The sequence below is a fragment of the Lagenorhynchus albirostris genome, chromosome 10, assembly GCF_949774975.1.
Source record: "Lagenorhynchus albirostris chromosome 10, mLagAlb1.1, whole genome shotgun sequence".
In the NCBI taxonomy this organism is placed as follows: Eukaryota; Metazoa; Chordata; class Mammalia; order Artiodactyla; family Delphinidae; genus Lagenorhynchus; species Lagenorhynchus albirostris.
Window position 1 is genome coordinate 47,426,389 of NC_083104.1, and position 121,896 is coordinate 47,548,284.

Here is a 121,896-nt window from a genome sequence, read left to right on the forward strand (position 1 = left end):
GGGCGTCCCAAGTCAGCCTGAAGGGCAGGGGACGGGGACGGGCCAAGCCCAAGCCCAAGCCCAAGCCCAGCACGTACAATCACCACTCCGACAGGCACTTCCTCCCAGGCCAGTTCACGGGGCTGGCATCCACGGGCAGCTGCCAGGCACCTGCTGCCGGAGAGAAAAGCCCCATCGCCCCAGCATTCGTGGAGGGAGGCGCCAGCTCGGATTCCAGAAAGGCGTGCAAGTCGAAGCAGAGCCCCCTCCCCGGATGTGGGCTGACCGGCGGCGGTACGTCCTGCCCTCCCACCCCGCTGTCCTCCGGCCCGGCCTCTGTGGGGCTGAGCTTGCCTCCTGTCTTTGCTCTTGGAGCCGTGTCTCCTGGGGACCGTCTGTCTGCCACTCACCCTCTTGGGCTGCACTCCCTCTTCCTGGACAGCCAGGGACCAGGCTGCTTCTGCCTTCAAGGCAATGGGAGATGCTGCAAAGACGGAGAACGGGGAGGGCTTGACCAAGAGGAGAGGCCGGCTCGACAGAGATAATTGGGCCTCCTGTATCCTGTATCAATCCATCACATTTATAGTCTTCTCTCCAGACAGGAGACAACGAGGAAATGACAAAAGCCAATAAGGCCAATAAATAAAGGGTAATGGAATAACCAGTACAGGCAGCCCATCCCCTGAGCCCCAGAGCCAGGAGCAGGGCTGAGCCCTCCCCTGTATCTGTCTTGACTTCAGCCACAGGCCCCAGGCGACAGGTAACACCGGTCAGCAGCCCCCATGGGGTTTTCAGCTGGAGCTCCAGCTGCTCAGGCCAAAAACCCTGGCATCATCCCTACCTCCTCTCTCTCACACACCCCACATCCAATCCAGCAGGAAATCCTGCCGGCTCTGCCTTCAAAATATATCCCAAGTCAGACCACTCCTCAACACCACCGTCGCCATGCTGGTCTGAGCCACCACCGCCTCTTGCCTGGATTCTTACAAAGGCCTCCTGGTTGGTCCTTGGCCCAGACCGTTCTCAACACAGCAGCCAGTGGCGTCTATTAAAAGGCAAGTTGCACAGAACCCCCGAGTGGCCCCCATCACACTCAGAGAACAGCCTGAGCCCTCTGCAGCCCCCCAATGCACCCCGCTCCCCAGGGCCTGTCTGAGCCTGTCTACAACCCCGGCTCTTACTCCACTTCAGCCACACCAGCTCCTTGCTGGCTCCTGCCGAGGCCGTGCACGCCTCACCTGAGGGCTTCAGCAGTGGCTGTTCCCACATCTGTCACAGTCTTCTCCCAGAGAGTGCATGGCTCCCCTCTTTCCTCGGATGTCACTTTCGCAATGAGGCAACAATGACCATCGTACTTTCTATCTTCTCCAGCCCACTGTTTCTATACTTAGATCACATTCCGTGGGGTATAATTTACACGTAACAAATTCATCCTTTTTAAGATCTTAACCCTTCTTTCTTTTTTTAATATTTATTTATTTTTGCTGCACTGGGTCTTAGCTGCAGCATGTGGGATCTAGTTCCCTGACCAGGGATCAAATCTGGCCCCCTTACATTGGGAGCTTGGGGTCTTAGCCACTGGACCACGAGGGAAGTCCCAAAATTCACTCTTTTTAAATGCGCAGTGTGGTGAGTTTTGACAAATGTATAAGCAGTAATAACCACCACCAAAATCAAGATATCAAATATTTCCATCATGTCCTCATGCTCCTTCGCATTCAACCCCTTTCCCAGCCCCAGTCCCTGGAAACCACTGAGGTGTTTTCTGCTCCTGTAGTTCTTTTTTCTGGAGCATGCATTTGAATGGAATCATACACACATAGCCTTTGTGTCTGGCTGCTGTCACTTAGCATAATGCATTTGAACCTCATCCGTGTTGCTGCCTGTGTCGGTTTGTTCCTTTTCATTGCTGAGAGGTACTCCATTAAATGGAGGTACCATGGTTGGTTTTGCATTCAATAGTTGATGGACTGGACATTTGGGTTGTTTAGTTTTTTGCCATCAGGAATAAAGCTGCCGCTATCAACATTGTGTACTTGTGTTTGTGTGATCATATGTTTTTATCTCTTGGGTAAATGCCTAGAAATTTAGTTTCAGGGGACAACTAATCAGTTTCATCTGATTAGTATATGTTTAACTCTATAGAAGTTGTCAAATGTTTTCCAGAGTGGTTGTTCATCATTCATTCCCACCAGCAATGAGAGTTCCAGTTGCTCGGGCTTCCCTGGTGGTGCAGTGGTTGGGAGTCCGCCTGCCGATGCAGGGGACACGGGTTTGCACCCCAGTTTGGGAAGATCCCACATGCAGCGGAGCGGCTGGGCCCGTGAGCCATGACTGCTGACCCTGCACGTCCAGAGCCTGTGCTCCACAACGGGAGAGGCCACAGCAGTGAGAGGCCCGAGTACCACAAAAAAAAAAAAAAAAGAGAGAGAGTTCCAGTTGCTCCATATGCATGCCAACATTTAGAATTGTCAGTCTCTTTTTTTCCTTTAATTTTAGCCAATTGGGTGGGTGTATCCTATAATTTTAATCTGCATTTCCCTGATGACTAATGACAAATGATGTTGAGCATCTTTTCATGTGCTTATTAGCCATTCCTATATCCTCCTTGGTGAAATGTCTGCTATTGTTTTTAAGGAGCTCTAAAGAAATGCTTTATATATTAATACATATGCCACCATTTGAAGGAGCAAAACTCCCTGTGCAGTGTGAAAACATTCCACCGCTCTGCGTGGGCTTGCTGTATCATCTGGAGAAACTGACCTCACTGTTCTAGTCTCCCTTTTCTCATCTGTAAAATGGGCATGACAATACTTATCTCCTAAGGTAGTGTGAGGGTTGTGTAAACTAAGACACATAAAGACTTTACAATAATCCCTAGTACACAGTAGCACTTAATAAATATCCAGCATGATAATGATGAGCATGATTACCAGCCCCCATGTGACTTGTTCATGCCAATCCAATTTCCCTCTTCCAGAGCCCTGTGTTTTCATCTGTAAATGGTTAGGGACAATCTCTAAGCCCCTTCCACAGTAACAATCACTGATTTCCTGAACTGCTCTCTGTTTACTGACACACCCCTCACAGGTCCCTTCCTCCACCCAGGGGCACCCCCGATAGCCACCCACCCCCCGGGACACTAGTTACACACACAATGCAGCAGAAAGCTCCCTGCAGCCCGTCCTTCCTGACACGCAGAATGGCCTAGGCCCCAGCTCCTCAGTCACCAATGAGAGGGACCGTGAGAAGCTGGAAGGACCAGGGGGGGACAGTGGAGACTGAGGAAGAGCTGGGAAGGGCAGATGGCGCCAGGCAAGACCAAGGAAGCTGGGAAGGTAGTATGGCCCTTCTGGGACCCCATCCCCTGCCCCGCAGGGCGCCGCATGCCCTTCCCTCTCCCCACACCACTCTCTCCCTAGCTCAGCTCCACAGCTCAGGGTGGCGGGGGACCAGGCCCTCCATCAGCCACACCCTCCCCCGACCTGACCTCTGCGGGAAGCTGGATCCCCAAGAGAGCCCCTCCCTGGGGGTGTGGGGCAGAGAGGACAGGAGTGTCGGGAAATCAGTCCACACAGACCTGGGGCTGGTGCCAGGGCGCCACAGGGAGTGGAAGGAGGTGAGAGAAGGGGGCTGGCCAGCAGGGCCCAGGCCGCTAGCAGGATGGGCCAGAGGTGGTGACTGGGGAGCTGAGGGACAGGGAAGCTGGGAGGGCGGAGGGCGTCACAGGGGCTGGGGGCCTGGGGGTTCTAGAAGCCCAGAGCAGGGAGACTAGGAGGCAGTGAGGGGCTGGAGTACAGGAGGCGTGAGGAAGACCAGAGGCCAGGGGCACGGCTGGGTCGGGGTGCTGAAGCTCTGGACTTCCCACCCCCAGTCCTCCACTTCCACTAAGTGGGCTCTTTACGCGCACTGTCAGCTCCTTGATTATGGGCAGCCGGCCCAGCCCTCGCCACCCACCTGCTGCCAGGCCCCAGCTGCAGAGCCCCCCGTGCTGATTTCTCTGCTCCTGTGCCCCGGCTGAGGACCACCTGGCCCCATGTGTCTGCTTCCCGTCAGCCCCAGCTGCTGCGTGACCACCCTCCTCCTCCTGTAGAGACTCTGACGTCTGCAGGATAAATAAAAACGGAGCAGTGGGGCCACAGCCTGGCCAGCGGGCCTGACGGCAGCGGGACTCCCCAGGCGTGAGGAGGCCCCGGAGCCAAAGGAGTCCCTTTCCTCACTCACTCACTCCTGCTAAGTGATGTCAGCCTACACACGGGACCAGCTGGGGAAACCGAGGCATCTGTCCATTCTTCCTTTAGCAAACATGTGCTGAACATCTCCCAGATTCTGGAGTTAAAAAAATGAGCACAAACAGAGGAGGCCCATGCCATCCTGGGGAGACAGACATTAACCTCAAAATCCACAAACCAGGGCTCTTTAGAATTACAAAACAGTGAGGGGGTGGGGGACAAAGTACAACAAGCACGAATATCCAGGGGACAGCATCAGGGAAGACCTCTGATGAAGACATGGCATTTTTGTTGACTGAGGTGGGTGTTGCCAGGCAGAGAGAGGGAAGGGTCGCAGCCTGGTCCAGAAGGGAAAGATGGCCCATGTGGCTGGCATGGGAGTGAGGGGGAGCCAGGAGCGGAGTGTGGACATGATCCAGGGGCACACAAAGAGGTGCCTTGCTGTACATGCTTTCTATTATTTGCAGGGAGGGGCACAGTTGCCATCTGGGTTTGTGCTTTAGAAAGATCCCACCTCTTGCTCTGAGGGAAAGATCTGTGGGGCATAAGAATAGATGAGGGGAAACAGGTCAGGTGGTCTCTGTAGGGAGAGATGATGGGGCTTGGAATAGGATGGGGACAGTGGAGGGTGAGAAACTTGGGAGCAATTTTGGATGCAAAACTGGGGGACAGAGCACCCAAGAGTGGGTGGAGGCGTCTCTGACTAGGACAAGGAAGGTGCCACGAGAGGCAAGAGGCCTCCTCAGGCCACCTCCTGGGCTGGCCCTCAGGCCTCCTACATGTGGCCCAAAGAGTACTTGGCAAGCAGGGTGGATGATTCATTGGGGACCTATTCTATTTAAGAGTTAATTCTCCACTATGGAGAAGAGTATGAAGGCTCCTTTAAAAACTAAAATTACAGCTACCATATGATCCAGTAATCCCACTCCTGGGCATATATCCAGAGAAAACTCTAATTTGAAAAGATACATGCACCCCAATGTTCAATGCAACACTATTCACAATAGCCAAGATATGGAAGCAACCTAAATGCCCATCAACAGATGAATGGATAAAAAAGATGTGGTACATACAATGGAATATTACTCAGCCATAAAAAAGAACAAAATAATGCCATTTGCAGTAACATGGATGCAACTAGAGATTATCATACTAAGTCAGACAGAGAAAAATACCATATGATATCACTTATATGTGGAAGCTAAAATATGACACAAATGAACCTATGAAACAGAAACAGGATCACGGACATAGAGAATAGACTTGTGGTTGCCAAGGGGGAGGGGGTTGGAGGAGGGATGTAGTGGGAGGTTGGGGTTAGCAGACGTAAGCTATTATATATAGAACGGATAAACAACAAGGTCTACTGTATAGCACAGAGAAGTATATTCAATATCCTATGATAAACCATAATGGAGGGCTTCCCTGGTGGCGCAGTGGTTTAGAATCCGCCTGCCAATGCAAGGGACACGGGTTCGAGCCCTAGTCCGGGAAGATCCCACATGCCACGGAGCAACTAAGCCCGTGTGCCACAACTACTGAGCCTGCGCTCTAGAGCCTGCGAGCCACAACTACTGAGCCCATGTGCTACAACTACTGAAGCCCACGCACCTAGAGCCCATGCTCTGCAACAAGAGAAGCCACCGCAATGAGAAGCCCGTGCACCACAACAAAGAGTAGCCCCCACTCGCCGCAACTAGAGAAAGCCCGTGTGCAGCAACGAAGACCCAAGGCAGTCAAAAATTAATTAATTTAAAAAAAAACATAATGGAAAATGTAAAAAAAGAATGTATATATATGTGTAACTGAATCACTGTGCCGTACAGCAGAAATACAACATTGTAAATCAACTATACTTCAATTTAAAAAAAATAAAACAACAACAAAAAAAGTGAAGTGCTGTGTCTACAACTTACTTTTTTTTAGACGATGATTTACTTTTAAATGGTTCAAGAAAAGAACACCAATGAGACACAATATTGAGGGAGGGCACTCATTGCACTTTCAACTTTTCTGAAAGCTTGAAATTATTCAAAATAAAATTGGAGGGGGGGCGGATTAAACTCCCTAGGCTACTCTGACGTGAGCCAAACATGAGGCGCACTGGACAAGATGACCCTCCTGTCCTATCTAGCCTGAGAGCCTGCTGACCGAGGCTCTGTGTTCGGGTGGGGTCCCAGCAGTGTGGCATTAGGCCACATTGACCCCTAGAGTGCCATGCACTCAGAGTGCCGTGCACTCAGAGGGGACCAGCCCTTGGCCGAATTGTCAAGTTCAAGAACATGGAAGAGAAGCCCATCCAAGCACCCCATCTCCCCTGCCCCAAATTATACAGAGTGTGGTACATCCCACTCAGCCCTCTGATGACCTGAGGGTTGGTCCCTGAAGGTGAGGCTGGACTGGAAAAACAGCACTGGATCCCCTGATAGACCATCTCCATGATGACACCCAGAAAAGCAGGCCAGACGAAGAAGCTGGGCATGGGCGTGGGCAAGAGCAGGGGTTCCATGGTCGATGTGAGGCCACCCCTGAGCAGCTCCACCAGAATGAATTAGAGGCTCAAGGAGGAGAGTGAGGGCCCAGAAAGGGGAAGGGCACACGGGGTGGACGTGGTAGGGAGTTAGCAGGGAACAGAGCAGCGGACCCTGGGGTCAGGGACAGGCCGCTGACGGGAAATTGGAGATACGTCATGTTAACGCCAATGACATTTATGGACTCACGATCAAGGCAGGGAACACAGGCGACATGGTAATACTCACAGTCACTCCAAGAGCAGGGCTGCAGGCTGAGCCCAGCTCGGTAGGAAGCCATTCATTCCCTTGAGATCAGACTCTGTATCTCCTGCTGGGCTCTATTCTAAGTCCTGAAGGAGGGACGGAGGTTTTCAGTCATTTGAAGATGGAGTCACAAGTGCAGAAACACTAGCAGGTAGTTAAGGGGCTAGCACACCCATCCTACCTTTGCCACTTGTGTAAGGTCCCCCTTTGCTGCATACGATATAGGCGAAATAGTCTCAATCCACAGACCAAAGAGCCTCAAGTCTCGAAATAAAGATGTTACTGCAGGTGGAGAGAGATTAGGGAGTGAGTCCCTCGCCCCCAGACGGGTGTCCCAGCAGCAGAGCCTGGGTCCTTCTCCCTCGGCAGCCTCCCTCAGACCAGGGGCTCCCTGAGCATAAACACAGTGGAAGGCAGAGTCCCAGGTGCAGCCTGAGACCGCGGCAGGACCCGGAGAGGGCCCAGCTGGATGGTGATTGGCTCAGGTCAGTAATGAGGTCCTTCTTTGACCAGAGGGACACACCTGATGCTGGGGGGAGGTCTAGGGCTCTGCTGCGTCTGAGTCCAAGTACTCAACAGTCCCACGGGGGAGGCAGAAGTGATCTGATCCAGAGGAAAGTCCTGAGCTCTACCCAGTGTTTACATTTCAAAGTTTGTTTTGGAGGGACTCTTAGTGGAAGTGTTGAGACAACAATTCAAGCATCACTTGTTGTATATCAACAAAACTTTTACATATAATAATGAGGATTGGGAGACGCATTTTTTTTTTTATTATAAGTAGTTACCTCTTTTTCACAATGACTAGGTAGCGTTTTTCACAGGAACTAAAAATGTGTTAAGACACTTTAATTTACTGATCTAAAAATCAAGACTTTCTACCATCGAGGTGGAGGCACAGGAGTGAGAACAGCATGGGAATAACCCCAAGGCTGCTGGATACTGAGGTCAGAGGAGAACGTAGTGACGGGCTCGGGGGACAGTGGACGGGGACTCACCTCTGGAGATGGGCGGTAGGACCTCTCCCACAGAGCCGCCCTCGGGCTCCTGGAAAAACACCCAGACCCCACTGTCACCTCTTCAAGAAGGAGAAAAAGTAACAGAGTTTTTGGTCACAGTGACATCTGGGCTCTTTCTCCTTGAGAAGAAAAAGATTGGCACAAGCTTATGGGGACAGTGGGATAAAACAGGCCGGTATTAACCGGGCTGAAGTGTTCTGACCCCCCAACTTCTTTCTTGTTTACCCAAGTAAAGCGGAACAAGATCAACCATTCTCATCTTACCTTTATCTTAACACCTTGGCATTTCTGTTAGAGACAAACACAAAAACACCACAAAAACTGTGCTGGTAACACCACTTGGAAAGACAGTTACTGACACGACACAGTCAGACAAGTTCCTGTGCTCTATTTGAAGATATATTACTGCCTGCACTTATGACAGCCCATGAAAGGATTCCACGTAAACCCAAATCTAGAGATCTGGTCAGAAAACAGCCACTGTTTCCCCCAGAGGTAACTGTCTTTGGGTCTTTGGGCCAACCAGGTAGACAGGCAGGCACAAAGGCGAGCAAGCCATGAGCTGGTGAATCTGTGGGCACAGACCCTTCTAAGGTTCCTCAATCTCTAGAACAAAAAGCCCATCTGGAAAGCAAGGAACACATCGATTTGGCACCAGCCAGGCACTAGAAGAACTGCATTTCTGAAGGCCAGCAGGGACTCAGATAAACCCCCGGAAGCACTGTCCTCTAACGTTCAAATACCTGTGACTGCTTCTTCCCAAAGAACAAGGAGAGTTCAAGTCAGAAGACATTCAAGTCCCTATGGCTCGACTGCAGACAAGAAACCAGACCCCTCTTACCAAGCAAGCCCCAGGATCACAGACACCCACGGACGTATGTCCTTGAGCCTCTGTGTCAGGGAAGATTTTAACGTACCCCATGTTATATGCCTCATTCCTTGTGGATTACTTCTTTGGGAAGATGAACCTTGGGCGAAATACTTCAGCTCTCTAAGCCTCAATTTCCTCATGGGTAAAATGAGGATAGTGGTGTTTCCCTCAGAGGGTAGCTGTAGGATAATACGTGGAAAGCACTTAGCTTAGCATACAGAACACACTAAGTGAGCAGAAAATGTAGTTGTTGAGTGCTTCTGCATAACAGAAGAGGAGGAACAGCAGGTCCATGAGAGGAGGAACAAGAAACAAATATATGATACACGTGGTCAGGACAATGCATAGAGGTTATCTAAAAGCCATCTCTAAGACCAGCTCAAGTCCCAGGGAAACAACACGTACAATCTTGGGTTCCAAGAAGGCTGAGCAGATACTTCAAAGACACTGTACGATTTGGAGGCAGAAAATATAACGCCTTCACATACAATACATCCAGAGAGACACGCACACAGCGTCATCCCGCAGACAGCCCTCCTGTTAACTTGACACAAGACCAGCCCGTGATCTGCAGGCGTTAACAGTTTCCTTAGTTTCCCACGTCAAATAAAATACCAACCAAAACATCTGACATCTTTTGGGGAGAAATTTAGTCCGAAATTTAGGATTCCATCATTTTAAAACAAAGCCACTAAAATACAGTATCTGAAGAGGCCGCACCTGCTTCATTACAGATGACATCACGCTTCTGAGACGTGAACTACGAGGACTTTCTCTCCAGGACTCCTGACTGCTCCTGAGCTTTGAGTTCTTCCAGCTTCTTCTTGTAGCGAGTCATGAACTCCTCATCAGGTTCAATGCCTGCGTTCTGCAAATTTTCCATGACCTTTTCCAGTCTGAGTACCGATCGGGCTCCCTCAATCTTTCTTGTGCTCAGGTACAGAGTGAACTCCCTGAAATCCAGGAGCTTACAGGTGTCCACCGAGCAGATGTTCTTGATGTCACTAGTCCTATCCAGATGAGGGAAAAACACCAGTCCTGACAACTTCTCCAGCTCCTGCAGGCTCACCTGGAACTCACTTAATTGGGGCTGGAAGCCAATGGCCTTGTTGGGCACCACGAAGGCCCCTAGTGCCAGGGGCTCAGCAGACCTCGGGTTTCTGCGCGCCAGGATCACCTTGTAGAGGTGGGAGGGCACCGCCACATTGTCCTCGCCGATCACCTAAAAGCAAAGCAGCCATATTTGCGATGCTAATTTGCACTAGCAAGTCCCAAAGTTTTCCTGAAAAGCTTTAAGATGCATTTCTGAAAATGTACTTACAAACTACCCCACCCCATCCCCAATGGATTTAAATTCAGCTGCCAAAGGTAATAATAACCAAGACACAGACTCACAGAGAAGATGAGCATTTAACAGGTAGATTCTGATTGTCTTTAAAGCAACACCACCCCAAAGAGCAGGGGTCCCATTCTCTGCCCCGTCTGTAGGACAAAGGGGTGTCAGGAGTGAGTCCTGGGTTTTTTAATGGACATGAAAAGGTGTCACCTTCTCTCTGTCTCATAATCAGAACTTCTGGTGCTCCTAACATTCAAAGGTCAAAACGGCCAGCTTGGGGAACTCCCAGCTCTAGAAATAAAAATATGGCCTTGGTTTATCAAATTCGCTAGGGAGCTAAACAAACAGCCTTTCAAGAAACGCCCAGACACACCACATCAGTATTACTATCTCCAGTATCACCTAGACTGTGGCTCATTTTTTAAATTACATTAGGTAAATGTAAATGCTGTTTGCTCAGAGTTCTGCACACTCTTGGGTCTGCTATCAAACACAGAACCCCTGAATGTGTCATCAAATCAGACACTTTGGAAAGGTATCCACACAACGAAAAAGCCAGAGCCAGGGTCAGGCCTGAAAACAACTTGGCTGCCTGTGGAGGCTGGCTGTAATAATGAAATAACACTGTTATGAAACCTTTTCAAATTTCCTTCCAATTGGCTTAGAAGCCATTATCTGCTTTCTGAAAAAGAAAAAAATGAACGTCCATTTCCTTAATGGTCTCCAATAAAATGACACAATCCAGCTACAATATGCTTGTGGTACTACTGCTCCTCCTGGGCCGGCCCTTCTTTGGCAAGAGGCCTCCCTTCCAGGACAAACCTGCTCGCTGTGGGTGGCCCCGCTGGGAGCCCAGATAAGGCAGAGGGATGAGAGCTACAGAGGATTCTTTTCTGCTTTTCCCAAGCTCCTACCCACACGGCGCACAGCCTAACAACTCCGAGGCCATCTGCTGCCTAACACGCAGGGAAGTCCCATAGCCAAGGCCAACTGCAGGGCTGCAGGGAAGACCCATCATTCCACAGGAATGATCTCTGTAACTGTCTTGGAAGTTAGTGAAAGTGGTTGGTCAGGGTGCAGTTTAGAGTAAGGTTTATGAAACTACACAACCTACAGACACAAAATCCCCCGCTGCCGCCCAAGAAGTCATTTATGCATGCTCTTCAAGACCAAAAAACACACTGAAGGTGAGCTCGATGGAGTACACAACTAGCCCACAGATCACCAAGAAATGTTAACTCAACACTGCAACTCAGAGGTCCTGTGCCCGGCACTGCTGGAAATACGGAAAGGAATAATCTTGAAAGTAAATGCCGCTGGCGCTGCTCTCAAGAAGCTTTCCATCCAGGAGAGGAGTCAACACCCACAGCCTTCACTGCAGGCAGAATGTGGTGAGACGCTGATACGGAGCATCAGCAGCAGTGCTGAGGGGGTGGGTGCAGGGGAAGTCAGGGACCGGAACTGACGGTGTGGCTGCACCTGAGCCATAGTTTACAAGGCGGGGCGGGGGGGAGGGGGGGTGCGGTTAAATGGGCTTCAGGTGGTCCAGGCACTAACTAGCTAGCAGGGGAGCCAACAGTTAAGCAAATCCTTGGTGCCCCCTGGTGGACATCCTCCATCACTGCAGCACAGATCTCATACTCTAACTGTCAGACCAGTCACTTGATTATTTTCTCTCCTCATGGACTCTGTCTACAAATGACAATTCTCAAAAATAATTAATTGGTTAGGCCATGTGCTGCCAACCAGAGCTTCTAACCAGGTTTATTAAATTCCAGCCAAAAGTAAAGAAGCTTGACATATGAAGATTCATGGCTTTACCTCATGGAAATGTACCATTTCTATTAGATTTTCAAAAACTCTCACATAGCTAGAGAACCTCTAATATTACTTTTGAGAAACCTCATGGACACAGAAATTCCTAGTACGAACCACAAAGTGTGACTCTTCCACCCATGACGGTCTCAGAATATTTCAACAAAGGGGGCGTAAAACACTATTATTCCCAGAAATAAAGAGAATAATGGAAACCTTAGCCACTATCTTCTTTGGTTCAGTCTGCTTTGTTCTCAGGAAGTAAACATCTTTAATCTGCCTAATATAGGAACCAGTCCTGTTTGGAAACTCAGAACCCTCATTGTTTCTTCCTTGAATTTAAAACTTAAAAAAAAAATCCTGAAATATTTTAAAGCTATCTTCTTCTCTGTAAACAACTCAACCTACATAATAAATCCTTCCCACTTTCAGGAAAACTAGAAGACTTTCAGAAAATGTTTCTAGAAACTAGTGTACTGAAGCAGAATGGTTCAGCAGATTGAAACCCCACAGACCTGAGGCTTTGCACGAAGTTGCAAGTCACAGCCACTGGTATCTTCTTTTTTCATTCATAAAATGGGTAATAACAATCACCAAGCAGTCTATCTCACAGAATAGCTCTGAAGATATAAAGACACGTTAAAAAAAAAAAAAAGATTTTGAAACCTGCAAGGCCTATGTAAAAAAGCTATTTTTGTAGTGGATATCATTCAAAAGACAGAAATGCAATTGCATTGGTACAAAAGATGGTTCTGCAGAGGGACAGTGGGGAAACATGGGATCAAGCAAAATTAGACCAGTTCAAGGTGGACAACAGGGTTTCAGGAGAAGAAAACAGGTTGGACCCAAATGATGCCCTAAACAAAGGACTCGAGGGCTAACGTGAACCAAGTCTTTAGTATCAGCAAATCAGCAATAATCCTTTTCATATAACATTAGGTATAAAAATACAAAGGAAATCCTTGCTGCTGTTAAATTACCAAACAGCACTCAACTCTTGTCAAGGCTGTAACAAAAGCTGGGAATCACTAGAAAATACAACATATGTAACAATCATAAAGCTGGCACTCGCTCGCGACCTGAAATTAGTTTCCGTACGTGCTGGCCTGCGCTCGTTCCCTCCTATCCAAGAGACAGAGATGACAATTTGCTCCCCCATCCCACCCCCAACTCCACACACACAGAGCTGGGCCTTCGTGCTGACTCAGTGCCAGAAGAGACTGGCCGCAAACGACACCCAGGCTAAGCCTGCCCTCTGTCATGTCATATCTGCAGCAACTGTGCCTTAAGTGAAATAGCAAGCAGCATCGTGAGGAAAAAGTATGTACCTGCAAGACTCAGATAGATGTAATGTATCTGGTTACGTTCCCCTGGTAAGACAAAAAAAAAAAAGAAATTCCAAAAATAAAACTGTTCGACACATCAAGAGATGAAGCCCTTAAAATAAGGGTCATGCCAATCAAGTGAAAGAAAGAGACCATGACAGTGTGATAAACAGGGAATCTCTACCTGAGAGGCTGGAGGAACAAAAAGGGAGGGAGTCACAGGGGTAGGGAGTCAACAGGGGTGTGGCAGCCCCGTGTGCTACCTGTACCTGTGCTACCCATGTGCTACCCCGTGTGCTATCCTCTGAGGGAGCTCAAACCCTGGGAGACGGTGCTTCTCACACTAGGCACCTGTCCTGCGTAGGGGTGGGAGATGTCAAGCCAGTGAAACAAGCACAACTTCCCAGACTCTCAATTCTACTGGGCAATTTAGGATGGGGGTGAGGAAATATTTAACACATGAAAGAATTTATTTCAATTAAAACAAATAGATATGGAAATGAAGATTGCATAACGATAAAAGAGGAGATTTCAAAAAAAAATTCCTGATCACTATAGCTGATACCTCAAGATCCCTGGAAGCATATTTTCGATTTCCTCCCCCTCCAGGAGTTGTAGAAGTTTGGAAAATAATGCTGTAGAAGGAAAACAGACTGTTAAGTACGTCTAACATCACCACCACCACCACTACCGAGTTGTCAAATCTGAAGCTCACTTTCTTGCCAGGTCAATTATAATGTTCAGGCCAGGATCTTCAGGTATGTTTCACTTGTCTTGATTCAATCTTTTCTAGAAATAGGCACATGGATGACCTAAGCTATAATAAAGGGGGTGATTCTGATTAGAGCTGTCAGATGACTCACTCTGATAAAATCATTGCTACCAATCTTCCCTCAGGCTCACATTCACTCAAGTCCTATGATGCTGTGATTCCTTCCTACATATTCTAGCAGACGTTTCTGCCTGGCTATAAGGAATCCTCCTCTTTTTCCTCCCATTTTCTGTTCTTATTTTTGCAGGCTAGTAAATATCACTTGTAACTGCTCTCCATCCACACCATTTTTTACCTCCTGGCCTTAAGCTTCTATATATGAAGAGCACAGCAATCCCTTCACTGTCGACTTTTGAGAGCTTAAAGAACAATGCTACGAATGACTGGCAATTCTCATACAAGTAGAGAAACCCACCTTTGGATTTCCCCATTGACAATTACTAGCAATGTGACTTGGACATGACCCCTCAAAACCTCAATTTCCTTGCCTATAAAAGAAGATAACCACTACTTGTTTGTAAGAGCTGTTCGTGAGGACTGACTGGGATGGCGTGAACAAAGCTACCTACATACTGGGTGGTATATATGGCCCTCGATAAATACCAGCTCATCTGCTTCACTTCCTCCAAAGTATACACATACATGCTTCATTACGTAGATAGAAAAGTAAATTAATACCTCGCTTTTATTAGCCACATCCTCCTAAAGTAAGGTTCAGAGTATAGTTGTAAACAAGAAGTAAATACTAAATGGATGGATTTAAGAAAACAAAACATGAATTGCCACACATAATTGCAAGATATTCTCCGGGAAACAGGAATTCATGATTCAAATACATATTAATTCCTTGAGAGGAAGAGACCCACCTCGAGGGCTGGGCAATGCTGTGTCTCCTTTCTCAGCATTACTAAAGGACATGGTTTTATCCACAATGATTTTGTTATGAATTGCTAGAAAATAACCTGAATTTTTAGCTGGGCATTCAAGGTTTCTAACACCTGATGCAAACCTTCCCTTTTATTATTTTTTTTTTCAAAACAACTTTTTATTGAAGTATAGTTGATTTATAATGTTATATTATATTAGTTTCGGATTTATGGCAAAGTCATTTAGTTTTATACATACACACACATATATATTCTTTTTCAGATTCTTTTCCATTATAGTTATTACAAGATATTTAATATAGTTCCCTGTGCCATACAGTAGGTCCTTGTTGTTTATCCTTTCCTTTTATTTTCGTCTTATTCCTTATACAAGTGCTCTAATCCAACTGTCTCGGCATACCTCCTACCTTTTCCTACCCCTTCCCCTTGCCTAGCTTTGCCTCCCATGTCTGTTTTCCTTAACCAAATTCACCCAAGTTTATACGTGTATATATTTGTACGCATATATATAATATTTTTGGCCCAACTAAATTCCTAAAATGGTGAGCTCTGAGACAGTGTTTCCAATTTAATTTACTAAAGTATCCTATTTTGCTTTCATGCTAATAAATATACTAAAGATTTTTAAATTTAAAATTCCACCTGAAATCAAGTTTGATGCCAAATCTAACAAAAGCTATAATAGAAATTGTTAGTGAAAAATATAAATATGTATATAAAAGTAGATGTCACTTTGATATGATTCCAAGAAAGATGAAAAACTACATACCCATCGAGGGATATAGATTCCTATCAACATTCAACTTTATGTACACATACATAACACACAGAGTTATCTGCTTCCTTTATGACCAGGGTCTACAAATCTCCTTCTCAAAAAGCACTGGAAGGACTTCCCTGGTGGCGCAGTGGTTGAGAATCCGCCTGCCAATGCAGGGGACACGGGTTTGAGCCCTGGTCTGGGAAGATCCCACATGCCACGGAGCAACTAAGCCCATGTGCCACAACTACTGAGTCTGCGCTCTAGAGCCTGCGAGCCACAACTACTGAGCCCACGTACCACAACTACTGAGCCCACGTACCACAACTACTGAAGCCCACACGCCTAGAGCCCGTGCTCCGCAAGAGAAGCCACTGCAATGAGAAGCACGTGTGCAACGAAGAGTAGCCCCCGTTCACCGCAGCTAGAGAAAAGCCTGTGCGCAGCAACGAAGAACCAATGCAGCCAAAAATAAATAAATAAAGTTAAATTTTTAAAAAGCATAGGAATATCGAAGATGGAGAAAAAAGGCCTTCCCAACAGTGTGCCACTAAAGGCAATAGAATTCACATACTATGTTTTCTGGGGCTCTCTCCACCCACTAAAAACAGCTAAAAATAAACGTGGTGAACACACATGACGAGGCAAACAGCAGACCGAGTACTCAAGAATCAACTTGTCCAGATCTTGGTTTCTAAATACCGATCCCCATTAAAATGAACCAAGAGAAATGGATGATTCCAGAGTTTGCCCAAGATGAGTCTGGAACATCCTGTTATGCCAGAAAGTAGGAAGTGCAGAGAAACTTGGTGGAGTCCTCCTCAATATTATAGGTATTCAGAGCTTCTGCAAAATCTGAGTACAAGTTACTAAGTAAAAGAACTGATAAAAGTTGTTGGCTCAAAGAAATTAAGAGAGAGGGATGACTCCCAGGATGTGAAATAGAGGAAGAAGGGAGAAAGTAATCAAGAATGTAGTTTGAAGCATGTCATTTATAATTCCATATACATTCCTCCCACACGACAGGTACTTAAAGATTTGCCAAATTAAAGATTTGCCAGTGTGAGCATGAATAGGTCCTATCAATTAATACAGACATGGAAAACTAATGATATAGGTTCAGAGGCCCAGAATCTGAAAGAAAAGGCCTAAGACCAATAATACTTTAAAATAAAAACAAAAAAACAAGACCGTTACTCAAAGTATACTCTTCAGGAAGCTGATCTTGACGGCCCTCACACATTCATCATTACGACACTAATTAGGGTGAGAAGAGCCGACAGGTCTCTTTTGAAACTCTCTTCAAGGCTACTTGAGCATGCCTGAATATCATTCACGGATCAACGATTTAGGAGAAGTAAGGTTAAGTCTTTTTAGTGGTTAGTTTTACGTATTCCAGTGTAATAAGAATTCTGGTCTAGAAAAGATATACTAAAAGGTATATACATATATATTTGTTTCATTCTGAATTAACTGCAAATTTAAAATGTGTAAGGATGGCATATGGAACACGTGCACACCCTTCACCCAGATTCATCAACTCAACATTTTGCCCAATTCCCTTTATCACTCTCTTTTTCTACTTTTTCCCTAACCCTTTTGAAAGTAAGTCATAGACACATCTTTCAGGATGTGTCTCCTAGGAGCAAAGACATTCACTTACATAATCACAGTACAATGATCAAAATCAGGAAATTTAACACTGATAAAATATAATTATCTAGTCTATAGACCTCAAACGTTACCAATTGTCTGAATAAAGTCTTATTTAGCAACTTTTGTTTTTCTGATCTAGGATCTGATCTAAGATAACACAATGCATTTTGTTTTCAGCCGTTTTAGTCTTTAGTTTTTAGTCTCCATTAACCTGGAACAGTTAATTTCTCAGCCTTTGTCTTTGACAACACTAATATTTTTTTAGAATGTAAGTCAGCTCTTTCACGGAATGTCCCTCAGTTGGGGTTTGCCTGATACTTCTGCAATGATGAGACTCAACATTATGCATTTTGGGCAGAAATATCACAGAAGTGATATTGTATCCTTAGTGCATCACACCAGCAAGTACAATTTATCAGGAAGTCCCATACATGCAATGTTAACTCTGATCACTCGGTTAAGGGGGGGTTTCTCTACTGTGAAGTTACCATTTCTTGCTTTGTTATCAATAAGTAATTTGCGGAGGGATTCTTTTAGATTATATAAATGTCCTATTCGTCATAAAGCTTCTACTCTCTAGTTTTAACATCCACTGATGATTGTTTGAAACACATTACCATGATGGCTACAAAATGATTTTTCTCTTTCATTCTTACAAACTTATTAGTTGACCGTCCATGGTACACAGAAGCTTCTCCTTACACCCATGTGTTTACTTATGTATTAAGATATGGATTCCTATTTATTAGTTCTATAATCCATTTTATTTTGATGTCAAATAGTTCCAGACACGTTAAGTTAGAACTCCATAAAGCTGATTCCTGTGTTCTTTTGACATGTCCTCACCATTTCTTTGAGTACTTACTTGCTTCCTGGCACAAGATGTTCCAGTTTGTACTTTCCCTGCACCATCCCTGGAATCAGCCATTTCTGCAAGTGCTGGGTTCTTTCAGCAGGAGGTGGTTTTTTAGAAACCAAGATCTGGTCTCAGGGTACACTCATTGCTAATAGCGTATCACTGCTTCTAGGCGCTTTTAGCAGACAGATAATAAAAATTATATCCAACTTAAGAAAAACAATATACTTCCCACGACAGCATGTGGCCAAAACATATTTAACAGAAATATTCACTCACACACACACACAAAAGCTGTTTCGTGAAATGCTCTTAACTACTGGTTAACTGTCCCTTTAAAACCTTGTATACATTTTTCTTCTACCACACAGTAAGCTAGTCATACAAATCTTTCAATTTTATGAAAACAAAGCCCACACAAGACTGTAATTTGATCATTTAAGGTGTGGAAGTGAAAGCTGGGAGAACCTATTTTCCAAAAGTAAGAGGAAAGAGGATTTACCAGAGCTCAAGAATAATTAGTATTCGAAAAACAAGAGGACACAGGGAGCTTCAAGGCACTTTTTCCTTCTAGTATTACAAAAAATAGGAAAATAGCAAGTTGATGAGAGAGATTACTCTGCTTGGAATACTAACTCCGTTGCCACTCCTTCACTCCCACAAGAACCCCTGGAATACTGAGGGCGTGAGCACCTGTGTGAACACTTGGAGACTTACACATCACTGCTCATCAGAGCCAGACAGGCTGATAATACGCCAGTCCAGTGGGACAGAATACACCCGAAAATTGTTCTCGTTTTCCTAACTGTTTCTTGGATCATTCAATTTTATCACAGACCCCCTTAAGTAACCATGTAACCTAAGCAGCATTTACTAAACATCTACTAGATGTTCCCCCGCAACACACCTCCTCTTTGACTTTCCAGGAAGTCCTTCAATCCCTCTCCTTTCACTGACTCTATCACCTTTCTTCCTCCTCACCTCACTTCATTCCCAACCCTCTGTAGATCTCACAGTACATCAGTTCAGCCACCCTCTTGGCAGAATCCTTTTTTTCTTTTTTTTTTGTTAATTGGGGTATAGTCGTTTTATAATGTTGTATTAGTTTCTACTGTACAGTGGAGTTCCCTGTGCAATACAGCAGGTTCTCATTAGTTATCTATTTTATACATATTAGTGTATATATGTCAGTCCCAATATCCCAATTCATCCTACCCTCCTTTTACCCCCTTGGTGTCCATATCTTGGCAGAATCCTTAATCTCAGGCATAACAGAAGCTGTCTACAGCTCTCACATCACTAATTATCCTCTCTTGTATCTTCAATCTCCCTTTCCTTTAGTTCATAAAGTTCTCATATATCGTGCATGTAAAAAAAAACCTTCACCTTTTTAAAAAAATCCAAGCATCTAAAAGAAAAGCTTTTCCTCCCATTTATTCAACTAACTGCAATCTGGATGTCTTCCTGAATTTTTCCCTCTTCTTCACCCAAAAAGTGAATTTGTGATTACTCTTTCCTGTATTCCTCTATTCCTCCTCACTCCATCTGCCTGAGTTCAGCCCGCGTCTGTAACGATACCTAAACCCCAGAATTCTGCTATTGATCTTAAGTGTCCTGCGCTCACACCGTCCATCCTCTGGAGTCCCCGTGCTTCCCTCCTGACTCAGTTCACTCTTACCCATCGAGATCTAGCTCAAAAATCTCCTTGGGGGACTTCCCTGGCGGTCCAGCGGTTAAGACTCTGCGCTTCCAATGCAGGGGATGAGGGTTCAATCCCTGGTCGAGAAACTAAGATCCCACATGCAGCGGGGCCAGAAAAAAAACATCTCCTCCTCTGTGAAGTCTTCCTGACCCCCATAAATAGGGTTGGTCAGTTCGTTCCGACACCACTTCATCTATGCGTTTATACATCAGATCACACTTTAACATAATTAACTGATAACATGTCTATTTCCCCTTCTAAACTGTGAGCGCCTTGAAGTCAATGCTTGCTTTTTAACTCATCATTTTATCCTCTATGCCTATCATTCCAACAGGTGCTCAATAAATCCTGGTGAACAAATGAAATTTAAAAGTAGAATAAAGAATGAGATTATAATCTCACGCAAATAACATAAGCTTGAATATTAAAACACGTTCCTACCTGGTAACTAACCGTTTTCCTTCCATTGCTTCCAGTCTGAGGTAAGGTCAGCGGTCCAGATACTACCCAGACGTCCTCAAACCTCTCTGTCAGTTCTCGGCAGTACATTTCCATTCTGAGAAACAAAGCAAAAAGATGTGTGATATTCTCACACGTAAATGTAGAAAAAGCAGCAAACCATATCAAGTCCTTAGGAGAGATACCAAGAATATTAGAGAAATCAGTGTAAGGAGAATATGGCACAAAACACTACAAGCATATAAGCAATGTTCTTCCCAGTGTGTTTACTGCATGGAAGAACTTTAAAAATACACGCATTTATACAACTACCTACATTTTCCTGTGTGCGCATTCAATGTACAGTTTATAACTGAAATTTTGTTTTGTTTCCTCATATTTTTCTATGCCCTAGTTCTCAAATAAACTTTTTTCAAGGATTACATATCATTTCAAAAAGTTGATATATCGTTTTTATGTAACTACTCCTATTGTAGGACAACTGGGTTTATCCTGACATTTCTTAAATAATGCAACATTGTATTAATTCCTTAGAATAAATTTCAAGGGCCAGAATTACTTTACTGAATAAATATTTTAATGATGCAAGTGGAGATACAAGTGGAGAAATACAAGTGGAGAAATACTTTCAATACAAGTGGAGAAAAATACAGTATCCTCTGCCTATAAACATAATGTTCTACTGTCTCAGTAATAATATTTTTAGTAGTTTCTTCCAGAACTGGACTTCTGACCAGAGGAAACATGACCAAAATGGCTGGCTATGTTCTGAAGTCTATACTTCCAAATCTAGCAAAGAAAACTAGTCCAAAATATTTATCTTCAGTAGTTTTAACATTTGAAAAAACAAAGGCAGAAACAGATGCTAGGCACACACTCTCCTGTCACATCACTCATCTCCCACAGAATCACATTTTAAAAACTCTCACCCCTCACCTGTTCCAGTAACCAGCATTATTATCAAAATTCTGAGGCACGATATTAGAAAGGTAAAAGGTTTCAGCCATGGCTTTCTGTGAAAAGAAATAAAAATAGTAACTTGCACCGAAATACCTTTCCCATTGAGAGAGATTTTACAAAGCAGAGATAACCAGCTCCTCTTTCATACCTTAGCTCCAGGCAATTACAACAACTATCTGTTTAGATAAACGAAAGCCAAAGCTCAATAATGATTATTCAGAATAAGGACTATAACAAAAGAAGTAGTTTGGTGTGCTGCTTTTCTTCACAATTTATAAAATTCAAACCAATAATGTAGACTCTATGAACGAAAAATTTCCAGTATAAAGCTAAAAGGTGAATTCTAGTGCTAAGCCTCTGGCAGAGGGTTTCTCAACAAAGGGCAGCTTTCAGGAGCACAGTAGTATTTAAGTAGTACAGTGCAAACACATTAGTTCAAGAGTGGCACAGAAAAAGTCCTATTCTTCTGAATTTCTAGCCACCATGTGTTCATTCCTCTCACACTTCTGACCTGTAAACCCAAGGCTCTGTCACTGGATTTCCTTTCATTGATCTACACTGCCAAGGCCACCAAATACCCTCTTGTCAAACCGTGGTTCTCAGCCTTGAAGGCACATTGAAATAACCTAGGGAGCTTCAAAAATATCGATGCCTAGGTCCCAACCCCTAGAATTTCTGATTTAACTGCTCTGGGTTACAGGTCTGGGCATCAGGATTTTTTAAAACTTCCCAAGGTACTTACAATGAGTATCCAAGGTTAAGAACCACTATCTTAATGATAATAATCACCAATTCATGCAATAAATGCCAATGTCAGAAAAGACATTTCTCACCTTTTTTTGGCAGAGAAATTATCCTAAATTAAAGGAGGCTAGAGAGACATGACAATTAAATGTAATATATGATTCATGATTAGATACTGAATCCAAAAAAAAGTTGTAAAGGACATAATTGGGAAAATTTGGCAAATCTGAGTGAGAACTGTATACTGGATATTTTTGTACAAATATACAAAAATACACTTGTACACATCTCTTGGTATAATGATACACTTGACGTATATTCAAATATCCTCATCTTTAGACAATACAATCTACCGAGCAATCTACTTAGGCATGAAGTGTTACAATGTCTGCAATTCACTGTCCATGGTTTAAAAAAATGCATATATAAAATATAGGTATGAAAATGTTTTCACTGTACTATCCTCAACTTTTCTACAAGTCAACATATTTTTTCTGTGTTCTTTTTTCAACTTTTCTACAGGTCTGAAATCTTTCAAGATAAAAATGAGTGAGTAGCTTTAGCTCCTATTGGCTTTCCAATTCCCTTTTGCATAGCATTTAGTTTTCCTCAACCTGTTTAAAAATGTCTGAGCATCTGAGCAAAGAAAGGAAGCGAAGTCAGGAAGAAAAATACAAAATAGGGTATGAAAATTCTCAAGTGTTAGGGTTTGGCTCCTAGGTTTTTAATTTCCAAGTCCCATGGTACACATAATACCAGCCCTGTGTTCCCATCCCTCCCAAAAAATATGCCTACAGATGAGAATTTGTTATCTCCTGCTGGAGCCATGTGGCCTCGTGACCACCCACTGCCAACATAGTCCTCGTTGAAGGCACTGAAGGTTGGAGGGATGTTGGGATCTGGCTTGAATTTACAATGTTTTCTGTCTGCATCACCTGAAGAAAAACACACAAAATGGTAAGTTACCAGTGGTCAAATCTCGCTCAAGATTCTCTAAGCAAGGCAAGCTGCTTGCTGCTGACTGGTAGCTCTCTGAGCAGCTAGTACTTAGTGACAGCACGCATGTCTCAAGTTCCTGGGATAGTTCGGCTACTTCACCTGAATTTAGCAAGGACTAGTCCAGGAAAGAATGTTTTTCATACAGTGCAGCTATCTCATCTCATATACTTTTGTTTCTGGCCTTTTAAGTTAAAGGGAAAAATCCCTTGGATGGTATCTATGTAAAAGCAATGACCAATCAAATAGCTGAGCTGTACAAAAAGCTTAGTTACTAAATACACTCTTGCTTTTTAAAAAAGACCCCCACGGGGACTTCCTTGGAGGTCCAATGGCTAAGACTCCGCGTGGGGTGCGTGGGTGCGATCCTTGCTCAGCAAATTAAGATTCCACATGCCGCGTGGCTCAGCCACAAAAAAAAAAAGACCCCCATGTATTGTATGTTGTACAACGGTATTTGACAAGTTTATACGTACTGAAATAATGGATATACAGACACAAAACAATTTGTTCTGGGCAGGCACAGCCTAGAGGAGGGAGAGAGTGCCTCTGATATTTTGCTTACTGCCTCTTCAGCCATGACAAAACAAACATTTAGGTTATGAGATCAATCCAGAAACTCCTGACACAAAATATCTGAGCACCACACAGGAGAGACAAAATCTCAAGTTTGCTTATATTCTGATACCTCCAGAATAGGTTGCCACCGTGGACACCAGCGAATCCTAACACTATGTTTTCCACTGTCATTAGGACAGGCCTTGTTAAACTACAAAAATTATGAGGACAAATGGAATATACTCAGGCTGCTACTCAAAAAAGTGTAAAACGGGGATTAATGAAGTTACTGATTCTAATGTCATTTCATTCAATCAAGAAAAAAATTAAATTATCAGACCCCAAGGTTCAAAGTATCTAATGTCTAGCTTCTTAGAATCACCCCATAAAAAAAATAAATAATAACTGTAAACAGAGAATTACTAGTAAACTTCTCTAAGTGTCATTACCGTTGGAATCACTTCCTGGTATGCCTGGTTTTCTTTATCTGGTGCTCACTGCCCTTGAAAAATCATTTGGGGGCGGGGGAGGGGGGGACTTCCCTGGTGGCGCAGTGGTTAAGAATCTGCCTGCCAATGCAGGGGACACGGGTTCGAGCCCTGGTCCAGGAAGATCCCACATGCTGCAGAGCAACTATGTCCGTGCGCCACAACTACTGAGCCTGCGCTCCAGAGCCCGAGAGCCACAACTACTGAGCCCTTGCGCCTAGAGCCCATGCTCCGCAACAAGAGAAGCCACCGCAATGAGAAGCCCGTGCACCGCAACAAAGAGTAGCCCCCGCTCACAACTAGAGAAAGCCCACATGCAGCAACAAAAATGCAACGCAGCCAAAAATAAATTAAAAAAAAGAAAAATCATTTGTGGGAATTTCCAAAATCCTAGGATGAAGATGCCTTCCTGAAGAGAGGATGTAAACTTACTTCTGTCCAGTGTCTGGAGGCATTAGCAGTGGAGGACCACAGTAAAGCAAGCTCAGGGTTTAAGGTTCCGTGATCTGTACAGGCTACATGGCTTTGGGCTACAAGTCTACATGACAGCCAGTTTGTGGTCTCAACTTCTCTAGAACAAACTTTTTATTTTCCTTTTTGATCCTTATCTGCTCAGTGCCAAGGCAACCTTCTGTGTAGTTCCCTATGGTGGGCAGGCAAGTAAGTTCTGGTTCACCCATCCCCGAGGGTGCAGCCCTCTGGGGTTCCAGGTTAATGTGGGAAGGGTCTCCGGTAAGATAATCTACCTTGGCTGAGCCCTAGGTCTTGCCTTCAGCCCCCCTCACCCCATAAGGCTGCAGAACCAAAGGCAATGTGGCTTTGGTTTACCCGGGCCACCCTTACCCCTCTGGATTCTGGCGTTCCCCCAAATATTGGCCTGGCAAAGAAAGCTCTACTATCATGTTGCCTCTTCATGTTTTGTTTGTTTGTTTGTTTTTAAAGCCAGGATCAGAAGCCAGGAATCTGGCTTCTGAGACATTTTTTTTTTTTTTTTTTGGCTGCGCTGGGTCTTCGTTGGGCCACATGGGCTTCTCTCTAGTTGCAGTGTACGGGCTCCAGAGCGCGTGGGCTTAGCTGCCCCGCGGCATGTGGGATCTTAGTTCCCCAACCAGGGATCAAACCCGGGTCCCCTGCATTTGAAGGCAGATTCTTAACCACTGGACCACCAGGGAAGTCCCTCTTCATGGTTTTTTTTTTAGTGATTTTTTTTATATATACTTTTTATATACTGCTAATAACATTTCTTGTTGTTTTTAGCAGGAGAGTTAATCTAAATAACTTAGTCTGTCATAAGTAAAACAGAAGATGCTTTACACTAAAATAAGTAAATCACAGGTACGTTGCTTCTTGGTTTCAAATATTAATTAGCTCTATTTTACCTCAAGATTACACAGCTCGTGTGACATACAATATGAAACAGTGCTTCTTTAATATGCCTCTGAAAATGATAACTTAACAGCAAGATAAAATTAGTAAAGCTGAAATTCCATCTTGGGAAAACTTTCCTATTTAAAGGAAATTTATCAGGCTTGAGACTAAATCAAGTGAGTTTCTCTTGATGTAAATTCATAATCAATTTCACCTGCTAGGATACAGTTTCTGCTTACATCAGTTTCCTTCTAGCAGCAAGCATATTCCAAGCCTCCTGCCATTCTGCTGGTTAATGTGTATTCTATAAAGGCACACACTCATCTTAATATCAGCATTTTAATATATTTAAGCATAGCATGCACTGTAAAGCAATGGAGAAATAATCTGTGGGCCATATAGCAAATTAACAGGCAAATAAGAGAATGGGAATAAAACAACTATGACAAAAAGTAATATCCTTAATGTAAAAACGAACTCCTACAAAATTCAAAAAAGAACATCCCTGGGACTTCCCTGGTGGTCCAGTGGGTAAGACTCCGTGCTCCCAATGCAGGGGGCCCGGGTTCGATCCCTGGTCAGGGAACTAGATCCTGCATGCATGCTGCAACTAAGAGTCTGCATGCTGCAACAAAGTCTGCATGTTGCAACTAAGAGCCCACATGCCACAACTAAAGATCCTGCATGCCTCAACTAAGACCCGACGCAGCCAAAATAAATAAATAAAATAAATATTAAAAAAAAAAAGAATATCCCTATTGAAAATCGTAAAGAAAAATTCACAAAGAAAGAATAATTCACAAAATATTAACCCTCCCTGGTAATCAATAAACGCAAATAAAATCAACTAATAAATTGGTAAAGCTCAATAATGCTCATTATGTGTGAGGGCTGGGAGAGACAGGACAAATAATGATGGTGGGAGTGTAAATTGGAGTAGGCTACCTAGAAGCTAATCTGACACTGAATAGCAAGATCTGGTCATCTTAATTACAGGAACGCACCAAGAAACTTGAGGACAGGTGAACAGGCTCACACACCTGCCTGCCTCTCCAGTCTCATTTCACATCACATTCTCCCTTGCTCCAGCCACACTGGCCTTCTTTGAGTTCCATAACCGAACCAAACTCTTCACATTGGGGCCTTGAAAGATGCAACTGTGCTTCTCTTTCCCTGCCTGAACGCTCTTCTCCATACCCCCGCTGCCCACCCAACTCCTCTGCCTGAGTGACTGCCATCCACTCTTCAGGCCACTTTCTCAAAGAAGCCTCGTTAATCAGTATCGGGTTCTCCTGTTATAATCTCCCATCGTATTCTTTACTGTTCCTTAATTATACTATCCCAACTTGCAATCATTTTTCCTTCAGAACAGTTATTGCCAATTGTAATTATACATTTATGATTATTTGATAGGTCCACCCAACACCCTCCCCAATTCAAAGTGCCTTGGGGGTAGAGACCATCTACTCTGGTCACTGATATAACCCCAAGGCTCAGCACAGAGCCATGCACAAGTAGGCATTTAAAAAGCATTTGTGGGGCTTCCCCGGTGGCGCAGTGGTTGGGGGTCTGCCTGCCGATGCAGGGGACGCGGGTTCGTGTCCCGGTCCGGGAGGATCCCGCGTGCCGCGGAGCGGCTGGGCCCGTGAGCCATGGCCGCTGAGCCTGCGCGTCCGGAGCCTGTGCTCCGCAGCGGGAGAGGCCACAGCAGTGAGAGGCCCGCGTACGGCAAAAAAAAAAAAAAAAAAAAGCATTTGTGGGCAGGCCCCGGTGCAGACCTGGCCAAGTCCAAGAACCACACCATGCACAGTCAGTCCCGAAAGCAGCACAGAAACGGCATCACGGAACCCCGATCACAATATGAATCTCTTAAGGGGGTGGACCCCAAGTTCCTGAGGAACGTGCGCTTTGCCAAGAAGCACAACAAGAAGGGTCTGAAGAAGATGCAGGCCAACAACGCCAAGGCCATAAGTGCACATGCTGAGGCTATAAAGGCTCTCGTAAAGGGACTTCCCTGGTGGCACAGAGGTTAAGAATCTGCCTGCCAATACAGGGGACATGGGTTCGAGCCCGTGTCCGGGAAGATCTCACATGCTGCAGAGCAACTAAGCCCGTGCGCCACAACTACTGAACCTCTGCTCTGGAGCCCGCGAGCCACAAGTACTGAGCCCGCTAGCCTAGAGCCCACGCTCCACAACGAGAGAAGCCACCGCAATGAGTAGCCCCCGCTCGCCGCAACTAAAGAAAGCCTGCGTGCAGCAACAAAGACCCAACACAGCCAAAAAATAATAATAATTTAATTAATTTTAAAAAAAGGCTCTCGTAAAGCCCAAGGAGGTCGAGCCCAAGATCCCAACAGGCGGCAGCCGCAAGCTCAGTCAACTTGCCTACATTGCTCACCCCAAGCTCGGGAAACGTGCTCATGCCTGCATCGCTAACCGTTTCAGGCTCTGCCGGCCAAAGTCCCAGGCCAAGGCTCAAACCAAGGCCAAGGCTGCAGGTGCAGCTGCTGCTCCAGCTCCAGCTCAGGCTCCCAAAGGTGCCCAGAACCCCACAAAGGCTCTGGAGTAGAGACCTTTGTCTGCCAATGTGAGGACAGAAGGACTGGTGTGACCCCTGGCTGCTGTCTGCATGGGGCTGGTGTCCTCCTGTGCTATTTGTACAAATAAACCTGAGGCAGGAAAAAAAAAAGCATTTGTGGACATAATGAATGAGTGGTGCTCATTCCAAGAATATTTATGACAAAGCCTCCAATTCATGTGTCAAGTTACAGATCCTCTCAACCCCTGAGACAGCCTGGAAGGGTCTAGGGTACCCTGGCTGCCAGGCAGGGTCCATTTATCTAGTGAGCCAGACAACAAACACCATCATTTTCTAAATGTGCTGTAAAGTAGAAATGGTTGAAATTATTAATAAGCCTCCTTGTTTTAAATTTGGAAACATCTTTCAACAACGCCTTTGCTTCTAACCACCTACCCGTTATCTTGCTCTTGGATATATGTTCAAGAACCCATCTAGGCACCCGCTTTGACTGATCGTAAGACAAGGCATGGTTAGTGTAGCACCTTGTCTCTGTTCCAGTTAAAGGGAATCCAAATTGTTCTAAGAGAGCCCTTTCTGAAGAACCTAAAAATGAAAAACAGGGGAAAAAAATAACAGTTAGTGACTATTATTAGGAATAAAAAATTATAAGGAAGGGGGTAAGACAAAGGACTGACTCAACAATTTAATCAACCAGGTGATCTCATTTTTGCAATTATAAAGCAAAGAAAAGAGACAGTAGGCAAAATACTGGTTTTGCCTATAATCAGTTGTATAGTTCTATCCAGGTAAACTGTAGCTATTTCATTAACTGTTCTTTTTTTAATTTAAAAAAATTTTTTACTTTTCCAATTTATTTTCTAATTTATTTATTTTCTTATTGATTGATTGATTGATTGATGTGTTGGGTCTTCTTTGCTGCCCGCGGGCTTTCTCTAGTTGCGGTGAGGTGTGCAGGCTTCTCAATGAGGTGGCTTTTGTTGCTAGAGCGCAGGCTCAGTAGCTGTGGCGCACAGGCTTAGCTGCCCCGCGGCACATGTGGGATATTCTTCGACCAGGGCTCAAACCCGTGTCCCCTAGCATTGGCAGGCGGATTCTTAACCACTGTGCCACCAGGGAAGTACCTCATTAACTGTTAAATAAGGACCTGATCTTGCTGGTTTTTCACATCAAATTTTCAAATCTCTGCCCCACAGTGTATACAAAAGCAGCAAAGGGAAAACTCCTGTCATTACTAGTCATTGATATGATTAAATGCACGACAGCCTATGTACTCATTATGTTCTAAGAGTTAATGTGGGGACAAAAGCACAGCCTTTTAAATTTGTTTAAAAGACCATCGTTCAGGGCCTTCCCTGGTGGTGCAGTGGTTTAGAATCCGCCTGCCAATGCAGGGGACACAGGTTCAAGCCCTGGTCTGGGAAGATCCCAGATGCCGTGGAGCAACTAAGCCCGTGTGCCACGGCTGCTGAGCCTGTGACCCCGCGTGCTACAACTACTGAAGCCCATGCGCCTAGAGCCGGTGCTCTGCAACAACAGAAGCCACTGCAACGAGAAGTCCGCGCACCGCAACGAAGAGTAGCCCCCAGCTCGCCGCAACTAGAGAAAGCCCGTGTGGAGGAACGAAGGCCCAATGCAGCCAAAAAAAAAAAAAAAAAAGACCATCGTTCACTGACACTCTTCCTCAATGTTCTGGTACTGAAGCAGAGATGTGTGCTGCAGCAAGACAGTGGTAAAACTGGTATTGCTTCTCCTAGTGGGAGAAACCAAGCACGCACGGAACAGGGAGTCGGTTTCCAAATAATTCTCTCTTGATGCGCTCTCCAAGCTTCAACCCACCAGAGTTGCTCTCTTCCTAAATGCCAAGTATCAGGAGGAGCAAGTTAAATTAGTGTATCCGAGCATGAGCTCATTTACTTTGTCAAATATAAGGTACACCTGGTAATCTGCGGATTTACATACTTTGAAGAAGGGCCAGCAGGTATTCTTCATTTGAACGATGATAAATGGAGGACAGTTAACTGATGTGCTAAAACTATGTGTTCATTCGTTCATTCATCCATACGTACTGGATGCCAATTATGTACCAGGTACCAGGCTGGTGGAGAACAAAACTGACACCGTCCGACCGCTTATGCAGCTAACAATCTAGGGGAGGACATAGACAATAAAAACACACATGTCGGGGTAGTATATCCCCAGGGGGAAGGAAGTACACGGAGCAGGCAGGTGAGACGCAACGCCGGGAGAGGAAGCCGAGCCGGGAGACTGCACGGCAGACGACCAAGGGCCTGGCGAGTGCAGACAGCGCGCGTCCATGGTTACGGCTCCTGACCGAGGTAGCAGCCCGGGCCCGAGACCTGGGGGCCCACACACTCACCGTCCGGCTCCCTCACCGCCAACGCTGGCTCAGGGTCCTGACTCCGGAGGAACTGCACGACAGTTAGCCCGGTTCCCACAGCGCCCGCGACGGCTCCAGCCACGAAGCCACTCAAGAAGCGTCGGGAGCCTCGGAAGCGGGAGGCAAAAGCTGTGGCAACCATCTTGCCCGAGACGCTAGCTGTTTGCCTTAGCGCATGCGCACTCCAAGCCAGCCGCCTGAAAGCCAATCGCAACCGCGGGACCAAGACACGCATGCGCTACCTGGAGTCGCTGGCCCTGAGCCTCTCAGGAGACGCCGGAGGGCAGAGAGCAAGAGCGCGCCCCCTGGTGACAAACCTGGAGGCCCAGGAGCGTCCCGGCTCCATCCCTGGTCCCCTGGGCCGGGTGATGGGTGAGAGCATGACGCTTTGAAGGCTCGGTATGTGCACATACAGTCCTAAGAAGAAAATACTCTTAGTCCCGTTTAATAGGTGAGTAAACCACTTGCGCATGCTTACGCTAAGGTCCTCAGAACTGAGATTCCAACTTAGGTCTGATTCTAAAACCTCTGCCACATTGGATGGCCTCATGACACGTGGCTTTGAAATCGCATGGTACACAAATCGTAACTTCTAAAGATAGCTTGGCATCTCCTAAGGAGTTTCTTGACAAGACAGTACTCCATGGTGGTTTAGGACCCTGAATCAGAGCACAGGGGTTTGGATCCCCACTCAACCACTTTCTACCTTTCTGTTTCCTCTTTTTAAAACGGGAATAATAATAGTAATAATAATAATACTTATTAGATCATAGGGTTCTTGTGAGGATTAAAGGAGATTAACCATGTAAAGCATTTAGGGAAGAACCTGGGGCATGTCGTTAAGTGCTCTGTTAATATTAGCAATTTTTATTTAGGCAGCTCTACTTTATCTTTATAGAATATGGAATCCGGATTGCTGAATGCCTGCTGTCAAAGGAAGGTTATATGTTTTATGTACTCCCATTCACAAATAAATAGGTCTTCTTCATTTTGCAGCATAATCTCCAGCATTCCATGTGGATTTAGTTCACTAAGCAGGAGGCCAATTCTAACAACCAACTTAAGTGTAGACGTTGTTTTGGGCTTCCCTGGTGGCGCAGTGGTTGACAGTCCGCCTGCCGATGCAGGGGACACGGGTTCGTGCACCGGTCCGGGAAGATCCCACATGCCGCGAAGTGGCTGGGCCCGTGAGCCATGGCCGCTGAGCCTGCGCGTCCGGAGCCTGTGCTCCGCAACGGGAGAGGCCACAGCAGTGAGACGCCCGCGTATCGCAAAAAAAAAAAAAAAAAAAAAAAAAAAAAGTATACGTTGTTTTGACAGCTTCATGGCTCCATACGCCCTCCCAGGAATACCTGTCATGAAGTCATTTTGTATAATCCCCAGGGCTTCCGACACTAACTGGTTGAGCTAAGTCAACCAGAGTCTTCCTAAGGATTTTCGATCTGGAACTTTCTCCAGATAGCACAGCTGTGACATATGGAACTCCCGCTCTGTCTACAGCCTTTTTTCTTGCTAAGTAGACAAAGAGTAGATGCATCTGGTCTTGCACAGAACACCAGTGGAACAAATGCTGAGACACGGGTGAAGGCGTGCCATGCTGACCCCAGCTTCCGAGGCTCCTGAAGAAGCCCAGACACATCCTGCCCTTTACCCAAGGCTTGGCTGGCCACTTGCCCCAGGATCCTTCCGGCAAAGCCCCCTTTTTGTTTAATGGTGTCTGGCATGTGCAGTCAAGAGTCCAAATACAACCAGGCAACACTGGTATCTGTAGGTTTCAAAGCTGCTTTGACAGCTTCCATCAGAATTTACTAAATACACACATTCACTTAAGAGGTAGTTCTCAAGGCCCTCCTAAGTGCCATGCACTGTGCTAAGCACCAGAAAGAGAGAGAAATGGTGGGTGACTCTTCCTCTCCCACATCCTGTACTTGGAAACAACAGTGAACCCCACACTGGGCCCCAAGAGTCAAGAATTAGAAGTAAAGTCTGCCCGACTCTGGGTAGGGTACCTCCTCTGGGCCTGTTTGTCCACCTTTAAAATGAAGGACCAGTAGTTTTAAAACTATCATCAGGGGAACCCTAGTATTCCATAGGGGTGCTTGAAAATTAAGGGAAGGAGTGGGAGGGAAGGCTGAATGGCCCCTGAGCCCTCTTCTACTTGCTAACTTGGGCAAGCCTGCTTTTATGAACCGGCTTCTGTGTCCAATTTTTTTTTTGTTTTAACTGAAAGAATCCCTTTGCTGAAGAGAAAGCAACCAGATGGTCCCTGCAGTTCAACCTTCCAGTGTTGCTAGCGCTAAGGTCTTCATTCAAAAATGTTAGCCTTTTGTCTTCCTCTCCTTCTCATCAAGGGCACTCACTAATAAAAGGTGAACTTTCTAACTCTGAGAAGACAAAATGGATCAAAAACTGGACAACCGGTTCCTAAATAGAGGGCCCCTTCATCAAAAATTGTTCCAAAGAGATCCAAGCAGGTTATTTAATCTTCATAATAAACAGTGAATAAAAAGGCATTGACACCACCAGAAGGATTCAAAGCAATTGTTTCTCCACTTAGCAACTATTAGTCAGAGGCCAAAAAAAATCTTTTATGTTACTGCAGAAAGCAGTGAGGTGATTTCTGCGTCTTTCCTGTTTTATTAGGTAGTAGAGACTATAATTATTTTATTAGCAGGGAACCACGTTTGCATCTAGTGAGATAACTCAGGAGCTCCCAAACGGGAGATGTGGCTTGCTGATTCAGATCTGGGGTGGTGCTCCATCACTGTATTTTTTTAACAGCTCAGCAAGTGACCCAGCTACTCAGCCATGTTTGGAAATGGCAGCGCTTGTATTCTCTAGGTTTCTCTGCTGCACTTACAAAAATATTGCTCAGGGCTGTCTGCAAAGTATAGGATTGGGGAGCAGGGTTGTGTGTGGGGGGATCTTGGGGATTTGGAAAATAACACCCCTGTCCTGCAGGAACATACCCAAAGTCCCAGGACAGTCCATTAAGGAGAAGCCCACAGTGTCTCGAACTAAGTCCTGAGCTTCCGAAGGGCAGACCTGGAGACCTGTGCTTAGGTCCACCCACAGGACCTTGACAGCCTAGGTATTGGCCATTAACTGCATGTCGTCCAAGCAGGAATTCACGGAGGTGCTCAAGTTGGCCCTGTAAGTGGGAGAACACAACCCCCTGCCGTGTGATTAAGAGAGACAACAGGATTTTTTTTATTATTATTATTTTATTTTCATATACAAAAAGATAAAACTTGAAACAGTTCTAGATTTTTCCTCCTATCTGTTGGGGCGTGACTGCTTCTTCACACAGGGGGAAAAAACTACATTCACATCGGTTTATTTGAGGACCCAGTGCAGAGTTCAAGCAGCAAAACCCCAACTTAGCAGATCTAATTCCAAACTTGACACTCATTTCTAAAATTACCACAGTAAAAAGGAACAAAGATCCACTGCAAATGAATGAACTATGATACAATGTTCTCTCCAAAATGTCTTCATTTTGCAACTGTAATTACATGGATGTCTGCTTTAGGCCATTTTAGATGTGTGCGGGTATATAATATATATATATGTGTGTTTTTTATATATATATATATATAAATCAGCACACTTTTCAAATCCAGACAGGGTAACAGCAACAAGCTTAACTCTGTGTGTGTGTATATATATATATTTTTTTTTAAACATGATACTTTAGTATAACTTTTGTTAATTCAGTAGTACAATCTATTTCTGTTCTACAAAATTTTTATTTTATAGCTACAAGGGTGAAAAGTGACCTATTACATTTACATCTCACATATCGTGGCATACAAACAGTACTTACTGAATTTGAGCCAAAAACTAGAAGTCTTTAGTTTTAGCACTTGAAGAGCTTCTTCACTTCTACAGGCTTAAATCATATCCTAGTCACATTTTCAGAGTTTTCAAATGATTCATCATTGTAAACCGTGAGAAACAGGTGAATCCAAACTTTTAATTACAGTTTTATATACAAGTTAGATAACACAGCTCAAAAAGACTTTGCTATCCATCCTAAACCCAACACACACATTCTCCACTAAGTTATTAGACAAGTCTTAGGATTTTCCTTCTTTTCCTTACAAATAATACACACATTTAGAAGGAGATGGTAACACTGACATATAAGATGGCAAATGAGAGGTGACATCTGTTGGTTCCAGAATTGGTCCTGCAAATGTTGTACTCTGCTGTGTTCCTTAACTGTGTGTCTGTTACATGCAGAAGCTCTTTTCACAAGAATTGACATCAAACTCAATGTAAGTTAAATTTACAGTACTGTATGAAGTTCTTCAGATTCAAGGACAAATGTGGAAAAAATATTAACACGTGAAAAATTCGGCCTTTGATGCTACCATTAAGATCATGTCAAATTCATAAGCAGATTCTTTTGTACAGTTGAAAAACGGCATTGTGTGGATTTGTGGCGTGGAACTGAAATCTAGAAGTATGTTTCTCATCTGCGGTAACCCTCACCCCCAATTCTCAAGTACCACCCAATTCTCTTTGCATTTTTACAGAATTCCAGGGAAAAAAAAAAAGGGAGGAAAAAGACGCTGGCATTTTAACAACTCCTCCCCTCACAGGAGGTCTTCACACTCTCAGATGAGGTCTCCTAAGAATCTCTGTAAGGTCACTGGCTCTCAGACGGTGTTTGACAATGACTTGGACGCTTTCCAAATCAAATCCCAGATGTTGCCTAACCTTTCCTACTCTCATCTCTGTCATTGCTGGTAAAATTTCGATGAGCGTGTTTTTCCCTCATGGAGAAATTATTTGGCTCAACATACACTTAACTCGTGGCAGGGCTCTGAGAAAACCCCAGCTGGGCTAAAGCCCTTGCAGAGACTGAAGTAAACAGCGCCTGAACAGAGTAGAGACCGAACACTTCGAGGGCTGAGTTGGGACCCGGTGGGGACACACTGACCCTGGTGTCCCACGGTCAGCAGGACAGGCCAGGTGGGCAGCCCATGCTCGTAGGGCTGAGTTACCACTTTAATGTTGGTCTGCCATCTATGCCCCAGCGACAAAAATTCAGATGTGGTGACTGCTGGTTAATTAAACTTTCTGAACTGGTAAAAAAGGCTCTTTAAAAAATATATATATATTTATTTAAAATACATCAAAATGACAAACAGCCATAACCCGCAAGGCCTAATTTCACAGCAACATACGCTACAGACATCTTCCCGAAATGCACTGTGGTGGATGGGGGCGGGGTTTTCAATCCTGCCATTTGAGGGAATGTTCTTCATTTGAGCTTTAGTGACTGGAAATGTATTACAAAGAGCTCATTTTCGGAACTCATTTGTGTACAAGGCCAACCAGTTGAATCACTCTGCCTATTCAGACAGCAGAATACTGAAAATGGCAGAATTCAAAGTGGAGCGCGGAAAGCACCCTTCAGATGGCACTCGAGACCCATCCCACCGCAGGGCCATGAAGAGCTTGCCAGAAGCCCCTTTTGCAATCCTTGGGAAGAGTTTTACTTTAAAACAAATAAGTACCCATACTCGGCAGAGTTCCTGCGTGTGTATGTCACAAGCCTGCAGTTTCGAGAGGACCCAGATGGTGACACTGTTCAACACAAGGTCTGAGGTAACTGGTTCTTAACACACCTGGAGCACAGAACTGCATCCAGAAAATATAGCTGGGAAAAAGGAAAAAGGTGGGGTTTCGGGCTAGAAAAGACAAGTAGAAAAAAGCTTACAGCAGTTGCTTTTGGGGGGAGGCAGGTGACAAAAACAAAGGCACAACAGAATTACATTCCAAGACATGTGGCTGGAGAGCAGAGAAATGTTCTTTGATGGGGAACAGGAAAATGACGGATGGTTGGTTCCCAGAGTGCTCCTGGATCTGCCAAAACTCAATTCATTCAAGTATAAAAGGGGTAGCGTAAAACTTTACTCTCGATCAGACCGAATAAAAGCACAGCTGGTTTCACATGACACATTAGGGACTCTCCTGACAACTTTGTCCCAACCAGAACACCTCCGAACGCAGCAGCTGAAGCCAGCAGGCAGGGGCTGGGGAACAGGCCTTCAGCCATTACGGCTACAGAGTATGAGCTATATGACTCTATACTTGAGTATAGATGAGTATACATGATGTATACTTCCTATACATCCCCAACAAAAAGGCTCATTACCCAATAACCATCCACTCTCTACCCAAAAACTCAAAAGGCTAACATGAAGACTGCCTTCCAGATTATGGCAGTGATGCTGACCTTTGTAGGAAGAGTGGGAAAACCTTGTAGATGCTGGAAAAATGCCCTGCTGGTACAGGATTCTGAGCCTCCTCCACAGACTCCTGGGTTACTCGCTAGACTAAAGTGGCGAGCCAACGCAGCCCCTCTCGCCTCCAAACAGCCCTCACAGAGAAGATAACATGTGTCTGGCAGCTCTCCGTATAATCTGATCACTATGTCCACACACCACCCTCCCCCTTTCCGAATAATTACTCCATTGGGAATTCTGTCCTGAAAACTGGATAACTTGGTCCTAGATAATTCAGTTTGGCAGATTTCTCCAATCACCAAATCCTCTTTTCACGTGTTCGTAGCCTGAATCTTATTCTAGTCCCAACCCACCCCAACCTGCACCCATGCAATTTCTGTTCCCCAAAACACCTTCATACTACTTCACCCATGAGAGTAACTTAGAAACTAATTATTCACCTCAGAACCCTTTGTTCAAAAGAAACCTCAGGAGGAAGCACGGCTGTGAAGCACACTGCAGGCTCCACTTGCCTCTCCCAGCCCCTCTCCTCCAGGTCTGCAAGGAGCAGGGCTGAGCACCCCTGTCCTGCACAGACCGTCCCACACAGACAGCCACGAGTGGAGTTTTGGTCAAACGAGACCCAAAGATGGTCTGTAATCTGCCAGTGTATCAACGAGAATCCGCAGGAGAGCTAAGTGACAGTGCCACACCACTTACACTCCAGTGTATGTTTATCTTGAAAGGTAAAGCTCATTACTCTGATTAGAGAATCATTCTTATTCGAAACTCACTAGACTTTATAAAAATAATCTGTGGTATAAAACAATCTCCACACTGTGCAGAAGAAATCTGTCAGGTGATATAACTAAATATATATGTAGTGCTATAGATTTTTTAAAGTAAAATTTCAAGTGTTGTAACTCTATTATATAACCTATACTTTTATTTACAATGCTACCTAACAACATTACAATGCAAACATGATTCGGAGAATCAGGGAATGAGCCCACTCCCAACCAACAGCAGAAATTCCCAGGACTCAAGACAGAACTCATCCATTTGCAAAAAACCCATCCTCACCTGCCTGAAAAGCATTAGCTAATGCGTTGTATTTTTTATAACCATCAGCTTAAAAATGTAAACTTTGCAAATGAATGAAACTCTTTTCTGTAGATGTCCACAAGAAACCACGTTTGTAGAATCCACTGCATACACACGTGTCCGTGTGTATATTTCTTTAGTGTCCTGTAACTGGCTTGCAGTAGTTCTCAGAATCGTCTAGGCCCCAGACAATCCAAAGACACTCCTGGAGAAGAAAGGGCAGCACAGGGCCCATCTCCACATGCTGGCGTTTAGAGAATATGCATTTTAATTCATGAGGAAAAAACACTTGTGTTATCGCTACGAGCTGCCATAGGAGCAAATGATATATCACTGGTTTTGGCACTACAGGGATACATGGAGTACCACAATCAAAAAGTCCTGCTTCACTCATACCTGGAAGATACCATCACAGAAATGTAAAAGCTTGGTAAAAATTGTAAAAATTTAACTAGTGGTAAATCCTTTAAATTCAAAATCTTGTCCAAACCAAAGTTTACAGTGGACCCAAAATGAGTTTAAAATAGGAATATTCAAAATAGCCCACTAGATAATTTGGACTTTTACTTGATGATAATGTATAGGTCTCCTGGACCCACTACAGTCGTCCCTCTGTATGGGGGAGGAGTGTGGCAGGGGGATGGGAATCCAAAATCCACCGAGGCAGAGGCCTCTTACATAAAATGGTGTAGCATTTGCATATAACCTCCACAGATCCTCCCCTATACTTGAAATCACCTCTAGATTACTTATAATACCAAACACAATATAAATACTATGTAAATAGTTGTAAATACAATGTAAATACTATGTAAAGAGTTGCCAGTAGGTGGCAAATTCAAGTTTTGATTTTTGGAACATTCTGTAATTTTTCCCCCCAAAATATTTTTGATCCGAGGTTGGTTGAACCCACGAATGAGGAACCCGTGGATACAGAGGGCCGACTGTAATTGTTTTTAAAGTGTGGCTGAGTCAAATAAATTAATTTCCAAGGGAGAGGGTGCATTTTAAGCTTCAATTTCTTTTTGCTACAAAACTAAAATCATCTTTTAAAACTTCCCCAAGCCTCCTAAAGGTCTGGGATACATTCATACATGAATTGCTGGTTACAAATTAACTGTCAGGAGTCTTACTTAAAGAACTATGCCTATAACCCTGAATACATTGTTTACAAATCTAGACTGAGAAAATAAACAAACAGTTCATCAACTGAATTACTGGGTCCGTTTCTTTGCCTAAAACATTACTCCTGATTGAGACTTAAACTCATCATTACTAGGCTGAACACATTAGCTGCTGAGCATTTTATTAGTTCAGGTTTTGTGAACAGCCATCGACCTAGGAGAATTCAAATCACCCAAAAGAGGAGAAAAAGCCATCTTGTCCTCTTTCCTTTTCTGGCTGCTTGGGGGAGCGGGGGGGGGGGGTCGTGTAGAGAGTCAATTCCCTGTGCTTCTTGGAAAAATGTGGTCTGAGGGCCCCTGAGCTGTGAACCAGGGCGGGCTGGCTGTCTCTCCAAAGATTCAGAACCCAACAGGCCATTGAAATAGCTGGGACTGACAGACTGAGTAAACTGAGTTCTCCTGAAAAATGCTTTCCAATTTAGATATTTTTCTAGGGAGCCAAGTTCTCCGGAATAATGTCAGGCTGTTCAACTTCTAGTACCACTTGTAAAAACTTACATACATACGCTCACTATATTACTAAAAAAACATCAAATCCTTGTATTACCAATAGACGTGGGGAACTTCACATTGCATTCTAAAAAGAGGCAGAATTCCATTTGCAAGAGGGTCACCTAGTCCTCCCACCCTGGATGGAGCAGCTGCCTCCCCGCCCTCATGGCTCAAGCACAGGGGCCACGTGATGGGCTTTCTGCGCCACACGTAGCACATGGTGGACCCTCAGTACACGGCTGGGCTCGCCACCAACGAAACACCACACATGCAACACAAGCACCCAGTGCAGAAGGGCAGGGCAGCAGCCAGCAAGAACGTGGCCAACTGGAGAGAAAGGGGACACAGAACTGCAGGGTCACCTGCTCAGCTCCCTAAAGCATGACAGGAGGATTAGCCTGGCCCCAGGGGCAGGGGAAGGACCACCTCAGTGGCCTGGAGATGGCAGATCTTTCCCTCGGCTGAGAACATGTGAGCTGGGGGCTCAAGGATCCTGAGGATGTTCAAGGCTGGACAAGGTCCTTCGTGTTCTGGACACGTGCCACCACATCCAGACAGAGCGAATCCTGAGTCAGAAGCAGCTGGCACACACGGGGAAGCCTCCCCAGCAGGACTGACCCCTCCGGGCACCTACTGAAAGCCAGCAGGACAGGAAGGCCGTCTGAACACCAGGCTGAAGGCGCTCACCACATTTATGCACAGCTGGGTCTCGCTTCCTCCTAAGGGTCCATTCTCAGCCCTCACACCCCAAGTAATCAACCAAAGAAGGACTCCTGATAGGGACCAATGGCCCCAGGCAAAAGCCCAGCTTATGCCAGCCCCAGCATGAGCTAACGACTACATCCATGGCCTTCTCTGGCTGCCCGTCATGAAGAGTCCTTTGCAGGACACTGTGGCATGGTGGCCTCTGTCCCCACGTGTCTGCTCCCTCCCATGGATCTCTCTGGCTCAGGAGATCTCCCCACAGTGATCAAAAAGAACACACTCTCCCCCAAGTCCACCCCACAGCCAGAAGCCTGCCCGGACGACAGTACACTAGGAAGAAAGGGGCAGGGATCCTGGGCCACTTCTGTCCCCGGACTTGGCCACCCTCTCACCCTGCATGAGGCAGGGAAAGCAATGTCAGACTCCCTCCCTGCCCACCCCCCGCGTCTTCCACAGAGCTTTGCGGGGCGGGGGGGGGGGCAGTGGGGGGGGAATGTAGCAGTGATCTGAGATCGCCGGAAGTGGAGGCTACAAGAAATCTTTGTGAAGAAGAGCACAGGCAGAGGCCCCCAACCCCATCGACACAAATCAGAGCTCTGGATGGCTGACTCCCCGGAGAAGAAGACATGACAGTAAACCTAACTTTATCAGAGGCGGAAGACCCACCCAGGCCCCAGCAGCATGCCCGGGAGAGAGATGCCCACCTCCTGGCCACGAGCAGTCAGGGACACTCAGCCTAGCACGCGGGGAAAGGGCCGCTGGAAGCCTTCTGCCCGGCCACACCACATGGGGCCATCTCTGGACACTTCATTCTGGTGCCAAGGCCCCAAAGGGAGTGACAGTGGCTGAGCACTGGGTCAGCAAAGAGGGAGCGTCCCCAGACAAAAGGCCTGCCCTGTCCGTCCTGCATCCTGCCCCGCAGGTCCCACAGCAGGGCCAAAACGTGCTCCCAGAAGAATCAAGCCAGCACACAAAAGAAAAACTGCCCAGAGGAAATCTAAAACCAAACAGAGGCTGGGGTTTAGTGTTCCACACGGGCTGGGATCAGGGATCTAATCATGCCTATGGTAAATGAGCTACATTTGTTACTGGTTTATTCTATTCGTTTCTTCTGAGGGTTGAAAAGTAGAGACTCCCAGCCCTGCCTGAGGAGAAAGCTGGAGAAATCAGATATGGCACTTTTCAATAAATATTTTAAAGCTTCTGAAAGACATAAGTGGAAAAGAAAAGCAACTGCTGTAAGGTCTGTTTTTCTGTTAAAAATTATTCCGAGGGAAGAAAAATACCACAGCAAAAAATAGCTTAAAAAGGAAAAGTCAGAAGACAAATAACTTACCAAAAAACAAAAACAAAAACCTGTCCCTGTGGCCACCTTGGCCAGCCCACGTTTTGACCCATGAAGCAAAAACTGAGCTCTGAGAGGGAAGCAAACTCGTCTCCTACCACACCCCGTGCCCAAACACGCAGAGGAGGACACGGGCCAGGGGCCCAGAACCCCCGCGTGGCGGTGCACTGAGCCCTCACCACCAAGCCGTGCCGTCACAGACCGGCCCCGAGCAGTGTGGACCCAGAGGCCTACAGCTCAATTCCGCTATCACTGCTGCCAATGTGCTTAAGAAATTAAGTCTCGAGTAAAATTACCTCACGTGGGTCTAAAGGCTACAGTTTTGCCAAGTTAAAGTGGGGTCACCTGTCATCCTGAACGATGACCAATCAAGTCGAGGGAAACACTTGAACTTCCAATTAACTCAGGAGGAGGCTCCCCCCTCCCCTTCTCACGCCAGTCAACCTCTCCCCATCGTCCACCAACTCGCCTACCCGCAAGGTGAAGAGATCCAGTTTTTAAATAAAATGGTCTAAAGAAACGGGAAGGAAAAGTCTTCACAAATAAGAGTGATGAATGCCCAGACTCGGCCCAGACAGCCAACCTACAGTTGATGACAATTATTTACAAGGGGGCGTTATCAAAGAAAAATGGTAGCACTCCCTAGAAGACTCACAACTTTTCCTCTTTTTCTCTATTTCTTTTAAACTTTCTTGTCATAAAAGCCAACTTACATTAAAATATACTTACTACAAGACAACACAACTAATAAAATATATAATAAAACTTACACAAGTAGAAAATTCTGAGGTATTTCTGGTTTGAGGTGGTCTGTGGTCGTGAAGTTTTAATTCTCTTACTCTTCAAAATTTAAACCTCGGAAGCCACATAGCAAAGCGTGTATGTGTGGATGTGTGTGTTTTGTTTTTTTAAAAAATTTGCATGTTTCATAAATTAAAAAAAATTCAAATGTTGAAACAGCAGCATTAGGAACATTCACTGACGAGAGCAAGGTTATGGCAAAACAGAGAAACTGTTTTTCGAATATGCACCTCTTTAAAGGGTCTGGAGAAAGCTGTGTTCACGAGCCACAGAAAGGGACAAGAACGTCACCACACAGGGCAGAGCCAGCACTGCAGGACTCCAGGGGTCTCCAGAGGGGCAGGCCTTCTCGGCAGGCCCAACCCAGGAAACTCTCCCGCCCTGGCTGTGCAGAGCGCCCCCTGTGGCCATTTCCCTGAACTGCTCCAGGAGGAAGCAATGTACATATTTCAACTTTTCCTCATTAAAGATATTTACAGTATCATGTCTTACGAAGAATGTACTCACTAAACCGTGATGATTTATACCCTTACCTAACCTTAAAATCAGGGCAGAAAAAATGTTCTGTCCTATGCCCAAGCCCAAGTGAGTGGAAAAAACTGGTCAGGGCCAACAGATGGGTCAGAGCCACACCTGATTTCAGACTTTCTCCAAACCCTGCTCTTGCCGTTAACGCTTGGCCTCCACACACTCCTTCCCCTCGATTCCTGGTTACCTGAGAAGTAGTCTCATAGCAAAGGATGTTGCTCCGAATGTGCCCGGGTCCAGTGTAGCTCTGCACCAAACCCCACCCCCAGCTCTGTCCTCCCCTCCAACTCCGGTCCAAACCATCCTCATCCTCAGCCCAGTTTTTCCTCGGTCAGGACAACACCCGTTAATCCGTGAAAGACACATCTGCTGTTTCTTAAACTCACTGTCTAAAAAGGGAGAAAAACACAGTAAAAGGCGGGGGGGTGGGGGGGTGGAGGACGAGGGCAGAGGGAAACTCCTCTTTTGAGGAAGATGTGTTCTTATGTAACAGTCTTCAAAGGTTCCTCTAGGTAGAGTTTGCAGCATTAAGTTTCCTAAGACAGGAGATGGGTTTCTTTGTGTCACAGATTCTGAGACAACAAACAAAGAGAAAGAGGGAAAAATGAACCCCGAAGGGCGGGAGGTGGCCGAGGCTCTTCAGCACGGCGCTGGTTCTGCATTCACAGCTCAGCACCTCAACGCCTGCTGACGTGTCTGCTGTTTGCGATACAGTAGAGCAATGTGCTGGTAAAAACTGATCCAATCCAAAAAATAATATTAATAATAATAATAATAATAATTATAATAATAATAAGAAGTCAAGGTAAAGTAGCAGCTGCATTTTGCGTGTTTGTTGGTGTTACGGGATTTCCAAAACAAAACACTACTTTGTTTTCTTCCTTTCCTCTTCAGATCCACTGAGTCTGGAGATCCACTCATGTCCTGGGCTTAGATGCTCGACTCCTTCGGGGGCAGGTCCACATTGGTGACGGAGGTCACCAGGGAGACAAGACAGTCCGAGGTAGTGCCATTGACAGACCTCCGGATCAGGGACACCCGCTCCTCCACACAGCCCGCGGACAGACGAGCTTCTGCGTCGTGGTCCCAGCACTCCTCGATGGTCACGCAGAGCTGGGCCAGGCCCTGCACACCAGCGGGAGAGAGGAAACAGATGCCCTTGCCGGTGGCCCTCACTGAGGACAAGCAAACCTGACGATGTTCCTGAGGACCAGCGAGAGCCACGAGCCCACCTGCAGGGGTCTGAAGGAGACTCCCCTTCCGACAGTCACCAGCCTGAGGCCACGGGCCTCCTCCACAGCGCTGACGAAGGGTCCACTGAACCTCAACGTGGGAAGCAGGGCAACCCAGGGCCCTCCGGGGGCAGACATGGCTGCTGCCGCGGAGCAGTGATATTCAAACGAAATCTTATTACGCCAAGCCCAAACCACATAAGGGCCCAAAGTGCAGTCACAGTGGGAAAAAAGGAAGGCTTCATCCCACCCTGTCCCCCATAGCCCTGGACACCTCCCCAGAGTCCAGGAAACGTGGCGTGACACCCTGTGCTGGAACCAACTGTGTGCAGCTGGGAAAGGCAGCAGGATGGGCAAAATGCCCACACCCAGGAGCAGTCCGGCCTGCTCAGCATCAGGACACACTCAGACCTCTCTGGATCTGCTCCTCATCAGGGAACTGGACTGGCAACCCCAGTTTCTCTGCCCTGGGAGACTGAGGAGGTCTGAGGCAGAAGGTAAGTTCCTGGCCCAGCTTCCCTCTCCTGATGCCTAAGATTTTTCCATTTGCGGCTCTGGGCTCCAGGGAGCAGCATGGCAGCTGAACTTGGCCTCCACAGCTCGACCCCAGACCATATGGTGAGAGCGCTAGCTCCCACTGGCCCCAAGGATGTCCCTCTTCTGAATTAACCCTGGGGTAGCAGGGGGAAGGACTCAATGAAACTGGAGGCAAATATCCTTCCAAGAAAGGTAATGATTTACATAGCTGGGGTCTCTTTTTTTTTTTTTTTTTTTTTGCGGTACGCGGGCCTCTCGCTGTTGTGGCCTCTCCCGTTGCGGAGCACAGGCTCCGGACGTGCAGGCTCAGCGGCCATGGCTCGCGGGCCCAGCCGCTTCGCGGCATGTGGGATCTTCCCGGACCGGGTCACGAACCCGTGTCCCCTGCATCGGCAGGCGGACTCTCAACCACTGCGCCACCAGGGAAGCCCATAGCTGGGGTCTTTTGTATGGTATCTCCAGACTGGAGGGGCCCAGATGCCACAGAGCTAAGCCATATTAAGCACTTATGTGATAGGTGTCCTGCCTGGTGATGTACAGTAACTCCTTCAATCTATTACTACCCTGAGGAGACAAAGGCTCAGAGACATAAAGCAATTTGCCGGAAGTTACCCAGCTACTGACCGGCAGATCCAGGATTCCAACCAACATGTGTCAGGCCCAGGGCCAGTGGGCTCCACTGCACCAGTGCTCCACGGGGGCAACCAGGGCTCTGACAGAGCTGTCAGGCCCCATCGCTCTCTGTGGCCAAAACCAGAGCCGCCTCCCTGCAGAGCACTAACCTCCCCAGACGCTCCCCTGGTGGAAGGGAGGCACTGCACCAAGTGGCCTCTGACCAGGCAGGGGCGGAGGGGCTGTCCCGCTGCCTGCGGCCCCTCTCTCTGACCCTGCCACACATGGGAGGGGCTGCCCTCTCTGCCCCCCAGGCCCCTCACCGGGTGTTTCAGCCAGTGATCCTTGATGGCAGGCCGCATCTTCTTGTGCACGACCACCTCCTGCAGCTCCTCCAGTGACGGGTGCTGGCCAATCTCTTCCTCAAAAGGCAGCATGTACTCGTCCACAGGTCCTGGGGGCGGAGAGAGAGCCCGGCAGGGTCACCCTAACGCCCAGCCACACGCCCCCACACACCCAGAATGCTCCGGGCTCCCGTCCCGCTCACCATCGGCAGCTTTGCAGCGGGACACGAGCTCCCACAGCACCAGGCCCATGGCATACATGTCGATGCGCAAAAAGGCGTCTCTCTGGAAGTTGATGGCTCCCTCGAGCACCTCAGGGGCCATGTACCGCCGCGTGCCCACCTGCACGGGGACAGGGGAGGGTCTGCGGTCACCAACCACACACAAATGCACTCACAGCTGGACACAGGAGCTACAGCCGTGTGCACAGCAGGGCCACCAACAATGACGGCTGTCCCTGACGCACCACATCCCTGGGGGGCCCCGGGGTCGTGAAGTAATGACGACTGTAAAGTGTCATTCGAGACAGCAGTAATCTACCATGAACTGCTGCCTCCATCAGCACCACGAGGGGCTACACAGATGATGTGTACTTCACTGAGACGCACGCCAAAAGCAGAAGGGGGAGAATACTTAAAAATAGTAATAGCCGTTGTTTTAGGACGATTTGCTTAGGCTTAACCTTAGGTTACTTTTTCTAGGTTTCTGGTTTGGATTCTTAGTATACTCTTATTTATCTTATTTTTATCTTGTTTAATAATTACAACTGAAAGAGGAAGGGAAACCTGTTTCTCACTGGCTGGCCTGGGAAACCACACCACCCTCCAGGCCTCGCTCTCCCCACGGGTGAAAGAGAGCATTGCTCCTGGAGTTCTCAGACAGCTCTGAGCTCGCGGGGCAACCCCTGCCCCCTCCCAGCTGAGCACCAGAAGGGCAGCGTCCACCCGTGCCCCCACGTCTCACACCCCCTGAGGCTCGTCACCTGCCCATGAGTGTCCCCCGGAGGTTTCCCTGGCTCAAACCGAACAGCCAGGCCAAAGTCAGCCAGCACGGCCGTGAGGTCACTCTTCAGCAATACATTCTTGCTCTTAAAGTCCCTGTGGAGACAATGGACTGAGACAGAGTCGAACATGTGGTCCAACTGACCCTCCTCCTGGCTTCCCACCTTGATTCCCAGAGACCCCAGGCCAGGCCATTCCACCCGTGGGGAGCAGGGTCTGCGCCAGGGTGGAGTTCCATGAAGCCACACGGGCAGGCAGCTTTAGGACGCCTCCCTCCACTGGTGTGAGAGTCCAGAATTGCACTCCCGCCAGAGCGGCAACGCTGACCCCAGCCCGGTGCCCAGCATCGAAGGCCAGCCCTCACATTCTCAGCGGGCTTGAGGAGGGGGCATAGCAGCCAGGGATGTGAGTTTCCTGGGAAGAATTTACACTATTTGGGATGTGAGTGAAAAGAGAAGTTTCAGTGAACTGGCCTGGGTTCCGAGCAGGCCCCCGAGGCTCGAGCCGCTACGGGAGCAGCGGAGCGGGGGCTGAGGTTGCGTTCAGCCTGGCCCCTCCCTAGCAGGTCCTCAATCTTCCCGCGCCTGTCTCAGCCTTGCCGTGAGGGCTAAACCGATGGACGAATGTTTAGGGACACCCCTGGCACACTTACTATGCACTACCGTTAGGTGGAACCATATGGAAGAGTCGACATTCAACCGTTTTTGACCTACAACAATGGCAATTTCATACAGTCAACCTCCTATGTCATTAATGTTATTACCATCGGGGCCCTTCAGCTTTGAACCCTGGAATTCGAGGCTCACTCCCTACCTCACGGCCACAGAACCACACTACACTAGGTCTACTTCTCTGCGCCACTGTTCCTTCACCTGTAAGACGGGCAGAGAAAAACAGTACCTATCTCACAGGGCAGCAATGAGGCTGAAATGACTTGGTGTTTCTAAGTGCTTAGAGCAGTGCCTGCCACTGTGGTGAGGAGGTGGCACAGTGGCTCTCAAAGCACCATCCAAGGACCCCAGTGAATCCCTGAGACTGTTTCAGGGGATCTGCAAGGTCAGCATTCTTTTCATAATAATCTGTTATTTGCCTTTTTTTAAGCTCATTCTCCTAAGAGTATAGAGTTTTCCAGAGGCTACACACACATGTCATCATTCTGACAGTTAATGGAATATGTGTGCTCTAATACAGCAAATATCAACAGCCATAACCCACAGGAGTGTAAAGGGATCCTAACCAAAAAGTTTGAGACCTGCTAAATCAACTCTCCAAAGTTAGTCAGCAGTCGGCACTTCCTCCTGCAGCCACTGGAGGGCACCAGAGAACTGACTTGCGAGGCCACAGCCTGCAGGGGACGCAGGCAGAAGGCAGGGGAAGAGTCAGGTGGGCAAAGGGTTTTGTGCGGTTGCCTCTGACACACCACAGAGCAGCTAACCACGTTTATGAAACTGAGACCCCCAGGCCCTGCTCTCACCCTCCAACCCTCTCTGCAGCTCCAGGTCAAGCGCAGAGAGGGCAACTGCTAACCCAGGTACCTGTGGGCAATAGACGGTTTGTGGCCCTCGCCACGGCACCAGGGCACATCCTCGTGTAGGTATGAGAGGCCTCTTGACATTGTCTCTGCCACGTGACACAGTTCGTTCCATGTGATGATGTTCCCCTTGAGGTAATCCGTGAGGGAGCCCTAGAGGGGACAGCACAGACTCTGGGCACAGGAGGACAGGATCCAGCCCAGCCCCTGGAGGGCCATCTCCATGGGCCATCGGCTGGGCTTCCCACCCCCGACCTCCGGATGCTGGAATTCATGAGGCCAGGAGGGGCTGGGAAGGGGGAGTCGTCAGAGAGTGATAATCATGAAGTCACTACTCCCATTCGTAAGAACTGATCCCAGGGCGAGGGGTTCTTATTGCAGACCCTCGTATCCACACCCATGACGGGCACCTCAGGGGAAGGCCAGTGGGGCCCACGGTCACCTCCCGTGGGAGCAGGGTCCACAGGGTGTGCTCACCTTGTCATGGAAGGCCGTGATGAGCCACAGCTCCACCTCCAGGTTTGAGCCTCGCTTCTCGGCGGCAATGAACTGCAGCAGATTCTCATGCTTCATGCCAGGTGTGCTGAAGATCTCCCGTTCACTCTGCCATGACTGCTTGTCCTGAGGCAGGGATGCGGCTGAACCTCACCACAGCCATGCCACCCTGCAGCTGCCCACTAACCCCAACCTCAGCCTCTGTAAGGGAGGTGGAGCAGGACTGAGCCAGGCCCAGGACCCCAGACCAACAGTGACCCCTGAGATCACCAAGGCCAGCACCTGATTTACAAAGGGGGCCACTGAGGTCCAGAGACAGAAGTGAGGAGCCCAGGACCACCCAATCAGTGAGAAGCAGAGCAGGCCTGGCTTTGCCAAGTGTCCCAGGCAACTGCTCGGGGTAGCCTGGTGTCTAGGGCCCCTAAGCAGAACCTGATGGCAAAACAAAACCCTGAAAACCAGACTGGATTGAGGTTTTGCAAATCAAAGTTTTGCAAAGCCCTACCCTAGGCCCAAGGCGAACGTCACCATCCCCAATGGGGCCCACACCTCTCTCATCCCAGCTGTACACGACGTGGACTGCCCTGGGGCAGAGCGCTTGGGCCCCGCAGGCACACACGCACCTGGAGTGGGAAGATCTTGACAGCCACGAAGTCATTCATGAGCTGTGCCTTCCAAACACAGCCAAAGCGCCCCCGAGCCTTGATCTCCAGCAGCTGCAGTGGCTTCAGGCCCACCAGAGGGGATGGGGGTGGAGGTCCAGGATCCTGGGGGGATCGAGGGCTTAATAGGATCTGGCTTGGCCTCCCCACCTCTACCCTGCCCGGCCCCAAGCCCACCCCATCTCACCTCATGGATGTCCACGTGGCCATAGGGGGGCTTGCGATGCCGGTACATCCAGAAGGCCAGCAGGACAATGAGGGAGAGGCCCCCGATGGGCAGCAGCGAGTAGGCCAGCACAGTGAGCAGGGTAGGGGCTGTCGGGGGTGGCTCGTACGTGACTGGGGGATACAGATACACGGAGCCTGGCGTCACACAGCCCGCCTACCCGCACACCTCCAGGGCCAGACCAAAGAGCCCTGTGGCTACTCCCCACCCCACAGAGGAGCTGAGCGTTCGGTGGGGGGCCAAGGCCGGCCCACATCGCTCCCCCCCCTCACCTTCTGGGCCGCCCGCCTCGGGCAGGTGGGTGAAGCGCTCGTTGCAGAAGTTGCCTTCGCAGCAGCAGAAGTACACCTGGGGGTTCTCCTCGGTGGCCACGCACTCCTGCCTGGAGGAACAGTTTCCCATCCGCTCCTCAGGTGAGGGACAGCCTCCCCGGGGTGGCCCAGCCAAACCCCTCCCCACAAAGAACCCCACAGGGAACCAGGTGGGGGGCAGGGGGAGTGTGAGCCCACTTCTCCTAAAGCGGGACCCAGGGTCAGGAGGGACAACAGAGGGTGGGCATGCACCCAGAGCCCTCCTGGGGACCTCGCAACAGGGGCAGGGACCCAGCACCACCCCTGCTCGCCCAGGCTGCCACGAGAGCCCGTGTGTCCCCGCCTCAGCTCCAGACACCCAGCCCCAGGGGCACTGGCACCTGTCGTAGCAGTTGAAATCGTCCAGCCAGCAGCCCTTCTTGACGAGCTCGATGGTGCCTGAGCTGTTGCGCCAGGAGGCGTAGCAGTGCAGCCGCTTGTCCTGCTCGCCCTCGCAGCGCTCCAGGCCGCTCTGGTTGGTGCGCTCTAGCTCCCAGTTGGCGTTGTAGTAGATGCACTCCCGTGTCTCGGCCTCCCCGCGACCGGAACCTGTGGCGGGGGAGAGAGCTGCTGCCGAGTAGCCCCAGGCCCACGAGGGAGGCAGGGGGCCAGACTGACAGCCAGATGCACAGTGGGGGGCTCCTGGGTGGGAGGGGGGCTGCTTCCCTGCAGCAACAGCAATGAATGGAGGGGGCCTCAAAACCCCAGGGCATGGTCAGAATCACTGTGTCATCCGGGTGGGGCGGGAGGGTGGTGCTAAAAATACATATCCCTGGGATGTCCCTGGTGGCTCAGTGGCTAAGACTCCGCACTCTCAGTGCAGGGGGCCCTGGTTCGATCCCTGGTCAGGGAACAAGATCCCACATGCATGCCGCAACCAAGAGTTCACATGCCACAACTAAGGAGCCCACGTGCTGCAACTAAGGAGCCTGCCTGCCGCAACTAAGACCCTGCCCAACCAAATAATTTTTTAAAGAATGCATATTCCTGGGCCCTGCCCAGACCCATCCATTTGGAGTGGGGGCAGGATCTACGGTTTTTTTTTTTATTCATTTAATTTATTTATTTGGTTGTGCCGGGTCTTAGTTGCGGCAGGCAGCCTCCTCAGCTGTGGCATGAAAACTCTAAGTTGCGGCATGCATGTGGGATGTAGTTCCCTGACCAAGGATCGAACCCGGGCCCCCTGCATTGGGAGCGCGGAGTCTTAACCACTGCGCCACTAGGGAAGTCCTTGGATCTATGTCTTTAACCAACCCCCTCTGTCTCGGGTGGTTCTGATGCAGACCTCTGGGACCACGTCTGAGAAACTAGAAGGGCAGGTTCCTGCCGCTGTCTCTGCCTTGTCTCAGAGCAGCTCCACTAGTGAGAAACAGGGCTGAGGGGATGGGGTGGACCTCGGAGACCAAAGGCTAAGTGAGCACCAGCCGCAGGGCCGAGGCTGACGCCGACAATGCCCACAGGCTCCTGCCCACCTGCAGCAGCATTCGGCGGCTGTGCTCTGCAAAGCCCCCAGTCCGGAGGGCTCAGGAGGCCCACTGCATCCACAGCAGCAATTCTAGTAGGGGTCCCAGGAGACCTGACCTGTGGGGCAGACCCCCAAGCTGGGCTTCTGGGCTTAGCACAAGTTATCACCTCTGGCTGCAAGACGCTCACAACTTTCTCCTTTATATTTTGGCTCTTCTCTCTCTACTTCCACAGGCCTTTGTGCTTCCTCCATCACCTAATTTATCACCCTTGACTAATTGCCTGTTGTTGTTTAAAGGATTATTTCAGACATTCAAGAAGTGTAAAAATAATGTAACCAAAGATAACTTCCCAGAGAAAATAACATAATGAACACTCATGTAAGAAACAAAACAGAGACTTCGCTGGCGGCGCAGTGGTTGGGAATCCGCCTGCCAATGCAGGGGACACGGATTTGATCCCTGGTCGGGGAAGATCCCACATGCTGCTGAGCAACTAAGCCTGTGCGCCACAACAACTGAGCCTGCGCTCTAGAGCCCGCGAGCCACAACTGCTGAAGCCTGTGCACCTGGAGACCATGCTCCCCAACGGGAGAGACCACCGTGATGAGAAGCCCGCAAAGCACAACGAAGAGTGGCCCCTGCTCGCCGCAGCTAGAGAGAGCCCACACGCAGCAACGAAGACCCAACACAGACAAAAATTTAAAGAAGAAATAATTTTTAAAAAAAGAAAGAAAGAGACAAATCATTACAAATGTGCTTGACAACTGCTTTTTAAATGTCAGGCTTCCCCCACAGGACTGCAAAGCTGATGCTTTAACTGCAGAAGCCTTGACTGTCTTGAGTACTAGAACCAGTTCCAGACACAGACCGGATAGATGGATGGATGTATGAAGGAAGGAAGGACCAGACAGAAGGACAGAAGGACAGAGTTATCTCCTGGCTACAGCAGGATTCTGAAGGGAGGGGAAAACAGGAGGGGTGGCCTCAGCCTGCAGCCCAAGCCCTAGGGTCCTCAGGGGAGCTTCCATCTCCACTCAGACAACAAGCCCCCACCCCCTGTATAAGGCAAGGAGCCCGAACAAGAGAGGCCAGCAGACATCAGGAATGGCCCAAGGCTGGCCCAGCTCCTCTCTCCAAGCTGCTGATCAGGCAGAGACCCCTCTGGCCACTACCGTGTGGCCAGGACCCAGGTGGTCAGGGCTGGGAAGTCCAAATCTCAAGGCTCCAGGTAGGACCCAAGGGTTCAGGATGACACTGGACCCCCACCTGACAAGATCCTCCTACAGACCAACTGGAAACAAAAGGTGCCCATGACCCCATTCAAGTCCTGGTTCTGATGCTTACTGGCAAGTGATCCAGCCACCCCGTGCCTCCGTTTCCCCACTCATGAAAAGGGGATGATAACAGAACCTACTTCCTTGGCTGTTCCAAGAGCGAGATGAGTTAATGCATTTTAATGCTGGTTAGCACAATGCCTGGCACATTGGCTGTTACATTAGAGCCTGACACGCCCTGCTGCCTATGCCACTTCATCACAGCACAAGCTCCCTGCCCTGTCAGGCTGGGAGTGTGCATACCCAACCTGAAAGAGCTTTGCATTCAGAGCCCCAGGGGGACCAGGGGAGACTGGGAGACTCCATGCCCCCCCTCACCACACCCAGACTCTGCTGCCAGCTGGAGAGGGATTCCCCCTCCTCCCTGGCACTCCGCTTCTGCACACACTCAGCTATTTATAGCCTCTGGCAACACTCCAACCACAAGGCTGCCTCCGCCTTTTAACAGACACAGGGTTCCTGCCCACACTCACAGAGCCGGGGGCCCCCTGCAGAGGAGGCTCGCCCATCCCTCTCACGTGCTGCCTCAGAGCCCTGTGGGGAACCTCCCCCCAGACGCCTGGGCAAGGGGCTCACTCTACCCCTGAGCACCAGCCAAGCCAACCGGCAGCCTCCAAAGGAAGCAGGTATACCAGCGTCAGTGTCCCCAGCAGGCAGCCCTTATGTTCCAAGGGGCCTACACCTCGGCAGAAAGATGCCCCCAGTGCTCCCTTAGCCCCCAGTCCAGGGAGAACAGAGAAACCCCGCTCCTGGACACGCACCACCACCAAAAGAAAGAATATATGCAGATTCTACTCAGAACCCACATTCCAGGAGCGGGATGAACCTAAATGATGGGCTTTGACACTTGAGGTCCATTTCCCAGGCCAGCTGACTTTGGATGTACCCGACTTGCACTGGGGAGACAAGGGGAAAATCCAGTAGGGAGAGGAAGAGGGATGAAGAGGTGAGGCAGAGCCTTGGTGGGAGGGTTTGGAGCTAGAGGGGCCACGCCTCCCCTGGGGTCCCCCGAGCTCTGGCCTTGGGGTGCATCTAGCTCAGCCAACAACTCCCAGAGGTAGCACGGACCCCAGTAGCCAGTGGGCCACTGCACCCTGCCCCCCACCCTGCTCCTGGAGGCCCCTCAGCAGCCCCCGCCTCCCTGTGGGCACAGCCCACCTACACTGTAGAGTGGTGAGAATGCGGTGCCAGCTGCCACCACGTCCACCTCAGGCCCCTTGCACCAGCGCACCCCCCAGGAGCCACCACGCCCGAGAGCGGGCCGCGCAAGGCGAGCCTAGCCTTATCCCTCATGGTCCAGCACCCAGGTCTGCCCAGAGAGGAGGGGCAGCCCCACACACACAGCGGCCAGGCTTTCTTCCCGGGAGCCCCTGCTTCAGGCTCCCCAGCCCTGCCCCCTCAGGGGGCCTAGCCGTCAGCTGAACACCTGCTGTCCCCGCAGGTTCCTCCAGAGGAGCCAAGGGTCCTGAAGGTGAGGGCTCCCTGCCACAGTGTCTGTATCCAAGTTTATGCCTCCACCTCCCCCAATCCACACAGGAGCATCTTCACCATCTTCCCACGACCAGAGTGAGGATGGCCCGTGGCGGGGGCGGGGGGGGAATCAAGGGAACCTAAATGGAGGTGGGGGGGTGGGCGAAGGGGAGGGCTAGAGCACGAGAGAGACAGACAGACACACACACACACACACACACGTGTGTGTGGACACACAAGGGTGGAATGGCACATACATACAAGAGGCAGAAAAGAATCCTAAACATGCCTACGTTTCTTTGAACTTCTTTCACACAAGAGGATAACTCTACCCAAGTTATTTATTAAGTGTCAAAACCAGGTTTTGAAACCAGGCAGCCTGGCTCTAGAGTACATGCCCTTTACATGCTCTGTGACGCCTTTATTCTCAGTGCTACAGAACAGTCCCCTGTATGGCCTGACCACAAACTAAGTGTCCATCCTCCTGTTGGACCTTTAGGTCATTTACAACATTTACTGACTTAAGCACTGCCTCTGTGAACCCTCCTGAATCCTCTTTTGCATGTTTTCTGGTGCCCACGAGCGTGCATTTCTCTAGGAAATACAGCCACACGTTAGAGATATGGGACATAAGGATGAGCATCTCCAACTCACTGGATACAGTCACACTGTTCTCCCAAGTGGATGTACCAATTTATGTGCCCAACAGACTCCAGCCCCCCTGAGCCACACCGTCAGCCCGATGTGTGCTCACCCGGTCAGGGTGAAATCATACATCATGGTTTTGATACACATTTCCTGACTGCTTGTGAGAGTGATCATGTTTGTGTTCATCAGCCCCTTCTGAGAACTGCCTGTTCGCACCCATTCCCATTTTTCTGCTGGGCCGCTTTTCCTTTGGGTTATAGGAAGTTTTTACAGATTCCAATAAAACTTTTGTTCCTACATAGTAACCCCCTTCATTTATTTGTTTGCTCTTTGCCAGAAAGTCTACTTTATGTGACACTAGCATAGCTATATGACATTTCTTGTAGTATTTTCCCAGTTTATCTTTTTCCAACTTTTATTTTAAATCTTTCTGCATCTTTTTTTATCCCAACTCAATCTAACACTGTCTTTGATCCTAGAATTGGCTCCTGTTACATTTATGATTACCACTATGTTTAAATTTGTTTTTTCTCTACTGCTACCACCTTGGATTATCTTTTTAAATTCCATTATTTCAGCCACTTCTGGTCTGGAAGTAATGTACCCTATTTCTATCCTATTATAAGCTAGCCTTTAAGTTTTAATATGTACATTTATGCTAAAAGCCTGAAGTTAATCAACATCTCTTCCATCCCTCATTAGAACTTAATTGTTCTAACTCCAATTACCTCCTTCCAACTTACATTAAATTAGTTTAACATAATATCTGTGTTCCACATTTAATCAGTTGTTCTTCTTATCCGCCTCCCAAAGCAGATATTATCTGTGTTTTATAAAGTCAGCATTTTCTTTTTTTTTTAAATTTAATTTAATTTTATTTTTGGCTGCATTGAGTCTCTGTTGCTGCGAGCAGGCTTTTCTCTGGTTGCAGTGAGCGGGGGCTACTCTTCGTTGCAATGCACGGGCTTCTCATTGCGGTGGCTTCTCTTGTTGCAGAGCACGGGCTCTAGGCGTGCGGGCTTCAGTAGTTGTGGCACACAGGCTCAGTAGTTGTGGCTCGCGGGCTCTGGAGCGCAGGCTCAGTAGTTGTGGCGCACGGGCTTAGTTGCTCTGTGGCATGTAGGATCTTCCCAGACCAGGGCTCGAACCCGTGTCCCCTGCATTGGCAGGTGGATTCTTAACCACTGCGCCACCAGGGAAGCCCAGCATTTTCTTATTAGTCCATACATTCTCCAGCTTGCCTGCTCACCCTTCCTAGAAGGAAGAGCTCCACTCTTCCTTCTAGGACCACTGTCCTTCCTGACGAACATCTTCCTTCAGTAAAGATCTTTTGGTACAGAAGCCTTTGTTCATCTTTCCGAAAATGTTAGTTTGTTCTTTTTCCTCACTGACAGTTTAGAAGAACATAAACTTTTAGGTTGAGTTATTTTCTCTCGGCATTTTGAAAATATTATTCCACTGTCTTCTGGCTTCCATCATTATTGCTGAAACGTCTACTGTTAGTTTAACTTTGTACATACTCTATCTTTTCCCTCTGGCTGCTTTCTTAGGTCTGCTTCTTTCACTATGAGCTATGTGTCTAAGTCCATGTTTAAATTTCTTTGTACTGCTTGGAAGAATATGCTTTTAATCTGATGATTCATGTCTTTCATCAATCCTGAAAAATTCTTGGCTTTTATCAATTTGAATATTGCCATCTCCCTATTCTATGATTCTGAAATTCCTATTACAAGTATCAGACCATTCCCAGTCTCTTAACTCTGCTTTCACAATTTTCAATTCTGTGTCTAAGCACCATTACAGATAATTCCACAGGTCTAACTTCCAATTCATTAATTTTCTCTTTAGCTGGGTCTAATCTGCTGTTTAGTTCTTCTATTTAATTTATAAATTCAATTAATCTATTTTTTTATTTCTAGAAGTTCTATTTTTTTTTTCTGGCTGCATTGGGTCTCCATTGCTGTGCGTGTGGCGAGTGGGGGCTACTCTTCTTTGTAGTGTGCAGGCTTCTCACTGTGGTGGCTTCTCTTGCTGCAGAGCACAGGCTCTAGGGCACACAGGCTTCAGTAGTTGTGGCATGCAGGCTCAGTAGTTGTGGCTCACAGGCTTAGTTGCTCCGTAAATGTGGGATCTTCCCGGATAGGGATCAAACCCAGGTCCCCTGCACTGGCTGGCAGATTCCTATCCACTGTGCCACCAGGGAAGTCCCTAGAAGTTTTATTTTTAAAAAAACCTTCTTGGTCAATTTTGATACTTCTGTTCTTTGTCATACTTCCAAATCCCTCACTTCTAATTCCATAATTTAACTTCCTGAACATCTATTTCTGCCACTTGTTACTTTTGATGATTTCACTCATGGTATCTTGTTTCCCTGTGTGTTTTGGAATTTTGGATTCTGTTTTTGGATACGCTTGTGTTCAGTGGGGGCCTTTTCTGTGGGAATAAAAAGTGAAGCCAAGTTTGAGGGGGCAAACTTCCAGAGATAATTTATATTTTTGCTTCTGCCAAATTCTGCCAAATTCTCTAGGACATTACCAATCTGGAATCACTTTAATTACTTAACTCCCAGGCAACACAGATGGTATATACTCCAACTCCAAGCTCATGGAAGCACAGATCTATGGTTACAAATTCTCAAGTGAAACTACCCACCCCCCACCAACCAACAATTTTATTATCTATTCCCTTTATCAGCAAAAGAATGCTCCCTCTAGTCCATACTTTCACTGAATGAATAATGCTGTGGAAGTCTTATCATGTGAGAGCCTCAGTCTCAATTCCACATCTTATCTCCTGTGCCTCACACACTGCTACTAAACCCACACCTCTAAATTATGGAGAGTGGCAAAGTCCCCCAGGAAAAAGCAGCTTTAACCAGTGAAGCGGTACAGCTCTAGTTTCCAGCCCACTCTTGCTTGTCCCTTACTTTGTTATACATGCAATCATGCATATACATTTAAAAAGGATATTTGGGGCTTCCCTGGTGGCGCAGTGGTTGAGAGTCCGCCTGCCAATGCAGGGGACACGGGTTCGTGCCCTGGTCCGGGAAGATCCCACATACCGCGGAGCGGCTGGGCCTGTGAGCCGTGGCCGCTGAGCCTGCACGTCCGGAGCCTGTGCTCCGCAACGGGAGAGGCCACAACAGTGAGAGGCCCGCATACCGCAAAAAAAAAAAAAAAAAGTAAAAAGGATATTTGCTATACTTTATCCAGCATTTCTATGTGTCTTGTATGAAGAGGTTTCTCAGCTGTTTTGTTCACTATTATTGCCAGAAATGGAAGTTCAAGAGCCATCCCCAAGGGTGACGAAAGGAGCTCTATCAGCCTAGGAACAAGGAATCAAGCTAGGTCACCTCAAGTCACTTCCAACCTCGAACTTTGTAAACAATTCCTTGGCACCATCCACGGAACAAGGTGTGGGTCCGGGGCCATTCTCTGAAACACTTGCCTTTCTCCAGGGCCCATCATTCCTGAAGGACAGTGGTGAGAGAGCTTCCAGGTAAAGGGCAAGGATTATACACAAATGCTATTTTTGCTCTCTCCTGTAGCCCCACTAAAACCACAGCAAAGAAAAGGTTTTTAAGGACAAAAAGAACGGGAAAGCACCACAGGAATGAAGTTCTGAAGTTGGAAAGCAAATATAACAAGTGGCCACTGATCGCACAGACTCCTAATCTGGCTGTGGAGAAAGCTGAGAAGCAACATGATTTCTACCATCTCACATCTTCATTCCACTTTAGAGTTTGTCTTCTTTTGCCTCCCCCTCACCTCTACATCTTTGGGGTCCCAACCCAAAAAGAGGGGCTCACTATACCCACCCTCTCTTTAGAACTCCAATTCCTGTCTTCCTAGCCCAAGGCTATCAAATGCAAGGCTCAGCTTTTCAGGTGCCTGTATGGAACTGAAAACAGAGTCAAATGTAAAAGTCACCACCCAAGCCCTCTTTTCTCACACATATCCTGGCCTGGTAGGTCTCAGCATTGACAGATAGCTGTACAATGCTTTCAACCAGAGATGTTTTCTCAGTTTGTCCATCTTTTCAGGTGCTTTCAGAAAGAGGGTTGGTCCTGATCATCAAAAGAGGAAATCTCCATATCTACTTTTAACCCAGGTTTTAGATATATTTTCAGGACCATATATAGTACCCAAAGGGGATACCTCTACACAAACACAGCAACTGAGATACCAGTGTAGAGATAAGACTACCCATAGAAAGTGTCAATTGAGAAGAACACTGACCCCAAAGCAGAGTCCTGAAAACAGTAACTTCCATTCCAAGGTGTAATTCAAGAGGAAAATTCACTTTCAACCAACTTTATTATTTCAGACCCTTAGGAACTGAATTGTGTTGCCCTCCAAAATTCATAACCACCGATGTGACTGTCCTAGGAAATAAGGTCTCTAAAGAGGCAATTAAGGTCAATTAAGGTCATATGGGTGGGGCCCTAACCCAACAAGACTGATGTCCTTATAGAGAAGAAGAGACACCAGGAGTGTACACACCCAGAGAGAAGGCTGTGTGAGGACACAGCAAGAAGGCAGCTATCCGCAAGCCAAGGAGAAAGGACTCACCAAGAACCAATCCTGACAGCAACTTGGTCTTGGACTTCAAGCCTCCAGAACTGTGAAAACTAATTTCTGTTGTTTAAGCCACCCAGTCCGTGGTATTCCATGGTATAGAAGCCTGAGCTGATTAATACACAGACAGTGCACATCACCTGTACAATGTGGGAAAGCTGACTGGGACACCATTTACACTGGAAACAGTACCCTTAACCCACTTCCACCTAACTCCACGAGCAGGGCCTGACATGGGAGCTCACACAAGGAATCCCAGTAAAATGGTAGTGAAAGAGTAGAGAGCATGCTGAAGAAGGGACTAGGAAAGCAGGTGCTTTGGAGAACAAGTCGTCTCAAATTGTCTTCTTTAATTCTTCAGCCAGTTAAGGCAGAAGATCGTGCGAGGGAACGCGGCACACACTCAGCCAGGAATTGAAGCTCACCAGAACCCGTTCTGGTGTGAAAAGCCTCTCACCAGACTCTAAAATAATTCTTTTACAAGTTTCTCCCATACCTCCTACCACCATTATCATCACACGTGACTTCAGGATCCCTCCATGCCCAGAGCCTGTCAAACACACAGGGTGCACCAGTATAGCCCTGCTCCCCACCACCTTCGGCAAGAGCCTCAGTCTCTCTGAGAGGTGGAGGCAGCATGGAGCCTAGCTAGTGAGCACACACAGACACACACATGCACAACCACCCCAAACCCAGACCATATCCTGGCTAGTCCACTGCCACCTCCCCTTTGTTGGCACAGTAACCAGGAGGAGCCTCAGACATGGGAAGCAGCCTCTCTGGCGCTCCTGAGATACCAGGTCAGTGGAAGTGAGCACCCTCCCTGTCCGGGCACCCTTCATCAGGTGGGCTATTTCCAACCTCTATAATCTAACATTACACAGGACACACACACCACAACCATCACCACCACCACCAAGACACAGTATAACCATGTATAATCATTTCTCGATATCTATCAAAATTTAAAATACACATGTCCTGGGGCTTCCCTGGCGGCACAGTGGTTAAGAATCCGCCTACCAATGCAGGGGACATGGGTTCGAGCCCTGGTCCGGGAAGATCCCACATGCTGCGAAGCAACTAAGCCCGTGCGCCACAACTACTGAGCCTGAGCTCTAGAGCCCACGAGCCACAACTACTGAAGCCCACATGCCACAACTACTTTAGCCCACGTGCCTAGAGCCTGTGCTCCACAACAAGAGAAGCCACGGCAATGAGAAGCCAGTGCACCGCAACGAAGAGTAGCCCCCGCTCACCGCAACTAGAGGAAGTCCAAGAGCAGCAATGAAGACCCAGCGGGCCAAAAATAAATAAATAAAAGTAAATAAATAAATAAAAAGACTGAGGTAGATCCATATACATTAACAAGATTGCCAGAACAGATCTCTGAGTTTAAAAAGCCATGACAGGGACTTCCCTGGCAGTCCAGTGGTTAAGACTCTGCACTTCCAATGCAGGGTTCATGGGTTCAACCTCTGGTTGGGGGAACTAAGATCCCACATGCCGCACGGCACAGCTAAAAGAAAAAGGCCATGACACGCGAGAACACGGACGCAAGTCACAAAACATGGTGAGCAAAAGATGGACATAAAGCAGTTCATCCTGTAACGTTCCATTCATTTAAAGCACAATGACAGGCCAAAATAACATATGCTGTTAGAAGTCGGGATAGTGGTTACCCTTAGGGGTTTAGGGGTAGAGACTGGAATGGAGCAAGAGAGGGCTTGCTTGGGGAGAGGGCAGTAAATTTCTGATTCTCGATCTGAATGCTGATTATATCAGCATATTCAGTTTGTGAAAATTCCTCAAGATGTCACTTATGATAATCACGCTATCCTATACATATTTTATATTTCAGCTAAGTATTTGAAAAAGAGTAATACCATTTTAGGTTAAAAAAAAAGCTTTATTTCTCTAAGTACTTCTATAGATACATATGTCAAACGTCTAGAAGCTATCCACCAACCTGAGAAGGCTCACTTCTGGAGGAGGACTCAGATGGCGGACCAGGCTGGTAAGACACCCCGGTTTTATCTGTAATATCTAAATTTCTGCAACTGAATCCGTATGTATTACTTGTAAAACTAAAAATTAATAAAATTTTAAATGGGAAAAGAAGTTATGGCCAATGTGACCACCACTCAACTATATGTCAGGGTGGCTAACCAGGAGACCCCTGGATGAGGGCAGACTTGGGAGGGGTTTTTCAGGGTAGGGGAGACAGGACCGCATTGCCCTGGCTCTCCTCCCCCACGTAGTCCTGCAGGACCCACTCTCAGATAGCGGGTTCACAGGAGGGGCCAGCCAGGTGGGAAGGGAAACCAGAATTCACCTAACTTCTCTGCCCCTCTATTTTCTAAGCCCCAGCTGCAGATGAACCCTGATCTCCTCTGCCCTCAGGGCACAAAGGGCTCTACTTATGAGGCCTGGACCACAGGGCTCTCCTCCAATTCCCACCCACACTCCCAACCAAGCCAGCAGTTCCAAGGAAGGCCCTGGTCTGCCTGGCTTGTGAGCACCTGAAGGGAATGTAAAACTTGGGTAAAAAGGAAATTCCCAAACAGGATATAAAGTAAGGGTTTCTTAACCCATGATTGCCAGCCCAAGGCTCTGAGAACTCATGCATGCTTTCTGAATCAATGAGGGGGAAGGGGGAAGGAGGACTGTCAATGACACTGGACATTAAGAGGCATTGTCCTCATACCTAAAAACACTGGGCACCACTGCAAGCCAGAAGGAAAAAACATCCTGGCATCAACACTCAAGAGCGTCAGCTTCCAAGTCAGCCTCCTGTTTTCACTGGTTCAGGTCTAGGAGGTAAGCAGGGGCCCCTCCCTCTCCTCAGATGGACAGACAACAGCTGTCTGGTCACATCTTCCGAAATGCTGGGCCCAAGCCCCAGGAAGCAGCCTCCTCCATCCTCCAGCCAAGGGCTTGGGTTTCCAAGCAGCCTTCCTTTTCCTTCCCCGGAACTAATTTTAGCCTCCTTGGTTGTCAGAGTGGAACTGAAATAGTCGGTAGAGAAACGTTTGCAAACAAGAACATGCGCTCACCTCACAGAACGCCTCAGCTCCAGCCCAGAAACCAGGCAGAGGAGAAGTCCCACTGAGTGGCAGGCCCAGCCCCTAGAAGGCCCCTGGGAGGAGGACTCACATGCGCCCACTGGGGCAGGCTTCCTTTCCAACCCCCAGTCCCAGCAATCACGTGCCCATGAATGAAAACACCCAGCTAGGGCTGCCAGTCCCTGAGAGAGTTTGAAAAAGGCGCATGTATGTGTACAGCCAGACTGGGATAACCAGGGCAAGGCATGGGGCTGTCCAAATGCGGGAAGCCATGACTGATCCTGGGCCAGGGGAGGCACAGCTGACCCCCAAACAACCTCGGCCTGCATTACCAGTTGGTTTCCAGTACCTACCATTGTCTCAGACAAAAACAGCACTGAGAAACTTTAAAAACAGACTCAGAAGAGGGCAGCGGACTCTATTCTCCCCCATCCCCGCCCCCACCCAACAACCTAGGCCTCCAGGAGCAGCACCACCAGGACCTCAAGGACCAGGCACCTGTGGGGCTGGGATGGCAGGCTTCTGAGTCTGGTGGAGAAAGGCCAAAAAGGAAGCCCCAAACAAGGGGGTGGGTGTCTATTCCGGAACAAAGAACAGGTGACAGAATGGAAGGGAAGGGGAAAAAAATAAAGAATCCTGAGATGGCAACAAAGTCCACTTTGGAAAGACTCCAAGAGATGGAAGCAGAGTCTCAACCCCAGCAAACAAACAAACAAACAAACAAAAAACCTTTAAAATAAGCACTTCACACACCAGCGACATGGAGAACTTGGAAACTGAAGCTTTGGGAGTGCTTCCTCCTACTCTAAGAAGCGTCTGTAATCCGTTGCCAGTTCAGCAAGCTGTGTTTTGCCGAGTTCAAGATCAGAGAGGAGACCCCATAAAGCTCCCCAGCCGAGCCACGAGTAGGTGGGGGGAGGAGCGGAGGACAAACACGGGCTGCCAGCCTGCCAAGCACAACCAACAGGCGCCGGTAGAGATCAACCCCGGGGTCTGGGCCCGCGCGGTGCGGGGCGCAGTCCCGTCTCCCGCCGTGCAGTCTACCGCACCTCCCCGCGGCCAGGGTGGAGCCGCGCACCCGTACCTTTGGGGAGAGGCGGCGCCCCCGCCCCAGGGTCCACGGGCTCGGAGCTCCAGGCCCAGGGCGGCGCCGCCTCCCCAGGGCGCCCGGCAGCCAGCCCGCTTGCTGGGCTCGGCGGGGAGGGCATGCCCGGCGCTCCGCTAGGCCCACGTCGGCTGCCAGGTGCGCGCACAGGGGCGCCGCGCGGCGCAGAGGCCCCGGCCCCTCGGGCGAGGCGCGCTGCAAACCTGGCGGCGCGGTCAGGGTGGTGGGCGGGGGCGGCAGGCAGGCTGCCCGGCCACCCACAATCGCCGCCTCCCTGAAACCCGAACCACTTCTGAGAAAACTCAAGGACGCCAGGATTCTTTCCTCGGTGGCCAGCAGGACTCCCAAACCACGAGTTCAAACCAAACCCTGAGGCTGAAGCAGGAATCTCCTAGGTTTTGAGAATCCAACCTCCCACCCTGAATCCGATGGGGGGGGGGGGCGGTGTGCGGCGGGGGGTGGTATTATCCATTAACCCCACCGCCCACAACTCTCTGTCCCTTTAAAGGCATGAGAACATTCTAGATCAGGTTCTCAATCAGGTGATCTGTGCCCCCTCCACTCAGAGCATTTTCGGTTTTCGCGATTGGAAGTGCTACTAGCATTTAGCGGGTAGAGGCCAAGGGATACTGCTAAACATCCTACAATGCACAAGATGCCCTCCACCACCACCCCCACACACACACACCAAAGAATCATGGGGTCCAAACTGTCAACAGTGTCAAGGTTTAGAAACGCTGCTCTAGAATGAGGTCTACCCAGCCAGGATCCTGCCTGAGGGCTGTCTACCCAGTGTCATTCTCAAAAGTATTACCCAGACCAGCTCCCCCCGACCTAAGCCCCCAGATCCCAGGCCCTGGTAACAGGTCAGTATCTGCAAGTAGATCTAAACTCTGACCTGATGTCTCTTGGTCCTCACTTGCACTACCCTAAGCTCCCAGGTAGCAGTACACAGGCACTCAGGGGAGGGCTTCCTGAAGGAAGGGGTGGGCGTGGGGGGTGGATCAGGGGTGGCATGTGAACACTGGGCAGGGTCACAAAAGGCAGAAGTAAAGGAGAAGTCATGCCCAGTGGCTAGAACAGGGTAGGTGGAGGCAGCAGTGTGGGAACTTGCCCAGTGCATAGCCCCCGGCCAGGACTGGTACAATGGGCAGGGCAGCCAGGGCAGACAGGCCTTCAGGGAGTCCAATCCAGGGGGCCATAATTAGCTGGTATCAGTACAAACAGCGAGTGTGCACAACGTATGCACATACTCTCACATGGGTTCTCTTTCTTATTTGCATTTATTTTCTGCGGGGGAAGGGTCCACAGCTTTCATGAGATTCTCAAAGGGGCCCATGGTGTACGACGGGCACTCTTCACTGGGCTCCCTAGAAAGGAAGTTCCTTAGGCGAAGCGCCAGGGGAAGTCCAGGTGCTATTTGGGAATTGAGATGCCCAGAAAGACCCTGCAGAGCAGTGCACCACAGCAGCCCACCCAAGCTGTGGGAGGCCATGGGGTTCCAGATCTTATGTCCTCACCCAGGTGGAGAGCCAGGGAGTCTGGGTGAGTTTCTTACCTCATCTACCTTGGAAGCATCTCTAAGAGCTGAGGAGGGTGCCCACTCCTCCCAAAGGGCAGCCCAGCCAGCCAGACAGGGCAGAGTCTGGAATTCTTAGCAGGTACAAGGACAGGTAGCAGAGGACACCCTTCCCTGGGGAAGGGCACCAACAGCCCATGACTCTGTGGTCCGTGTCCTTGACACCTACCACTACACTGGGCCTGAGGGTCACTTCACTCATTCCACACACACTTCTCCCCTGAGGAAATGGACAGTATCTTTGAGTCAGAGAGAAGCCCACCTATGAGGACAGCTTGGAGCAGTCAAGGCCTACACTTCCCAATGTGACAGACAGGAATCAGGTCCTCCTCCCCAGCCAGCGGCTCCTGACATTTCACTCAGAACACTCTCCAACCCACAGGCCCTGATCTAAACCTCAAGTACAGAGACAGATGTCAGGAGTTCTTGCAGGATACACAGATGTGTGTCTGGGATATCCACTGCAAGGCAAGAGCCAGATGACTTGTTTCCCAAGGACACTGGGCCAGGCACAGAATACAGAAGACGTGCAAAACTAACTAACACTGATCTTGTAACAAGTACCCTGGACCATTATTGCAGCATCAATTCTGCCTCTTCTTTTAGGCCTGCACCATCCAATACGGTAGCCACTAGCCAAATGAGACTACTGAGCATCTGAGATGTGCAAAGTCTGAATTGGGATGCTCTGTAAGTATAAAATACAGAGTGGATTTTTATGACAGTACAAAAATTGGAGAATATCTGTTTTAATACTGATTACAAGTTGAAATGATTATTTTATATACATTAGGTTAAATAAAATATACCATTAAAGTTAATTTGACCTTGTCACGGACTGAATGCGTCCCCTCAAAATTCGTACGTTGAAACCCTAATGCCCAATGCGATGGTATTTGGAGACGGGGCCTTTGCAAAGGGTTAGACTGGTTCATGAGGGTGCAGCCCCCATGATGGGGTTAGTGGAAGAGGAAAAAAAACCCCACAAACCCCCCACCTCCCCACCCCAAGCACCAGGTAAGCCCATGTGAGGATGCAGTGAGAAGGCAGCCATCTGCAAGCCAGGAAGAGGACCCTCACCAAAACCTGACCATGCTGGCGCACTGACCTCAGACTTCCAGCCTCCAGACTGTGAGAAAATGAGTTGTTGTTTAAGTCACACAGGCAGCCCAAGGAGACTAAGACACACCTGTTCCTTTTTCCTTTTATTAACATAAATACCAGAAAAATTTAAAGTTATATGTGTGGTTCACACTATATTTCCGTTGGACAGTGCTGTTCTAGATCCTCCTTCTACAAGGGCACTGTGTGCTGCAGGGAGTGGTGGTACTTCTAAACAGCAAGCCAGGAACTTGAAGGAAGGGTATCAAGGAAGTCAAAGGAACAGGAGGGCCAGCTCTGCTCCCACCTGGGCTTGTCGAGGCTCTTCCCATAGTTCTTCACAAGTCAGGGCAGTGGCCACCAAAGGACTGGCTGGTGTCACCACTAGAAACACCCAGTGACCCCCACTTTCCTCCAGGGCAGGAACACAGGTTGGTGGACTCTGTCCTAACTCTGGCTGCCCCACGTTGCAAGATGCACTGCTGAGCACTGCCCAAGCCAGGGAAGAGAAGGGAAATACAGTCCTTCCAGGGGTCCAATCCCACCCTGGCCCTGGCCCGCATAATCAGGGAGGGACCTGAGACTGGCCAAGCCAGACAGCGATAATTAGGGAGAGGGTTTTGGTCTGAGGCTGTCCTTGTCCTGGGAGGAGGCCCCCTCTGCAGACATGGTCTTGGAAAAGCCCAGCACCTACAGGAGGGATCCACAGACAGTCAGGTGAGCTGCTGCGTGCCTAGTAAGTCGTCAGGCTGCAGCCCTTCCCTCTAGAGGCCAATGTCTTCCTTTCACTTCAGAGATCTCATTCTTGGGGAAAAGCAGCTCAAAGCAGCACTTAAAAGGCAGAGAAAGGAACAGGTTCAACACCACCAACTCTCGGCATCTACGACAAAGGAAATGTCTCCAAAAGATCCATGACACCCTTTCCATATTGTGCCCAGGTACCACTAAGGGGTCTCTATCCTTTGGTCCCTGCACTCAGGCTACGCAACTCCAAAGCCCCACTCGGAGAACTCACTTGCCTTCGGTGCCGACAGCTAAACCCTGCTACACTGCAAAGGAGGCGCGTAGAGTGGGAGTGGGGATGAGCTGGAGATGCGCGTTCCCCACCCACTCAGCAGCCGGGGGATCCCAGCCCCGCCCCTGCACGCCCGGCCCCGCCCTTCGCGGGTTTCCCAGACTCTACGCTGCTGCCACCGCGGGCGTCTGGGGACCCGCGCTGCATGTGTAATGGGGGCTGGGAACAAAGACGCGCAGGACCAGGCTCCCGGGCTGCAGCACACCGGCCTCTGAGACCGCCCCGGGCTTCTCCCTGGAGCTTTAATGCGCGGCTCCCCACGCTTCCCAGGGCTACCCGCAGCCGTCCGAAGCCGAGCGCGGAGCCCGTCCCTGCGCGCACACTGGAGCAGGGCGCGTCCCAGCACCGCTAGAAGAGGAAAATCAGTGCTTCGGCCTGGGGGAAAAGCGGTCTCCCAGCGGAACTCCGCTTTATACACCCGCAACCACACACCCTCAAACACCCTCACGCGAGCCGAGCGCTGGCCGCGAGGGTCACCCACCCCCGCCACGTGCTTCCCGGTGGCCAGAACGAATAGGGACCTGTTGGTTTGTCTTCTCGCCCCACCTCCCCTCCCAGGAGCCCAAAACAAAGCAGTCCCTCGGGGTGGCTGCACCTCGCGTCCCGGGGCGCCGCAGGGAAAGCGGGCGCAGGTAGGAGCTGGCGCCAACGGCGCGCCTCCGGGGGAATACCACGCAGACGCTGGTGGGATGGGGTGCAAGTGACTCCCCCGGGCTGTGTGAAGCGGCCCGCGTCGCTTCGCTACACCTAGTGGCTCTGAGGGTCAAGCAATCCTGCCCCCAGCCGCTGCTGCACCTACAGTCCCGCTACCCCCCGTATTAGATCTGCCTGCCCCGCTTGACCACCTTCCTCATGCTTGGGATTTTCTCTCACTCTCCCTCAGTTCCACGCACCTGTGTAGCCTGAACCCCGACCCTGGGGTCGCCTCCGCGAACCGGAGCCCCGCAGGCCGCCGCACAGGCAAGATCATCCCCCCAAGATCAGCTAGCAGGGCGCCCCGCGAGCCCTCCGTCCCCGCCCCGGGAGATGCAAGCTGGGTGCAGGTGGTGAGGCGAGGAGGCCGCGGGCCCGCCCTTTGTTGGTAAACACCGCACGGCGCCAGAAGCCGCCCCGCGCCCCCCACGCCGCGCCCCGTCCTTACCGGCGCACAGCGATCCCCAGAGGAGGGCGAGGGCCGCCCAGGGCGCCGTCATGTTCCGCGGCGCCGCCCCGCGGACACCCGGAGCCCGCGGGCAGGGCCGCGCGGCGCTCCCGGGGCGCGCAGGGCCCGGCGGCGGCTGCGCTCTTCTTCCCGCTCCTTCCTTCGGTCTTGTTCCCCGCGCGCTTCCCGAGCCTTCGTCCCGGGGCAGCGTGCAGGCTCCAAGGGCCGGACGGCGGGGCCGGGCTCAGGGCCACTGCGGACGACGCAGGCTTCGGCCCGGGCTCCGGGGCGACGCGGGGGCCGGGGGGCGGCGGCGGGGCGCAGGCCGGGGCGCGCCCGACTCAGGCATAGCGCGGCGGGGCTGGGCCCGGGCCCGGGGCGCAGGGGCCGAGTCCGGAGGGGCCATGAACGGGGGGAGGGGTGGGGGGAGGGGAGCTGAACTGAGTCCAAAATGGCTCCTGAGCCGCGGCCGCGGAGCCGAGCCAGCGGGGAAACCCGGATGTTGGATACAAAGAGGCGGGCGAGCTGGGAGGGGAGGGGGTGGGAGGCGGGCCCTCCGGCCGCGTGGTCCGCGCCCCCCTCAGGGGCGGGGCCCCAGAGAAACAACAACACGGAGGCCCCGCCCCACGCCCGCGCCGTTCCCGAGGCGCGTGCAAACCGCAGGACTGGAGGGCGAGGCAGGGCGAGCTGGCAGAGATCGCGGTTTGGGCCCGGGACTCCGGGACCCCGGGACCCCGGGACCCCGGGGCCGCGGCACCGGGATTCTTGCTTCGCGCGCTGGATGGAGCCCAAGCTCCCGAACGCAGCCTGCCGTGCGACCCCTGAGTGCTGGGCTGCCCCCGGACTCTGGCCTGAATTCCCCTCTGCGCCACCGTTTCCCCACCTGAGATGGGGGTCACAGTGAACCACAGGAGTCGTGTCTTTATTGATGGATGAACTACTCGGCAGAAAAAAGTCTGATTTCTCTGAAATGACAAGTGGTCCCCCACGTCTGCAACCCAACCCCCCGCCCACACACACACACACACACACACACACACAAAGGCACAGCTGGGGATCTTGGAATTGGACCCATCCAAGTGAGAGAGGGTGCGAGCCCCGCCCCGCAGAGCAGCAGCAGGTGGAAAAAGGCCTATAGCAACTTTCTTCTTTACCCTTACCCCAAATGTTCTAAGCACTGCCACCCACCTGCCCTCCCCACCCCTGCACTCTGCACCTTCAAAACTTCTCAGTTGCCTCTGGTCCCCGCAGTTGAACTTGTGTAGCGAATGTCTCGGCTATCCTCTTCACTCCCCAGCTTCCTCCTTGGGGGCCTGTTGTTCTCTGTCTCAGATTCCTCCGTCCTTACCACAATCAGAGCTTGGGAGGGGGCATGCTGAGCTCAAGAGGGAAAGCCCCCTCACAGCTCGGGGATGAGGCGCAGAACCCTCGGATACAGAAATTGTCCTCCCGCCTCTCCTGATTTGCCACAGCCTCTCTCGGAGCAGGGCAAGAGCGGCCAGGCAGGAGGTGGTGCCTGGAAGTCTGAGTTGTTTCGCTTCTGAGCCTCAGTTTCCTTCTACAGAAAGTGAGGAGGAGACGTCCCTGGTGGTCCAGTGGCTAAGATGCCGCACTCCCAATGCAGGGGGCCCAGGTTCAATCCCTGGCCACCGAACTAGAGCCCATATGCTGTAACTAAGAGTTCACATGCCGCAACTAAAAAGATCCCGCACACCACAACTAAGGATCCCACATGCCACAACTAAGACCCAGCACAGCTAAATAAAAAAGTATTTAAAAAAAACACCAAAAGTGAGGAGGCTAAATATATAAGGGGGGAAATGTGAGGAGGCTATACTTTGCATTATTTTAAATATCAGGAATCTTATTCAAACGAAATCTTATGTAAAACTCCACCTTGTAGAACGTTTATTGCCTTGATTGAAGTTGAAACGAGGGTCCACCACCCCCAGTTTCCACAGCACCAGGAACACCTCAGGGACCACACTTTGGAGTCACTGATAGACTATAGGAGGCTATACTGATAGACGCATGATGGCAAGGAAAGCAACTATGTCTTTTCTAGGGAAGATAAGTCACTGCTTCCTTCCTACTGGAAGGTAGCGACTATAATCCGTGTGCCAACAATTAGATTGCCTGGTTCTTCTCTTCTGCTTCACATCAAGTCGGGTATCGCAATAAAGGCTCAGGGTGGTCCAACTTGCCAACACATCTGTGTCTCCCACCCTGACATCTCTGGGAACTCCAAATTTGTATAACCAACTCCCTACTTGACATCTCTATTGGGCAGCCTATCAGGTATCTCGAAATTGCCCTAGCTAAAGCAGAGTTCCTCATTTACCCCATAAAGCTACTCCTCCAGTTGTCCCTGTCTGAATCAATGGCATAACCAGCCAATTGCTCAAACTGAAATTTTATGTCATTCTTGATTCCTCCCATATTCAGTCCATCAGCAAGTTGGTTTCAAAAACACATTCGTGGGCTTCAGGAAGCCACGGGAGGATTTTGAAGAAGGGGCGAAATGTGAAGTGAGTTCCTTTATTTATTTTTTATTTTTTTTTGCAGTATGCGGGCCTTTCACTGTTGTGGCCTCTCCCGTTGTGGAGCACAGGGTCAGCAGCCACGGCTCACGGGCCCAGCCGCTCCGCGGCATGTGGAATCTTCCCGGACCAGGGCACGAACCCGTGTCCCCTGCATCGGCAGGTGGACTCTCAACCACTGCACTACCAGGGAAGCCCGTGAGTTCCATTTTAAAAGATAATTTCAGTTGCTATGTAGAAGATGTATTTTAGCTGGGCAAGAATGAAAGCAGGTGACAAGTCACGATCTCTTTCAGTTCACTGCTGTTGCAGTGGTCCACATGTGAGATGCTAGGTGGTGATAATATATATGGAAGAGAACTGGCTTGATGCTGGATGTGTTGGGGGGTTTTTTGTTCGTTTTTTTAAATTTATTTTTGGTTACATTGGGTCTTTGTTGCTGTGCACGGGCTTTCTCTAGTTGCTGCGAGCGGGGGCTACTCTGCAATGCGGTGCACGGGCTTCTCATTGCGGTGGCTTCTCTTGTTGCAGAGCACGTGCTGTGGGCGCGCGGGCTTCAGCAGTTGCGGCATGCAGGCTCAGTAGTTGTGGCTCGCGGGCTCTGGAGCGCAGGCTCAGTAATTGTGGCACACGGGCTTAGTTGCTCCGCAGCATGTGGGATCTTCCCGGACCAGGGATTGAACCCGTGTCCCCTGCATTGGCAGGTGGATTCTTAACCATTGTGCCACCAGGGAAGTCCGATAAACTCTTAAAGTAACCACAATTTTTGTAATTTTATTTGGAGACCTCTTCACTTAAATACACAGAAGTGGCCCCAAACTCTCTCAGCTCCTGAAAGGCCCTTGGTTAGAGATATGCCACAGTGGGTAATTATGAGAAATACAGGGCGATATACATTAGTATATATTAGTCGGTAATTTAGGTACAGCAATGCATTAAACAATTTCAGGGGGTACCATTAATAGGATGGGTGCATGGCTTTTTTGGCAATACAATTCCCCCAAAACTTACCCATTTATTTCCAATCTGTCCCATGTGCCGTCAACATCAAAAGTTATTTCCCAAACATTTCAAACTGTTTTCTTTTCTTCCTTGCCCCCATAGTTCTTCTTCCCACCCTCTCTCTTAACTTAATGGTGGTTACCTTGAGGTCAACTAAATTAATTGTCTTGGATGGAAAGGTAACTGTCTATAACTCTCAAAACAGATTAGGTTATGCTGTGCTAATGGAAAATCCCCAAACCCCAGTGGCTCAAAACAACAAAATTTATTTCTCACTCATACTGCGTGTCCATTGGGGGTCACCAAGCAAGCTGTACTCATTATAATAACTTAGGGACACAGGCTAATGGAGGCAACATTTTGATATGTGCTTCTTTACTGAAGAGATAGGGGAAAGAGAGCCTGGTAAATTACATCCAAGCTCTTAAAACTTCTACCAGATTCCGAGAAGATGGGGGGCTAGGGTGGTGGCTGCATAGCTTTTGAATCTTCCAAAATTCTCACAGAGCAACTACATAGAAGAAAAAAAAACCCCAGAAAATCCATGCACATTTACAATAAAACTAGGTAACAAGGTTTCCCCCAAAATACCAAAATACAAGCAAATAGAGATAACTACAAACTATCAACAGCAATAAAAAATTCATGGACTAGTATCTGTACAAGGGGAAGCTGAGGAACACGGTGGAAGAGGTACCTGGGAAAAACAGAATCCCAAAATAGCTAAGATATTCATTGGAAAGCATGGCTCAATAACTTTAGAACAGTAGGTGAAACTAGGAGGGGTTTTCTCCAATCCAACAGCAAGTGAATGCAAAGAGACTCTGGTAAGAATAGAAAGAGCTAGAACAGTCTGTCCCTGTGAACTCTTAAAACTGAGCAGCCAAGCCTCCCTTTTAGGTCAGGCTCCTCCAAAGAGGAGAAACTTCTGGAAGTGGAACCAAAATCAAGTTGGATAAGATGTTTTACTTCCAGCCATCATGCAGTAGCTGGAACGGTATTTGCCCTTTGGAGCCATAACAAGAAAACTGGACAAAATATAGGAGGCAACTATTTATTTCTGGACCTTGTACAATCCTCTAATCCCTGGGGGGAAAAAAGGCAGTCAAAGTGAGGCTTATGATTGCCCCTGCTTTCTGCCTGGAGACAAATTCCAGTCCACAATGCAGGAAGTGCACCCCAGGCAGAGCCTGGCAACCTTGTCGAGTTGGGGACAGAGAGAGAGGTTGGAGCTCGGGAGATGGGGAAGGCTGCAGCAAACTGACGGGGCAGAGTACAGGGTGGAGGGAGCTGCAGAGAGAAAGCTGGAGGTCTTGCAGAAGAGTCTCCTTGGGGCTTTTGCTGAATTCTAGGTTTCACATACATAGAATGAAACTCCATGAGGTGAAGGAAGAAAGCAAGCAAGCTGAATAGCTCCAAGACTGGCACAGGATAGTTTTTAGTTCTAACCAGCCAAAGTGGAAAGTCCTCACTGAACACCCAGGACACTGAGAGTAAAGACTCAGAGGGTTACTCCATGGCAGTGGAGCTAAGCTAGCCCTAGAATCAAGGCTACTGTAAGCCCACACTACCAAGCCTTGAAATGATCAAGCTGATCTATAAGTAGCTTAAATACCTACCAGACAACAGGTCAACATTTTTAAAGGAATTTAACAAATCTGGCACTGTATAATAAAAAAAAAATTAATTAAAAAATTTTTTAAATTACTAGATATGAGAGGAGGCAGGAAAATATGACACATCAGGAGAAAAATCAGTCAACAGAAACAGAAATGACATAGATGATGTCATTATCAGTCAAGGCATTTTTAAAAGCTATTATAAATATGCTGAAAGATTTCTGGGAAAAGTGAACTTAATGAAGGGAGAATAAAATATCTCAGAAACGGACTTTCTAGAGAGAAAATAACTAGTGTCTTTCTAAAAAAAGATTAATTAGGTGGAATTGCCATTTTTTCCTAATGCGTGATCTGATCTTCGTTACTACTTCTGTCTTTTTTGTTCACTAGTTTATTATTATTACTGCTTTTTGAGTTGTATTTTTAATTCATTTAACTCTTACACTTTTATTTGTATCAATGTTACTGCATTTTAAAGCTATACTTCACCTATCACTGCTTTAATTATACCCACAGATTTCATTATGTCTTTTTTTTTTTGGCTGCACCACGCGGCTTGCAGAATCTTACTTCCCTGACTAGGGATCGAACCCAGGTCCTGGCAGTGAAAGCACCGAGTCCTAACCACTGGACCGCCAGGGAATTTGCTCAATCTTTTTTTTTTTTTTTTTTTTTTTGCGGTACGCGGGCCTCTCACTGTTGTGGCTTCTCGCGTTGTGGAGCACAGGTTCCAGACGTGCAGGTTCAGCGTCCATGGCTCACGGGCCCAGCCGCTCCGCGGCATGTGGGATCTTCCCGGACCGGGGCACGAACCTGCGTCCCCTGCATCGGCAGGCGGACTCTCAACCACTGCGCCACCAGGGAAGCCCGTAAGCTTTGCTTTTTATAATTTGTATGTGCCTGGTATATTTTTGTCCACCCCTTTACTTTTTAGCCTTTCTGGATCACTTATTTTAGGTGTGTCTCTTGTAAATAATAGACGGTAAGATGTTAGTTTGTAAGCCAAGCTGAACTTTTTTTTTAGATGATGAGTTGAGTTTTCATTTACTGATACGACTCATATGCTCGTCCTTATTACATTCACTCTGTGTATGATGCTACATTTACTTTTTCCTTATTTAAGCGTTGATATTTGGTTTGTCAACTTGAAATGATATTCTTTGACTTGCACATATTGCCTTTGCAACAGAGCTCTTTGTACTGTCTTTTTCCTTCTTTTTGATTTATTTAGTTATGTTACTTCTACTGTGTCAAAGCACATGCCATTTGATACTCTTCTTCCACCCTTATCCCCACTTTCACTTTGGTCTTAGATCTAAAACTATTCAATGCTCACTATGAGTCCTTTTGCTGAAACTTCCCCAATCATCTCCTAGCTGGACGAAGCTTGTTTTAGTAGAATCCTAAGGGGGTTATGAGTACAATATTTCCTGAGCTCTTTTTAAACATCCTTGTTACTTAAAGGGCAGCTTAGCTGGACACAAAACAATTGGTTCATATGTTTTCTTTGAGTTTCTTGAAAATGTTGCTCCATTGCTACTTGCTTTTTGAAAAGTTTGATGCCAACCTGATCTTTCCTGTGTAAGAGACCAGGCCTTTTGGCCTAGAGAATATTCCCCCTCACCTTTAAAGTGTAATAGTTTGCTAGGATGTGTCTCAGTTGATCATTCTGGGTCAATTTTCCAAGTAACAAGATAGGCCCTTTCAAGATACAGATTCAGGAACTTCCCTGGTGGTCCAGTGGCTAAGACTCCATGCTCCCAATGCAGGGGGCCCAAGTTCTATCCCTAGTCAGAACATGCCACAACTAACACCCAATGCAGCCAAATATATAAATAAATATATATATATTTTAAAAAGATATGGAGTCAGGTCTTTTGTTTTCAGGAATTTCTCTGGGGTTAGTTTTAAATATTAACTCTGCTCCATTGTCTTATATTTTAGCTTCAAGAGCTCCAACTTTAACTGTGTTAGTTTTTCTTTGCCTGTCTTTTTTCTCTATCATTTTCTTTCTGGGCCTTTCCAGGTCTTCCTTTATATTGTTTTTGCTGTCTTAGCTTTTTTCATTCCTATCTTCTATATGCTTTATGGCACTTGCTGTCGTTCCTATTTTCATTTGGGTATGTTGTAATGTAGTCTTCATTATCTAGGGTGACTTTACCTTTTTGTTCAAATTCTTTCCCAAGTTTGGTCAGTTCTCTTTCCATATACGCTTGTTGCTTTTTCATCTTTACTCTGAGTTTCTGAATTTCTGATCTGTGGTATTCTTTCATATCCACCGTTGTTTTTTATTTTAAAGTTCATGTTGGAGGGCTGTTAACAGTTTACCCTCTTTGTTCCTTTTTATCTGGTGTATTTCATTAGCTTGAAAAGTTATGATTCTCACTTTGTTTTCTTCCCATATTTGTACAAAGTGAGTTCCTTTTTCTATTTATGTTGACGTCCTTGTAATAATGGGCAGCTCTATGGGGGCAGGGGTAAAATGGGGAATGGATTGAGTGGCTTTCTGTTTCTTGGTAGAAAAGAGACCTTTTATTGTTGGCCAATAATGTAATTTCTTTAATAAGTAATGTCCAGGTGGTGGTGGTGGGGAGAGTTGTCTGTTTTCTTCTGAATCTTTTTTTTTTTTTTTTTTTGGTGGCGTCGGGTCTTAGTCGCAGCCCGTGGGATCCTTCGTTGTGGCACGTGGGCTTCTCTCTAGTTGTGGCATGCGGGCTCTAGAGCATGCAGGCTCAGTAGTTGTGGTGCAAGGGCTCTAGAGTGCACAGGCTCAGTAGTTGTGGCGCACGGGTTAGTTGCCCCGTGGCATGTGGGATCTTAGTTACCTGACCAGGGATCAAACCGGCATCCCCTGCATTGGAAGGCGGATTTTTAACCACTGGACCACCAGGGAAGTTCCTCTTCTGAATCTTTGACCTGTTGTTGATAGGCTGTTATCTTCAGCTTCTTGTTTCCCTTTTTGCCTTTATCCACCAAGCCCGCAAGGGACACCACTCCCTTTCAAGATGACGTCAGCTTTCTCACAAGTGATATCTCTGGTCCTACTCATTTTCTAAACCTCTTCCCTTGACTTCCCACTAGGGTAGTCTCTGTCTCTGCTCTGCTCCGCCAGGTCTCAAAGCTGTTGCGGCATTTTCCTACTCTGGGTGAAATCACAAGTAGTTTGGTTTAACTGAAGTCCCAACATAGGTGTGGGCCTGCGGCACAAGAAAAATCTGGAGGATTTTGCAGGAGGCAGACTTTCTGTGGAGGCTTCTGCAATAATCTGAGCAAGGAATAAAGTACAACAGGGAGGGATGGAGAGAAAGGAACTGTTTTAAGAGTTACCAAAGGAATAACAAAAATCACTTGGTGACTGATTTGATGTGGGAAAGCAGATATCTGAGTTTTGGGTTTGGGTTCCTGAATGAATGAATGAAAGGATGGTTGGTGGTACCAATTCACTGAAACAGGAACTCTGGAGGAGGAGGTTTGGGGAAGGGCAAGGGAAGATAAGCAGAGTCTGGGGCTTCCCTCGTGGCACAGTGGTTAAAAATCCACCTGCCGATGCAGGGGACACAGGTTTGAGCCCTGGTCCGGGAAGATCCCACATGCCACAGAGCAACTAAGCCCGTGCGCCACAACTACTGAGCTTGCGCTCTAGAGCCCGTGAACCACAACTACTGAGCCCATGTGCCACAACTACTGAAGCCCGCGTGCCTAGAGCCCGTGCTCCACAACAAGAGAAGCCACTGCAATGAGAAGCCCACTCACCACAACAAAGAGTAGCCCCCACTCTCCACAACTAGAGAAAGCTCGAGCGCGGCAACAAAGACCCGAAGCAGCCAAAAATAAATAAATTTTAAAAAAAGATTAAAATGACTCAAAATTTAAAAAAAAAAAAAAGGATAAGCGGAGTCTGAAGTACCCCTGTGAGAATGTTGGCTGACTCCAAGGAGAGTTGTGGCTGGAAACATAGAGCTGGGTGTTACTAGTATATAAGTAGCAGTTGAAGCCCAAGGCTAGATGAAATCATCCAACAAGAGAGAATTTGGAGGGAGAGAGGAATGAGAACAGAGATTTGGGGCCCAGCAATCATTAAGGAGTAGACAGAGCAGAAGTAACAGTAAAGAAGAAAGAATGAATGGTAGATCAGGAAAGTAGGAGAAAAGTTGGAGAGTATGGCTATCAGAAAGAAGACAAGGAGAAAAATAATTACTCAATGGATTAAGACATATAAAGTATGTCAAATGTATCATATTGATACTAAAAATCTAGTTGCTGTTAGAGGATGCTTGGCAATCAACTCATCATCCTGAAAACTAGTGAATAAAGAGGAAAGAATCTATTTATTTTGCTTTGTCTCTCCCATTCTGCTGACTTAGGTCCCGAAAGGGGAAAAGTCACAATTTTTATTGGACATATCCCAGGCTCAGTGTTATCTTGCCTCCTGGGATAAAAGACAGGAAGAGAGATGCTTTCCTGCCCTGGGCACAAGGGCACAGGGACACAAGCTGTGTTCAGGAGGATGTGCTAAGGTGGGCTTTAAGGTGGTCCTGGGCAGGTTGGAGCACCGTAAGGAGTCAGGTGGGCAGGCAGAGCTGCTTACAACAGGGAAGAGGTTCCCTGCTGTCCAAGGCCATGTCTCCAAGTGGAATCAGTGAGACTGGGCCTGTGGAATTCACTCCGGAGGCCCCCGGGTCTGGGTCAGGATTCTCTGCTCAAGCATGGCATACCGCTGGAGGAGGGCCTCGTAGACCTGGAGGGGTGGAAAGAGCAGTTTAGGATGGCGAAGGGAAGGTGCTCTTACATCTCTTTGCAACTTGCAATTTAAAAAATTCTACATCCCATGTATTTGCAATTTAAATTTTTTGCTGGGCAGAAAAAAGGAAGTGTCAATTCACAAAAGAAGAAATGCTAGTAGTTCTCAAACCTATAGTTTAAGATCTTTAAAAAAGGCAAATTATGACAAGAAACCAGTTTTTGTTATCAAATCTACAAAATTTTAAAAAATTCTGATGAAGGTACCTGGAAATGGCTGTTTCATTGCACAGCTGGTAGAAGTTGGTGGTGCAATCCTTTTGTAAATCAATTCAACTTTATATTTGTATTAAGGGGCTTGAAAATGCCCATGGCTTTTGACCTAGTTATTCTACTTCTGCAAAGCTCTCCTAAGGAAGTAATCCTAAGTATAGGGTGCTAGGCCCACCAAAGGTCCTCTTAGACACCACTAAATGTTCAGACTCATAAGACTACCATGGGCCACACCCTGGCCTTAAAAAGGATACACTGGAGAATCATGCATGTTGGCACAGTGGCTGCAGGAGACCATGAACAGTTTGCACACGTGTCCAGGAAAGGGTATCTCTGCCTCCCTTCCTTCTTCCCTCCTTGCCCCCCAGGTTACAGCTCAGGTGCAAGGAGATGAAATCCACATCTTACAGGTGCAAGAACCACCCTGGCTTTGAAACCTCACTCCCCACAGGAGTATCCCTTGTTAACAACTCCATAGACAAGAGCCATGCCCGTGAGAAGTCACTGCACTCAGGGAGCCCTAAGTATGACTTCCCCTTAGGTATTTATGTTTTCCCATTCCAGATGCAGTTTCCTAATTCAGGGCCATTTTGACATAGCAATGTTGCCTAGTAACACTGTTGACATTCCACTTTTATTGCAGAGCTAGAACATTAACCAAAAGTCAAATTCTCATGCAGAATAGGGAAAGGTTTTGTTAACCCTTTACCCACATAGCGTTAATTATAATAATTGAAAAACTAGAAGCAACTGCTCTAAGACATGGAAAATGCTCGAGAAAATATGGTTCATTAGCCAGATAGAATATTATGCAGTCATTAAAAATAACATGTATGTTCCTGTGCACCTCTGCAAATTGCATGATTAGTGTCTTAGTCCATTCTGGGTGCTATAACAAAAATACCATAGATTGAGTAGCTTATAAACAACAGAAACTTGTTTATCACAGTTTTGAAGGCTGGGAAGTCCAAGATCAAGATGCCAGTAGATTCTGTCTGGTGAGAGCCTGATTCCTAGACAGTCATCTTCTTCTTGTGTCCTCACATGGGGGAAAGGGCCAGAGATCTCTCTGGGGTCTCTTTTGTAATGACACTAATCCCATCCTGAGTGCTCCAGCCTCATGACCTAATCACATTCATAAATTCCCACCTCCTCATACCATCACTTCGGGGGTAAAGATTTCAACTCATGAATTTTTAAAATTAGTTAAAAAAAAAACCCAGTGGAGGCTAAACAACATTGTAAAGCAACCATACTCCAATAAAAATTAATTAAAATAAATGAATTTTGGAGAAGCCCAAACAGTCTGTAGCAATTAGGAATTTATCTTTTTTATGTGCCATTATCTCCCATTATAGCCCAAACATACAAGAGATGGTGTGTTTGGATTCCTAGAGCTTAGCATAGTGCTAGGCACACAGTAAGAACTTAATAAATAGCTGTTAAATAAATGACTATGTGCAAACCAAAAAAAAAAAAAGTATGTATACCTTTAAGAATATAAATTCTTAGCATAGTAAAAGTCTGTAGTAAAGAAATGTTTAAAAAAAAGGTAATAATATAACATGTAAAATATGTCAAACATGAAGAATATTTATGACAATGTAAACACAAATAATATAATAAATTGTATACTGTGAAAAAGAAAAGAATATAAATACTTACACTGTAATGTAGAATATTTAAAGCAGGCTGTAAAATTATATATACAGTGTGCTGTGTAGTAAAATAAAACCAAAACCAAAACCAAAAAACCAACAAGGGAAAAAGGACCAGAAAGAAACACAATCCCACATTCTTCCTCTTCATTCTTTTTGTTTAAAGCTGTTTTCATCTGTAGCTCTGTAAGCCTTGCACTTTAGGTCAGCGCATGTGGTCTTACACACAAGCAACACAAGGCTGGCCAAGGGACCCAGATTTCCTTGGGACTCACATATACCACCAGGAGGTCATGCCAATCCCATTCCTTCTTTTTTTTTTTTTTTTTTTTGCGGTACACGGGCCTCTCAGTGCTGTGGCCTCTCCCGTGATGCGCAGGCTCAGCGGCCATGGCTCACGGGCCTAGCCGCTCCGTGGCATGTGGGATCTTCCCAGACTGGGGCACGAACCCGTGTCCTCTGCATCGGCAGGCGGACTCTCAACCACTGCCCCACCAGGGAAGCCCCCATTCCTTCTTAATTTGGTTTAATTGGCTCCAAAGTCAAGGCCTTTAGTAACTGATTACACAACTAGGGCCTACTCTTGGTGCAGTTGGAGCAGCTCTGCCTGTGAACTCAGACGTAAGAGGGCTGTGATATCCTCTCCAAGGAGGAAATTGTAACATTCAGTAGAGCCTACAGGGAAAACACTGTTACTGTTTTGAGTTTCCACTTGAGCACACAGAGGTGCCACAGAAAGCAAACAGAGGATGTTGTCCTGCTCTCAAGGTATTTACAATCCAGTCCTCAAATAGGTCACTTATGCCAACAATCACAGACTGTCACTTCCTGCCAACTGGTGTTGAGAAGGATTCCGAGGTTACACTTGGGTTTAATGGTAAAGAGTTCCATGAGGTATTAGTGACTCTGGTCATGGGCAAGCCAGGGAGAGTGGCGGTACACACACTGAGTATCTGCCGCCTGTAATGAGGCCGCTGCAGCTGTTTGTTGCCCTAAAGCTTACCCTCACTACCTTCTTCCTTGCTGGCCTCCTTCTAGAGAGGATGAAAGAGCCAGACTCCACTTCAGCCTTTCTTACAACCAAGGTTGACAGTATAACCAAGTGGTAGTCTCTTGGGGGAGTTGAGGGAAACAGACCAGTATGTTTCTCCCTGAAAAGCAAGAGTGTGTGAGGAGAGACTCCTTGCCTAATGCCACGCTCTGATTTCTGCCTATGAATACAGTTGAGGGGGAACATGATGTTAGGAGAAGCTGCATACATCCTGTGGTCATGTGGAGCATATCTAGTACAGCACTATCCAATATGGTAGCCACAAGCCACACGCGGTCCTGAGCACTTGAAATGTGACGGGCACTATCAGCAGGAAATGCACACCAGATTTCAGATCTCAGCCAAAACAAAAAAGTAAACTATCACATTAACAACTTTTCTTATTGATCACATGTTGAAATGACAATATTTTGGACATACTGGGTTAAATTAAATACATTAAAAGCAGCCACTTATTTATTTTTACTTCTTTTTTCAAAAATGAGACTATTAGAAAATGTAAATGACGTATGTGGCTCTCATGATGTTCTCACTGTCCACTGCTGATCTGGAGAACTTCAGAAAACCTCACCCGTAGCCCTGACACTGTTGAACCACTGAAGCAACACGGCAACACCGTCAGACTTCCTGTTGTACAGTAAAGCCATGATAGGGACTTCCCTGGTGGTCCAATGGTTAAGACTTCGAGCTTCCACTGCAGGGGTCGCAGGTTCAATCCCTGGTTGGGGAGCTAATTAAGATCCCGCATGCTGCGAGGCGTGGCCAAAAAAATAAAAAAATAAATAAAGCCATGATAGGCAAGGATTCTCTTTAACCCTCACAATTAGCAGGTTAAAAGTACGCCAGACAGATGTCCCCACTTCCCAGTTGAAGAAACAGAGGTTCAGAGATGAGGAGTGCAGCTCAAGGTCATGTGACGGTCACACGGAGAGGGAGAGGCACGATAAGAATCAGAACCCAAAGGCCCTTTATCTCAAGGTAGAATCTTTCTACTTCATTGAACTCCCTCTTAAACAGAAGGGCACACAACAGAAAGTAATAGAAGCCTGGGCAGACCCATGTGTGTGGGTTATCTAGTCACCTGGATAGCATGAGCTTCTGCTTCCAAGATAAGCTGTGAGACAATTCTCCAGGGTGTTTCTATATGTCTTGTGACAGCTTTTGTTCCAGACTATCTTTTCAAGGGTGTTTGTATAGCAAACAGCCTTGGAAGATAGGGAGAGGGAAAATTTGTTTGCTGACCAGGATGATAAAGATGTCTCCTTTGGACAGGTTTGCTCGCAGCTCCTTTATAACGCGCAGGGTCCCTCATTTGTGACACAGACACAGTGTGTGCACAGTATCCACCTGGGTCCACTCCACACTTCGGGGCCAAGGAAAACTGATGCAGACGTGAAGCTTATGCTGCCTGCTGTACTGTGAGTAATAAAGTCCTCTGTCTGTGTCACCCCCTGTGCCTGGAGTGCAAGAACCTTGTGCAAACAGGAAGGGTGGTGAAATGGAAGCTATGGCATACCACCTGGATTGCCCCGCAGGAACAGAGAACTTATTCTCTCAGCCCTCAGCTGGCAGCCTCCTTTGTGGATTGCTTTGGCTATAGAGAGCTGCCTTACCCCATCCTGGGGTGGCCTGCAGGCAATAACTGATGGACATGGGGTATAAGGGCCCATCCCCCTCACCACAACTGGGTAAAACTCCAGAGTCATCCCAGCTTCAGAACTTCCGGTAGGATTGACTGAGGGCTCCCCTGAGATCGTGCTGCAGCTCACTTCCTGCCTCTGCCCAGCCCTGCCTCTTCCTTTTTCCTTCAACAGATGCAGACCCCAAGAGTGCCCCCTAATAAATCTCCTGTACCCTAATCAACAACTCGGGGTCTGCTTTGCAGGGAACCCAACCTGTAACAAGTGGGGTCTGCCTTCCCTCTGACTGAGGGACCACACAGCTTTCTTGGATCCAGATTTCAGATCTGAATGGTAGAAACCCAGCACGTCTTATGCTTAAGTGACAGAGTCTTTCAGTGGCCTCCGTAACCCTGTGAATTAGAAGGGCGCACCCCAAGGCATCTGAGCAAGGAAGATATGCCCAGTGAGCCATCTGATCCCTGGGGCTCTAAGATCAGCCGTATCTCTGAATCTCAGAGACAACCTGTCTTCTTTTGCGCTGTTTCCTTGACAATTAAAAAAAAAAGTAGATTTCCCCTTTAGTTGAGCACATCAGCTATAATGTAGGTGATAAAGAAAAACTTACCTTTTGGAAAAAAGAACGTAGTTGATTTTCACGATGCAAATGCCACGAATGAACTCTGATGGTCTCTTACCTGAGACGCTCCTGGGGTTGGGGCAGCAGCTAATCTGGGATTTGGGGCTAACTTCACAACCTCTGAAAAGGGCACATCTGTTCCAGCTGCAAGGCCTAGAAGGGAAAGCTCATTTCACGTCCGTGCCTGTTGCAAATGAAGGCGTTACCCGGAAATAGCATTTTATCTCCGGAGTGATAAAATGTTCTAAAACTGGATTATGGTGATGGTTGTGCAACTCAGTAAAGTTAACTAAAAATCACTGAATTGTATGCTGAAGTATGGGTGATTTTTATGTTATAGAAATTGGGCCTCCATAAAACCATCTTTAAAAAAAGAGAGAAAGAGAAGAAAAGTTTCAAGTGCAGGCCTCTTCTCAGCAGGGCTTTCTTTGTCTGAAGCGCATGTGGGGAGGCAGCTAACCTCTGACCTCTGACAGAGGGGAGGGTCCGCCCGCCTCTCCTCCCTCACGTGGCTCCACTCTCCGAGTCGATCACTGCATTCCAGCCACCCCAACTGCTCTCAATTCCTTCCGCTCAGAGCCTTTTCACTGTGTGGAATGTTCTTCTCTCTTCTCAGAAAAGCTGCCGCTAGGAACATCCCTTCCAGCTCTCAGCACCATCCGCTTTCCTCAGGGCACATCTCACTACTTCTGCCACAGATTTGTTTAAGGTCCCTCCCTTCTCGAGCCGGAAGCTCTCAGAGGCCAGGACTGGGTCTCCACTGGAGCCCTGGTGCCTGGCACACTGCCCGCATACAGGAGGCACTCCATAAATGCCCACCAAGCGAAAGAGTGGCAGGGCTGGAAAAGAGAGAAGGTTGCCATAGGTGGGCAGGAAACAGTAAGGGATTTCCGGGCAATTTAAGGAGCAGTATCAGACTGAAGGGAAACTCAAGACCACCGAGAGGGGAGGAGGGCCCACTGAAGATGTGAGGCCCAGTTTTCTCTCTGAAGGATGCTGGAATATCCCAGCCCAGAGCTGTGTGGATGAGGGGACACAGTGGGGTGGGGTAGCCACCACAGAGACTACTTGAAAGACTCTTGTCCCCCTCTACTCATTCACAGACTGGCTTTCATCCCTGGACCCAGCTGGAGAGAATGGATGTCCGCATAAAGTGGGAACTGGTGTGCTGGGACCTAGCTCAGGTTTTAGTTTCGGAGGGCAGAGCAGGGCAGTACCCCCAGGTAATGTCTGACAACTAAATAGGCATGGAAAAGGAAAAATAAGAAAGAAACACAGTGCAGCACAGCAGCAGAGGCCCCAGAGGGTAGTTCCTTTCCTGCTTCGGCAAAAGGAGTATAAAGTAAACCCCAGACTCCTCATGGGCAACACTGAAGGCTGGAAGCTTATGGAATGGTGTTTTCGAAGTTCTGAGGAAAATATTTTAGAGTCCTTTGTCCAGCCAAGGGAGCGTTCTCTGGGAGGGTGAAACCAAGCCCTTGCTGGACATGCAAGCCCTCAGAAAATGATCACCTACTGAATTTCCTCTTAATTATGTATTCTGGCTGTATATCCCAACAACACCAACACAGAAATGAAGGAAAAAGAAACTGCAGAGAGTCAGAAAAAAAAAGACAAACTCATACGTAAGTGCAAATAAAAGCCAACATGTTGTAAAGTTTGATTAAAAACATAACAGCCTAGAAATAAACTGCCCGTTCCCTGGTGGCCTAGTGGTTAGGACTCTGTGCTTTCACTGCTGTGGCCTGGGTTCAATCCCTGGTCGGAGAACTGAGATCCCACAAGCCGTAAGAAAAAAAAAGAAAGAAAGGAAAGAAAAGAAAAGAAAAGGAAGGAAGGAAGGAAGGAAGGAAGGAAGGAAGGAAAGAAGAAAGAAAGAAAGAAAGAAAGAAAGAAAGAAAGAAAGAAAGAAAGAAAGAAAAAGAAAGAAAGAAAGAAAGAAAGAAAGAAAGAAAGAAAGAGAAAGAAAGAAAGAAAGAAAGAAAGAAAGAAAGGAAGAAAGAAAAAGAAATTGCCCAATGATCTTGATACAGGCGGTGGCACAAGGTGGGGCAAGGTGGATAGGGTGGAGAGGGAGGGGAATGAAAGAGTAAGAGTTTAATTATTAAGAGAAGTCTATGGTCCCTGATTAATTCTCAATGTTGAAAGAAAACATACAAGTTTAAATAGGTGTGTTAAAAAGTTAAGGATAAATGCGTGAAGAATGCAACCGCTAGAGGGAAAGGACAACGCCCTTGAGTTACATGGGTGGCCGGAGGAGTGGCCTGAGCAGGCAGAGGACAGGGCAAGTCGACCACATGGGTGGAAGAACGCCCTCGTGGGCCTGTGCTGCTCCCGCAGTTTCAGGGAGGCCTCCATCAGAGCCTTGGTTCCCCACTGCCCCCAAGGAGCTGTCCAGGGTCCTGGACTGCTTGGCTCGGAAGCCTCCACCTTTGTCTCAACTTCTGCTCTTGTTGAAAAGATGGCTCTGGACTTTATCTACCCCTTCCTGCCCACCAGCTGTCCAGACCCATGCCCAAGGGCCCTCAACCAATGTCCCTGGGCTAAGTCTGACTCTGACCAGGCCTCATTTAGTTAGGACCCTGCCTCTCTTTCCCAGTTTAAGTAAAGCACAGAGGAACAGAGGGTTTGGGTTGGTTCCCCCCTGCTGGGAGGGGAGAAAAGTGAAGCTAAAGACCCCAAGCCTCCCATGTCCCTAAAGACCGGGAACATCCCAGTCTCCCCTTTCCACTGTCCTCAGCCCAGCCACTGCCCCAACCGCTTCCAGAGGCAGCTGGCGCCATCCCCTGACCTACCATGGAAAGCTCGGTAAGCAGAGCCCACACAGGCTGAGTTGGCTGTGTCTGTGACATACACTGGGGTGCCAAACACATCTGCCAGCACCTGGAAAGGACAGAAGTGCTTACTGTGGTGAGTCACTCCTCAGAGGGAGCATGCACACAGACATGCGTTTTCTGGGCTCTCTTTTCTAATACGTCTTCTGATACCTTCCATTCCACCTCTACTGCCTTAAAGGAAGTACACTTGGCTATGCCGCCCTGGTGATAATAGGGTCAGGGTGACCTGGGAGAAGTCTCTAGTGAAGGGCCACAGCTCTCTGGGTTGTCCCTGCATTGTTTAACCGTTTTATCAAAGACGAGGAGAAGATTGAGAAAGTATGCTTAGCAACAAACAATCAAGGTGGAGATGGCTAGGTCTCAGACTAATATTAACAAGGCCAAACAAACCCACACTAACAAATGCATGTCTTATAGGAATAAAGATAAAGTTTTCCACGTAGGTCCCCAAAATAAATTGCATAAATTTAGAATAGAGGATGTGTACTAAGGGGAGCTCACATGGAAAAGACTTGGGGGTCTTAGTTAACCAGAGATATTGTTGATGCCCCATCTGGATCCCCTTACTGGACCGGTGTGCACCCTCACCCAGATGCTGTTGAGTATTGGCTGCTAACGGCTCACAGCTGCCCCTCCTCAAAAGAATTGCTCTTTACTGAACAGAGGCTGCCTCTCACAGGAGGTTATTCGTATCTCTTCCCACGACAGCCAGTTGGCCCTCTTACCCCAAGGTGGAAGCAAGTCTGCGGCATAGTTCATGGACCATACCTCCCCATGGGATGGAGCTGAAGCTGACTCCAACCAAAACCACATCCTTGCCTATCCTTCTTCCCCTGCCCTACCTGGATCCCTCACTCCCTTTCTCCTGGGAGCACTCTCCCAACAAATCACTCATAGAATAATTTCCGTTGCAGGCTCTGCTTCTAGAGAATCTTACCTAAGACAGGTATACTATTGTACAAGTCAACAGTCGATTCAGTTACTCCAACAGCTAAGGCAGCCTCGGGCTATACCCTAAAATTCTCAGTCTCCCAATAAGACACCAACAGCCCCATGATTTGGGGCTAACAGCTTGATTGTCAGATAACTGCAGGTTGATTCTACTTTGGGTCATATATGTCTAGCATAATGAAGGGCCAGAAAGACAGTGACAAATTCTGGCAACTGTATTATAAGAGGAATGGCTGGGAAAATCAGAGATGTTTAAATTGGAAGGGGGAAACCTTGAGGAAGACAAGAACATTGGCATTAGATGTCAGAAGGTTTGCCATGAAGGACAGGCACTTTCTGTGTGACTCCAGAGGCCAGTGCTGGTATCAGAGAGTGGAGTTGTACAGGGCAGTGGTTTTCACTTGAGCGTAAGATAGAATCTGCTTGCCACGTGCGCTGTAAAGAGCTGGCTTCCTGGGTAAGAATGAGCTGTAAGCTCCCCATCCCTGCAGGAGCGGGAACAGAGGCAGTGTTACTGCTGAGTGTCTGGCTCTTAGAAGTATTAGACGTGGAAGAGGCCCTAGCTCAGGGCTTGCTACCGGCACTTACCTGCAAGATGTCTCTGTTGTGAGATGCTCCTCCGGTGGCCAAAATCTTTGTCTTAGGCACTGTAAGGAAAAAGAAAACAAAACACAAAAAACGGCTGTGACAACTCCCCCAAGGCAGAAAAGGCTGCTTTCCAGAGTTCTTCTACCACAAAGAGCTAGTGTCTGGCCAATGCCTCTTGCTTATCACACAGGACCGCGTGGGAGATCTAAAGCGGGTTCTGTCCACGCACGTCCAACATGAAATTTGCTCGTGAGGCTGCTTCCTCATCCACCTCTTGGGCATGCAACTGAAGAGGGTACACAGGACGGGTTCTAAGGTTCTGGCAATGTTCTATTTCTTTCCTTTTTTTTTTTTTTTAGCGGTACGCGGGCCTCTCACTGTTGTGGCCTCTCCCGTTGCAGAGCACAGGCTCCGGATGCGCAGACCCAGCGGCCATGGCTCACGGGCCCAGCCGCTCTGTGGCATGTGGGATCTTCCCAGACCGGGGCACGAACCCGTGTCCCCTGCATCGCCAGGCGGACTCTCAACCACTGCACCACCAGGGAAGCCCAATGTTCTATTTCTTAACCAGAGTGCTCTGTGAAAGGTGTTTGATTTATTAATATGTTTCACAATTAGCTGTATGAAGCATATATTCTACTGTATGCATACTTTTCACAATAAAAAATAATAAACCACAGTCTAGTAAAAGACGTATAGTTCCACTTCGGGTTAAAATGGAGATGGTCAAGAAAGAACATCCCCTGTGCTGTGACAAGGAGAGAATGCTGAATAAACAAACAAAAACATATTTTTATTTAATGCTATCAAAAAGTTGTAAATGCAGGGACTTCCCTGGCAGTCCAGTGGTTAAGACTCTGCGCTTCCACTGTAGGGGGCACATGTTCGATCCCTGGTCAATTGGGGATCCCGCATGCCACGTGGCCAAAAAAAAAAAAAGTTGTAAATGCAAAGAAGTATAAATAAATTAAATCCTAGAATGAGATGAGCCCTTAAGCGCTAACTTGCTGTACCTGCAGTACAAGATAGATGGCACAGTGATCCTCCAGAGGCACATAAACTTTGCCAGGACAGAAAAACCGGCCAAGCATTAGGTAGTGTCAGTGTGGGAGGGGCATCCCAAAGGCAGAGCTAGTCCTCCTCGCCCCACCTCTCCCCCATGGACCATGTAAGGGGTGATGCAGAAGCCGGGGGCAGGGCAGAAAAACAGAGCGCTCTGTAATCTCATAGCTCTTAGATCCCCATATTCCTGTGTCACAGGACTCTTTTACAATGAAGAGGTATTCATTTATTAGGCAGGTATTTAAAAACAAATGTTATGAGGCTCTGCTGCCACCTCTCAGCCTCCAGCATCTTCACCCTCAGCCATTAAGAGAGTACCTGGGGGGCTTCCCTGGTGGCGCAGTGGTTGAGAGTCCCCCTGCCGATGCAGGGGACACGGGTTCGTGCCCCGGTCCGGGAAGATCCCGCATGCCACAGAGTGGCTGGGCCCGTGAGCCATGGCCGTTGAGCCTGCGCGTCCGGAGCCTGTGCTCCGCAGTGGGAGAGGCCACAACAGTGAGAGGCCCGCGTACCGCAAAAAAAAAAAAAAAAAAAAAAAAAAAAGTACCTGGGGACTTCGCTGGTGGTGCAGTGTTTAAGAATCCACTTTCCAATGCAGGGGACACGGGTTCAAGCCCTGGTCCAGGAAGATCCCACATGCTGCGGAGCAACTAAGCCCGTGGGCCACAACTACTAAGCCTGCATGCTAATGCCTGTGAGCCACAACTACTGAAGCCCACGTGCCTAGAGCCCGTGCTCTGCAACAAAAGAAGCCACCGCAATGAGAAGCCCGTGCACCGCAACGAAGAATAACCCCCGCTCGCAGCAACTAGAGAAAGCCTGCACACAGCAACAAAGACCCAACGCAGACAAAAATTAATTAATGAATTAATTAATTATTTAAAAAAAGAGAGAGTACCTGGGCTGGGAAAAGGGGAAGGAATGTAAGCGGCTAAGGAGACAATCCAGGACATGGGAAGATGTTCCAGTGTGATTCCATGTTGGAAAATCAAAACACGCTTCATTCACGACTGCAAGAAAAGTCAGCTGGGCGTGATGTAAAGCACCATGAAGACTTTGACACTCTTTTAGGTTTATATGTCCTCTTTTTTTTAAATTTTTTATTTATTTATTTTTGCGGTACGTGGGCCTCTCACTGTTGTGGCCTCTCCTGTTGCAGAGCACAGGCTCTGGACGTGCAGGCTCAACGGCCATGGTTCACGGGCCTAGGCGCTCCGCAGCATGTGGGGTCCTCCCGGACCGGGGCACGAACCCGTGTCCCCTGCATCGGCAGGCGGACTCTCAACCACTGCGCCACCAGGGAATCCCTATATGTCCTCTTTGTAGGTACAAAGGGAATAGGGCCCTGGCTTTATAAAAAATAAACTCATAATGGAGACTGGAAGAAAACGGTCCTAGATGGCAGGAGTGGTTGGGGTGAGGGGATGGGATTATAGGTAGTTTTCTTTCCTTTATTTTCCAAACGTGCTATTATAAGGTTTTTCTGCTCTTATAAGTCAACCTAAACAAAATGAAATATACATCGAAATATAAGCTGAAAAGGGACGATGGCTTTAGCCCCGCCCAGCTGGGTGCATATGTTTCACAGTGTCCAAACATCAAGAAAGTGATCATTCCTTAAAGAAAGCAGAGGTCACCCCGTGGTTCAGAACCCAGAGTCTGGAACCAGACTGGCTTGGTTCAGAAGCTCTGAGCAGGTGATGTAACACTCTGAGTCTTGGTCTCCTACTTTGTGAAGCAGGAGTAATACTGGTACCCACCCCAGAGACTTTGTTGTTAATAAACATAACGTGCTTAGGGACCAGGCTGGGCACACAGTACGTGCTCAATAAATGTTGGCAGCGATTATTATCATGATCATCAGTCTTACTTCAAACGTCTTTTTATTCTTCTTAGATGTTATTAAAACGAGATTATGACAGTTCAGGAATGAAACTGTAGGGAATTCCCCGGCAGTCCAGTGGTAAGGACTCCACGCTTTCACTGACAGGACCCAGGGTTCAATCCCTGGTCGGGGAACTAAGATCCCGTGATCCCAGACTTCCCTGGTGGCGCAGTGGTTAAGAATCCACCTGCCAATGCAGGGGACACGGATTTGAACCCTGGTCCAGGAAGATCCCACATGCTGCCGAGCAACTAAGCCTGTGAGCCACAACTACTGAGCCTGCTCTCTCGAGTCCACGAGCCACAACTACTGAGCCCACGTGTCACAACTACTGAAGACCGTGCACCTAGAGCCCGTGCTCCGCAACGAGAAGCCACCGCAATGAGAAGCCTGTGCACTGCAACGAAGAAAAGCCCCCGCTCACCACAACTAGAGAAAGCCCGCACGCAGCAATGAAGACCCAACACAGCTAAAAATAAATAAATAAATTTATTTTTAAAAAAAAGATCCCACGATGCCACAAGCCATGCAGCCACTGGGAGCATGATGCCTACAGTTTGTGCAGCCCTTTTGCCCTTTTAGGTTCAAGCGCATTCATTCATGTGATCTTGTTTGAGAGGAACCCAGCAGAGCTGGCAGGACAGGTTTGATTCGGCCCTTAAGCTTGCTAAGAGGATAAGTAACCTTATGCTGTTTTGCACAAGAATCGCTTCAGAGGCACACTAGCTCCCTGGAGCCCAGGAGGGCCCCTCCGCCCTCACTGCCTCTCCCCTCACACTGGGCCGGTGGAGACAGCCCCCCAGCCGCCCAAAGTGCCCCCTCCTGATGACCGGAAAACCCTTCGTGCCAGTCATTCACGCCCTCCTCAGCACCATCTCTGCCCTGCTCACCTGGGCTCACTTCTCAGGGACCTTGGAAGCCTTTGGAGACCTTGGGGGAATTTCTTTTTACACTCTGGGTGGGGGGATGGAGAGGAGTGGGACTGTTTATAAAGTTCATTCTATTTAAAAAATTCTGTTGAACTAAAACATACATCCTAACAAATGTACATACATACCATAAGCTGACAGCTTGACACATTTTCACAACTAAACACACCTGTGTAACCTAGGAAACAGAGCCTCACCAGCACCCCAGAGGCCCTCCATGCCCCCCGAAAGGTAACTACTAACGATCCAGACTTCCAACAACAGCAGATGGTTTTGTCTGCTTTTGAATCTGACGTCCACGGAACCTGCCACGCGTACTTTTGGGTTTGGCTTCTTTTGCTCAGCGTTTTCATTTGTGAGATTCATCCATTTCGTTGCGCGTGGCTAAGGCTGGTTCATTTTCATTTCTGTGTAGGATCATGTCGCCTGAACACCCCACGAGGCATCTATCTTACCATCGATGGGCACTGTGTTGTTTCCAGCATGGGGTGCTAAGCACAGGGCCACCGGCAGTGTCCTCCTGCACGTCTTTAGTGAACACATGTCCACATCTCTGTCTCGCATCCACCGGGAAGTGAAGCTGCTGGGTGGACGTGTATGCAGCTTTAGTAGATGATGCCTAACAGGTTTTCAAAAAGGTTTACCTAGTGCTTATTTTTGAAGTATCCTTTTACTTATTTGGTTCAAAGGCATAAAACATATACTACACAGGATTGTCCTTAAAAGTATCATGAGGAGGCCTTCAAGCTAAGAGGGTCCAGGGGTTTTCTACCTTCTCTTGACCACGGCTGGCCCAGAGGGACAATACATCTTGGAAACCTGGACTCTCTGGTCGGCGGGTCCAACCTCCTTCAGACACCCCCCCCGCCCCCTGCCAGACCACTGCAGCGCCATCAAAAAGGGGAACTCGCTGACCTCCTAAAGCTGCCCACACTCCATAGCTCAAGTTCTTAGAAGTCCCTTCCTTCCCCATGGGCCTCCCCTGGCCCTGGTTCTGCCCTCTCCATTGCAGGGCTCTCAGTTCTGACAGTGGTTCTACATCCCCTCTCTTCCCTGTTGAAGCTGAAATGTCCAGAGCTGTGCCCCACAGGCAGATGGGGCCTGCCCAGGCTAGAAGGTGAAGGTCCAGTGATGGCCCCAGCCCAGACCTTTCCCACCTGCGTTGCCCGTGTCCTCGGGATCCAGAGCTTAGGACATTTAGTCTGCAGGTTGGAGCGTAGGGTTACAGAAAGATCTCCCAAGTCCTATAGCTCCTGGCCAAGGAGGTGAGGCTCCTGGGGACGCAGCAGAGATGCAGGAACAACCTGCCCCCTAGTCTATGCCTGTCCACAGTGCCAGTTGATCGCTTTCTCACCCCACCACCAGGAGCCAGGCTCCACGTCCCTCCTGCGCAAACAGGGCCCGTGTAATGGAGCCTTAACAGACAGTGTCCACTAGGCCTGGCCTGAAGCCCAGGAAGGGCCTCAAGCACCTCAGGGTAGGAGCAGAACCCTTAGCGCCCACCCCAGCACACAGCCCGCCAGCAGCTCACTTACTGACTCGATAGCCCAGGCCCTCGGCATGGATCTTCTTGGCCATGAACTGTCCTTCGATCAGTGCTCGAATCTCCACGCCCCAGGGGAACGCTGAGACCTGATTCCAGGAGAAAGTGGGCAGAGTGAAGGACTCTCATTGTCCACTCACTGTGTGTGTGTGTGTGTGTGTGTGTGTGTGTGTGTGTGTGTGTGGTGCGTATATATGTGGTGTATGCGTGTGTGTGGTGTCTTTTTAACAGTAGCCCAGATTCAGAGCTCATGACTCAGGCCTCCACTGGAGCTCACCCATAGTTGTGCTCTTGAACCACTAACTTGTTTGTCACACACTCGCACGCACACACACGTGCTCACGGCCTCACGCGTGTATCACTTTGGGGAGTCAGAGGATGGGAGAGCTCAGTTTCAGGCTGCCGAGGGTTCCAGTTCTGCCTCTGCCATTCAGCTCTATGACCTTGAATAAGTTAATATAAATCTTATTGAGCCTCATTTTCTTTCTTTTTTTTTTTTAACACCTTTATTGGACTATAATTGTTTACAGTGGTGTGTCAGTTTCTGCTTTATAACAAAGCGAATCAGCTATACATATACATATATCCCCATACCTCCTCTCTCTTGAGTCTCTCATTTTCTTTGTTAACAGAACTGAGGTAATGGGAGCACCTACGTTTCAGGGTTGTTAAAAAGCAGACAGCAGAGCCTGGTCAATGTAGCTGATGCTCATGAAGGGAGATCTTGTGCTGAGAACCCACCACTGTGGCGCGCCCTTTGCCCTTCCAGCTAAAGCTGAATGGCACCAACTCCAGCCTCACCCTGCTCCCCAGCCCCTGAGACCAGTGACTGACGCCACCGCTCCCTCCCTCAGGAACTGCTCCAACCCAACTCACCTGCTTTCAGTTCCTAAGCTTCTCCCTCTGCCAGGACTCCGCCCAAGCTTCCCATGTGGGAACCCTCTCATCCTTCAAGTCTGCACCTAAAGGCCACCTCCTCAGGGAGGCCCACCTGGTCACCCTATCCAAGGCAAGTCCCTGACACATGCCCTGCTTTCCCCTTCGTCGCTTTGTTCCTTCCCGTCTGAGCCACATCACACACCGTAATCGTGTGTGTGTTCGTTCACCTGTTTACATCCTCCTAGACACTGGGCTCCGTGGAGCAGGGACCCTGTTTGTCTTGTTTGCACCAATCATACATATCTGTTGATTGAAGAAACGAACGAAGAAAACTCCCTTCTTGATAAACCCAGACAGATTTACACAAAAGAGAACAGAAACCAAACTGACCCCCACCAGAAGACTGAGATGAACTCCCTATACTTTAGACAAAGCTTTCCATCTACAATACAATACGTAATACCATCATCGGCATATAATCCAACACCAACTCTGTTACACTGATTAGACAGAGTGACTTACTGAAATTCCCCAGACACCTTTTAGGGTCAGAAAAGTCTCTCAGGTCCAATCCAAAATGTGGTGATGACTCTGGTAACCATCTCACAGAAAAGTCAATTCCAAGCAGCAAGTATCAACCAAATCCCTCCTGGGAAAGGTTGCGTGGTGGAGGGCAAATAAAATAGCGGCTTTAGGGCCAGAAAGGACTGGGTTTGACCACCTCCACCACCTAGGCCCTGGTGCCTTGGGTGAGATATTCAGTTTCTCCATCTGTAAAGGGGATGAAAATACCTAATTCGCAGAGTTGCTCTGAGAGGTAAATGAGGAAGATAAAGAAACCCACATACATAGTGCCTGGAACTAAACTGTGCTCGATAAACGTCAGCAAATGTTAGTGTCTCCTGTGCCAGAGGCTCTTTCAATCAGGAGGAAATTCATCATCTGGCGATGGGAGGTGTAGGATAAGGCTCGCCAAGGAAACAGGCTCCAAGATGCTTAATGACAATCCGTGGGAGCACACGTTAGCTCAGGGAGAACACTTAGGTGTTCCACACTCCTCTTTGTGAGAAAGTACAGCGTCTGTCTTATATCTTGCTGATGCCCCAGCATTTAGAGTGCACCCTAGCACATCAACAGTATTGTTTTATTATGACAAACCCACAGTCAACATAATACTCAACAGTGAAAAGGTGAAAGCCTTCCCACTAAATTCAGGAACAAGATAAGGATGCCCACTCTCACTACTTCTATTCAACATAGTATTGGAAGTCCTAGCCACAGCAATCAGAAAAGAAAAAGAAATAAAACTGGAGGGAAGAGATAAAACTGTCACTATTTGCAGATGACATGATAATTTATATAGAGAACCCTAAAGTCTCCACACAAAAACTATTAGAACTATGGGCTTCCCTGGTGGCGCAGTGGTTGAGAGTCCGCCTGCCGATGCAGGGGACACGGGTTCGTGCCCCGGTCTGGGAAGATCCCACATGCTGCGGAGTGGCTGGGCCCGTGAGCCATGGCCGCCGAGCCTGCACGTCTGGAGCCTGTGCTCCGCAACGGAAGAGGCCACAACAGTGAGAGGCCCGTGTACCGCAAAAAAAAAAGCAAAAAAAACCAAAAAAAAAAACTATTAGAACTAATAAATGAATTCAGCATGGTAGCAGGATACAAGTTTGTTTGTTTTTGGGTTTTTTTTTTTCGGCAGCACACAGGATCTTCATTGCTGCGTGCAGGATCTTTAGTTGCGGCATGTGGAATCTAGTTCCCTGACCAGGGATCAAACCTGGGCCCCCTGCATTGGGAGCGAGGAGTCTTAGCCACTGGACCACCAGGGAAGTCCCAGGATACAAGATTAATACATAGAAATCTGCTACACTAATAATGAAATATCAGAAAGAGAAAGTAAACAAACAATCCCGTTTAAAATGGCATAAAAAATAGAACCTAGGAATAAATTTAACCAAGGAGCTTAAAGACCTATATGCTGAGAACTATAAAACATTACTAAAGGAAACTGAAGATGATTCAAAGAAATGGAAAGATATCCCACCCATGCTTTTGGATTGGAAGAATTAATATTGTTGAAATGGCCATACTACCCAAAGCAATCTACAGATTTAATGCAATCTCTATCAAAATACCCATGACATCTTTTCACAAAACTAGAACAGTCTTAAAATTTATATGGAACCACAAAACACCCAAAATTGCCAAAGCAATTTTGAGGAAAAAGAACAAGGCTGGAAGCATAACCCTTCCGGACTTCAGACTATACTACAAAGCTACAGTAAAAGAGCATGGTATTGGCACAAAAACAGACATATAGATCAATGCAACAGAATAGCGAGCCCAGAAATAAACCCACTCACCTACAGTAAATTAATCCATGACAAATGAGGCAAGAATATACAATGGAGAAAAGATAGTCTCTTCAACAAGTGGTGTTGGGAAAGCTAGACAGCCATATGTAAATCAATGAAGTTAGAACACTGCCTCACACCATACACAAAAATAAACTCAAAATGGCTTACAGACCTAAATATAAGACATGACACCATAAAACTCCTAGAAGAGAACATAGGCAAAATATTCTCTGACATAAATCATACCAATGTTTTCTCAGCTCAGTCTCCCAAAGCAAAAGAAATAAAAGCAAAAATAAACAAAGGGGATCTAATCAAACTTAAAAGCTTTTGCACAGCACAGAAAACCATCAACAAAATGAAATGACAACCTGTGGACTGGGAGAAAATATTTACAGATGATGAGACTGACAAGAGGTTAATATACAAACAGCTCATACAACTCAATATTGAAAAAACACCCAATCAAAAAATGTGTAGAAGACCTAAATAGGCATTTTTCCAAAGAATACATACAAATGGCCAACAGACACATGAAAAGATGCTCAACATCACTAATTATCACACCAGTCAGAATGGCCATCATCAAAAAGTCAACAAATAATAAATGCTAGAGAGGGTGTGGAGAAAAGGGAATCCTCCTACTGTTGCTGGGAATGTAAATTGGTGCAGCCACTATGAAGAACAGTATGGAGGGTCCTTAGAGCTACCATATGATCCAGCAATCCCACTCCTGGGCATATATCAGGGAAAACCCTAATTGGAAAAAATACGTGAAGCCCCAACGTTCACAGCAGCATTATTTACAACAGCCAAGACATGGAAACAACCCAAGTGCCCATCAGCAGATGACTGGCTTAAGAAGATATTGTATATATACAACAGAATATATATTTTTAAAAATATCTTTTGGCCACGCCACACGGCATATGGGATCTTATTCCCCAACCAAGGATCGAACCCATGCACAACTGCATTGGAAACCGAGAGTCTTAACCACTGGACCCAGGTAGGTCCCTATACAACAGAGTATTAGCCATAAAAAAGAATGAAATGTTGCCATTTGCAGCAACATGGATGGACCTAGAGAGTGGTATACTTAGTGAAGTAAGTCAGAGAAAGATAAATATCATATGATATCATTTATATGAGGAATCTAAAAATACAAATGAATCTATATACAAAACAGAAACAGACTTGCAGACATAGAAAACAAACTAATGGTTACTGGTGGGGGAGGGTGGTGGCAAATTAAGAGTATGGGATTAGATACAAACTACTTACTATACATAAAATAGATAAGCAACAAGGATTTACAGTGTAGCACAGGGAATTATATTCAATATCTTGTAATAATTTATGATGGAATATAATCTGAAAAAGAACTGAATCATTTTGCTGTACATCTGAAGCTAACACAATATTGTAAATCCACAATATTTCAATTTAAAGAAAAAAAATGTTAAATACTTGTTTTATCAATGGCTGAGTAAATGAATGAGGTCCCTAAAACTAGCATAATTTGATAGGCATTCGTTAAATAGTCAACAATGGAGCCACTGTAGCTCCAATACCAATAACACACGTACCTCATGGTTTTCTGCACTAAACCTATGACGCCCAATAATTTCAGGGGTGATCTCCATTACATCAAAATAAAAACCTGAAACAAGACCAGGAAGAGATTAGTTGTCAGTGGTCAAAAACAAAAGATCAGCTTCTCAATAGCCTTAGAAAAAAGCAGGGTGAAATGACCCTATATCCCTGTTCCCCGGGACCCCCTATCCCCTGGAGACCTGTGAATAGTCTCAGGTCCTTCTCTCCAGCAGGACGGAGGGCAAATGGAAAGGCCTAGGCTAGCTTTTCGTGGAGACAGCTCTTCCAGCTCTCATGTGGCCGCCCAGGCCAGGAGACAGCTAGCTGTCCAACTAACCCTAAAATACCAGCATGGGTTTGACCAAGGGAGGCACATCCCCTCCCTGCTCAAAAGGCCTGCCCCAATGCCGGGCACTTTTCCCAACAAGACCTCGTGTCTGGGGCAGAAAGCTGCATGTGGGCATGCACCAGGGCAGAGTAGGCACTGTGGCTGCCATCTCTGATGCTGTCACCAGGGGCTTCGAGGGGCACAGAAGATGCAGCTCTGGCCTGATCTGCCACTCCCCACCTCACTCAGATCATGGGGTCTCACGCTAGTTTTAAGGGCCATGGAGCAGAAGTGCAGACAGTCAGGGCTCCCCTTGGCTTCTCCCTGGCCCTGCCCCTCCCCGCAGCAGCTGCTGCCCCTTCACAGACCCAGGCATCCCCAAACAGCCTACCCAGGTTTCCGCTGTTCCCCATCTCTGTGGACTGCAGCGCCTTAGAGAACTCGCTCCAGGAACTGGAAGCCAACTCATCGCGGATCTTCTCTCTCATGAGGGAGCCGTTTTTAAAGCTGCAGAAGTGCACACAACCCTGAGGGAGGGACCTGGGGCTTGCTGACTGGACCCACGGGCTTTGGTGAAGAGTCCCAGGTAGAGGGGCTGCAGGTCAGGCTGGACCACAACCCCAGCCAGTGCACAGCAGGGATCTGAGGTTCCTCCTCAGGTATCAGACCCAGCGCATGTTCCTGGGAGTCACCAGGAAATGCCCTTGTCGTGGGCTCTGTTTACAGGGGAGGTTGCCACAAAGAAGCCCCAGGGAGAGACACAGCTGTGGTTTCAGCACGTTGTACCACCTGGACAAGGGGCAGGGCTGGCCAGATTTACTAGACCTACTTATTCTCCAGTGGTTCTTGGAATTTCAAGGCCAAAAACTCTCCCTTAGTAGCTTCCAGCAGGTCCCCAAATGCCTGTTTGGAGGGTGCAAAACAGACCCCTTCCATGAGAACTGTCAGGAAGCAGGATGTCCTTGCTACCATTGGTTGAAGGTCCACCATGTGCCAGACATAGCGTAACAACACTATGAAGTAAACCTCTTATTCTCCGCATTTTATGAGCAAAGTGTGGCTCAGATATGCTACGGGGTCTGCCTCAGGCCACACAGGATACAGGTGTTGGGGATGGGATCTGTATCTGGGTTTGGGAGAGACTTCAGGTCCTGGGTGCTTCCCCACCCAGCTCTGTTCTCAGCAAGACCCAGTGAGTCCCTGGGGTCTCAGCTGCCCCCAGAGCCTGCGCAGTGAGTGGAACGACCTGGGGGGCTCCACATGGTGCCAGACCTGCCCGCACCTCCTCCGCCCCACCCCACCTACCACAGGAGCGCCATGTAGTGCTGGGGGTCAACCGGGTTGCAGAAGATGTGGCCTTCCAGGGTGGGCGTGGGCTCCTGGAGCCAGAGAAACAGGGTGTCGCTGGTGCCCAGGCTGACCTGCAGACAGACGGGCAGAGGTGAAGCGGCTCCGTCTCGCCAGCTCCACGCGCCCTGACCCCCATCGCTTCACTCCTCAGGCTGCAGACCTCGGATTAAACGCCACCTCCTCAGAGAAACCTCTGTTGACCCTCCCACACCAAAGTCCAAAGTCAGCTCCCCAGATTCAGGCTCCCATGGATCCTGCGGGCCGATTCTCTAGAACTTACTACAACTACCTCTAACTCGTGGTTCGGGTGACAACGGGTTTCCCCCTAGAAGCAGAAGGGTCTGGGTTATGTCGTCATCGCTTAGGGAGCTCACAGTCCTCTAGCCCGAGGTCTGACCCTTCTGCCACTGTGCTCACCACGACCGGCCACTGTCAAGGCAGGCAGGGGACCTGTCTGCTCAGCAAAGGCAACTGACCTTCTAAGAGAGGACCTGTGGGCAGGTCCTGGGGCCTGGGTCTCCCTATCCTCTCCCTCAGCTGCCTTTTGACCCTGGAAGTCCCTCTGATAGGCAGCAAAGATGCTGCTGAGACCCAGCACCCTCGTCCCCTGGGGCAGAAAGCTGACCCTGCCTGAGGGAGGGAGTGGTCACCTTACCGCAATGTCACCTTCCTCCAGCCTCATGCCTGCCAGCGACGCTGAGAACGGGAGGGGAGCCTGTGGTTAGCAGGAGGTCACATGAGAGCCATAGAGCAAACCAGTCACCCCCCCACCCGGCCAGATGGGAGTGCAGCCCCCATCTCCCACCCCAGTCCACAAGCTAAGGAAGATGCAGGAACAGGGTGAGGCAAGGGCTCAGGACGCCCCAAGGGCTACAGGGTGGAGTCTCTGTGGTCAGGGCCTCTGATTTGGACTCAGAAACCTCATCTAAAGGGGTCCAAACTCCCCACCCACTGTTAGGCACTCCCAGGAGTGCAGAGGACCAAGGGGGCCAAGTCAAGACACCAGGATACACACGGCGGAGAAAGACAAAGGCGAGGCCGGAGTGAGAGGCTTTCCCCCACCTCAGTGGTATGGAAAGGGGCAAGGTAATGTTGACTGTCCCCTTTATGTGAGGCCCATGACCATGATGTTTATCTGCCTTCCTCACTGATACACCCTGGAACTGAAAGGTCTGCCATGTAGCAGCAGGCCTAAACGTTGAGTGAATGAATGAATGAAGGAGAAATGTGGGCAGGAACAGGTGTACTCAAACACTGCTGCTGAGGTACGATCAGCAGAGTGCCAGAGCCCTGGATTCAGGAATCCTACCTCTGAGAGCTTATCCTATAGGCCGCAGGGGTCCCCAACCCCCTACCGGTCCACACAGCAGGAGGTGAGTGGCGGGCAGGCGAGAGTGGAGCTTCATCTGCCGCTCCCCATCGCTCGCTCCCCATCGCTCGCGTTACCGCCTGATCCATCCCCCCCACACACCGTCCGCAGAAAAACTGTCTTCCATGAAACTGGTCCCCGGTGCCAAAAGGGTTGGGGACTGCTGCTATAGGGACAAGGGACAAGATAATATTTGCATGGCCTAAACGGTAGAAGCCACGCCTACCTCCATCTCCCAGCTCCATCTGAGGGACGTTGGCAAAGTAAATGCCAGGACAATGGAAACCTAAACAACCACTAATGATGTTGCACAAAAATATTGCCTTGGTTGGTTAAAATAAACTGTTTATTTATGGGCATAGGAAAAGAAGGTTGGAAGGACAGCCCTCAAAATTTTAACTGTGGGGCTTCCCCGGTGGCGCAGTGGTTGCGAGTCCTCCTGTCGATGCAGGGGACGCAGGTTCGTGCCCCGGCCCGGGAGGATCCCACATGCCACGGAGCGGCTGGACCCGTGAGACATGGCCACTGGGTCTGCGCGTCCGGAGCCTGTGCTCTGCAACGGGGGAGGCCACGGCGGTGAGAGGCCCGCGTACCGCAAAAAAAAAAAAAATTTTAACTGTGGTTATCTCTGGGTTAAGAGATTACGGATAATTTTTTTTTACATCCTTCCTTTGGTTTGTCGGTACTTAAAATTTTTTTCTGCAATGAAGAGGTATCCCTTGTGTATAAGAAAAAGAAGCATAAGACTAATGCATTACTTAAGGCAGCAGCAAAGTGAAGGTCAGATTTAGGGAGGGACCGGCTGAGGGCTACCTGCCTGGTATCTCCAACATTCAGCCTGAAACCGCAGTCCAAAAGGATGGTTTAGGAAGCTGCTTCTTTGTTGTTCCCTCTGAAACATGCCCAGAAGCTCATGCTTCTGTGGTTCAAAAGCAGGCCCATTATTCTCCCTGACATTCTTCCAGCTGATAGAGTAGGTGTAAGAATATACATTTTTCTAACCAGACTCAGAAACTTAGGAAACAAACTTACGGTTACCAAAGGGGAAAGGTGGGGGCAGGGGGGAGGGAAATACTGGGAGGTTGGGATTAACATATACACACTAATATATATAAAACAATCAACAAGGACCTACTGTCTAGCACAGAGAACTCTACTCAGTACTCTGTAATAACCTATATGAGAAAACCATCTGGAAAAGAATAGATATATGTATATGGATAACTAAATCACTTTGCTGGACACACAACATTGTATATCAACGATGCTCCAATATAAAAAAACAATGCGTTTGTTTCTAACGAGACTTGATGAAGTTACTTTCGTTTTGAAAGGCAAACAAACGTGGCCCACAAAGCATAGAACTGTCCTGAATCGGTGCTTGTGCACCATCTGTTCCTTTCTGAGGGTGACTCAGCTTTTAGGGCAGAGAGGAACTGGGGCCTGGCACCCTCCAGGAGCCAGGGCACCAGAACATGCCCACCGCAGGCCGGAGCTTCCTCTCACATCAGGCGTCCAGGGGACAGAGCGACAGGCTTCAAGCCTTGCTCCTGCAGGAGTCTGGCCACTGTCTACCAGCCTCTGTCTCACCTCACCTCAGACCAGGAACGTGAGGCTCCCTCCTCCAAAACCTGCTCTGAGTTTGGGTTTGTGCCTTGACAACAGGACTCCGTGTGAAGTTCTACAGAATCTGTGCAGGGACGGGGAGGCCCTCGTCTGGCTCCTGGGGGTTCCCTGCAGATGCCAGGGTGGAGGCCACCCCAGAAGGGAGGCACAGCCAGGACCCTGATGCAACCACAGGGGTGGCGGGGACATCCTCGCTGTGCCCTCAGCTCCAAAGCAGACAGGCCTAAAGCAGACCTAGGAGCACCACGAGTGTTACTCAGAGTGGTGGCAGAAACAGTAGTAACGGTGACTTAAATGTTTTTTCCCGGGCACAAAAAAACACATAGATACTGCAGAAAATACGGCACATAAAATCATGATGATGATGATGAATGAATTTTAACAAGACCGTCAGCCCATTTCCAGGCACACAGCTCCACTCCTAGATGCGTGTGCCTCTCTCTTTTTATTTTATTTTTGCTGTCCACATCCTCATCTATACAACCCGTAGGAAGTAAGTACAGGGAGGCTCACGGGTGTGGAAGCCAGGAGAAGGGCTGAAGTCAGACCCCGGCCTCCACCACACCCTTCCATGTGTACCTGAGACTCACTTCCTTAGAGAAGGAATGGCTGCTTCGGATGGCAACTTGGGGTAGAGTTGCCAGATAAAATATAAGACGCTCAGTCACATTTCAAGGTCAGAGAAACAATATTTGGGACACACTTACACTGAAAAATCATTTGTCATCTGAAATTCAAACATTGCCTGGGACATACTCATCCTACCTAATCATTTGTCCTTCCTCTGAATTCAAGTTTAACTGGGTGTCCTGTATTTGTATTTACTCTATCCAGCAACCCTGATTTGGTGGCCCATTAGGAAAAGGGCTGCAGAGGTGGGGTGAGGGGCAGCAGTCTGGTGGTACTCATTGTGGCCACTTGGCCTTTCTTTAGAGACCTGTCAGCCCCTCCAGGGGGGGCCTCAGGAACCCCCAGAGGAGAAGAAAAGGAGGAAGAGGAGACAAGGGGCTTGGACGAAGTCGTACCTGTAGGTCAAATGATGGGGCAGAGACTCAAAGCTGGGTCCCAGAGGAAGGGGTGGGGGAACTGAGATGTTTAGCTTGGAACAGAAAAGGCAGGTGAGCAAAATCCCACCCTTGGACGTGTTGAAACTGGAGGAGGTTTTGAACTGCTGCTAATTCTGAGGCTGAGGGTCTGGCGCTCTGGCAGCAGCCACCAGGGCCAGGCAGGCGTGTAAATAGGCTGTATTTATTCTGTCCTTGAATTTGTCTTTTCATCGCTTTTCTTCATTTTTCCTGTTTGTCTTTTCCCAAACTGATAATGTTGTAAATATTTGTTTTAAATTAGAAATTTAATAAAAATTAATGGCTGTTGCTAAAAAAAAAAGAAAAGAAAAGGCAGGTGAGGGAGGGTGGGCATTGTCTTCCTCAATCGCTGATCAGGTTTCTTTCACCTGGAGGTGCAGCACTCAGTGGCTCTTGTGGGCAGAGTCAGAGCCAAGGTGGGGCAGGTACAAGGCGTGAGAGTTCAGACCAGCAGGAGGGCAGGCACCAAGGGAGGGAGGGCCCGCCCCAGACAGGCTTCCCCAAGAAGCCCCAAGAAGCCGGCTGGCATTCTCCAGTGTCCCACAAGGACCAAGGCGGGCTACTGGGAGGGTGAAATCCCCTGAGGTACTCACCTGGGTTGTCCCCAGTGAAGGCCACCACTTTGCATCCTGGAGGAAACCCATAGCGCTGGACGAAGTAGGAAGAAATGGCCCCCTGAGGAGAGAAGGCAAGCACGCTCTGCTGAGGCAAACCCCACCTGCTCGACACAACTGTCCACACCTCGGGCCACAGGAAGGCCACAGGCCTGGGTGGGGCCTACAGTCGCATCACACCTGAGACGTCCCTCCTGTTCACAGAACGCCAGAGGAGCCCAGCACAGGGCTGCAACCACGCACGTGAGGTCATCCCACTGCCTTGAAGCCCACTTAATTTTGAGATTCAAAGCAACTAGAACAGACCAGTTCCCATTGTGGACTTGCTCTGTAAGCTCCAAATTATGGATGTAGCATTAAAAATAAAGAAATAGGGCTTCCCTGGTGGCGCAGTGTTTGAGAGTCCGCCTGCCGATGCAGGGGACGTGGGTTCGTGCCCCAGTCTGGGAAGATCCCACGTGCCGCGGAGTGGCTGGGCCCGTGAGCCATGGCCGCTGAGCCTGAACATCCGGAGCCTGTGCTCCGCAGCGGGAGAGGCCACAGCAGTGAGAGGCCCTCATACCGCAAGAAAAGTAAAATAAAATAAAAATAAAAATAAAGAAATAACAGGAGGAAATCATTAAGCAAACTCATAGAAGTAGATAATGCCTTGCACACACGCTCTATCAGTCAGATTAAGAGTCATTGGACACATTTGTGCAGAGGTCAACGTTCTAAAGAAAATAAAGCAAGGAAAGGCTTCCACCAGGAACCACAGCTCTCAGGGCCCCTCCAAGACCGCCTGTGGGATCAGAGGGCAGGGATAACTTCTGGACAGACCTACAGTCTTCAGAGGGCACGGTTATGAAAAGAAAGCATTTTAACCCCTTTCCCTGTCTTGGTTCCAAAAGTGTAAAATAAATGGTGGGATTTCCTGGTGTCTGGGAAGAACATTTTACTCCATCCAGCCAACTTTCGGATTTACATCAGAATAAATCCATCTCCTGGGAGATAATTGTCTTGGCCTCTGTTGCCTCAGAAAACAGAGCCTGAGTCAGGGCTTGTGCAGGTGGCTTATTTGGGGAAGTAACCCCAGGAAATGAGAAGGGGACAGGGAAGAATGAAACAGGAAAGGGGCGAAAGCCCACCCCAGGGTCCTCTGTGGAGCTGGTCATGGCTGTGAGCTGCATCTGAGGAGCTGCATGAAATGCATGGGGGGGACTGTCCACCTGGGGGTGGAACAGGGAGCAGCTCTCCGTAGCTCCCCACCAGTGAAGGGCACACGTGGGGTACTAACTCCCTGACCCTCCAGGCTGGCAGAGCACAACTGTGGAGTCCCAGAAGGCTCTGGGCAGAAGTGAGGCAAATGAGATGCAGCTCAGGCAGGGTTCTGCTAGGCGACACCTGCGTGAAGCCACAACAGCTGGCAAAGAAGTGGGCTGGGAGGATGCAAGGTGGGAAGCATCTGCTACACTATATCTCCAAATATTTTCCTGCAGAAAAGGAGAGAAAGCCATTTGGGCACCACCTTCAGAAAAAGGGATGACAGAAAACATGGATTTTGCTTGTTTCCCCCCATCACGTGGGTACCTATGTTACAAATGAAAATACACTTTTCACCATCCGTTCTTTTCCATTCCTCAAGCTGCTGGTGTCTGCACGGGCTACCTCTTGGAGGCATGCGTTCCTGGCATAAGGCAAACAAAGCCGGTTGCCGTGGACAAAACACCGCTCTCCATCTCACTTGAAACTAAAAGCCGTGTGTGGAATACCAGTCCCAGAGGCTTGGCTGTTTTCTGTTAGCCCTTCCTTTTTCTTTCTGCTGTGCATCAGCCTGCCTGGGTCCTGAACTGTCTGCTTCTACAGGGCAGGACACCCTTAACTTAAGCTCTGTGCGCTGGCCTCACGGCACCCTCTGGATGATGACGATTTGGCTTTGAGATTCTGCTCATGGTGGCAAGGGCTGTTTTCAGCAGGTCACTGTTCATCTCAGAAAGGGCTTCTGTGGTTGGGACTCCACACGTGAGGAGTGAGGCACTCGTGATAGCCTGGTTCTCCTGGTGGCCCACCCCTCCCAGCTCTGTGACTCTCCCCGGGACTCAGGGGCCCTTGTCCTTCCTTCGCAGCCAACGCTCTGCACCACCCAGGGGTTCTGCTTGCTCTGGCTGTGGGGCACATGCTCCCCGCCAAAGGGCCGAGTGCAGGGCCCAACCAAGAACTTAGCCGGCCAACTAGGGGAAACCAGGGCGTGGACAGTCAGTGTCTATTCCGAATGTGGGTGCCACACTGATGGTTAAAGGTTTTTTGTTTTTAATAAATTTATTTATTTATTTATTTTGGGCTGCATTGGGTCTTTGTTGCTGCACACGGGCTTTCTCTAATTGCGGCGAGTGGGGGCTACTCTTTGTTGCAGTGCATGGGCTTCTCGTTGTGGTGGCTTCTCTTGCTGCAGAGCACAGGCTCTAGGAGTGCGGGCTTCAGTAGTTGTGGCACGCAGGCTCAGCAGTTGTGGCTTGCGGGCTCAGTAGTTGTGGCTCGCGGGCTCTAGAGCACAGGCTCAGTAGTTGTGGTGCACGGCCTTAGTTGCTCTGCGGCATGTGGGATCTCTGGGACCAGGGCTCAAACCCATGTTCCCTGCATTGGCAGTTGGATTCTTAACCACTGCACCACCAAGGAAGTCCCTGGTTAAAGCTTTTTAATTGAATTGTTTAGTTTTTTGCTGTTAAGTTGTATGAGTTCTTTATATATGTATTGGATATTAACCCTTTATCAGATATATAGTTTGCAAATATTTTCTCTCATTTGATAGGTTGCCTTTTCACTTTGTTGACCGTTTCCTTTGCTGTGTAGAAGCTTTTTACTTTGATGTAGTTATTGCACCTGAGTACAAGACACTGAAACAGACATTTTGCTCTGAATCACGTCAAATACTTATCTTGTACTAGACAAAGTCACATGTGTGTGTGCCCGTGTGTAAATGGATGGATGTGTGTGTGTGTGTGTGTGTGTGTGTGTGTGTGTGTGTGTATACTACACAGCTTCCCCAGTAGCTGCCAGCTCTCCAGTGAGCCGCGTCACTGGGCAGGGAACCTACCACAACCGAGCATGACGGCACCGGCAGGCCGAGCTTCTCTTCTAGATGAGGTGCACAGGCACCAAGGCAAGCCTGCGACCAGACTTTGTCCTGGATCCGCAACAAGTTCATTCCAGAACCTAAGGAAGGAAGGAAACAAGAAAGAGAAATCTCAGAAAGGGACCTTCTGTAAAAATGCACAAATCTGGCCGAGAGTGGATCATTCTTGCAGCAAACGTATACCTGGAGCTCTTTCCCGATGGAACGTATACAACGTGCCTGGGTAACTCTGGAACCAGAGAGCCAGAGGTCAGCAGGGCCCTTAGAAACACATGCCTCCACCCCCCCAAACATTCCTCACGGGCTTAAATCCCACAGTTAGCCTGGAAATCCATTGCTCTAAGACCTGGCTGAGGGAGGGGAGCTCCCACCAATGTCACCTAGGATGGCTCTGCGTGTCCCCTGGGGTTCAAGGCTAGAGGCAGCCCTGGCACTGATGTGGGTCAGCTCTCAGGGATTTCCCAATCACATCTAACTTTCTGAGGAAAGCTCTCGGACGCCTCTAAACTTCCTCATGCTCGTCACTAAGATCCGCTAAGTCTTCCCTAAAACGATCTACTTCTCCCAAGGTTCTCCTGAGGATGGGGAGGGGGGAGAACCCAGAGCTCAGGTGGACAGCCCTCCTCCTCTATGGGCCCAGGTGGAGGCAGGCAGGTGGGCTGGGTGCTGCTAGAGCCCCGTGCCCATGTGAGATGGTCAGACTGCTGGTAAATGAAGAGGTGACTTCTGGACACAGGGGAGTGGGTGGAGACCCAGCTGAGGCTGAAGCTCAGGAATGTCTAGTGCAACAACGTAACGTTCCCCAGCAGCACTTAGAGGCTGGCTGGGGTGAGTGTGGAGGACACAGGTGGATACAGGCTATTCCACGGGTAGGGCTCTGCTGGTCTGAGCTCCAAGGAGCTGGGTTCCTGTGTGGGATGAAGCTTTTCTTCTCCAGATTGTGAGTGAAGCTTCGGGACCGTTCCTTAGTCACCCTCCGTGCCCTGAAAACTAGACTAGCGTCTGGTACACGACAGCACTCACACACTTCAGCTGAGCTCCCGGAGACTCGGAGCGACTCGAGGCTCTTCTGAGGCCACCCTCCCAGGCCAGGACTCTTGCTCTGCATTCTCCTCTCTCCATGCTAGTCTCACCCAAGAGCTCCTTCAGCAACCTCCTCCCAGCTCTCCTTCTCCACTGGCATCGTTTGCATTTATTTATTTGTTTGTTTGTTTATTTATCAGAGTATAGTTGCTTTACAATGTTGTGTTAGTTTCTACCGTTCAGCACAGTGAATCAGCCATACATATACACATATCCCCTCTTTTTTGGATTTCCTGATCATTTAGGTCACCACAGAGCACTGAGTAGAGTTCCCTGTGCTAAACAGAAGGTTCTCATTAGTTATCTGTTTTATACATAGTATCTGCATTTATTTTTGTTAGGGTTTTGATTCCAGAAGCTCACCACTCTCATGAGTTCCCCAAATGTGGACAAAAACTTCAATAAGTTACTCCTTGTGGGAGCCAGGCTCCAAGATGATCCCTACTCATCCCCTAGTGTTCACACCGTTGAGGTCCCCTCTCCCTGTTCCCGTAGGCCTGTGTGACCAGGGACAGGGATGTACATCACTCCCAAGATCATGTGAAAGACTCTGCAGCTTCTGCTTGGCCGCTGTCTCCTCTCACCCCTCGCTTGGGGTGAATCCAGCTCCCATATGGGGGAGGGGCTCACGTGGCAAGGAACTGAGGCCTCTGGCCCACGGTCACGTGCGTGGCCTGGAAGTGGATCCTCCAGCCCCAGTCAAGCCTTTAAGTGACCGCAGCGCTGGCGGCCAGCTTGAGTGCCACCTCCTAAGAGACCCTAGGCCAGAACCATCCAGAGAAGCCCCTCCCTGATTACTGACCTTCAGAAACTCTGTGAGATAATAAACATTTATGACTCTCAGCTGCTAAGCGCTGGGGCCATTTGTTACACCGCAAAAGATAATACACTCCCTTCTTGGCAACAGACGGTAGGGCTGGAAGACTGGCACCCACGCGGGTGCATGGGGCTCAGGCTGCCCGCACGCCCGCTAAACAGACCCACACCATGGACGCTGAAGACTTACCGTCACTGTAGTCAATAGGAGAGTGAGACCCAAGGAACAGAGAAGCAGCAAAACTACTGACCAAGGAAATTCTCTGCAGAAGAGAGAAACACAGTGAGATTTATGACTCACTTCCATCAACAACTGACTGCTTCTGACACACACACAACAGGACAAGAGTTTTATACTGGGGAGGGAGGTAGAAATTTCGGGCACGATGCCCCAGCAATGTGAGGGACTGAGTATCCCTCAGTCCTTCAGGGCATTTTGAGTGGCTGGAACACCAAGAAGTGACTCCTCAGGAAAGCCCCTTGCTCTGCAGTTTCTGACAAGCCATAAAACCGTCAAGTTCAAAACGAAAAAAAAAAAAAAAGGGAGTTCCCTGGTGGGAAGGATTCCGGGTTTTCACTGCCTGGGGTCTGGGCTTGATCCCTGGTCAGGGAACTAAGATCCTGCAAGCTGCGAGGCACTGCCACAAATAAAAACCAACAACAAACCAACCAACTACAAAACCTGATAAAAAAGCCACGCTTAGGGAAGCAGGTTTTCACCCAGAATCCATATGCCAGGGAGTGTGGTGCCCTGATTTCCCTCCTCCATGTCTGTGGTCTTTATATCTAGTCACAGAGGAAGTGGGCTGCGTCGCCACAGGATTCAGAAACAACAAACACAGTCTCAGGGGTTCAGAATGAGAAGGGAAAGCCGGCCCCTCAGAAGCCAGAGGCGCCAAACATGAACGGGAGGAACTGATAATGGATTCTAAACGTCACCCTGAGGGTCTCTGCTTCCACGTGGGAATCACGGGCCCTTGGACCGGGGGAGAGAATGCCATCACCTCCTGTCCCCAGTTGGGCCACCTTTGTTCCACACATAGAATTCAGAGAATTTGTATCACCCCCTCCCCCCAAAACCTTCATTAACGGCTAAAGCTGCCCAGTAATGTGGAACCTTGAATCACTAAATTAGAAACTGCACGTTAACGTCCAAGGTTTAAAAGGCAATTTGGTTTAACACAAGCTGATCATTTTCTAATTACTCAGAGAGAAAAATCACTAGCCACGATGTTGAGCTGCTTCTCAGGCAGCATTAAGTGCTGGCTTTCAGCAACTGTGGACCAAGGAATGAACCTGGGTTCCTGGCTCTGGTTGGAGGGCCACAGCTGGAGACATTGGTCCAGCCTTACAAATTTCCTAAGAAAACAATGACCCCACACCAATCAAATGCAGGTAACCATCCTGCATTAACCACAGAAATTGAGCAGACAGAGCCTAAGGGCACCCAGATCTCCTACTCAGGTGGTCCCAGGAAGCCACCAGTCCCCCTGCTCCCACCCTGACCCTGACCTCCACCTTTCTGGTCAGGAGAGCCCCGGAATTCTCTTTCCCACAATTCCGTTCTTTCCCTCCTCTTTGGAAAAAGCCTGACAATGAGAATAAAAGCAAATTGAATATATATCATCTTTAATGTCTGCTAATCAATGTTTTTAGCCCATGCACATGAGATTTATTTATGCTAAGTTATAAAAGGAATTCAACTGTGACTTTCAATCAAAGAGGAATGTTTAGGGACTTCCCTGGCGGTCCAGTGGTTAAGACTTCGCCTTCCAATACAGGGGGTTCGATCCCTGGTTGGGGAGCTAAGATCCCACATGCCTCGCAGCCAAAAAACTAGAAACAGAAGCAATATTGTAACAAATTCAAAAAAGACTTTAAAAATGGTCCACATCAAAAAAAAAAAAAATCTTAAAAAAAAAAAGAGAAAAAAAAAAAAAGAGGAACGTTCAACCAACCTCTGTGTGTGAGTAGGCCTCGGGGTTCTGCTGGTAAAGCTTTGCAATCTGGTTTCCTGTAAATCGCTGGAAAAAGAGTGTAAATTCTTAAAAACCCAAATCCTACAGGGAATGATCAACTTCGTAAAGTTCGTGTAGCACGCTCTGAAGATTAGTTAGCATGACGAGAGCTTAAGGCCTCAAATCTGGAAATGTTTGACATCTGCTGAGCATCCTTAGTAATAACCTCGCTCCTCACACAGGAGGGTGTCTGCTCTGACCAAGGGCACCCATGCAGGGAACTCAGGTATTATCCCCACCCACATTCTTCTTCCTTAAGGCAACCCAAGTGGGGTTGGTCCTATCCCCCAAACCTCTGCCCCAGGGAGTATCAAATTACCCCAGCGGCCAATAGCAGCCACCCTAGGGGATGGGGTGGGACCATGGATGAAGCCAACAGGAAAGAGGCACTCTTATTTTTTTTACTTTCTCAGGAGCTGCACTAAGCATCTTACAAGCACTGACTCCTTTCAGCTCCCAAACTACCCAAAATGTAAGTGCTATTTTTATCTCCAGGTTAAAGAGGCTGAAACTGAGATGCCATCGTCACCCGCATACACAGCACAGCCTGGGTCACACGTCAGCTCTGACCTGGGAGGGCTGAGGCGCGACAGGAGGTCTGCCCGTGCTCGCTGAGCGGCACACGTGGCCTTGCTCAGAATGGCTCCACAGGGGTGGCACCCACACAGCCTCACGTGATCCCCACAGGCACAGGTCACCAGCCGTGTCCTCCCAGACACCCAGGGAGAAGGCACCAGAGCCAGCAACCAGACCTTCCTCCTGGCCCAGCCCGTCCCCAGCCCGTGGCGGGCGTCACCCACCTCATAGGCGCGGGACCCGGTGAGGCAGCTGAGAGCCTGGGCCCCACCCACGGTGGCCTCCAGCTGGCGGCACTGGGCTGTGGTGCTGGAGTCCATCCACACCGGGCAGTCACTGATGGAGAAACAGGCCTGGAAAGAAGGGGCAGAGGCACAGGCATGAGCTCCGCCCACTGACTCTGGGGGCCGCCCTGGCGCTGGCAGTCACGCCCATCACAACAGCTGTGGACGCCTCTTCCCTGGATGTGACCTTGGAAGACCCACGGGCAAGCCCTTCATGTCCAAACCTCGGCCCGGCCTAGCGGGGTCTCTCCCCAGAAAGCTCAAGGTGGAAGGTTCTGGCGAGGACACCTGAGCACCACAGGCCAATACCAGAGATGGGCGGTGAAGGGCCAGAGCTGCAGCAAAGGGCAGCTTGGCGGGGGCCTGTGGAGCCTGGGAGAAAAGGAGACGCCAGAGCCTACCTTCCCAGCATCACCGGGAGGCATCACGTCCCAGGGGGAGATTCCTGAGGGGGGAACTCGCAACAGAGTCCTGCTGGGCTGGAGGGGACCAGTGTGATGTGGGCTGTTAGCACCTGAGCCTCTGTCCAGACAGCAGGGATGTCTGTGGCAGGCAGGCAGGGAAGACCACGCTCACAGGCCTGCTGCCCAAGCCAACTTCCCACACCCTTGACGATGCACAAAAGCCCCAGGCTTCAGGGCCCACAGGATTCGGGGCCCTTCTCCCCCCTACACAAGTTTCTCAGACTCCCACAGCATGGCCAGTTACCTGCAGCTGCTCGTGCAACAGGAGGTCCGGTGACAAGCTTGCCAGAACCTGGCTGGCCCCAGCCTTCCAGTACACGCTTCCATGTTGCTGCCGAGGGAAAACCCAAGCCCATGTTCACGTGGCCGTGGCCACACACCTGTGTCAGCCTCCTGGAGACCCAGAAAGACCCCAGACCACACGCCAAAGAACTGGACTCCAAGCCTGCCCCGCCACTTGTAAGTCGCAGAGGTCAACACCTTTATGAGACTTGGCTTTCATTTCTATAATATGGGGAGGAACTCTGCCCTGTCCACCTCAAAACTTGTAGGAAGGGTCCAAGAAAGAACTATCGGTCTGGATTTTGGTGGCTTTGTAAAACTGTACTTAAATATATTGCTCATAATATTACCTGACATTCACTCATTCATTCACTTACCCATTATTCATTCAACAAACATTGATGGATCACTCAGATCGTGCCAGGCATGGGACAGATGACTAGGGTAGTATTGTCGCTACTCTGCAGGATACTGGAGTTGAGTCAGGGAAAAGGACACAAACGGACAAAACCCTATTAAGTGCAGTGGCAGGACTGTGGGAACACAGAGGAGGGGAGGGGCATCTAGCCAGCTGGGGGTGCAGGTGGGTAGAAGTGGACGTGATAATTAGGGAAGGATCCCGGAGTTGAGGGTGGAGGTGCTCCACGCAGAGAGTAACCACAGCTGAGAGAGGCTGGCAGGTGCACGGAAGGGGTCTGAGGCTGGGGCGGGGGGCAGTAGGGACTGGACGGGGAGGTGACAGCCTGAGCCTTGACATCCATGCTCGGGGAGGCTGGGGTTTGTCTTGGGGTGGTGAGAACTCTGGATTGGCAGGGGAGTGACATGGCCAGGGCTGAATGTATGAAAGGGCTTGTGGGAGTCATGGAGCAGGTAGGTTGGAGGAAGGGAGGAGAAGCAGAGGCCCAGAGAAAAATGATGGGTACTAGGCCTGGGGCAACAGAGGCGGAGTTGGAGAAGAAGGGGCAGACTCAAGAGCCATGTACAAATCAGCAGCACGAGGGGACCCCCTGGATGTAAGGGTGGGAAGATGGAGGGGTCAGGAATGACACCTGGGTTATGGCCCCAGTGGAGAAGGAGAACTCCCCAAGAGAGGGCACCGGAGGAGGACATCGGGGGAAAGACAGTGTGCTCAGTCTGGGACATGATAAGTTTGGGGTATTCCTGGGACACCCGGCCAAAGGGGCGGAGGGGATGTCTGGGAGGGAGAGGGTGTCCAGGCCTGGGGTTCCGGTGAGAGATGTGGACAAGATCACCAGGGACTCTGTTTAGTGTAACAAGGACACAATCAATACACTCCTGTTAGGTCAGGGGAAGAAGAGGCATCTTCAGAAGCATCAGTAAGTGCTCTCTAATGAGGATGTGAAGACACGCTAATCCAGCATGGAGCAAAGTGATTCGGAGGATAACACTGGACTTGAATCCTGACTCCTCCTAGCAGCTATGTGACCTTGGGCAAGTGACATCACCACTTGGTGCCTCTGTTTCCCTGTGTAAATGGCAGTGATAATAAAAGCAGCTAAAGCTTGAAGTTTTTTTGCCCTGTCCTATGTATTTAACATTCACATTGACCCTACGGCACATGGATTAAGTTAGTGCATGTCAAATGCTCAGTACTGCACCTGCCATACACTAAGTGCTCCATTGTTACTAATATCTCTACTACTAAAACTGCTATCATTATTAGCATGATTTCTGACTTTGTTTTTACTTCCAAGAAACAGAAAAGCAATTTTGTGCCCTCAAACAGTCATAGTACATTCATGTCAAATACTTCCTCTTCCCCTTAGAGGACCTCTATCCGGTGCCTCCTCACCCTGTGTCCTATTTTGTATAACGCTTAATTGTAAAAACTGTCTCAAATCCTTTTGCAAGGAGGGAAGTGATATATCCACCAAGGTGAAACAGCTATACGGATTTTCACTGCAACAACATGTGCGCTGTGGCTTTCAAGAACAAGCAACTTCCCTCGAGGGAAGCTGTCACCTCAGCACCTGCACCGCTGCCCAAGACAGACGCCCTTATGCCATAGACAGAGGCTGCAGCAAACAAACCTGGCCCGCCCCAGACAAGGCGAGGACTTGAGAGAAGTCAAAGCCTGAAGCCTTCATCTTCTCCAAGATGATATCCAAAGCCTGAGAAGAAACACAGAATCCACTGTGACTGTCCTGAACCACGGAACCAGGCTAACACACAAGCCTTGATTTGGACTGTAAGTGCCTGCCCTTCCAGCGGAGGCAGAGAAGGAACTGAGGCCTCGGGATTTGGAAGCACTAGAATAAATACATCAATTAAACAAGTAGGCATCAAGCAAACAAAAAAGTGAGCTATGCTAAAAATATTTTAAATAAATGGAATCAGAAACCAGCACTCCTCAAATTTTGCTTCTCCAATCGGTGACTTCCAGGCACGCAGGAAGAGCAAAAACGAGGTGGCTCAAATTCCGGTTTCTTTTATCTGCATTTTCAACCCACCATATTAGTGATATAACTTCACTGCAATGGAGAGGCAAAGAGCAAAGCAGAGGCTCCCATCAGAACAGGGCTCCAGGCCCAGACTCCTGTGTCCGGGAGTACAGGTTGGAGGGAGGAGGTAAAGATGGTGACCATTTGTCCCAACCCCCTATTTCCCCCTCCACCGTCTGGTTGGAACTGCCTTTCTGGCAAGACCCCATGTGTGGGATGGATGGTGCCACCCAGCAGAGCTTGACACTTCCCCGGGAATTAGATACGCATCCCAGGCTGTGTTTTCTTCAGGGTACAGAAGCCACTGGAGCTTTGGCCTGACCCTCCCAACCCCATCCTATGCCGGGAGGGCTCTCCTGGCTGCGGCTGCCAACTTGGCCCTGCTTGCCAAACCTCAGGCAGGGAGTGGGGCAGAGCTGGGGAAGGGACTGGCAAAGCTAGAACAGGTCCAGTTCTGGGGGCCCCTCAGGAGTAGCAATTATCCTGGTCCCAACCCCAAGCCTGGCTCTCTACTCACTTGCCACCTCCCCAAGTTATGGCCTTGGCCCATCCGAAGCCCCTGACATCCTCAGTGGGACCTCCAGACAGCGACTCTTGCCGGTTACCCCCACTGCCACTGCCCTGTGCTCCGGCTCAGCCCCCTGAAGTATTTCCCCGGCAGCCTGTGCGGCGGAAGTTCATCCTTTACCCCCAGTCCTCCAGTATGAGTCAGGGTTAGGCCGATAAAAAAGAAATCATCCTTGTTACATTAACAGAAAGAAGTTAGTACAGGGAATCGGTTAAACAGGCACTGGAGGACTGAAAAAGCTTTGGCCAGACACATCCAGTGCTGCCTTCGGCTGGCCTCTAGTTTCAGGGTCTCAGGTCCCCTGCAGCCCATGAGGCAGCCCTTGGCTCCTATCATACCTGCCTGTGATGTCCACACACTCTGGCCCTGTGGCCCCGTGGGTCACCCGGATGTGGCAACAGGCATCTTCCTTTCTCGCTGGTCCTGAGCGAGCAGGCCTGCTTGGGATGGATCTGAGCCTGACTGGGCAGGTCACAAGCCACCATTCTGAAGGCCTCTGCCCCTGGAGTTAAAGAGTCTGGCGACTGAGCACTAAGAGAAGAGCCCAAGGGGCATGTTTGGATCTCAGGGTTCAAGCATGGCCACAGGGCCTGAAATCAGAGTGTTTGGGAACCGTTTGCTCTGTGGCATTTTAAAGATGGTCACTGGCAGGACTTTCCAGCTGCTCTGGCTTCAGAACCTGGAAGCCCTCTGTGAGTCCTCTCAGCTCAGGAGTACTGAGGCTGAGTGCAATGCAGATTCCACTTCCTCAGGAGGACCTCTCAACAGAGGCTCTCATGGGCTGCCACCTTTGGGCTTCCTAGCAAATCGCCAAGTCTGCTGGTAAGATGGGCTGGGAGAGGAGAGGGACAGGAATCCCTGTATTTACCTGGACCCACATCAGGACTGGAGAAGTCACTGTCAGCCCATCCTCGTGAACATGAACTCCACCCTGAGTCCTACAAGCAGAAGAGAGAATGTGGGATAGAGCCTCAGGCGGAGGCCCAGTGATGGCAGACCCTGGATCCCTCCCACAGAAGGAGAAGCACCCTCCCACCCCCGCAGCCCTGTGTGGGAACTCTAGATTGAACAGGGAAGATGCTGGGCAAGATGGAGAGAGAAGGCATGGAAATTGCCCGGTGTGGCCCAGAGGTGGCAATTCTCGGAAAGCACCAGCAAAAACAAGCCTTCTCAGTGTAAGGGGTTCACCCTGCAAGGCGGTCACTTGGAGCAGTGGGCATGAAAGGACTGGAGAAATTTGGGGTTGGAGTAGAAGCCCTTCCAAATCCACTTCATAATCTTGGAGTGAGGAGGCCTTTTAAACAATGACTCAAAACCAAGAAGCAACAGAAAAAGAGACTGAGAAATTCAATGACATAAAAAACAAAAACTCAAATATGGCAACAATAGCAATAACCCCAGCAGAAGAAAAGAAATAATTAAAATTAGAACACGAGTCAATGAAAATGAAAAGAGAAAATCAATGAAACCTAAAGCTGATCCTTTGAAAAGATCAATAAAATTGATAAATCTCTAGCCAGGCTCATCAAGAGAAAAAAGAGAGAAGACACAAATTCCCAACATCAGAAATGATAGAAGGGTCATAACTACTGATCCCATAGGCATCAAAGGACAATAAAGGAATATTATGAACAACTCTATGGCCACAAACCTGATAGGTTAGATGAAATGGACCAGTTCCTTGAAAGACACAAACTACCAAAACTCTAACGTGGGTGGCCTGCAGTAATATAAAATATGAAAGCAAGGGCTTCCCTGGTGGCGCAGTGGTTAAGAATCTGCCTGCCAATGCAGGGGACACGGGTTCGAGCCCTGGTCTGGGAAGATCCCACATGCTGCGGAGCAACTAAGCCCATGTGCCACAACTACTGAGCCTGCACTCTAGAGTCCGCAAGCCACAACTACTGAAGCCCCTGTGCCTAGAGCCCGTGCTCTGCAACAAGAGAAGCCACCGCAATGAGAAGCCCACACACCACAACAAAGAGTAGCCCCAGCTTGCGGCTACTAGAGAAAGTCCGTGTTCAGTAATGAAGACCCAATGCAGCCAAAAATAAATAAATAAAATAAATTAAAAAAATATATATGAAAGCAAGGTGGCTTCCAACCTCAGCTCAAAGGAGACACATCAGCTGAGGGAGAAATAGATGGCAACACAGGTGATGGGCAGTGAGAGGGAAAGGCCAGCAGAGAAGGCTTCAAGAAGGAAGTGACATCTAAAATAGACATGGAGGGAAACTTCTACCAGGACCTCTCTGAGACACCTCAAAATCAACAAATCCACAGCTGTTATGGACTGAATTGTGTCTCCCAAAATTCATAAGTTGAAGGACTTCCCTGGTGGTCCAGTGGTTAAGACTCCATGCTTCCACTGCTGGGTGCACAGGTTCGACCCCTGGTCGGGGAACTAAGATCCCACATGCCACACAGCGTGGCCAAAAAAAAAAGAAAGTTTCTTGAACTGAATAAAAATGAAAATACAACATATCAACTTAAAAAAAAAAGATCAGGACATAGATAACATAACTGGGAGACACCAGGGGTGCACTCACACAGAGAGACAACCATGTGAGAGGCAGCAAGAAGGCAGCCATCTGGAAACGAAGGAGAGAGACCTCAGAGGAAAGCAAGGCTGCCAGCACCTTGAAATTGGACTTCCAGACTCCAGACCCATGAGAGCATAAATGTCTGTTATTTAAACCACCCAGTCTGTGGTATTTTGTTCTGGAAGCCCTACCAAACTAATACAAAACCTAAACTCATGATCTTTCTTCTGGAAACCAATTCTCTTTCATAGTCTACCATCCACCCTGAATGCCAGCCAGAAGCCTCACCTTCACATCTCACATTCAATTCTGTACCAAGACCTGTCAATTTTACTACCCAGCTCTCTCTCCTCCAGTCAACATCATTTCTCATCCAGATGATCCTGAAAAACCTCCTCAGTAGTTTTCCAACCTGTATTCTGGCCACATCCCACCTGCTTTCCCACTGCACCAGAGAGATCTTTTCAAAACACAAATAAAACCATGTCATGCCTCTCCGGCCCCCCCATTCCTATGGCCCTTCAGTGGGTGACCATAGTTTATTTTAGGATAAAGATAAACTCTATTCCATGGCCTATATGGCCCAACCCAGCTTCCACCTCCCTCTCTGCTCCCCAGCCACTTGGCCTTCTTCAGTTCCATTAATGAGCAGTGCTCCTTGCCACAGGGCCTTTGCACATGCTGTTCCTTCTGCGTGGAAAGCTCTCTACCTTCTATCACCTGGCTAACCCCACTCATTCAGATCTTGGCTTAAGCACTACTTCCTTAGGAACATTCCCTAAACTACTCTCACAAGTCTAGGTCACGTTCCTTTACAATAAGCACTTGAAGAAGTGAGTTTCTTTCCTTCAATGGCCTTCTCTGAGTTTATAGACAAACATTCTTTTGGTTTTTTTTTCTTTAATCAATCAGTCTTTGATTGATATCAATCCCCCCCACTCAATGGGAAGCTCTGGGAAAGCAAGGACAATGTCTCTTTTTCGTTTACCATCCCAGCGCCCAGAATAGTGCTTGGTACAAAGTAAGTCTCAACTGATACCTACTATACATATATGAAGCAATGAGTGGAACTGGAAAGGAATGCAGAAGCGTGCATTCTAGGCATAGAAGAAAGATGCTGAGAGATTTATTAAGACAACCCCTCCTGCAGTTTGAGGAAACCAGAACAGTGTGGTTCATAAACGTAAAAGGTTGAAGGAGGGGGAGTTCCCTGGTGGTCCAGCGGTTAGGACTCACGCTTTCACTTGGTGGGGGTGGTGCCCAGGTTCAATCCCTGGTGGGGGAACTACAGTCCCGCAAGCTGCACACGGTACAGCCAAAAAAAAGGTTCAGGGAGGACCTCAAAACCAACCCCCAACACACACATGCACACTAGGTACATACCCAAATTCTAGAAGGTCTCTGTCAAAATGCACACTGTCCTCATAGAAGACATTCAGCTCTGCATCAACTGCAACAACTTTTACCTGGAAGGCATTAAAAAAAAAACAATGTATAGAATTTTCCTCAGCTTCTACACTGGTCCAGGGATATGAACATCACCAAGTGAAGCCCAGCCCCCTAGAAGTGGTTCAGTCTGGAGACCTCCTTGAGGCTGGGGTGCATCATTGTAACCATGGGAACAGAGGCCTCATCTGGGGACATATCCAAAGACTTAATAAAATGGAGAAGCTGAGGCTAAGGAGAAACACCCATGTAGCTCAGGGAATTTTTGCCCTTCAAACAGCCAAAGCCAAGATGCTCTAGAGGTAGATGTCCACAGATAAGCTGGTTCCTGTGCCAGGCAAGGAGGTCTGAGAAAGTCCTAGAGGGGAAGGCATGGGAGGCAAGGTTTTGAGATGTCTCTTGGAGGTCCACGCTTGCAGAGATCTGAGAGGCAAGGTCCCTGGTCTGTTCCCACAGGCCATGGTCAAGGACCAGAGACACATGGAGCAGACCTCCCAATGGAGCAGACCTCCAAACTCAAGGATACAACTCCTTTCCTGGACAGATGGAGAAACAGGCCTAGCAGGACAACCTGACTTATCCAAGGTCCCACAGGACTTTGATCAGGGATTGGCCTTGCTCCCTTGACCCATCCGAGGAGGGGGATTTCACTGCAACTGTGTTGATTTCCCAAGTTAAGGAGGAGCCAGCCCCTTGGCACCCCAAGCCCAGTTTGAAGACAAATTTTGACTCTGCTTGCCTGTCTGACTGGCCCTGAGAGCAGCACAGCTGGGCACGTTGACCCGAGCACGCTGGTGCCAACCAAGGGCTGTCACAGGGCGGAACAAAGTTCAGGTGTACACTGTGCCCATTTCACTTAAAAAAAAAAAAAAAAGCTTCTAGCGGTGATCGGGTTGCAGTTCACTAGTTCTGCCTGCGTGTCTACCCGTCTGTCTGGTCCCCTGTTTACAGTAGCTGAGCTCCTTCGGGTCCCTGTCAATCTGTGCCCATGACGGCGCGCGAGCCCTTCGGGTCCCCCCCAGCCTTCCGGGCATTTCCCCGCCACGTACCCGTGGGTCCCTCGGGAGCGTGGGGGTGGACGCCCTTTCTGGGAGTTCCGGGGTCCAGGCCGGGAGGAGGCGCCGGGTCCCCGAGAAGCCCGAGAGGGAGGCGCGCCCGCGGCGCGGCCCAGGGTTCCAGGCGCCCGGGTCCCCCGACAGCCCGCTCGGCGTCGCGAAAGAGGCGGCCCCGCCCGGCCGACCGCGGGCCCGCGCCGATACCTGCTGCGTGCTGAAGTCCCAGCCCAGGCAGCAGCGGCGACCGGCGTGCTCGGCCATGGCCACGGAGGTTCCAGGAAGCGTGTCGCTCTGCCGGTCCTTCCCGCCGCCGGACTGCCCCCGCGCCCCAACGCTCCGATGCGCCGGGGTCCGCCCCTCGCCCCGCCCGGCCGGACTCCGGGACCCGAGGCCCCCGCGGCCTTGAGCTCTGGCGCCGCCTGCTGGTGAACAGGGCGGGGACGCACCGCGGCTCGGCCTCCGCCTGCGCTTTGCACCTGGGCGACCTACGGGTTTCCCCTGCGCAGCCCGCTCCCTCCAATCCCGCCCCGCCCCGCTTCCCATCCAAATGTGCTCCCTGCACAGGCCTGGCCCTAACGCTGCCTGCCTTCTC

At 48.7% G+C, this 121,896-nt stretch overlaps 4 protein-coding genes across 6 annotated transcripts; 1 reads left to right on the top strand and 3 right to left on the bottom strand.

Annotated features, from left to right (window-relative positions):
• Positions 1-4,022: 4,022 nt before the first annotated feature.
• EXOG (exo/endonuclease G) lies at positions 4,023-30,667 on the bottom strand. 2 transcript variants are annotated; one of them, XR_009542878.1, is made up of 9 exons: positions 30,479-30,667; positions 28,534-28,683; positions 22,943-23,082; positions 21,380-21,456; positions 20,426-20,540; positions 9,596-10,097; positions 7,170-7,270; positions 6,971-7,074; positions 4,023-4,084 (listed from the first exon to the last, which is right to left on the bottom strand). XR_009542878.1 is itself a non-coding variant. In XM_060162323.1 (6 exons), the coding sequence occupies exons 1-6, from the start codon at positions 30,639-30,641 to the stop codon at positions 9,636-9,638; spliced, it is 1,107 nt and encodes a 368-aa protein (XP_060018306.1). In that variant the 5' UTR covers positions 30,642-30,667; the 3' UTR covers positions 7,730-9,635. The 2 variants fall into 2 exon arrangements, 1 of the variants encoding a protein (XP_060018306.1); XM_060162323.1 differs by lacking the exons at positions 4,023-4,084; positions 6,971-7,074; positions 7,170-7,270 and having other exon boundaries at positions 7,730-10,097.
• Positions 25,917-28,128, top strand: LOC132527384 (large ribosomal subunit protein eL29-like). Its single transcript, XM_060163008.1, has 3 exons — positions 25,917-25,923; positions 27,334-27,551; positions 27,874-28,128. Exons 1-3 carry the CDS (start codon positions 25,917-25,919, stop codon positions 28,126-28,128), a joined length of 480 nt encoding a protein of 159 aa, XP_060018991.1.
• Positions 30,668-33,703: 3,036 nt separating the features above from the next.
• ACVR2B (activin A receptor type 2B) lies at positions 33,704-68,500 on the bottom strand. Of its 2 annotated transcripts, none has more exons than XM_060162319.1 (11): positions 68,449-68,500; positions 50,229-50,436; positions 49,810-49,919; positions 49,499-49,650; positions 49,273-49,416; positions 48,632-48,775; positions 48,159-48,307; positions 46,605-46,719; positions 45,826-45,964; positions 45,602-45,732; positions 33,704-44,022 (listed from the first exon to the last, which is right to left on the bottom strand). In XM_060162319.1, the coding sequence occupies exons 1-11, from the start codon at positions 68,498-68,500 to the stop codon at positions 43,828-43,830; spliced, it is 1,539 nt and encodes a 512-aa protein (XP_060018302.1). In that variant the 3' UTR covers positions 33,704-43,827. The 2 variants fall into 2 exon arrangements, with proteins under 2 accessions (XP_060018302.1, XP_060018301.1); XM_060162318.1 differs by lacking the exon at positions 68,449-68,500 and adding an exon at positions 63,532-63,664.
• A 9,486-nt stretch (positions 68,501-77,986) lies between these two features.
• On the bottom strand, positions 77,987-121,645 carry XYLB (xylulokinase). Its single transcript, XM_060162327.1, has 19 exons — positions 121,509-121,645; positions 120,187-120,269; positions 117,129-117,198; positions 115,282-115,362; positions 113,193-113,279; positions 112,425-112,553; positions 111,565-111,630; positions 109,797-109,869; positions 107,669-107,787; positions 104,575-104,656; positions 100,557-100,597; positions 99,857-99,972; positions 98,943-99,058; positions 98,217-98,290; positions 93,378-93,474; positions 87,967-88,025; positions 86,386-86,473; positions 83,649-83,743; positions 77,987-78,347 (listed from the first exon to the last, which is right to left on the bottom strand). Exons 1-19 carry the CDS (start codon positions 121,563-121,565, stop codon positions 78,270-78,272), a joined length of 1,611 nt encoding a protein of 536 aa, XP_060018310.1. The 5' UTR covers positions 121,566-121,645; the 3' UTR covers positions 77,987-78,269.
• Between the last annotated feature and the right edge of the window lie 251 nt (positions 121,646-121,896).

Coding starts and splice junctions, on each gene's coding strand:
- ACVR2B (XM_060162318.1), bottom strand. CDS start 63,655: ATGCCCTCCCCGCCGAGCCCAGCAAGCGGGCTGGCTGCCGGGCGCCCT. Junction 49,920..50,228: donor GATTTCAACTGCTACGACAG/GTGCCAGTGCCC, acceptor CTGTTCCTCCAG/GCAGGAGTGCGTGGCCACCG. Junction 49,651..49,809: donor CGAGGCGGGCGGCCCAGAAG/GTGAGGGGGGGG, acceptor TGTATCCCCCAG/TCACGTACGAGCCACCCCCG.
- XYLB (XM_060162327.1), bottom strand. CDS start 121,565: ATGGCCGAGCACGCCGGTCGCCGCTGCTGCCTGGGCTGGGACTTCAGC. Junction 112,554..113,192: donor TGTTGCACGAGCAGCTGCAG/GTAACTGGCCAT, acceptor CCTTCTTTCCAG/GCCTGTTTCTCCATCAGTGA. Junction 111,631..112,424: donor CCGGGTCCCGCGCCTATGAG/GTGGGTGACGCC, acceptor CTCTTTTTCCAG/CGATTTACAGGAAACCAGAT.
- EXOG (XM_060162323.1), bottom strand. CDS start 30,641: ATGGTTGCCACAGCTTTTGCCTCCCGCTTCCGAGGCTCCCGACGCTTC. Junction 21,457..22,942: donor GAGATAACAAATTCTCATCT/GTAGGCATATTT, acceptor TTCTTTTCACAG/AAAGCCATGGCTGAAACCTT. Junction 20,541..21,379: donor AATGCTGGTTACTGGAACAG/GTGAGGGGTGAG, acceptor TTTGTTTCTCAG/AATGGAAATGTACTGCCGAG.
- LOC132527384 (XM_060163008.1), top strand. Junction 27,552..27,873: donor CACATGCTGAGGCTATAAAG/GCTCTCGTAAAG, acceptor TTTTAAAAAAAG/GCTCTCGTAAAGCCCAAGGA.